The sequence below is a fragment of the Macaca nemestrina genome, chromosome 14 (genome assembly GCF_043159975.1).
Source record: "Macaca nemestrina isolate mMacNem1 chromosome 14, mMacNem.hap1, whole genome shotgun sequence".
In the NCBI taxonomy this organism is placed as follows: domain Eukaryota; kingdom Metazoa; phylum Chordata; class Mammalia; order Primates; family Cercopithecidae; genus Macaca; species Macaca nemestrina.
In genome coordinates this window covers 65906649-66050827 of record NC_092138.1, presented here as the reverse complement: position 1 = coordinate 66050827, position 144179 = coordinate 65906649, and the positions used below count along the sequence as shown (strand labels likewise).

Sequence of the window (144179 nt, the reverse complement as noted above, 5' to 3'; positions counted from 1 at the left end):
AACAGTGTAGAATGTGGGAGGGAAGCAAAAGGGGGTTTAGGATAAACATGAAGTTTCTGGCATGAGCTTTGAGTGGGTGGTCATGCCATCGTCCAAAATGGATGGAGTGACTGTACAATGTATCATACAAACCAGGACACTTTTGGAGTAAAAGAAGGAATTATTAAATAATTATGCTGGAAACAACAGGCTTCAACTGAGACCATCCCAGGCAACCTGGGACATATATCACCCTAAAGATGGAGGCTATGCAGAAAGTAGATTTGGGGGGATAGTAAGTTTGAGTCTAGAAATGTTGCCTTTTAAGTGACTATGGAACATCCAAATGGAGTTGTGCACACAGGGACTTGGGACTGAGGAGAAAGGTCTGGGCCAGAGAGACAGATTTGGGACCCATCAAAAGCCATTGAGTCACTGGGATCATCCAGAGAAATGTGAAGAGTATGAAGAGAAGGGGGTCAAAGTCAGAGCCTGAAATTAAGGGGAAGGCAGGGGAAGAAGCTGAAGAGCCGACTGAGAGGTGTGGTAGGAATGGTGGGAAAATCTGAAGAGGGTAAAATCAAAGTCAGGCAGCCATGCAGATGGAAGACACGGTCAGCAGAGTCAGAGGCTGTGAAGAGAAACAGTGATCACGGAGTCATCAAGTAAGTCAACGGTGCCCTTGGAGATTCCACCTCTGAGCATTTCCTGCACAGACACACTCTAAGATCACCCTAAAACCTAGAGATTTCTCACCTTACCTTTAAAGCAAGTCCCATCTGAAACAGATGCCTGTTTGTGCATCTGATACCCAAAGACTGCAGGGCACTCTCTGATATGGTTTCACTCTGTGTTCCCACCCAAATCTCATCTCAAATTGTAATCCCCATGTGTCAAGGGAGGAATCTGTAGGGAAGTGATTGGATCATGGGGGCAAATTTCTCCTATGCTGTTCTCATGATAGTAAGGGAGTTCTCACAAGAGCTGATAGTTTAAAAGTGTGGCACTTCCCCTCACCATCCTCCTACCACCACATAAGACGTTCCTTGCTTCCCTTCACCTTCTGCCATGATTGTAAGTTTCCTGAGGTCTCACCAGCCATTCAGAACTGTGAGCCAATTGAACCTCTTTTCTTTATAAATTACCCAGTCTCGGGTAGCTCTTTATAGCAGTGTGAAAACGGACTAATACAGGATATTGGGGGCACTGCTATAACAATACTTAAAAATGTGGAATTGACTTTGGAAATGGGTACCAGGCAGAGGTTGGAAGAGTTTGGAGGGCTCAGAAGAAGATAGGAAGATGAGGGAAAGTTTGGAACTTCCTAGAGACTTGTTGAATGGTTTTGGCCAACATGCTGATAGTGAAATGGACAATGAAGTCCAGGCTAAGGTGGTCTCAGATGGAGATGAGGAACTTACTGGAAACTGGAGCAAAAGTCACACCTGTGCTTTAGCAAAGAGACTGATGGCATTTTGCCCCTGCCCTAGAGATCTGTGGAACTTTGAACTTGAGAGAGATGCGTTAGGGTATCTGGCAGAAGAAACTTCTAAGCAGCAAAGCATTCAAGAAGTGACCTGGCTTTTTCTGAAAATGTACAGTCATACGCATTCACAAAGAGATGGTCTGAAATTGGAATTTATGTTTAAAAGGGAAGTAGGGGTAAAAGTTTGGAAAATTTGCAGCCTAACCATGTGGTAGAAAAGAAAAACCTATTTGCTAGGGAAGAAACTCAAGCCTGCTGCAGAAATTTGCATAAGTAACAAGGAGACAAATGTTAATAGCCAAGACAATGGGGAAAACATCTCCAGGGCATTTTCTCCAGAAAATGTTTTCTCCAAGGAAACTTCTCCTGTGATGGGAGGGGCTGCGGAGATCTTCATGGCAATCCCTCTCATCACAGGCCTGGAGGCCTAGGAGGGAAAAATGGTTTCCTGTGATGGGCCCAGGGCCCCGCTGCTCTGTGCAGCCTCAGAACATGGTGCCCTGTGTCCCAGCCACCCAGCTCTAGCCATGGCTAAAAGGGGCCAAGGTACGGCTTGGGCTGTTGCTTCACAGGGTCCAAGCCACAAGCCTTGGCAGCTTCCATGTGGTGTTAGGCCTGTGGGTGTGCAGAAGACAAGAGTTAAGGTTTGGGAACCTCTGCCCAGATTTCAGAGGATGTATGGAAATGCGTGGATGTCTAGGCAGAAGTCTGCTGCAGCAGTAGAGCTGTCACAGGGAACCTCTACTATGGCAATGCAGAGGGGAAATGTGGGGTTGGAGCCCCCACATAGAGTCCCCACTGGGGTACTACCTAGTGGAGCTGTGAGAAGAGGACCACCATCCTCCAGACCCTAGGATAGTAGATCCACCGAAAGCTTGCACCATGCAACTGGAAAAGCCTCAGGCACTCAATGCCAGCCCATGAAATCAGCCACAGGGGCTGTATCCTGCAGAGCCACAGGGGTCGAGCTGCCCAAGGCCTTGGGAGCACACCTCTTGCATCAGTGTGCCCTGGATGTGAGACATGGAGTCAAGGGAGAGAATTTTGGAGATTTAAGATTTAATGACTGCCCTGTTGGGTTTTGGACTTACATGGGGCCTGTAGCTCCTTTGCTTTGGCCAATTTCTCCCATTTGGAATGCGAGCATTTACCCAATGCCTGTACTCCAATTGTATCTTGGAAGCAACTAAATTGCTTTTAATTTTACAGGCTCATAGGCAGAAGAGACTTCCCTTGTCTCAGATGAGACTTTAGACTTGAACTTTTGGGTTAATGCTGGAATGAGTTAAGAGTTTGGGGGACTGCTGGGAAGGTATGATTGTGTTTTGAAATCTAAGAAAGACATGAGATTTTGGAGGGGCAAAGGGCAGAATGATATGGTTTGACTCTGTGTCCCCACCCAAATCTCATCTCAAATTGTAATTCCCACATGTCAAGGGAGGAACCTGGTGGGAGGTAATTGGATCATGGGGGCGATTTTCCCCATGCTGTTCTCATGATAGTGAGTGAGTTGTCACGAGATCTGATGGTTTAAAAGTGTGGCACTCCCACTCTCTTTCTCTCCTACCACCATGGAAGATGTACTTTGCTTCCCCTTCACCTTCTGCCATGATTGCAAGTTTCCTGAGGCCTCCCCAGCCATGCAGATCTGTTAGTCAATTAAACCCCTTCTTTATAAATTACCCAGTCTCAGGTAATTCTGTACAGCAGTGTGAAAATGGACTAATACACTATCTAAAATGGACTAATACACTGTCTAAAAGACCAAACTGCATCATGGACCTAGAAAGCACTTTACAACTGTAAATACCGTACTGAAGTCCTCTCTCTCCTCTACCTAACATACTTTCTGTCTACAATGTGAAGTGATTTCTCCTCACCTTCTGCCTTTGATAGTCATAGGCCTTACTGGTCTAGCCTCTACCCTATTATTCTTGCAGTTAAATTCATGAGCATGTGGTCTGAGCTTCTTGTCTCCACATCCCTGCCATTCTCTTGTCTTCCTGAGGCCAAGCTTCTGCCCCTACCACACTCTAGAAACTGCCCCAGCTCCTCCTTGACAGATCCAAGGCCCTCTTCTCGTTCCTCAGACTCCTTGTCCTTTGCAGCATCCAGTACTTCCAATTATCCCTCCTTCAATGGTCTCCACTCTTGGCTTTGATGACTTACTGTTTCTTTTCTCATTTCTCTTCAACTTCTTCACCTACTTTTTAGGGCCATGGTTTACAAAGGCTGGGTCTAGTTGCAGTTTGCCTAAGGCTTAGACCTATTCATATATTGGAATAGGGCCACTGGAGATGCTGAACCATTGGTCAGGGTTTAATTTCTCCTTCCTGAAGCCTGATCCTACACTTGAACTTTCTATCAAGAAACTCCTCCCACTCTACAACCTAAAATCCAGGTCCTAGATTCTTAAGTCAAGGACCTCATAGAATTATTGCCTCTCATGATTTGAAGGTGACCCAAAGTAATTTAGTTCCAACACCACCTAATCCTTATAAACCCTCCTCAGCAGTGCCAATGGAGGGACTCTGATGCTTCTGCGTGAGCACTCCAGAGACAGAGAACTTGCCACTTCCAGGGCAAACATCTTTCCTTCCCAGATAGCTAAAAAGGAAGTCCTGCCTTCTATCAAGCCAAACTAGACTTATTATACCCATGCATTTGGTCTTTTTAATACTATATGAGTCTACCCAGAAGAGGCCAAATTCCTCTTGCACACATCTTCAGATTTTTGAAGACGCCTGTCCCATCTCCTCCTCAGTCTCTCCCTGCAAAGCCTGGCCACCTCCACTATTTTCACCACTCCTCACAACACAGCTTCAAATCCCCTCACAACCCTGACCCACTTATCTGAGTGTAACCATTTCCAATAGTGAAGTAAGTGTGTGTGTGTGTGTGTGTGTGTGAGTGTGTGTACAAAGGGAATTTCTGTAAGTAGTTCATTTTTGCAAACATCAGGGAACAATTTCCGAGAGGCAGCATGACATATGATGACATAAGAACAAGGTTATACAGAGCCCAGCACATCAGACAGTCTGGAAAACCCTTAAGTGAAGAATGCTTGTCTTCATGAAACCTTGATAATTGAGAAGGGACAATGACTATCAGAAGCAGTCAAGGTCTCCGTTAAATCCAGCAAAGCAAGGCGACTAGAAGGGGGGGCTTCTCATGCAAGGGGACCCTTTGGTCTTTAGCGACATCATTATCTGTGGGTTATTATCATTACTACAAATACTAATACACTTTTATTAAGCACTGGCAATGACCCAGGGCAAGCGAGTTTAAGTTCATATTATATCCATTTTCATTATCAAGAGAAAAGAGGAGAATGAACAAAGGACTATAATGTGAAATTCTAAAGTAGGAAAAATGAAAAAAGGTTAATTAAAAAAACCTCACAGAGTAAAGAGAAAGGCTCCAACTGTTGGTAGTCAGGAGCCATGATGGATGGTGGATCTTGTCACCCTGGACTTGTCCCCTGTGATTTCTTTTCATCTCTCTCTCTCTAAAAAAAGATCCTCCTCTTAGTTAAGGACATGGCAGGGACAGGAGAAGGGGCTAGAAGGGAAGTAGACTTTGATCTAAAGGGCCCATTTGGGCTCTGAAATTCTACAAATCAATGCTTCCTCATTCTATTACCTAGCCCAAAACAAAATCAAATTTAACATTAAGCATACATTAAAATACAAAAATAAAATGAAAATGTTAAATGCTGAGAGATGGCCCCTTCCCCAAAGCTCTTTTTAGCACCTCTAACACTGAAATATTGAAGTACACCACTCTCACCTTTGGCCTCTGGTTTATGTCATTCAGGACAAATGTGAGAAGTTTCCTGTTAGCCACCTAACTTCTTTTCTTTTTTGAGACAGGGTCTCCTCTGTCACCCAGGCTGAAGTGCAGTGACACAATCACGGCTCACTGCAGCCTTGACCTCATCAGGCTCAGGTGATCCTCCCACCTCAGCCGCCTGAGTAGCAGGGATTACAGGGACGCGCCACCATGTCCGGCTAATTCTTGTATTTTTTTATAGAGATGGGGTTTTGCCATGTTGGTCACTATGGTCTCGAACTCCTGGGCTCAAGTGACCTGCCTGCCTCGGCCTCCCAAAGGGCTGGGATTATAGGTGTGAGCCAGCATGCCTGGCCTACCAAACTTCTTTGAAAGTCTCTTATGAAATTACATCTTTTTTCTTTTTTTTTTTTTTTTTTGAGATGGAGTTTCACTCTTGTTGCCCAGGCTGGAGTGCAGTGGCGCCATCTCGGCTCATTGCAACCTCTGCCCCCTGGGTTCAAGCTATTCTCCTGCCTCAGCCTCCAGAGTAGCTGGGATTATAAACACCTGCCATCACACCTGACTAATTTTTGTGTTTTCAGTAGGTTTCGCCATGTTGGTCAGGCTTGTCTCAAACTCCTGACCTCAGATGATCCACTGGCCTCAGCCTCCCAAAGTGCTGGCATTATAGGCATGAGCCACCGCACCCAGCCTAAAATTACCTCTTTTGCTCTATACTCTGTTTGACCATTTGGATTATGCTTCTATGAAGTTATTCTTCTCCATTAAGGGAATGACTAAAGTTTTCCAGAGAGATTGTCCAAATGAGGCTGAGAATTTAGGATACCAAGCAGGTTAGCAGAATGGACACCTCAATGTAGAAGAGGTGTGCTGTTCAGACCAGAACATCTTGGGAAGGAATGTTGTATTTTGAGTATTTTTATATACACAGTGAACTGTTTGTAGCTACCCCACTGGATTTACTTACCTTGCTGAAACTTTTTTTTAACTTTTATCTTAGGGTCAGGGGTACCTGTGCAGGTTTGTCATACAGGTAAACTCTCCACCTTTCCAAATTACATATCAAGCCCTGATGTCATTTGTGGTGTCAGCTATGAGGAACCCTAAATTAGGTGTGTAAATGTTTGCATATGTACAGAAACAAACCTGCAAATAAGCATGCCTTACCCAAGGTGTTCTGGGTCTGGAGTCCAAGTGCCTGCGTTCCAAAATCTAGTGTTTTTTCCACTAATGTGCACAGCCTCATAGGCAGTGATTCAACACCACAGCTGGTCTTAGAGAATTCTACTGTGCCTCACAGTAGGAATAAGAGGTAATATGCCAGACCTTTCTCTCATATGCTATGAGAAACAGGTGGCTTACAGCGATGATTGTGTAAAAAGGACACACCAAAAACTCTTATGTGTAAACTTGTGAGCATCTTGGTGTCACCCGTGTGCTTTTCACTAAGGCCCTAAGCACCTTGATGGCAGGATAATACATGTTTTCTTTTCCATATACCACCTAGCACCAAGTATGAAGTTCAAATTTAATAAGTGTTGACTGAATAAATGAGCTAAATGAATTTAGAAGTGAGTCAAGAATGTATAAGCTGGGTGCTGTGACATGCACCTGTAGTCCCAGCTATTCGAAAGGCTGAGGCAAGAGGATCACTTGAGCCCAGGAGTGCAAGATCTGCCTGGGCAATATAGCAAGACCCCATCTCAGAGGAGGAGGAGGAAGAGGAGGAAGAATAAATTAAATTAATATTCAATAAATGGTATTGGCTAATCATGGGGCAACATAGCAAGATCCCATCTCAAAAGAGGAGGAGGAGGAGGAAGGAGGAGGACGAGGAGGAAAAGGAGGAGAAGAAAAGGAGGAGGAGGAGGAGGGAGAGGGGGAGGAGGAGGAGGAGGAAGAGGAGGAAAAGAAGAAGGAAAAGGAGGAGGCCAGGCGTGGTGGCTCACGCCTGTAATCCCAGCAGTTTGGGAGGCCAAGGCGGGTGAATCACCTGAGGTCAGGAGTTCCAGACCAGCCTTGCCAACACGGTGAAAGTATTCACGTTGTAAGTATTCACCATCCAACGGTGAACAATTGTCATGTATCCACCATTATAGTATCATAGGAAATTGTTTTACCATCCTGAAAATCCTCTATGCTTCACCTATCACCTATTCAACACCCTCACCCTGCCCCCTACTACCATTGGCAACAACAAATCTTTTTTTTTTTTTTTTTTTTTTGAGACAGAGTCTCAGTCTATCACTCAGGCTGGAGTGCAATGGTGCGATCTTGGCTCACTGTAACCTCCTCCTCCTGGGTTCAAGCAATTCTCCTGCCTCAGCCCCCCGAGTAGCTGGAATTACAGGTGTCCGCCACCACACCTAGCTAATTTTTGTATTTTTAGTAGAGATGGAGTTTCACCATGTTGGCCAGGCTGGTCTCAAACTCCTGACCTCAAATGATCCATCCACCTGCCTCAGCCTCCCAAAATGCTGGGATTACAGGCATGAGCCGCTGCACTGGGCCAACCACAAATCTTTTTATGTCTTTATATAATTTTGCCTTTTTCATAATGTCCAATAATTGGAATCACTCAGTAGGCAGTATTTTCAGACTGATTTCTTTCACTTAGAAATATACATTTAAGTTTCCTCCATGTCTTTTTATGGCTTGATAACCCATTTCTTTTCACTGCTGAATAATTTTCCTTTGTATAAATGTACCACAATCTGTTTATCCATTCACCTATTGAAGGACATTTGGTTGCTTCCAATTTTTAGCAATTATGAATTGCTGCCCTAAGCATTCATATGCAGGTTTTTGTGTGGACTTAAATTTTCGAACCAACTGAGTAAAGATGAAGGAGCATAATTACTGGGTTATATGGTAAGATTATGTTTAATTTTGTAAGAAACTGTCAAACTGTCTTCCAAAGTGGATATAACATTTCGTGTTTCTTCTAGCAATGAAAGAGAGTTCCTACTTCTCCACATTCTTGTCAACATTTGGTATTTATTTTGTGTGAGTGTGTGTGTGTGTGTGTGTGTGTGTGTATTTTAGCCATTCTAATCGGTGTGTAGTGGTATCTCTTAATTGAAAATTCTCTAATGACAAATGATGTTGCATCTTGTCATATGTTTATTTGCCATCTGTATATCTTCTTTGGTGAGGCATCTGTTCAGACCTTTTGCCCAAGTTTACTTTTATTTTTATTATCATTTTTTTTTCTGTTCAGACCTTTTACCCATTTTTAAATTGGGTTTTCTTATTGTTGAGTTTTAACGAGTCTTTTATATTTTGGATACAAGTCTTTTTGCAAATGGATACAAGTTCTTGCAAATATTTTCTCCCATTCTGTAGGTTGTCTTTTCACTTTCTTTATGGTGTCCCTTGAAGCAAAAAGTCTTTTTAATTTTGGTGAAGTTCAATGTATAACTTTTTTCTTTTGTTGCTTGTGCTTTTGGTAGCATATCTAAGAAACTATTGCCTAACCCAAGGTCACATTTACTCCTACATTTTCTTCTAAGAATTTTTATCATTTTAGTTCTTACATTTAGGTCCCTGATCCATTCTGAGTTTTTATATGTGGTATGAAGTAGGGAATCCAACTTCATTATTTTTACATGTGTATATCCAGTTGTTCTAGCACTATTTACTGAAAAGACTATTCTTTCCCTATTGACTTGTCCTGGTATCTTTGTCAAAATGCAACTGGCCATTGTAATAATCAGAAGAATGTGACCCCCTACACACACACAACATCCTAATTCGTGGAACCTACGGATATAATATGTTACATGTCAAAGGAGAATTAAAGTTGCAGATGGAAACAAGGTTGCTAGTTAGCCCACCTTAATATAGGAAAATAATCCTGCAGTATCTGAATGAGCCCAATGTAATCATAAGCATCACTAAAAGTGAAAGAGACAGAAAAATTCAGAGTCAGAGGGAATGTGACTACAGAAAGTCAGAGTAATGTAATGTGAGAAAGACTTGCCTTGCCTCTCTTAGCTTTGAAAATAGAGGAAGGGAACAATAAGTCAAAGAATGTAGGCTGCTTCTAGAAGTTGAAAAAGGCAAGAAAATGTATCCTACCTGGAGTCTACAGAAAGGAATGCAGCCCTGTCAGTGCCTTAATTTTGGCCTGGTGGGCCCTGTGATAGACCTCTGACCTACAGAACTGTAAGATAATAAATCTGTGTCTCCAGCCACTAAATTTGTGGTTATTATGAGAGAACTAGAAAAATAATACAATTATAATGTGTTTATTTTTGGACTCTCAATTTTAGTCTCTTGATCTTATATGTATATCCTTACACCAGTACCACACCATATTGATTACTGTAGCTTAGTGGTAAATTTTGAAATTGAGAAGTGTCGGGCCTCCAACTTTGTTCCTTTTCATGATTGTTTTGGTTATTGTGGGTCTTTGCATTTTCATATTAATTTTAGAATCAGCTTGTCAATTTCTGTTAAAAACAACAACACACAGCTGAAATTTTGATAGGGATTGCATTGAATCTGTTGGATCAGGTTGGAGAGCACTGCCATCTTAACATTATGTTTTCCAATCCATGAACATGGGATGTCTTTCCATTTATTTAGGTCTTATTTCTTTCAATGATGTTTTGTAGTTTTCAGTGTACATGTGTTACATATTTTTCCTAAGTATTTTTCTTTCTTGTTGTTTTTTAAATTTCATTTTCAGATTCCTCATTGTTAGTGTATAGAAACAAAATTCATTTGTATCCCACAACTTTGCTGAACTTATTAATTCTAATAGTTTTTTTGGTATGTGTGTATTCCTTAGTGTTTTATATATACAAGATCAAGTCATCTGCAAATAGAGATAGTTTTACTTCTTCTTTCCAATATGGATGACTTTCATTTCCTTTTCTAGCTTAATTGCCCTGGCTAGATCTTCTAGTACAATGTTGAAGAGAAGTGGCAGGAGCAGACATCCTTGTATTGTACTTGATCATAGAGTGAAAGCATCCAACCTTTCACCATGAAGTATGATCCTAACTTTGGGTTTTCAGGTTGAGGAAGTTCCCTCCTATTCCTAGTTTGTTGATTATTTTTATTACAAAAGGGTGTTGGACTCTGTCAATTCTTTTCCACATCTATTGGAATGATCATGTACGGTTTTTTGTCTGTTATTCTCTTAAAGTGGTGCATTACATTAACTTATTTTTAGATGTTAAGCCAACTCCCAGGGCGTTTTTAAAAACATCCATTTTTTGCAAAGTTCTATGATTCAGATACATTAATTCAGGTCATTTATAGGACATTTCTAGACATTCTAATTTCTTCTTTATAAAACTACTATCTCACAGGCATTAGTTTCACATAGATGAAACTAAAGCAATTAGAGGGATAAAGCAAATTCCTCAGGGTCATGTGTCTAGTAAGAGAGAAACCAGCATTACACCTAATTTTGACATTTTGCTCTCCCCACCCTGCCACCCTTGTGTCTCCATACTCCTCAAACATCAGTCCCAGGGCAGAGAGCTCCCACAGCAAAAAGTACAGGACTAAGGGAAGGATTCACCCACAGTCAAGTGATCCTCCTGTTACTCTAACCCTTTCAGGTAATAGCTGATCATCCAAGGTTTGAGGATGGCATCCAAGTAACTGTTGAATTCTTTCACCTTTCAACATGCTCCTCTCTTCCCTCCAGACCCTTATAATCAAACCTATTTCTAGAGATGAGAGTTTTGAGGTATGGACCCCACCTTTAACAAGCACTAGGTTAAAGCCCAGACCAGACCTTCCAGATACCTCAAACCATTCACCCGTTGGGGGCATGAACTCTTCCCCTAGGCCCTCCTGCATAGGGGTAAGGCTTCTCCTTGTAGGTTATCTGAAGATCCAAGACGGATAAAGAAGCACTCTGAACAGTTGATGGTGCTGGATCCTCTATTTGAATATGAGGTACTCTGCCTTTTGGCTTCTGGTTGACCAGATGTCTCTGTAGCCACCACCTGGCCATCAGGTTTTCCTAGAGCAGGCTTGCACTCTTTCTTCCAAGTCCTTATTCTGAGGCCCTTCCAATCTCCACTATCCTAGATTCTCTGTATTCCAGTCTCATTTTCCTGTCTAATCCATTTTATTTGAAGTTTCCTTAGCTTCTTACCATTTTCCCAACAACATCATCAAGTCACCTGGGTTCTGAGGATCTGTATCCCCACTGATGCCAGAATAGACAGACCTTCTCAGGGTTCAGCAGTTCACACTTGCATGTTAACCACTGCCATCAGCTCACCCTCCTGCCTTATAGCATGTGCTCCAGATGCCGCATTACAAAGTCAAACATCGAAGGCACTGAATCACATCATTTTAATACATTAACCTTCAGGCTCTTGCTTACTCTTTGATTACTCCAAATACTGTTAGACGTGGCAGTGGGGGCAGGACATTTTGCCATGGTAGTGAACAGGAATTCTGTGAAAGATAGTTCTTGCAATAAACTTACTCTCCAAAGAAAGGTGCCTCATAACACCTTACACTCCAAAACAGTACCCAACGCTCTGGAAATACCAATGAATATAGGACTTAATATCATAGTACCTTCATTTCAGTCACTTTTCCAGAGTCTCCCATACCTTTCCCACAGCTTCTTTCAGTTCCTTTAACTCAGAAACAAACTAAATCTCTGCCAAGGTTCACCCCAAATCCTGATGTAGAGCCTGCTGGATGAGTATTGGGCCAGCCAGGAAAAGCTCCAGCTAGAGTACATCTACCTAGGAAAAGAGCAGTGAAGTTGCATCTGTATCCATACCACAGTCTAGAGAGGCACACTCCACACTTACTGCAGTTGGCTCTGCCCCGACACTTGGCAACAGGCACCCCAGATCTGTTGCGTAATACAAAAACTCACAACAACAAAAAAACTACTAATACTACCACCTGATATCCAGATGTCTTGATCATTTTTATCTTTGTGGTTTCTAAAAGATCATTGTATCTACTATCTTATTTGACATTCATTATGAAGATGAGAAAATTGATGGTTAGGAAACAGGTAAGCTCTCCAAAAGAGATTTTAGATATCTGAGATTTTATAGATAGTAAGCGGGAGTCAGAACTAGAAGCTAAGTCTTCAGACTCCTTGCACAGTGCTTTCTGCTACTCTCTGCTAAATCTGCTCTTCAGTGCAGCTTCACCATTTGTTTGAAGAAGGGTCCCAGGATATATCTTTATTCAAATATATGTATACATATCTCAAAGTCAATGATAATTATTAATAAATCATCAGGGCTGGGCTCGGTAGCTCACACCTGTAATCCTCTTTGGAGAAGAGGGAAAGAATTGGAAAAGTTGTATTTTTTTTTTCAGGAAGTTTATGGGACAACCTAAATAAATAAATTCAGATATACTTAAATTACATCATTTTTTAAGACTATCACAGAATCTCACTAGTTTGTAAAGAGATTAGTTTCACAATTATTAATAAATATTTGCATTATAAATCATTACAAAGAATAGGATTTTCTTTTTTTAATGATATAATGCTGTAGGCCCTATATTACATAAAACAGAAAGTTCTTTAAAATGCATGAAATTACAGAGGAACCTAGAAGCTGAAAGTCTTTCGATTATTTTCTTTTTTTTTTTTTTTTTTTTTTTTTTTTTTTGAGACGGAGTCTCGCTCTGTCGCCCAGGCTGGAGTGCAGTGGCCGGATCTCAGCTCACAGCAAGCTCCGCCTCCCGGGTTCACGCCATTCTCCCGCCTCAGCCTCCCGAGTAACTGGGACTACAGGCGCCCGCCACCTCGCCCGGCTAGTTTTTTGTATTTTTTTTAGTAGAGACGGGGTTTCACCGTGTTAGCCAGGATGGTCTCGATCTCCTGACCTCGTGATCCACCCATCTCGGCCTCCCAAAGTGCTGGGATTACAGGCTTGAGCCACCGCGCCCGGCCTCGATTATTTTCTTAGTAGGCTCTATTCTTATTCAGAGGAAAACACTCTGAACTTGTTACTTTAACAAATAAGAATCACATAACACTCAACTGTAGTAAATACACAGTAATCTGGTCTGAATTGGTGAAGTTTTCCTATACTTCAACAGTTTGCGTAAGATTACTGCTATAAAAAGGCAATGTCTTCATAAATATCATATATAACCATGCTTTCATATATGGTACAATTTCAGGAGAGAGGTAGAAGTTCTATTTCTGGTATAAGAAAGAACATGGACTTTGGAGCCTGCCATACTTGGTTCCAATCCAAACCACTTGTAAGTTATTTGACCTTGAGAGTTATTACTTTGCCTCCCTGAGCTTGAGCTTCCTCTTCTGTAAAAAGGGACACCATCTACTTGGCAGAGTTAATGTAAAGATTAATGAGCTAATATGTATAATATGCAGAGTTGTTATATTTACCTAAATCAGGGGTCAGCAAACTTTTTCTGTAAAGGTTCAAATAGTAAAATACTTTATACTTCGCAGGTCATCAGTCTCCGTCAAAACTACCCAATTCTGCCACTGTAGCACAAAAGCAGCCACAGACAATGTGACTATGACTATGTTCCAATAAAACGTCACAAAAAGAGGCCACAGGCTGGCCCACAGGCCATAGTTTGCTGATCCTTGATATAAATTATTCAGCATAGTGTCTGGCACATAGTGGGTGCTCGATATATGATCGCTGCTGTGATCATTATTTTATTTCTCCCTATTACAGCCAACAAACACCCAAATAATTGATCCATTATCTTCCATATTGTTACTGGATCACAGATGCTAAGGTTAAAGGAAGCTTTTAAGACAATGGGATTTAGTTCAATACTTAAATCCCTTCTATGACAACATCCCACGAATGGTTGTCTAACATGTCTGAAGAACTCCAACAACAAGGAAACCACTGTATAAGCAGCCCTTTCTCTTGTCAGGTAGCTTTGAGTTGTCTCTGAAAGCTTTTTAGTGTGAGCTCAAGTTTAATGTGATTCAACTTTATGAGCATCTGCTGAGCCTCTGATGTGTTCCACACTCTACTACATGCTGGAAACACAAAGATGGGTAAGATACAATCTCTACCTCCAACTTCTCACTGGACTTAACTCAGCCTGTGTGATGGTTAATACTGAGTGTCAACTTGATTGGACTGATGGATGCAAAGTATTGATCCTGGGTGTGTCTGTGAGGGTGTTGCCAAAGGAGATTAACATTTGAGACAGTGGGTTGGGAAAGGCAGACCCACACTTAATCTGGGTTGGTACCATCTAATCAGCTGCCAGTGCAGCTAGAATATAAAGCAGGCAGAAAAACATGAAAAGACTACACTGGCCTAGCCTTCCAGCGTACCTCTTTCTCCTGTGCTGGATGCTTCCTGCCCTTGAACATCAGACTCCAACTTCTTCAGTTTGGGGACTCAGACTGGCTGTCCTTGCTCCTCAGCCAGGAGATAGCCTATTGTGAGACCTTGTGATTGTGTGAGTTAATACTTAATAAACTCAATACTTAATTAAGTTAATTAAGTTAATAATTAATAAATTTAATAATAAACTTAATACTATATATCTCTCTCTATATATATATCCTATTAGTTCTGTCCCTCTAGAGAACCCCAATACAGCCTGCTAAAACAAGTCTCATAATCTCCCGCACATGACAGTCATTTAGATATTTGAGGGTAATGCCCTGAGTTTTCTCAGGTTCCAAACGCTTAATTTCTTCAACTGTAAGTTCCCTTATCATCTCTTCATACTGCCTTCCTCTGGATGTAAAATCCCTAAATGCCCTACAAAGAAGCCTAGGTGTGGCTGGCCAGTGGATGATGAGGCAGACTTACAACTGTGCAGATTTAGTTTAGTGCCAGCAACCTGATCATATTTGCCTCTTAGGAACTAGCCCAGCTCACTTGTCTAACTCATATCTATATTCCTTTAATTTTCCAAGTGATTCTATAGAATTAGAATTAAATGATAGGCTTTAGATGACATGGCAACCATTGATGTTTTATTTTCCTTAAAGAAAATATTTAGGCCAGGGGTGGTGGCTCATGCCTGTAATCCCAGCACTTTGGGAGGCCGAGGCAGGGGGATCACCTGAGGTCAGGAGTTCCAGACCAGCCTGGCCAACATGGTGACACCCCGTCTCTACTAAAAAGAAACTACAAAAATTAGCCAGGCACGGTCGTGTGCACCTGTACTCCCAGCTACTCTGGAGGCTGAGGCATGAGAATTGCTTGAATCCGAGAGGCGGAGGTTGCAGTGAGCCGAGATTGCACCACTACACTCCAGCCTGGGTGACAGAGACTCTGTTTAAAAAAAAAAAAAAAAAAAAAAAAAAAGAAGAAAGAAAGAAAGAAAAGATTTAGCCTAACTAGCAGAGTACCTATTTTTACTTGATCCAGCCTGATGGGTAGTAGAATAGCATTTGTCAGCTGAATTGATGTGATTAACTAAAAAATGTATAAAATTGATTTGAAAACTTCTACCTATCCACTAATGAGTAACAAAGTCACAGCTCCAGCTGCCATCTCTCTCTTGAGTTCTAAATAAGTGATTCTTTCCGCATATCAGAAATTCCCACCTGGATGTTATAGGTATCTCAAACTCAATGTGTACAAAAGTAAACTTAATCTCAATTCTCTAAAATAGATCCCTCTCCTGTTTTATTAGTCCCTCGTGGTAAATGGCTTGCCTATCCACCTGGATGTCTGAGTCAGCAACATCAGTGCATTCTTCATTCCACCATCTCATTCCCCTTTGACAACTAAACACTTCCTAAAATCTGATAATTCTACCCATCTCCTGGATTTGTCTCACACATTTATCCTTTATGCATTTCATAAACTGCAGGTTGCAACTAATCAATGTATCATGAAATAAACTGAGTAAGCTTTAATCTGCATATTTAAGAATAAGAGACTTCTCCCTCAAAATAGGATAGAATAGTTTGTGGCAGATTAACGCTCCTGCAAAGAACTAGAAAAAAATGGATTAAAATATGTTTGTTCAAACCACTATGGAAAACAGTATGGACATTCATTGAAGAACCAAAAGTAGAACTACCATTTGATTCGGCAATCCCACGGGGTATCTACCCAAAGGAAAAGAAGTACTATGAAAAAGACACATGCACACACGTTTATAGTAGCACAATTCACAATTGCAAAGATACAGAATCAACATAAGTGCCCATCAACCAACCAGTGGATAAAGAAAATGTGGTATATATACACCATGGAATACTACTCAGCCACAAAAAGGAATGAAATGTCTTTTGCAGCAACCTGGATGGAGCTGGAGGCCATTATTCTAAATAAAGTAACTCAGGAATGGAAAACCAAATATATGTTCTCACTTATAAGTGGGAGCTAAGCGCCAGGTGCAGTGGCTCACGCCTGTAATCCCAGAACTTTGGGAGGCTGAGGCGGGCGGATCACAAGGTCAGGAGATCAAGACCATCCTGGTTAACACGGTGAAACCCCGTCTCTACTAAAAATACAAAAAATTAGCCAGGCGTGGTGGCAGGTGCCTGTAGTCCCATCTACTCGGGAGGCTGAGGCAAGAGAATGGAGTGAACCTGGGAGACGGAGCTTGCAGTGAGCCGAGATCCCGCCACTGCACTCCAGCTGGGCGACAGAGCGAGACTCCGTCTCAAAATAAAAAATAAAAAAATAGAGGGCCGGGCGCGGTGGCTCAAGCCTGTAATCCCAGCACTTTGGGAGGCCGAGACGGGCAGATCACGAGGTCAGCAGATCGAGACCATCCTGGCAAACACGGTGAAACCCCGTCTCTATTAAATACAAAAAACTAGCCGGGCGAGGTGGCGGGCGCCTGTAGTCCCAGCTACTTGGGAGGCTGAGGCCGGAGAATGGCGTGAACCCGGGAGGCGGAGCTTGCAGTGAGCTGAGATCCGGCCACTGCACTCCAGCTGGGCGACAGAGCAAGACTCCGTCTCAAAAAAAAAATAAATAAAAATAAAAATAAAAAAATAAAAAAATAAAAATAAAAACAATACATAAGTATGACTGCAGATTAGACACAACAAGACGACAAAATTAATGAGCTAGAAGACATGTTAGTAAGTAAACTGAAGCACACAAAGGGTGGAAAACATACAAAAGGGAATAAAAGTATGTGAGACACAAGGAAAAGGTTTAACTTACACGTTAAGTGGAGCCTCAGAAGGAAGAATAGACCAGAAGCAGTATTTGAAGAGATAACAGTAAAGAATTTTTCAAAACTGAGAAAAGACATCAACATAAAGATTCAAGTCTCTCAACAAACTCCAACCAGCATAAATTCCAGAAAACAAAACAAACAAAAAAATGTACATCAAAGTCAACCTACTGAAAACCAGAAACAAATAAAAATAATTTTTTAAGCAGTCAGAAGAAAAGAAACATTACCTTCAAAGAAGCAACAATAAAACTGACAGCTGATTTCTCAAAACAAATGATTGAAACCAGAAGACAATGCTATGACATAGTGAAATGGTAGTTGTAAATTCAACTATATGATTACATTAAAAGTAAATTGGTCGTAATTTACTATATGAACAAATTTAAGAGAAAACCCATGGCTGGGCGTGGTGGCTCACACCTGTAATCCCAGCACTTTGGGACGCTCAGGTGAGCGGATCATGAGGTCAGATCGGGACCATCCTGGCGAACATGGTGAAACCCTGTCTCTACTGAAAATACAAAAAAAATTAGCTGGGCGTGGTGGCAGCTGCCTGTAGTCCCTGCTTCTTGGGAAGCTGAGGCAGGAGAATGGCGTGAACCCGGGAGGCAGCAGAGCTTGCAGTGAGCGGAGATCGCGCCACTGTACTCCAGCCTGGGCAGCAGAGCGAGACTCCATCTCAAAAAAAAAAAAAAAAAAAAAGGAGAAAACCCATGTAATCATCTTGAAACAGAAAAAGGATATGACAAAATTCAGCATTCATTCATGAACAAAAATCTGAACAAACTAGGAATAGAAGGGCTCTTCATTGAACTGATGGCAAACATCTATGAAAAACCCAGTTAACATCATACCTAATGGTAAAAGAATTATTCTTACCCCATAAGATCAGGAACAAAGCAGGAATGTCTTCTCTCACCACCTTTATTCAACATCATACTGGAGGTCTTTGCCAATGTGATATGGTAAGAATAAGAAATAAAAGGCACAAAATTTGAAAAGGAAATAAAATGGCTTTATTCACAAATGATGACATAACTATTTACATAGAAAATCCTTAAGAATCTACCAAAAAAAGCTACTAGAATTACTAGTGAGTTTAGGAAAGTTGCAAAATACAACGCCAATATATAAAACCCAATTGTATTTCTATAATGAACAATTAGAAATTGAAATTTTAAAAACACCAGTTCAAAGGCATCAAAAACACATGGGAGGCACTGATGAGACAAATTAAAGACGACCAAATACCACATTGACGAATCAAAAGAATCAATATTTTTCCTGACATGACTTAGAAAAAGAATCAGGCCAGGCACGGTGGCTCCATGCCTGTAATCCCAGCACTTTGGGAGGCCAATGTGGGCAGATTATTTGAGGTCAGGAGTTTAAGACCAGCCTGGCCAACATGGTGAAACCCTGGCTCTACTAAAAATGCAAAAATTAGCTGGGTGTGATGGCACGTGCCTGTAGTCCCAGCTACTCAGGAGGCTGAGGGAGGAGAATCACTTGAACCCAGGAGGCGAAGGTTGCAGTGAGCCGAGATCGTGCCACTGCACTCCAGCCTGGGCAACAGAGGGAGACTCTGTCTCAAAAAGAAAACAAAACAAAAAAACCTCTCATATGTGCTAGTAACTGTTGGTAGTTCCTTCTACAAACATACACTGACCACAGGATCCATTAATTCCATTCCTGGATATTTACCTAAGTGAAATGAAAACACATGCATACATCAAAACCTGCACACGGATGATTATAGCAGAATAAAACCCCAAAAGTAAAAACTCAAAAGTACTTCAACTGGTGAATAAACACATTTTGGTATATCCAATTGACTACTGTCAACAATATTATTCAAACTATTATTCAACAATAAAAAATGAGCTACTAATATAGACAACCACATGGATAAGTCTCAAAATCATCATGCTAAATGAAAAGAAGTTATACCCAAAAGTCCCACGTAGTAAATGATTCCACTTATATAATACTCTGGAAAAAAAACGAAACTATAGAGATGGAAGTCCTATCAGTGATTGTAAGAGCCTGGGAGAAGGAAGGATTGTCTAAAAAAAAGCAAGATGAAACTTTTTAGGGTGATGGAAACATTCCAATCTCAACTATGGTGGTAGTTACACAACTACATATATTCATCGAAACTCATCAAAGTGTACACCTAAAAAGAGTAAATTCCACCATATGTAAATTACATCTCAATAAGCCTGATCCCCCAAAAGGATTTTAACTTTAAAGTAAATGTACTAAAGAACTCCAATTTAGGTCGGGCGCGGTGGCTCAAGCCTGTAATCCCAGCACTTTGGGAGGCCGAGACGGGCGGATCACGAGGTCAGGAGATCGAGACCAGCCTGGCTAACACGGTGAAACCCTGTCTCTACTAAAAATACAAAAAAAAAAAAAAAAACTAGCCGGGCGAGGTGGGGGGCGCCTGTAGTCCCAGCTATTTGGGAGGCTGAGGCAGGAGAATGGCGTAAACCTGGGAGGCAGAGCTTGTAGTGAGCTGAGATCCGGCCACTGCACTCCAGCCTGGGTGACAGAGCGAGACTGTGTCTCAAAAAAAAAAAAAAAAAAAAAAAGAACTCCAATTTAAAGATTACAATTGTCAGAGTAGACATTTATAAGAGAAAATGGAATATGCTGTCACTTAGTAAGGCTAAGCAGTGCTTCATATATGTTTATATGTGATGGATCCTAAAGTCATTAGGGAAACGTAAATTAAAAGCAAATGAGATAGATACTACTAGTGCACTACAAGTGCTTCCATCACGTGTACTTGTTTCTTGCTGTGGCTAGTGGTCAAAAACTTCTGAGAATCACTATTTCAAACCACACCACTTCCCATAGGGAAAAATTAATCATACTTTTATATTTCATAAAAATAGGTAAATTGGACTTCAGAAAATTAAAAACTTTTGTTCTTCAAAATACACGATCAAGAAAGTTAAGCCCACAGAATGGAAAAAACATTTGCATATCATATATCATATATATTATCATATATCTGGTAACAGACATATCTAGAATATATAAAGAACTCTTACAATTCAACAATAAAAACATAATCCAATTTAAAATGTGCAAAGGATCTGAATAGACATTTCTCCAAGAAAGATATACAAATGGCTAAAAGCATATTAAAAGCTGCTCTATATCATTAATCATTAGGGAAAAGACAATCAAAACCACAATGACATACCACTTCACACCCACTAGGATGACTAAAATTAAAAAGACAGATAACAAGTGTTTGATAGAATGCGGAAAAGTTAGAACCCTCATACATCACTGGTGGGATCATAAAATGGTGCAGTGGCTTTGGAAAAACAGTTTGATAGTTCCTCAAAATGTTAAATGACCCAGCAATTCCACTCCTAGGTATACATACAAGAGAAATGAAAACATGTCCACACAAAAGTTGTTTATATACAAGCATTCACAGCAGCATTCATAATAGCCAAGTGAAAACAATCCAAATGTCTATCAAGTGATAGTGATATATCCATACAATGGAATATTATTCAGCTATAAAAGGAAGTACTGATATATGCTACAACATTACAAATCTTGAAAATGTTATGCTAAGTAAAAGTAACTAAACCCCAAAGGTCTCATATTGTATGATTCCATTTATATGAACCATTTATATGAATTTGCACACCAGTCAAATTCATAGAAAGAGAAAGTAGGTAAGTGGTGGCCAGGGGCTGGGGGGTGGGGAAAGGGGAGTAACTGCTAACAAGTATGGGGCTTCTTTTTGAGATAATAAAAATGTTCTAAAATGACATTGTGGTGATGGTTGCACAACTATGAATATACTTTTTTTTTTTTTTTTTTGAGACGGAGTTTCACTGTCACCCAGGCTGGAGTGCAGTGGCACAATCTCGGCACACTGCAACCTCCGCCTCTCAGGTTCAAGTGATTTTCCTGTCTCTGCCTCCCAAGTAGGTGGGATTACAGCCACATGCCACCACACCTGGATACTTTTTTGTGTTTTCAGTAGAGATGGGGTTTCAACATGTTGGCCAGGCTGGTCTCAAACTCCTGACCTCAGGTGATCCACCCACCTCGGCCTCCCAAAGTGCTGAGATTACAAGCATAAACCATGGCGCCCGGACTGAATATACTTTTAAAACCCCACTGAATTGTACAGGCTTTAAAGGAGTAAATCTTATGACATATGAATTACATCGCAATAAAGCTGTTGTTAAAAAATTAAAAATCCTTTGACAGCTCTCCTTTGCCAAAAAACTTATTCTAATGGGGCATTCAAGTACTTTCATGACTTACTTCCATCTAAACTTTGAAACTCATCTACTGTCATTTCCCGCTTCCACCCCAAACACATAATGACATTTTATAACTCCCTGTCTTTGCACATATTGTTCTCTCAAAAATGTCATGTCCCAAGCTGAGGTGGTGGCTCATGCCTGTAATCCCAGCACTCTGGAAGGCTGAAGTGGGAGGACTGCTTGAGATCAAGAGTTTTGAGATCAGCCTGGGCAGCATAGTGAGACCCTGTCTGTACAAAAAATAAAAAAATTTTCTGGGTGTGGTGACACATGCCCGTACTACCAGCTACTTGGGAGGCTGAAGCAGGAAGACTGCTTGAGCCCAGGAGGTCGAGGCTGCAGTGAGTTGAGATCACGCTACTGCACTCCAGCCTGGGAGAGTGAGACTGAGTCTCAGAAAAAAAAAAAAAAAAAAGAAAAGAAAAAAGTCACACTCCTCACTCTTCTCTTTCTGCTGAACTCCTATATATCCTTCAATGACAAATGCTGTTTCTTTCAAGAATTCATTTCTAACTCCATGCAAAGTGGGTCAGTCCTGCTATGCTACAAATACATCTGTCCCTGCTAACAGACTCTGAAATCCTTGGGTTTACTAGACAGTAGCAGCTTCAGCCTGAGGACCTAAAGCTTGTAAGTACTTAGTAAACATTTATTGAATAAATGAATGACAAAACATTCCCTTCACTACTGACCAGAAGGAGTGCTATTTTTCCTCCAACTAGTTTAATTGGTGAAATCCATACCAATATAACTTGAGTTCTAGCCTTTAGAGACTAATAAAATGAAATAAAAATACAAATTTGGGGCCAACATTGAGACTTAGGGAAATTACCATAAAGTAACATTTCAGGGGGGGTTCATAGTTTGGATACTTATCATTTGTTGACCAAACATACTTACTGAAGTCAATACTCTTTTATTCAACATATTAAATGTGTTGTTTAACTCTGGTAACCACAGCTGTGACTTAGTTAACGATCACAATAAATCCTACTTAAATCAGAGACAGGAAAAAATTATGCAAATGAATTCTTATCTGTTTTTCTGCCCAAGGCATATTTGATAACAGATAAAACATACTCCAAATAGTCTCTACTTAATAGTCAGGAAGCCATTTGAGGTTTTATTTGGATCAAAATCAAATACAAAGAAGAGAAGCCTGCTATATTCACAAATGGTTTTATTTCAGAAAGAAATTACACATTAAAAAGAGACATAGTTAAGAGCTTACATTCACATATGGAAGTGAATCTAAGAAAGTCAACAATTATTAATATACAAAACCACATGATTAAAAAAGACAGTAACAGATAATGACAGATGGGCTTGACTTAGATTCATCCACAAAATAATCTTTTGTTTAAAAACAAAAAGATATTGGTCTTAAGATAGCTCTTTAGAAACAAGTTGGTAGTTCCAATGAACTTTAAAATCAAAGCGATCATAACAGTCTTTATGTAGCTGTATCACACCCACACTCATCCGGCAGGATGGAAGAATCCATCAATTATACCTTGCAGCTAGATAGGATGTCTTCCACTAATCTCTTGTAAACCCAGGCATCGCCCTTAAGCCGCTGCCTCCTGATACCCACCACATCCGGTTTTTGAAGCTGGCACACTTCTAGTTCAAATTGCATTGTCACTTTGCCAAAATCTGACTGTGTTTGACACTTCAGTGTATAACTGCAAAAAACAAGATAAGAAGCTAGTTAGTAGAACCATATTCTATATAAGAGTTTTCTTTTTTTTTTTTTTTTTTTTTTTTTGAGACAGAGTCTCGCTCTGTCGCCCAGGCTGGAGTGCAGTGGCCGGATCTCAGCTCACTGCAAGCTCCGCCTCCTGGGTTCACGCCATTCTCCTGCCTCAGCCTCCCAAGTAGCTGGGACTACAGGCGCCTGCCACCTCGCCCGGCTAATTTTTTGTATTTTTTAGTAGAGACGGGGTTTCACCGTGTTAGCCAGCATGGTCTCCATCTCCTGACCTCGTGATCCGCCCATCTCGGCCTCCCAAAGTGCTGGGATTACAGGCTTGAGCCACCGCGCCCGGCCTATATAAGAGTTTTCTAAGCCTCTAGGAGGCCAGTGGAGGAAATGAACCATTATTTCATATTAAGCAAAGTATTACTGTTTACAGTTTCCAAATGACCTAACTATGCTTTAGTAATAGAGTATGACTGGTGTTTTCCCAGAAACTGAACTAGGATCCTAAGAATAAGCATGAAAAGGCTTTATTAGAATTCGCCCTTGCTCCAAAGAAAAGCCCCTATTTCATAGCTATACATGCCATTCATGCTCAAGAAATCTGGCATTCTTTACGTAACCCTTTCAACAGTGTAATCTGCAAACACTGGGCATTTCCACAACATTCACAACAAAGGAAAGTGCAAGAAAGATAATATTTCATATGTGTGAGCCTTGTCAGAAACTTCTGTCTTTCATATAAATAAAGCTGAAGCCACTAACCTGTCAGAAAGGCACGTGTTTCTGAGGTTTTTCTAATTAGTAATAAGAGGTTATGATCATCACATCACTTTATGGCAGAAAGAATAGCAGAAGAAAAAGCCCAAGGAAATGATAAATTTCCATAACTGAAATGTATAGCATTTATAGCTAGAACTGCCGCATTATCTACTCTGAGAATGGAAAGGCCCAGTCAAAATGAAGCCTGAAACTCATCTTAAGACATATGTATGACCCTGAAAACTTGGATAAATTTAATTCATGTAAATAATTTTTAATTAGTTTACATTCTATTTTAGAGTTTTGTCTTACTAATCTTCAATAAATAGAACTGATTTTAAGCTTCAATTCCCAAAATACTTAAGGGTTCCTGATTAGGTGCTGTTCCGCAGATGTGTGGAGAAGTTACATTGTTTCTGTTACGCACTTTTTTCTGTTTCACACTGTTATGTACCAAAATATTCTTTTTCTTAGTAACTTAGTCATGTGTTTTGGGAAAGAGGCTTGATCTCTCAAAAATAAGCAGTCAACATCAGAAATGCCAAAAGGAGCACCCTGTAGTTAAGATTCTTGACAGGAAGATGAGGCATAGAACAATTTAGTCACATGTTAGAGAACAGATCATTGAGAGGCCTGTGACAGAGATATGCCCAGAGGCTCCTAAGCCCCAAGCATGAAGAAGAGATCAGAGTGGGAGAGACGTGTTCTAATGAAGCCTGAGAGGAATGCCAGGGTTCATAGAAGGAATGCTTGCCAACATTTACAGGTAAGTAAAAAGTAAAATTATATCTGTACAAGAATGTTTCTTAAAATCTTACTCTATATTGACTATTCTATTTACATGTTTAAATCCATGCATGTCTCTACTGGCTGCTTTAATAAAGAAATTTTAAAGGGAAATAATTGAATGGAAATGCTTAGAAATATGGCCATCTTGGGTAACCAGAAGAGGCCTGGCTATTGAGACCAGGAGATCATAACCAAGGAGCTTTTGATGGCAGTTCCTTCAAAAGGAGAGAAATAAGGTGAAAAAACTTCCTAAAGCACTGAAAATCCAGCTCTGAAAAACAGCCAGTCATGAAGAGAAGGATTCTATATAAATCCCTGATTTGTTTGAAATGTCTCACAAATTTAATTATAATGTATAAATATTATTGTAAAGCAGAAAATCAAAGGAAAATAGAGGATCTACAAGAAAGCCAGAAGAATTTTGAATTTTCCTATTTTGAAATAAAAAGTCTAACTTTGAAAGTGGAACAATATCTATGCTTCTAAAACTTTTATAGCTTGAACCAAACAAAAGAGAATAAATTATAAGCAATAACACTACCTTAAAAGCTTTTGGAATGAGGTGGGAGAAATATATTTTTTCTAAAGCAGAGAGGTGGGGAGATCAACTCCTATTTTCCCTTTTTTTTTTGAGACAGAGTCTCGCTCTGTCACCCACGCTGGAGTACAGTGGTGTGATCTCAGGTCATTGCAGCCTCCACCCCCGGGTTCAAGTGATTCTCATGCCTCAGCCTCCCAAGCAGCTGGAACTACAGGCATGCGCCACCATGCCCAGCTAATTTGTTCGTATTTTCAGTAGTGATGGTGTTTCTCCAGGTTGGCCAGGCTGAACTTGAACTCCTGGCCTCAAGTGATCTGCCCACCTCAGCCTCCCAAAATGCTGGCATTACAGGCATGAGCCACAGCACCCAACCAACCCCTATTTTCTCAAAGTCCAAAAGACATTAAGTAATAAATGCAACAGCTTGTAAATGTGCTTCTTACCCCTTTTGTACAAAGTCAACATGCTTCTTTGGAAGGACAGACATTATTTCATTCAAGAGTTGATCTGGATTCACTAATCTAGTTGTAGTCACATTATAGTGAAGCTTAAAAAAGAAAAAGAAGAGAAGTAAATTTTTACATCAACACAAAGACTATCACACCAGATCAAGAGTTCCAAAACTCCTCAATATAGTACCATTTCAAATGGAACTATTTCCTGAAAAATACCAAAGGAATTTACAGTCAACTCTTAGTGAGTTCATGGCACACTGGGAAAGTTTGGAGAAATGATGGTTATTAGTAACCACACCCATAGCTTCCTTTTCATACTTTCATCTTCCTCTCTACCAATCCTTTTAAAGAAATAAATATTAAAGAGCATCCATCTAACTGTTTGAGCTGTGCTTGTTTTCCCCTTCCCACACTATTTTAAGAGACATTAACAGTCCTGAAATGTATACCACAGAAAGATAAACACCATACGAAGTTTGCTTTGTACTTATTTGGATATGTTTCCTTAATTCTTTCTGGATTATTTAAAGAATACAGGCTGGGCGTGGTGGCTCAAGCCTGTAATCCCAGCACTTTGGGAGGCCGAGACAGGCAGATCACGAGGTCAGAAGATCTCACGAGGTCAGAAGATCGAGACCATCCTGGCTAACACGGTGAAACCCCGTCTCTATTAAAAAATACAAAAAACTAGCCGGGCGAGATGGCGGGCGCCTGTAGTCCCAGCTACTCAGGAGGCTGAGGCAGGAGAATGGCATAAACCCAGGAGGCGGAGCTTGCAGTGAGCTGAGATCGTGCCACTGCACTCCAGCCTGGGTGACAGAGCGAGACTCCGTCTCAAAAAAAAAAAAAAAAAAAAAAAGAATATTATAGAGTTCCAGGAGCTGATTTTATGACAGTTATATGAGGAAATAAATGTAACAGGTATTCCTTTAAAAAAGTAATGTCATGTTATTTTTTCTCATTGACTGAGAGCCTAATCCTGAGAGATAATTTCATTCCTAATTGATATTTATCCTTCATTCATTCAACAACTATTTTTTGAATATTTACTATGTGCTAGGCACTGTTTTAGCGGGTCCTGGACACACAAAAATCCCTCCCTTTCTGGTAAGTACCTTCACTGTCAAACAAAACCTTAGTTTCTATATCTTTCAGGTTTGAGTTCATTGTATAAATAAAATGCTGAGGGAAAAAAGTATCCAACTTTTCAAAATAAGAACCTATTGCCCAAAGAAGAGATATAAGTTTCTTAAGGTAGTGCTTCTCATAGTGTGATATAAGATATACAAGGTAATTCTGGGTGGCACATGGATAAATATTTTAAAATATGTATTTGTTTCCATCTGATTTAGAAAACATATTTGTATTAAATATGTATTTGTTCCCATCTGATTTAGAAAACATAATTAACAACAACAAAAAAAAACCTAATGATATATGTTTCCTTTTAAATAAACTTGAGTTTTAAAAAATTATCTTGATTGTGGTAATGGTTTCACAGATGTTATATATAATGCCAAAGCATATTAATTGTACTTTAAAATATGCACAGTTGGCCAGGTGTGGTGGCTCATGACTGTAATCCCAGCACTTTGGGAAGCCAAGGCAGGAGGATTACTTAAGCTCAGGAGTTCAAGACCAGCATGGGTAACATAGTGAGACCTCGTCTCTACAAAAAATTAAGACTTAGCCAAGTGTGGTGGCACGTGTCCCAGCTACTCAGGAGACTGAGGCAGGAGGATGACTAGAGCCCAGGAGGTTGAGGCTGCAGTGAGCTATGATCATGCCATTGTACTGCAGCCTAGGCAGCAGAGCAAGACTCTGCCTCAAAAAATTAACAATAAATAAAATAAAATATGTGCAAGTTTATTACATATCAGTTGTATCTCTATAAATCTATTTGTTAAAGGAGAGTCAACATAAAGAAAATACCAGATAAATAATAGTGCACACAATACACCCATATAGCAAATGTCGTGAAACTGAGTGTTAACAAAGGGACCCTCTCTTTCTTGGTTCCTGATCTAGCACTCTTTTCACCAAACTAAATTGGCTCTGTCAAGACGATATTAATAATAAACTGAACACCTTCAAATCACAATATAAATTACTGCTTTGGTAAAATAAAGAATGAATCCTAATTTATCTATTTAAATTTTGGATTTTTAATAGACTGCTTCCTAAAAGAGGACATAACTACATATGATATGCTATCTTAAAAAACTATGGTATTATTTCTACTATCCTTGCAGCTCTTCTGGTAAGTGTATAGTTTTTAGTACAGTATTTGAAGTTGGTGGAAAAAAATAAGGTTAATTTCCCAAAGACAGTCCTTCAGTTTTGCAAAAACTTAAAAGCAATAAAAAGTGTTAAAGATCTAAAGTTAAAGTTTTTGATCTTAGCACTCTGCTAATTAGACCATGGGCCTATACATGGGGGGGGGGGTAAAGTGCTCAACACTGATAGTAATCCTTGATGTTGGAAATACCACCTTATACTAATAAAGTATTTAATACGCCACGTAGCATCCCATATGTAGAGTCTTGTTTCTACATCTCAGCCCTGTGAGGTTGCCAGGGTAGGCATTTTTCCAGATTTTACAAATGAAGAAACTGAGGAGATCAGGAATAAAATGATTTATCAAAGCTATATAGTACAAAGCTGGAGCCAGAACCCAGGTCTTCTCATTCCCAATCTTGTGGTTTTTCTCCTACATTCTGGAAGTACTGGAGAACTCCCTAGAAAGCCAACTAATACCACAGTAGTTTCTATTGAAAAATGCATTCAGGTTCCAAAATATTTACATAAGTGACCATTTTTAGAACATTATCCATTAGTATTTGGTAACTGCTGAGCTTCTCAATAATGTATATATACATATATATGGTTGAACTAGTTTCCTTAATTTTATTTAACATTTTTCAGTGCAAAGGTACTATGGTTTTTTTAAATCCCAGTGTCAGTCCTTGAAATACTTAACTATCTCCAACCAGAGAAATTTCAGAACAAAAGAATAAAATATGCCTAATAAACAGCCGTATGTAACGTAAACTTCTCAGCACACTACGTAAGTTCAAGGCAATGACTGCTAGTGGATAAATCCTATCTTCTTCCACTTTAAGACAGAACACAAATGAGATCTCAGAACATTCTCCTCTGAAACACCCTTCTGCCCAATAGCTCAGCATTTTCCTTCCCTCAAACCACCCAGATTTGCTCATTACGAGAGTCTTAGTGCAAAAACTAAACACAGACCCAGTCCCCAAATGATGGGCACACTACCATCTTCTCCCCCGCTCTGGGTCCACACCTCTTGGAACGTGTTTTTACTATAGCACTGAGCCCAGTGTGTCAGAACAACATCCCAGCCTGTTTTCACAGCCAGCCTAAGAGTTCCTCAAGGACACGGGCTCTGTCTCATTCATCCCTTTACCTCTTAATTACTCCCCTTCCACAAAACAAACATGTATTCATTAGGTGTTTGAATGAATGCTCAGAGAGAATCCAAGAGAATAAAAAGTACTTTATATCAACTAATAGTTTATTTTTCCTTTCCTTCCTTGACCAAATATATCGTCCACACCAGTGACACATTAACCCTTTTAAAGTATACTGGGTCTATTAAATAAGATCCACATCTTTTTAGCCAGGCCTTGAGGCCCTTCCAGCCTACCTTCCCCATTTGTCACTCACTGTTTTCCTGACACACACCACATTCAAAGTTCCAATTATCTTCCCATGCATTCAAATATTTCATGAGGGCCTACAAAGTATCAATGAATCAGGGACACAACTAAGCTCAAGTCCCCCTCCTTAAGGCAGCTCTCAGTTCTCCATCTGTGCCCACTGCTTCCTCACCTCCATGTTGCCCCTGTGACCAATCCCTCCAACTGCTCTTGAATATTTGAATGATAGCTGTTTGCTCCTTGAAGGGAGTGACTGTATCTATTTACCGACTGCACAATAACATACATATTTTAGTTGCTCAAAAAACATATATTAACTAAGTGAATAAATACTCAAATAAAAAACACTAATAAATTCATTCAGTACCTTTAAAAAAAAAAAAGGCAGTCCATTAGCAGTCAGCTTCTGAAATCCATATGAAAGAATTCCAGCCTGCTTACCTTCAGTCTTCTGGGCCCATCTCTGGCACAGCCTTTCCTTTTGCTCCTGGTGAGCACAGTGATAACCTTATCCAACCCCCTTTCAAGGCTCCCAAACACTTTGGCTCCCTTTCTTTTTGGAGTCTCCTCCATATGTGCTTGGTTGAGATCCAGTTCCACTGAGCGGCACCTGAAACAAAACAAAAAAGGCATGAGTAGAGCTGGGCCTCCGGCCTGTGGGGTCCGCAAGGGCGAACTTTTGTCCCTTCATACACATTAGGGTGCCTCATTCAGGTATGCCAGGGCCAGATCACCTCTCTCCTCATCAGGAAGCACCAAAGCCATTTCCTCCTGGACAGGAGCTGTCACCCTTCCACCAGGCAACTGCCACTCAGCAAAACTATTTATCCCCTTCCTTTTTAAAAAATGTCATATATATAGAAAAGTTCAAAGAAGAGTACAGTGAACACCAGTATATCCTCCTAGATTCAACAATTGTTCATATTTTGCCACTTTGCTTTCTGTATGGATATAGATAATATATTAATGTGCATATGTATATAGATATATACTGATATATATATCAATGCATATATCTATATACATAAATTTAATGTATATAGGTAATACATTAAATTACTTATAAGTAAATTTAATGTATTACTTATATACATTAAATTTACTTATTTGCTAAGCCAACTGAAAGTAACTCATCTGAAGATATCATGACACTTCACTCTGAAACACTTCAGTATACATCTCCAGTGAATAAGGATGCTGTCTTCCATAAAGACGATACCATTATCACATCAATAAATTAATAATAATTCCATAATATCTAATACCCGGTTCACATTCTAATTCTCCCAATTGTCTCTAAAATAGACAATGCCTTTAAGAAATTTCTATAAAAGAATAGCAACTTGAAGGGTTACCTATGCTGCAGAACTTTTCATACAGAGGATTTTCTTTGAAACAACAGTGAGTATCTTTACGATTTGGGAGGACTACAATCTGTTAGTGGATATCTATATTTCACTGGCCGAAGAGAAGGGTAAGATGGGCCTCAGAGAGGCAACTAGTTGGCTGGGATGGGGTCCACTGTCTTCCCAGCCTGTTGTACTTAAGGTGCCGTCCTACTGCTGATCAGTTTCACAATTCTACCCCATGAGGAAGGCAGTAGCTACATGTCCAGGAATGGCCACAGGTCATCCACATATAAACAGATATTCCTACTCTCCAACAGAATCTATGTGATGATTTACCTTAATCAGGTCTATTAATATATGAAAAAGGAAATCTGGTTACATACACTAAAGATTAGAACCTAAAAAAACCAAACGCTTACCGTCTCTCAGGGCTAATGACACCTGTCATTAACTTGTCTGTTCCTGTTGAATTTACTGGCATTTTAATTGGAGTTTCTTTCAGGCACTGGTTTCTAGCTATTAGAAACAGAACAAACACAATCCATATGCAGCACATACTATGGTTCTGAAATTTCTATTATTAATAATAATGCATGTATCACATTATTCATTGACTCAGAAATAGTATAATCACTTGACCTGTGATGTCAAAGGCTCTAACTCTTTCAAGAAATGTTTCCATGTGATTTATAATAAAAACAAAATCATTTTGCCTTGTAATGTGTGGCTCTTCTTTTTTTTCTTCACTGCAAATTGAGGCCATGCTTTTAATTTTATTACAAACATCATATGATAAATCTAAACAGATCATAAAAATACAAATCTCATAATTACTGATTCTTTTTCTAAAAATAAAAGTCAATCTGTATTTGTACAAGGGCCCAATTTATGCTTTTAATTGATCTAATATTAAAAGGTGTTAATTCAATTCATAGCCCGATTAAACTCATGTTAGGCAAAAAGAACAGACCCCTGTGAAAGCTTGACATAAGTTATTAAAGAGATGTAAGCTTTGGCCAGGCACGGTGGCTCATGTCTGTAATCCCAGCACTTTGGGAGGCCGAGGAGGGCAGATCATGAGGTCAGGAGTTCGAGACCAGCCTGGCCAACATGGTGAAACCTCATCTCTACTAAAGATACAGAAAAATTAGCTGGGCCTGGTGGCGGGCGCCTGTAATCCCAGCCACTTGGGAGGTTGAAGCAGAAGAATCCTTTGAACCCAGTAGACGGATGTTGCAGTGAGCCAAGATCACACCATTGCACTCCAGCCTGGAAGACAGAGTGAGACTTCATCTCAAAAAAAAAAAAAAAAAAAAAAAAAGAGATGTAAGCTTTGATTTTTTTTATATTCTCTGTTCTAGAATTTTATGTTTTATTCTAAGTAGGGTATTTGCATTCCAGATAGTTTGTGACAAATTTGTACTAACAAATCTGGTTATGCTGATTAGCTCATGATCTAAAAGTTTTATACCCTTTAGACATAATATTCACACTATAAAAACAAAGATATAATATCAAAATTTGTAAAAGAGATTAGGGGCTTGGTTTTGTTTATGACTATTTGGCTATATTCTCACTTTGCACAAGAACAAGAAAATAAGAGCAATCAGAAAGATCTATAAAAACGGTTTTCATCTTTGTATACAGACAGTATCTATCACCATACAGAACTGACCTTCAACAAACTGCCAATGCCTGCATTGTGTAGGAGTGACAAAAATGAAATTAATATTTATGTCAAAAATAACTCACAATGAAAGTAAAATGCAGGGCTGGGCATGGTGGACTCACCCCAAATTTACTTTGGGATTACTCATCCCAAAGTAATCCCAGCACTTTGGGAGGCCGAGGTGGATGGATCACCTAAGGTCAAGAGTTCGAGAGCAGCCTGCCCAACATGTTGAAACCCCATCTCTACTAAAAATACAAAACATTAACTGGGCATGGTGGTGCACACCTGTAATCCCAGCTACCCAGCTACTCAGGAGGCTGAGGCAGGAGAATTGCTTGAAACTGGAAGGCGAAGGTTGCAGTGAGCCAAGATCACGCCACTGCACTCCAGCCTGGGCAACAAGAGTGAAACTCTGTCTCAAAAAAAAGAAAAAGGAAAAGAAAAAGAAATAAAAAAGAAAAAGAGAAAAAGAAAGAGAAAGAGCAAGAGCAAGAAAAAGAAAAAGAAAAAGAAAAAAGAAAGGAAAGGAAAGGAAAGGAAAGGAAAGGAAAGGAAAGGAAAGGAAAGGAAAAGGAAAAGGAAAAGGAAAAGGAAAAGGAAAAGGAAAAGGAAAAGGAAAAGGAAAGGAAAGGAAAGGAAAGGAGAGGAGCAAAGCGCCAATGGAAGCTAGCAATCATGGCTTCAGCCACTTGCTTCCTTAAGTGGCTCTTGTGTTTAAAGAGAAACGACCAATAATAATAGCTTTGACCAACACAATCTTTCTCGTCATGACAACATATGTCAACTGATAATATTTCAAGATTGTAAAATAAATTCCAAACTACCCACACTGTAAAACCTTCAGAGTTACACAAAAAGTAAAAAATGTCAATAATGGAAGGGATTATGGCACTAAAAGTTTTTTAAATAAAAAAGCCCTGGGCCGGGCACAGTGGCTCATGCCTATGATCCCAGAAATTTGGGAGGCTGAAGCAGGCAGATCACCTGAGGTCAGGAGTTCGAGACCAGTCTGACCAATGTGGTGAAACCCCGTCTCCATTAAAAATACGAAAATTAGCCGAGCATGGTGGCAGGTGCCTATAATCCCAGCTACTAGGGAGGCTGAGGCAGGAGGACTGCTTGAACCCAGGAGGTGGAGGCTGCAGTGAGCCGAGATCGCGCCACTGCACTCCAGCCTGGGCAACAGAGCGAGACTCCGTCTCAAAGAAATAAAAAAAAAAAAAGAAAAAGAAAAAAAGCAAAAAAAAAAGGCCTTGAATGAGCTAAGGTGAGCTGAGGTCCAGTTTATCTCCCTGCCCAATCCCATGATTCACAGAGGGTACTGTATTTACAGTAAGAGAAAGAACAGAAAGAGACCCTTTCATTGGGAAAGAATGCAATAGCAGCTACCATTGCAGGGTAGATGCTATCTCACTGAATTCTCACAACAACCACAGGAAGTGCCCGCCCCCCCCACCCACCATCTCACATACACACACAGACACACACACATCAGGACACCAAACTGGTCTCACATTTTGGGGGGAAAGTGTTATTTGAGTTGATGAAACGGAAAATGTCATTAACATAAAAATGGGACTCCTAGCAAATATTCTGGCAAAGTCTTCCATAATATCTTCATAGATAAGAAGTTAACCCCTCAAACCGGCTACAAGCTGCATTAGTGAACTAGAAGCACAAAGGTAGGATGCGGTTTCACAGCAGTTCACATGGCAATGCTCCAGAGTTTAGGTTTGTTAGAATCTTAAAACTAGAGAAGGTCACAATTGCTAGGGGAAAAAAGGCTAATAAAGTTTAGGTAACATTTTTCAAAGTGACACAAACAGGATCACCAAAAATAAAATTCCTTTGGGCTCTTATTATTTCATTACATAAATATGGCCCCTATTATGTACTAGGCATCAGGCCTAGTACTATGTACCAGACAGGTATGGCCCCTACTACAGACCATGCCATGCTGCAATAAACAAGGCAGAGAGTCTCTACTGTCATGACACTTACCACCCTATCCTCGTGAGACCCAGTCTAGAAAACTCAGTTTAGTTTTAGGTACTGTATTCTAAGAGGCAGACTGACCAAATAGAATGTGTCCAGATGAGGCCAGCAACCAAAACAGTGAAGTATCATAAAAGAAATGGTTTAAATAACTGGTGATGACTAAACTGAAGAGGAAACCAAGGGAAATGAGGAAGTTGTAGTAACTGGACAAAGACAGATATCTGGAAGGGCATCACAGATTCACCCTGTCTGTTAAGGACAGGCAGTAATACCATAGGGCAGAATAGGACCAGACACCAGAACTGGAGCTCCAGGTAAGTAAAGGCTCAATGGAGGCGTCAGCTTGAGTCGTAAGTCGGGGTAAAGGTGCATGCAAGGTCTAAACCTGGGTATATGACCTTGGACAAATCACTTCACTCCTTCTGAGTCTCAGGTATCTTAGTTATGAAAAAGGGAGTTTGATTAAATGAACTCTAACTTGCCTTTCAGCTTTGATATCCTACGATGCTATGATTCAATTTTATAAATGTGAAAAAGAGGAAAAACTCGGTATCATTTGAGAAAAAATTGAAATTGACAAATATGCTTTCATTTCAACTAATGCAAACGACATGATAAAAAAGCATCTTGACTTCTAGAAATTCCTGAAAGCAATGCTAGTCACTTCTGACCTGCTATACGTTTACTTAATGTGGTAAGAAAAATGAAACTTCTTACTGCTTAATTCACTTAGCAAATACCTTTTGAGGGTGTAGCGTAACGATTTGGTGTAGTGAGTATTTCTCTCTTATGCTGGTTCTTATTAACTGGAGTCTTTGGCTCAGGAAACATAAAGTACTCTTCATTCTTTACAGCAGACTTAGGAGTATATACATTTTCTTTGTTCTTTAATTTATTTGCAGGTGTTCTGCATAAGGCTGGAGTTAATGATTTAGATTCTACCCCATTTGATTCTGTCCCATACTTGGTAAACTGGAAAAAAAAAGTTACTTGATAAAGCACACTGAAGAAGAAAAGTCAATTTCTTTACAACATTCCTTAATCATTTGCAAACTACCTTGTACTATTTATTTATTTATTTATTTTATTTTATTTTATTTTTGAGACAGAGTCTCGCTCTGTCCTCCAGGCTGGAGTGCAGTGGCCGGATCTCAGCTCACTGCAAGCTCTGCCTCCCGGGTTCACGCCATTCTCCTGCCTCAGCCTCCCAAGTAGCTGGGACTACAGGCGCCCGCCACCTCGCCCGGCTAGTTTTTTGTATTTTTTAGTAGAGACAGGGTTTCACCGTGTTAGCCAGGATGGTCCCGATCTCCTGACCTCGTGATCCGCCCGTCTTGGTCTCCCAAAGTGCTGGGATTACAGGCTTGAGCCACCGTGCCTGGCCCCTTGTACTATTTATTAAAATGAATTATCAAAAGGTATTATTGACAATATTAGGAAATTTGAAAATATATAGTTTTCTTTAATACATGTAGAACACTTTAGTCTGTTCTATTGACAGTAATTTTCAACATGATACAGGTTGAGTGTATATACATACTCAGATCCTAGGCAATATTGTGAATGGCCACAAATCAATCGCTAAGAAATGCTTTCCATACCTAGATAGATTATGGCATTATGGCATAATCTATAGATAGTCACGGCTTGCCTCTGATATATACCAAAAAAAAAAAAAAAAAAAGTTTAGTCAGCAATTAGGGGAGAAAAAACATGTTATTAACTACTCTAACAGAAATGTTGGATAAAAAATACTTTTTAATCCTTTTAAATTTATGGTTGAGCTTGCAAGAGAATAAGGAAAATCCTAAGAGGCCAAACTAAAAACCTGAGAATGAATCCAAAGGAGTAACCAAGGCTGAAACTCTCTGCTGCCCTAAGGGCATCTATCTTCTATCTCTGATAACCTACAGCTTGTGTTTCTACAGCCACAGAAGCCTTGGGCCTCTGTAAGGTGGTGAGTTAGATCCAAAGCTCCCATGTAAAGCCAGGAAGCGCTATAACTATAATGAAAGGCTGAGTTAAATATAAATCTGCTCTTCAAAGGGAATAGGCAAGAAAAAGAGTGTCTTGGTCTTGGTTCTGAGGGAGGAGAAAAATGAAGCTTCTTTTAATAATTTGTAAGTAAACACAGGCCAGTCTTCAAATAAATAAAGGTCCAAATTAATACAACCTGCAAGGTTCCAGAAACCTCACGCCTAATTTTAACTTAAAGTAGTCCTAGGCTGGTTGTGCGCGAGGAACCTGGTAGAAGCAAGCACAACTCCTACCTGAAAGAAAAGCTTCAGTCCAACCCAACTCAAGACCTTAACCCAAGCCTCAGATAATTCCCATAGAGTTCAAAGAAAAATAAACCTACAAAAGAAATTCCAAAAGACACAAGCACTATGAGCATAAAGATTTCAGGTATTAAAATTATCAAATACAGAACATAAATAAGTATGTTTGCATGTTTAAAATAGCGAAACAAAAACATGAGAAAAGAACAAGACTACCAAAACTGTTCAAATAGATTTGAAAAATAAAAACTTCTAGAAATAAAAACATGATAAAAATGAAAAGTTCAATGCACATGCCAAATAACAGAATAAAGGAAATAGAGACATTTGAATAGAAATATAAATCTGAAATTACTCTGAATGTAGTCAAGAGAGAAAAAGATATAAGATACATGAAAGATGGTTTAAGGAAACAGAAAATGAAATAAAGTAAGTCCAACATAAGGCTATTCTAAGTTACAGAGACAGATAATATGGACAATGCAAAAGCAGCAATTCCCTCTACTTCTTTTCCCAAAGGAAAAGAAATCAATACATCAAAAAGATACCTGCACTTGTATTATTTATCACAGTACTTACTCACAATAGCAGAGATACAAAACCAACCCAAGTGTCCATCAACGGATGACTGGATAAAGGAAATGTGAGAGAGAGAGACACACACAGAGAGAGAGAGAGACAGAGAGAGAGAGAGAGTTAGAGAGAGAGAGAGAAAGAATACTATTCAACCATAAAAAAGAATGAAATCCTATCTTTTGCAGCAAGGTGGATGGAAGTGGAGGTTATTTTAGTGAAACAAGCCAGACACAGAATGACACATATTGCATGTTCTCACTCATAAGTGGGTGCCAAAAAAAGGTGTACACATGAATGTAGAGAGTGGAATGACAGAAAATGTAGACTTGGAAGGGTGAGGAGATGGGAAGGGGTAGGTGATGAAAAATTACTTAAGGGGTCCGATGTACATTATTCAGGTGACACTTTAAAACCTTTCACTTGACCACTATGTAGGTAAGAAAACTGTACTTGTACCCTACAAATGTATATAAATATTGTTTTTAAGAAAAAGCACACTGGGCGCGCTGGCTCACACCTGTAATTCCAGCACTTTGGGAGGCCAAGTCATGAGATCACCTGAGGTCAGGAGTTCAAGACCAGCCTGGCCAACACGGTGAAACCCCATCTCTACTAATAATACAAAAATTAGCTGGGCATGGAGACAGGCACCTGTAATCCCAGCTACTCGGGAGGCTGAGGCAGGAAAATCGCTTGAACCTGGGAGGCAGAGGTTGCAGTGAGCCGAGATCGCGCCATTGCACTCTAGCCTGGGAAACAACAGAGAAACTCTGTCTCAAAAAAAAAAAAGAAAAAAAAAAAGAAAAAAGAAAAAGCAGTATATTATTCAACAAATTTTCCAAATTTGATTAAAAATACAAATCCCCATACATAGAAAGCATGATGAATCATAAACAGGATACATAAAAGAAATCCACATCTCTACTTACCAGATTATACAACTGTAGAGGACACTATCCACAGAGACACCACTCAGATGGTGTGCTCCCTGGAGGTGTGCAGTGCAGTAGCCCTAACAGTGAAGCTGCAGAACAACAAAAGCAAAGACATGGCCCTAAAAGGAGCCAGAGAGAAAAGACAGACTAACTAAAAAGGTGCTAGACTGAGGTTAGTTTTTCAATAGCAACAATAGAAGCAAGAAGAAAGTAGAATGATATCTTCAATAACATCCTGTGAATCCATAAATATTTCAAAATAAAAAGCTAAAAACATTCAAGAGCTAATACACTGGACACATCAATAGCATGTAATCCAGGAGGGGTAATCAGAGTTTAAGTGTTCTAAGGCCTTCATATTGTTTAGAAGGAAAGTAAAGATACAGATTCACGGCCGGGTGCAGTGACTCACACCTGTAATCCTAGCACTTTGGGAGGCCGAGACAGGTGGATCACCTGAGGTCAGGAGTTCGAGACCAGCCTGGCCAACATGGTAAAACCCTGTCGCTCCTAAAAATACAAAAAAATTAGCCGGAGGCCGGGCGCAGTGGCTCAAGCCTGTAATCCCAGCACTTTGGGAGGCCGAGACGGGCGGATCACGAGGTCAGGAGATCGAGACCATCCTGGCTAACACAGTAAAACACCGTCTCTACTAAAAAATACAAAAAACTAGCCGGGCGAGGTGGCGGGCGCCTGTAGTCCCAGCTACTTGGGAGGCTGAGGCAGGAGAATGGCGTGAACCCGGGAGGCAGAGCTTGCAGTGAGCTGAGATCCGGCCACTGCATTCCAGCCTGGGTGACAGAGCAAGACTCCGTCTCAAAAAAAAAAAAAAAAAAAAAAAAAAAAAAATTAGCCGGACATGGTGGCGGGTGCCTGTAAACCTAGCTACTCAGGAGGCTGAGGCAGGAGAATCACTAGAACCCAGGAGGCAGAGGTTGCAGTGAGCCGACATCATGCCATTGCACGCAAGCCTGGGCAACAGAGCAAGATTCCATCTCAAAAAAAAAAAACAAAAAACTACAGACTTACTTTATATTTGGTTAAATATGTTAAAAATTTAGAGTAAACATTAAAAGAATATAAATCAAATAGAAACCAATAAAATGTGGGGGGAAATTAACAGCAAAAAAATAAGAAACAAGGGGGAATACAGAAAAAGACAAATAGGAAACATAAAAAATGAAAGATATATAATAAATAAATCCATAATAAAAATAAATGTAAGTTGGGTAAGCTCACAATTCAAAAGACAGATTTTCAGTTTGCATACCAAATCTAGCTATGTTATTTATTTATTTTTTTGAGACAGAGTCTTGCTCTGTCGCCCAGGCTGGAGTGCAGTGGCGCGATCTCGGCTCACTGCAAGCTTCGCCTCCTGGGTTCACGCCATTCTCCTGCCTCAGCCTCCCAAGTAGCTGGGACTAAAGGCGCCCGCCACCACGCCTGGCTAATTTTTTGTATTTTTTAGTAGAGACAGAGTTTCACTGTGTTAGCCTGGATGGTCTCGATCTCCTGACCTCGTGATCCGCCAGCCTTGGCCTCCCAAAGTGCTGGGATTACAGGCGTGAGCCACCGCACCCGGCCTAACTATGTTACTTTTAAAGAGATATACCTAAATACAAGGTATGAAAGGTTTCATTGTTTCATTTTTTATTTATTAAGGAAATCTTAATTTCTTTAATTTTATAATAGTTCTTGTATCAGGTTAACCAGTTTCCTCCCATCTTCTTATTCTTTAGGCATGATTTAGTTATTCTTGCCCCTCTGTATTTCCACATACATTTTAGAATCATTTTGACTTATTTTACATCCACTGAAAAGTTCAGATTACATTAAATTTAAAATTCATTTTGGGAAAAAATGAGATCTATACCTTCAAATCTCCCTATCCATAAACAAAGTATACCTCTTTTCTTTCAGAACTCTGTGTATTAGCCAAGGATCACAGCATTTATTCATAGAAAACAGCTAAGTAGAAACAGTGAGCTTTGAGGTGTTTTAATTTGTCCTACCTATCCCCATTCCCCTCTCTCCAGCTCTATAATCGTCTTAGAAACTCATAGCCCACAATCATGATGAAAACCAGCAACCTAGGAGCCACTGGACGGGGCAGAACAGGCTGGAGCTCCTTCAAAGGTTTATGCTCAGAAAATTGTCATTATTTAGCCTGGCCAGTAGTTCCCTACAAGACCCTATTATGAAAGCTGTCTTTTTTAATTCTTTGTTTGTTTTTTATTTGAGATGGAGTTTTGCTTTTGTTGCCCAGGCTGGAGTGCAATGGTGCCAACTCAGCTCACCACAAACCCCGCCTCCCAGGTTCAAGCAATTCTCCTGTCTCAGCCTCCCGAGTAGCTGGGATTATAGGCATGCGCCACCACACGTGGCTAATTTTGTATTTTTAGTAGAGACGGGGTTTCTCCATGTTGGTCAGGTAGGTCTTGAACTCCCGACCTCAGGTGATATATCCACCTTGGCCTCCCAAAGTGCTGGGATTACAGGCATGAGCCACCGCACCCGGCCTGAAAGCTGTCTTCATTTGACCTTACTCAGAGCCTGCCCAGTGTGAAAAACCTTTTCCCCAGTGGCATCTGTTAAAAAGATTTAGAGGTGCCAGGCACAGTGGTTCACGCCTGTAATCCCAGCACTTTGGGAGGCCAAGGCGGGTGGATCTCTTGAGTCCAGGAGTTTGAGAACAGCCTGGGCAAAATATTGAGACCCTGTCTCTACAAAATAATTTTGTAAAAATTAGCTGGGCATGGTGGCGCACGCCTACAGTCCCAGCTACTGCTGCCGAAGCAGTGGGTAACAGCTGGTGATGACAATAGACTAACAAAAATGCTGAAAAGAAAAAGTTGGAGAATAAGATGTCCACAGTGACTTGGAAAAGCTCCAAAATATACCAGGGAATCTACAAGCCCAATGTACATGTATAGGATGTGCTCATACCCAGGGCTGTGCATTTGCTCAGGAAAGACTTTAGAAGGGGCTGGGCGTGGTGGCTCATGCCTGTAATCCCAGCACTTTGAGAGGATGAGGCAGGTGGATCACTTGAGGTCAGGAGTTCAAGACCAGCCTGACCAACATGGTGAAACCTCGTCTCTACTAAAAATACAAAGTTAGCCAGGTGTGGTGGCACATGCCTATAATCCCAGCTCCTTGGGAAGCTGAGGCAGGAGAATCGCTTGAACCCAGGAGGCAAAGATTGTAGTGAGCTGAGATCACGCCATTGCACTCCAGCCTGGGCAACAAGAGCGAAACTCTATCTCAAAAAAAAAAAAAAAAAAAAAGCCATACTTTGGAAGGATCTAAGATCTCACCTCAAGCTGACCGTGAGGTTCTATACAAATAGGAAGTGAAATCTAAGGCAGAGTTGTCGGCTGCCTGGCTGAAAGCTGAAGGCATACCCCAGATGTACACAGAGCCGGCACAAAGACTGAGAGACATATTGATTCCAGGCATCTAAGGAAACCTCGCCAAGCATTAGCTGATCGCTATGCTAACTGAGCAGAGAAAAGGTATAGTAAAAATATGGTATTATAATTTCATGGACCATCATCATAAATGCAGCCCAACACTGACCTAAATGACTTTACAGAATTAGTTCAGAAAAGTCACTAAACAACAACAACAAACAGCAATAATACCAAATCCTGAGGGGATAAATCTGATTATCAGAGCTGCCACATTATATTATTTTAAATGTCTAGTTTTCAACAATTACAAGACATATATATGCAAAGAAGTGAAAAAGTATGGCCGGGTACGGTGGCTCACGCCTGTAATCGCAGCATTTTGGGAGGCCGAAGCAGGCAGATCACCTGAGGTCAGGAGTTCAAGACCAGCCTGGCCAACTTGGTGAAACCCCATCTTTACAAAAATACAAAAAAAAAAAAAAATTAGCCAGGCGATGGCAGGTGCCTGTAATCCCAGCTACTCAGGAGGCTGAGACAGGAGAATCGCTTGAACCCGGGGGGCAGAGGTTGCAGTGAGCAGAGATCACACAATGCACTCCAGCCTGGGTGATAGAGCTAGCCTCCATCTTTAAAAAAAAGGATGGCCTATACACAGGAAAAAAAAAAAAAAGCAGTCAATAGAAATTGTCCTTGAAGAAGTCCAGACATGGGCCTTACCAAGCAAAGACTGAAAATCACAGTTTTTAAATATATTCAAAGAACAAAAGGAAATGTCTAAAGAACCAAGGGAAAGTGTAAGAGCAATGTCACAATAAATAGAGAGTATAAATAAAGATAAAATTATTTAAAAGAACCAAACAAATTCTGGAGTTCAAGAGTACAATAACTGTAACAAAAAACTCACTAGAGGGATTAAACAGCACTTTCAGTAAGCAGAAGAAAGAATCTGAAACTTCTGAAACTTAGAAACAAGTTAACTGAAATTAGTCTGAGAAACAGAATGCAAATAGATAAAGAAAAATGAACAGGGCCTCAGAGTACTGCAGGGCATCATCAAGTGTGCCAATATACATGGAAGGGGAGTACCAGAAGATAAAACAAAGAGAGTAGGGCAAACAAAATATCTGAAAACTTCCCAAATTCGATGAAAAACATTAATCTATACTAATCTTCATTAATCTAAAAAGCTCAACAAACTTAAAGTACAATAAAAAGATTATCAAAAGGAAAGAAAAACAGATCAATCGCCACCGAGAGTTGGGAGGGGAAGTTAGCCACAAGGGGAATGAGGGAATTTTGAGGAGTAATGAACTGTTTTATATCTTAATTTTGGTGGTGGTTATACAACTGTATGCATTTGTCACAGAATTACACACTAAAAAAGGTGACTTTACCTATTTAACTACATGTAAAGTATACCTCATTATACCTCATTTTAAACAAAAAAGAAGGCCGGGCACGGTGGCTCACGCCTGTAATCCCAGCACTTTGGGAGGCTGAGGTGGGCGGATCACCTGGGGTCAGGAGTTTGAGACCAGCTGCCGACATGGTGAAACCCCGTCTCTACTAAAAATACAAAAAATAACCAGGAGAGGCAGCAGGCACCTGTAATCCCAGCTACTCAGGAGGCACGAGAATCACTTGAACTTGGGAGGCAGAGGTTGCAGTGAGCCAAGATCGTGCCACTGCACTCCAGCCTGGCCAACAGAGCAAGACTCAGTCTTAAAAAATAATAATAATAAACAGGAAATAAAGGAGCAGTAAAGAGCTCTAAAATAGGATCTTGGCTTGCTTCAAATTGGATATAATTGACTTCCCTTTCATTCATATTCCAGTTATCTCTCATTAACGTTTTCGGTGGCTTAAGCATTCATTAAATTTGCAAGCACACCTTGGTTTCACATTACTCTGGTTGTTTTTATAATTGAAACAATAGATTCTGCCTTAAATAGTAATAAAAATTACTAACCTGTGATTTTTGGGGAGTAGCAGCACCTGTTGATAAATTATCTTCACACCAATCATAGTCTATTAATCCAGTCACATAATTTTCATCACTTGTGGTCACATCTTCCAGACTCCGATTCTTTGACTATTCAATGAAAGACAGAAGAACTTAAAGACAACAGTATTATGATTCAATATTTAAAATACAGTCATGCATCACTTAACGACAGAGACATTCTGAGAAATGTGTTATTAGGCAATTTTATCATTGTGTGAACATCATAAAAGGTACTTACACAAACTGAGATGTCAGAGCCTATTACACACCTAGGCCACACCTAGGTTATATGTTATAGCCTATTGCTCCTACACTACAAACCTGTGTAGGATGTTACTGTACTGAATACTGTAGGTGGCTTTAACACAACAATAAACATTTATGTATCTAAACAAATCTAAACATAGAAAAAGGCCGTCCCCGTGGTGGCTCATGCCTGTAATCCTAGCACTTTGGAAGGCCAACACAGGTGGGATCACTTAAGCTCAGGCGTTCGCGACCAGTCTAGGCAATATGGTGAAACCCCGTCTCTACAAAAAATAGAAATTAGCCAGGCATGTGCCTGTAGGCCCATGTACTTGGGAGGCTGAGGTGGGAGGATCGCTTGAGTCCATGAGGTGGAGGTTAAAATAAGCAGAGATTGTGCCACTGCACTCCAGCCTGGATAATACAGCGAGACTCTGAAAAAAAAAAAAAAAAAAAAGAAAGAAAGAAGAAAGATAGAAAGATAAGAAGGAAGGAAGGAAGGAAGGAAGGAAAAAAGAAAGAGAGAGAGAGAAAGAGTAGAGTAAAAACATGGTATTATAATTTTATGGGACCATCATCATAAATGCAGTCCAATGTTATCTTTATGCAGCACAAAACTGTATTCCAGGCATAGGGCAAGGCCTTGGAAACAAAAATGAATAGGAGACACTATAATGAAGGAGCTGACCATCCAGTCAGAAAAAGGAAGTCAGAAAATTTCAGTTCAAATTATCAGAAAGGAAAATGTCTGACTCTCAAATAATATGTCTTGCAACATTCTTATGTTATATGGCATACTACTTTTCATTACCACATAATCACTATAATACCAGACGACTCTACTGCAAATTTACAAATAAAAAGATCTGACAAAGTAGAGGATGGAGGGGAAACAACTTCGAAATATATGTTTCTTCTTTGTAAAAATATACAGGGTAGTGAGTAATTTCTACCAGGAAGAAAATTAGCCTTATGAAGGATCTCCCAGGGACAGGACATTTGGGGTCTTGTGCTAACAATGCCACCAGATAACTTACGTTCTTTCATTCTTCCTCCTCTATAAACTAAGGGTATAGTAATTATACCCTGAATTCAAGACTGTGGGTGTACTTGCATTTTATTTCTCCTTTCTTTCTTTTCCCTTAATATCTTGTTAATCTAGCCAAGCAATTTTACTTGAATTTGTTATATCTCATCCTTTTCTTCCCAAAGTCATACTGCCACTATCCTAGATCAAGGACAAATCTTCTCATACCTAGACTATTCAAACAGACAATATTGTCTGTACCACTCATCTTTCCACCCTCCCAACCAAGGATGACAGAGTTCTCCAGGATTACCAGTTACCATCATTTGGAACTGGGTGCCTGAAGAGCTAGGCTGAGAAAAATCCTAAAGCTAAGTCTAGGCTTGGTGGAGGGAAGTACAGTGCTGTATGAATGACGGCTGTCACGGGTACTCCGGTAGGGACTAATAGCACACACATCACCCCTGACTGAACAATTGTATACACCACTGGACGAATTTTTCAAAATCATGTTCATGTCTCTCTCTCTTGCTCAAAAATCAATGGCTCCTCATTAATTATTGAACAAAGTCTAAAATTCTGATGTGCATTTTCAGGTTTTCTACTATCTGGCTCTTGTCCACCCCTCCAGCTCACTTGCTCGCTCGCTCGCTCTTTCTCTCTTTCTCTCTCTCTTCCCCTACTTGAACTCTTTTTAAACACAAGTCCAGCCACTGTCAACAGAATACATCAAGCAAAATTAGGTGCCCATGCTTTTGCTGATTCCATTTATCTTGCCCTGAATGTTGTGCCACTTCTTTTCCATCTTTCCAACTCGACTGTTGGTCCAGTTTGGATCCCATGGTGATCATTCCTGTCCTCTAAAGCTCCTCAGGGCACCTCTGGCCACTTCTCTGGCCCCCATCATCTACTATGATGCAGTATTATCTATGTATATATATGTCTTGCCTCAACTTGACTGGTAGAGAACAAGTACCCTACTTTACACAGATTTGTTTCCCAGCAGCCCAGCATGGGGCCTGAAAATGCTAATGACACTGATGATGATGTGGTCATTTGTGATTCTTGGATCAGTCTGTATTGCTGTTTCACTGAAAGGGCCATCTATTGATTGATTATCAGGATTACTTACTTTCTTATAAACACCCCAGAGAAAAGGGATAATTCTATCAAGGGGAAGAACAGTACAACCAGACTATGTGACTTGCTTCATGTCTCAGCAATTTGCATAAAGATCAGAAGAGAACCCAAAATTTGATTTCTATTTCACTTCTTGTCACTAAAATGTCTCTTGATCTGCCATAAAATTGATTCAATAATATGACTTTGCAAATAATTAAATTATTAGGTAAATGTTCATTATGTAGTAGATGGAAGATAAGAGTAAATATCTTTCCAGGTCTTTTCCACTTATAATTCATATAAGCAGATCAATTGAGATCAGGTCAATTCAGATATAAGAAAATCCAGGCCGGGTATGGTGGCTCACGCTTGTATTCCCAGCACTTTGGGAGGCTGAGGCAGGTGGATCATCTGAGGTCAGGAGTTCGAGACCAGCCTGACCACATGGTGAAATCCCATCTCTACTAAAAATACAAAAATTAGCTGGGTGTGGTGGCATGTACCTGTAATCCCAGCTACTCAGGAGGCTAAGGCAGGAGAATCACTTGAACCCAGGAGGCGGAGGTTGCAGTGAGCCAAGACCACACTACTGCACTCCAGCCTGGGCAACTGAGCGAGACTCCGTCTCACAAAAAAAAAAAAAAAAAAAAAAGACAATCCAATGGCTTAGGAAAATGTCTCAGGCCCCTTAACTGAGGTGTCATAAATTTTAAAATTTAATGAAAGTGGTTTTTCTAAACATAGAGGTATAGGTATCTAATAGTTTTCTCCAATTACCTTGAGCAGAAGCAAAATTCAGGGTTTTGCATTTCCCGGGACCCAAATGTGTTACTTGCACCTGAAAGTTTAAAGGGTTTGGCAGTGTGGGCGGGATGAGGGATTGGCTGATTCACGGAGTCCATGTGCAAAAGAGCTGCCTAGGCACAGAATATTTACCAGCCATTAAAACTCTCCGACAACAGACTAGAAAACCATGCAGGAATAAGATTATCTCCCTTCAGAGATTTCTTTACACAATAGCCAGTGTACTGACCAAGCAGGGAGGGAAAAAGGGGGGCAGGTTAGGTCTGGCAGTGACATAAGACCCACTATACCTGTAGCACATGACTGATGAGTACCAAAAGGAGACCTAAATGAGATATTAAAGGAATTTAAGGGAGGGGGAATTCAACAAAAGATCACAAAAGAGGTGGCATTTTAACTTTTTTTTTTTTTTTTTTTTACAGTTTTGAGGCCTACAAAGGGGAAAAAAAGAAAAAACTTTCATCCACATAGTCTATTGTGTTATCTTGAATTTCATAGAGGGCCAACTACCTCTCTCTGAGGATGAGGTGCAATTTCCTAGTGCTAAGATTATTTACATTGCAACCTGAATTAATCTGAGGGAAGATGACATTACAAAGTTCCATACCCATCTGGCAAAGTATTTGGATAGCTGAATTTTAAGCCATGGGAAATACAAAGAATCACACAGAAAACAAGGACTAACACAAGCATTTAGGAATGACACGTGCCTCTATGTATGTAAGCTTCTTCACCATTTTAAACGGCCACGACAGGCCAGGTGCAGTCACTCATGCCAATAATCCCAACACTTTGGGAGGCAAAGGAGGGAGCATTGCTAGAGCCCAGGTGTTCAAGACCAGCCTGGGCAACACAGCTGGACTCCATCTCTACAAACAATTAAAAATTAGCCAGGTGTGGTGGCACACACCTGTAGTCCTGGCTACTTGGGAGGCTGAGGCAGGATGATCGCTTGAGCCTGGAAGGTTGAAGCTGCAGTGAGCCATGATTGCACCACTGTATTCCAGCCTGGACAACAAAGCAAGACTTTGTTTCAAAAAATAAAACAAAAAATTTTTTTGAAGTCCACGACAAAGAAAACTGAGACAAAGACAGCAAAGTAGAGAAAAATAATTTGGTTATAACTCACTCTCATGCAAGAACTGCAGGAGCTCTAGCTACTGCTCAGAATAACACAAGAAGAAACACTAATCAACATGCTCCATTTCGGTATGCAAATTTTAAAAGAAACAAAAGCCTAAACCCTTAACATAAATATCAAAATATTTATCAAAATATTTTATGTCTTATAAAGTATTATATATTCTGTATCACAGATCTTATTCCCAACAATTTATTTGTTCTCTGCAATTCAATAATGTGTCCTTTAAAAGCACTTAAATGCATGTAAATTATATAAAAGCATACTTAAAAAAAGACTGGAAAGACACAATAAATGTTAACTACATCCTCCACAGGTAGTTGGTTTATAGGTAAATTCTATTTTCCTTTTAGCTCTTCTGTGCCTTAAGCATTTTCTTTTTCTTTTTTTTTTTTTGAGACAGTCTTGCTCTGTCGCCCAGGCTGGAGTGCAATGGTACAATCTCAGCTCACTGCAACCTCCGCCTCTCCGGTTCAAGCGATTCTCCTGCCTCACCCTCCCAAGTAGCTGGGACTACAGATGCTCACCACTATGCCTGGCTAAGTTTTGTATTTTTAGTAGAGACGGGGTTTCACCATATTGGCCAGGCTGGTCTCAAACTCCTGACCTTGTGATCCACCCGCCTTGTCCTCCCAAAGTGCTGGGATTACAGGCATGAGCCACCACGCCCGGCCTGGCTTAAACACTTTCTACAGCCATCAGGAATTGCTATTATGAAAAAAAAAGGGGCCGGGGGAGGAGGTTTGTAAAATGCCATTTTAACATTCAGAATTTTAGAGGCTGGACACGGTGGCTCATGCCTAAAATCCCAGCGCTTTGGGAGGCTGAGGCGGGAGGATCACTTGAGGCCAGGAGTTTGAGACCAGCCTGGCCAACATGGTGAAACCCCATCTCTATTAAAAGCACAAAAATTAGCTGGGCATGGTGATGTGTGCCTGTAATCCCAGCTACTCAGGAGGCTGAGGCAGGAGAATCACTTGAACCCAGGAGGTGGAGGTTGCATTGAGCCAATATCATGCCACTGCACTCCAACCTGGGCAACAAGAGTGAGACTCCATCTCAAAAAAAAAAAAAAGACTGAAAGGATACAGTAAACGTTAACTACATCCTCCATAGGTAGTAGGTTTATAGGTAAATTCTCATCTGTGGCTTAAACATTTTCTACAGCCATCAGGAATTGCTATTATGTAAAAGAAGGGGCTGGGGGAGGAGGTTTGTAAAATGCCATTTTAACATTCAGAATTTTAGAGGCCGGGCACGGTGGCTCATGCCTATAATCCCAGCACTTTGAGAGGCCAAGGCAGGCTGATCACTTGAGGAAAGGAGTTTGAGACCAGCCTGGCCAACATGGCGAACCCCCATCTCTACTAAAAATACAAAAATTAGCCAGGCATAATGATGCACACCTGTAATTCTAGCTACTCGGGCGGCTGAGGCACAAGAATCACTTGAATCCAGGAGGCAGAGGTTGCAGTAAGCTGAGGTCACGCCACTGTACTCCAGCCTGGATGACAGAGTGAGACTCTGTCTCAAAAAAAAAAAAAAAAAAATTAGAGCTCAACTTTAGATCTTCCCATTTTTCTCATCAAAAATATTGAAATCATAAAACGTCTTGCCTCTGACTCCTTGACACCAGAAAGTTTACCATCCCAGTAGTATACGCACTCAGGAACAGGGAGGGCATGTGGCAAGACACAACAGGCTGTAACACTTACCTTGATGTCTGTGAATGGGGTAGCACTGGCTTGTCCACAGGAGAAAGAAGAAAGCCTTAAACGAACTGGTTTTCCCCGAGCCTTCTTGGCTAGAAGCAGAAGATAGGTAGCTGTGAGGTGATCATACTGCCACTAAAGGAAAAGAAAATCAAGTTGGTTAGAAGACTACTTGTTTGTGGAAATGATGTTCTATTTTCAATTAATTTTTTTCTTCAGTATAACATTCAGAACTTTAAAAGCCAATAGGTTTACAAGGCATATGATGGAAAACAGCAACCATCGTACCACACCTCCACACACATACAATTTCCACTCCCCCTAAGGAACAACTTTTAAACACTTTTAGCTGTTTCTTCTGTTATTAATTCTGTATTTTTTTTTTTTTTTTTTTGAGACAGAGTCTCGCTCTGTCGCCCAGGCTGGAGTGCAGTGGCGCAATCTTGGTCTCGCTCTGTCGCCCAGGCTGGAGTGCAGTGGCGCAATCTTGGCTCACTGAGAGCTCCGCCTCCCAGCTTCACGCCATTCTCCTGCCTCAGCCTCCCAAGTAGCTGGGATTACAGGCGCCCGCCGCCACACCCAGCTGATTTTTTGTATTTTTAGTAGAGATGGGGTTTCACCGTGTTAGCCAAGATGGTCTCGATCTCCTGACCTCATCATCCGCCCACCTCAGCCTCCCAAAGTGCTGGGATTACAGGTGTAAGCCACCGCACACAGCCTTAATTCTGTATTTCTAAACTAAATGCTTACATGGTTTAAAACTCTTTTTAGCTTCAAATATTATGTATACATTTCCTAGTATGAGAAATACGAATTTAGCTCTAGTACAACTCCCTCCCTTTCCCATACATCTTTTCCCTGTATCCTCCTACTATAATTTTATCACAATGTTTAGCTAAGTTAATATTTGCATTATGATGATTATGTAAATAGCATTCACAACTAAGCAGGGATAATGTTCAAAATATTTAATTGGTACCCTGACACCAACCATCAAAATAGAGGCCAAGAGGTCAGTAGGGTCCTAGGAGACGCCTGCCTTTCCAATTATTAATCTTTTAATTGTGAGAAGAGGGGAGGGAGTAGTGTCCAGGGTGTCTAAGGGAAGTAACAGGGCAACATGGAGGGCACTGGAGACAGTGGTTATTTACCAGTCAGTATATAAATACACCAATATTTTAACAACCAATGTGGTCATGCTGGCTGAATATCAGCTCTGCAGCTAAACCACACAGGGTGCTATTCTTGCATTTCCATTTTTTTATACCTTTGTTCTTCCTGAAGATAAAAATAAAAGAGTCAGTTATTCCTCACAAATTGAACTCCACCCTCTTCAACACTTTACCTCCTCTCAACATGTTCACACACATCTGCTAACTGCTTCCCCACTTAGAGAGATTCCACCAGATGTCTGCATCCTCTGCTCCACTCTGGACCAGCTTCTCAGCCAGCTACCCAGTTGTCAGTCTAGGGATTCCTTTCCTCTCTATCTTACAATGTAGCCCCAGTTTCCTAGATCCTAAGTATTCTTCTTTCTTGGTTTACTCTCTCATTTTGGTGGAACACATCCTCCAGTGACTTCCTGAGGGTGCGTGCACGGGACGCAAATTTTTTGAGATCTTGCATGTCTGATAAATGACTGCATTCTATCTTCACACTTGATTCTGATTTGGTTAAGCAGAGAATTCTGGGTTGATAATAATCTTCACGGTTTTGATGGCAATATACTCTTCTTGATTCTAGTACAGCTACTGAAAAACCTATGGTCATTTAGGTTTTGATTCTCCAGTCTTTGTGTATGAACTTTCATTTTTATCTTTGAAAACTTCCTGAATCTTATCATTTCCCCGTTTTCTGAAATTCCACTAGAACAGGCCTTGGTGTGAATCTATTTTCATCTACTGTTTCATCCCAGGTTAGGCCTCTTCATTCTTGAAAACTCGTATTTTTCAGTTCTGGAATAGTTCTCTTTTTTGTTTTTAACTTTAAATTTTTTTTTTAATTTTTAATAAAATAGAGATAGGGTCTCACTATATTGCCCAGGCTGATCTTGAACTCCTGGACTCAACCAATCATCCCATCGTGGCCTCTCAGGTTTAGAATTACAGGCATGAGCCACAGTGCCCAGCCTGGAATATTTCTTCTTGTATTATTTTTCCTTTTTTTGAGACAGAGTCTTGCTCTGTCACCCAGGCTGGAGTGCAATGGTGCAATCTCGGCTCACTACAACCTCTGCCTCCTGGGTTCAAGTGATCCTCTCACCTCAGGGTCCCAAGTAGCCGGGATTACAGGCACATGCCACCACACCTGGTTGATTTTTGTATTTTTAGTAGAGATGAGGTTTCACCATGTTGGCCAGGCTGGTCTCGAACTCCTGGTCTCAAGTGATCCACCCGCCGCCTCAGCCTCCCAAAGTGTTGGGATTACAGGCATGAGCCACCGCGCCCAGCTGAGCCAGGTTCTACTTTTAAAAGATTTCAAATTAATTTCATTTTCCAACACTTTTACTGAGCTTTTAATTTCTGTGGTCACATTTTAGATTTTGAAGAGCTATCTCTTGGAATGTTCATTTTTATTCATCTTATTCCTATGTCAAGAATGAAAATCACTTCTCTTATCTGAGAATATTAATAAGCAGTTTTTAGCCATTTTCTCCTGCTCCCTGCATATCTGCGTTTTTTTTTTTTTCTCAGTATCTACTTTTTATTCTTTCCTTTCCCTACCTTACTCCATTTGTTTTGATCTCCGACTTTCATGTTAGAAGTTTTCTCAAATTTCTAGTGATTTTTGGTTGTCTGTTTCTACTTAAAAGTGAAGAAGTATGTTGTACAGCTGATTCGAGGCTCTATGTGTATGATGGGGCTGCTCAATACCCTGAAGGCTCTTCTCCAAGATGAACAGGCAGGAACCTGAACTCTCAACCACTGATATAGTAGGACATTTATCTTAGCTTTTCCCTAGAGATAAATCTTCTACTATTTTCCCCACCCTCACTGCAAATAGGATACAAATCCTGGTTTCAGCATTCTCAAAGTTGAATAGGGAAGGGAATTCGAGATGGTGGTTCACTGTTCAATATGAAGACTTTGTGCATCCATTTCAGAATGGTTCAGAATGGTTCATTATCCGCATCTAAGCTGTGTCTGGTACAAGAATGCCTTGTGACCTCCAGTCTTCTGCTGGGATGGGGAAGAGAAGGCTGTTATGCAGCACAGGTAGAGAAAGGAATCTAGGGTTCTAACTGCTTCCAATACAGGCTTTCACCCATCTTCCTGTTTTCCCTCCTCACTTCCCTGATTTCAGAAGCTCCTGGTACCTCTGATTCCTGAGCCTTTCTGGAGCTCTCATCCATTTGCTTGATGCCTTTTCTCACTGCAAGCACTTAGCTTTCAGTTTTCTCCAAAATGCTCTAACAACTACCACTTATACCACTTATCTATATCTTCCAAACTTCTAATGACATCCCTTTGTCTCCCCTTTTATTGTTTGTAAATGTTTTGCCTTTTTATCCCTTTTTGTTAAGGTTTTAGGAAGTGTTCGATGTAAACTTAGCTGTTCAATCCACTATGTTTAATGGAAAGTTTCTAAATAATATACTGAGAAAACTACGGGGCTATCTGCCCTACAAAAGTGTTAACTTTTAATAGTACTGAATAGTCTTTCATGCTATGTAGCCCCCTCACAAAGTACATGACTCAAAAGTCAACTACCAACTCTGTTTTCAGTAATGAATTTTATTAGTTAATAACTTAGATGGCCACGATCATAGTATAAGCTTTGAAATTCGCATAATGGCCCAATCAATCTAGTAGAGGAAGCATAAAATACTATCATAAATTATGAAATGTTGCCTTTAATCCAAACAGGATGAGGCAAAGAAAGGACGGAAAAGGCTTCATACCTGGGCACAGTGGCTCATACATGTTTTAATCCTAGCACTTTGGGAGGCCGAGGCGGGTGGATCACTTGAGGTTAGGAGATCGAGACCAGCCTGACCAATATGGTGAAACCCCGTCTCTACAAAAAATACAAAAATTAGCTGGGCGTGGTGGCAGGCGCCTGTAATCCCAGCTATAGGGAAGGCTGAGGCAGGAGAATCGCTTGAACCCGGGAGGCGGAGGTTGCAGGCAGTGGAGATTGTGACGCTGCACTCCAGTCTGGCGACAGAGGGAGACTCCATCTCAAAAAAAAAAAAAAAAGAAAAAAAGAAAGAAAAAAGAAAAATGAAAAGAAGAGGCTTCATAGAGAAGGTGTCTGGGAAACTATGGTGGGAGGAAACTATGTACTTATAATCACTCTCCACTTTCCAAAAACTACATTAAAGACTTTTTTCCACCCCATATCTATGATATCCCCATGTATTATAGCCACCTTTTTGAAAGAGGTGTCATAAACTGACTAGAGACAATGGCTAAGAAACAAGTTGTCACTTTCTTATCAACAATGGGATGGCATAACTCAGGCACTGTAAACAATTCCTGGATAGTGCTAAGAGTTTTAGATGGAGTTTCCTAATCATGCCTAGGATTTCTACAACCATCCTCTAAACCTTCCTTTTCCCTAGGCAAACAAAGCATCTTTTTTATAACTTTCTGGCCAGTGCCATTGTATACTTCTCATTATAAGATGCACCACAGGAGAGTTCTGTGTTCAAAAACAGATAAATCAACACATTAGTTATGCTTTCAGGTGATGTCAAGCCACAAGTCTAAGACAAAGGTTTCCCTTATTTTATAGGCAATTCCCTCTTTTGAAAGTCAAATGTCTGAAAGTAAAGTGATAGGGTTACCCACCAGAAAGTTCCATTTCTAGAAAACTAAAAACATCTTTAAATCCCCAGTTAAATGTTAAAGAAGTGTCCAGGCACCTGGGTTGAGGAGACGCAGCTACTAGTGCAGAGGGGTAGAGACACGGAGGAGTGGCCCCACCCTTCCTCTGACCCTCCTCCTGAGGCCTTCAGTCTTTACACGCATGGGTGTTTACATCACAGGGATGGGGAAAATGGATCTGTCCTGGACTGAATAGGTTCTTGAACACACATGTGACCCTTAGTGAAGGTCCTCTAGCAGAGGACTGGCTGCTGCCACAATCCAGAGCCACTCAGGGCTGGAGGAACAGGGAGAAAGTAAGGAAAGTACTGTTGGGAATCTCAAAAGAAATACAATGAGATCAGTCAAAATCACAAGACATAGGAGACTCACTGCTGCATATAAAAAGCAGTACCAGAGTGCTCCTGTATGTAATATAAAAGTGGGAGTTCTTATTGAGAGGTGACAACATGCTAGCAACCCTCGTTCTCGGGGCCTCCTCGGCCTCAGCATCCACTCTGGCGGCGCTTGAGGAGTTCTTCAGCCCACCACAGCATTGTGGGAGCCCCTCTCTGGGCTGGTTGAGGCCAGAGCCGCCTCCCTCTGCTTGCCGGGAAGTGTGGAGAGAGAGGCGCGGGCGGGAACCGGGGCTGCACGCGAGTGCAGCGCGAGTTCCCGCGGGCCCAGGCGCCGGTGTGGGCTCAGCAGGCCTGCACAAGGAGCGGCCGACCAGCACCGCTGGTCCAGGGCAGTGACGGGCTTAGCACCCAGGCCAGCAGCTGCTGAGGTTGCCTGGGACTCCTCAGCACCGCCTGCACACGTGCACGGCGCTCAAAATCTCGCTGAACCTCAGCCGCCTCCCCACAGGTCAGGGCTCGGGGCCTGCAGCCCGCCATGTCCTAGCCACCCCCTCCGCGGTGGACTCCCGCGCTACCCAAGCCTCCCCACGGGCGCCGCCCCCTGCCACCCCCTGCTCCATGGCAACAGGTACCATCGACCGCCCAAGGGCTGAGGAGTGCAGGTACCGCTCGGGACTGGCCGGCAGCTCTGCCTGCAGCCCCAGTGCGGGGATCCACTAGGTGAAGCCAGCTGGCTCCTGAGTCTAGTGGGGACCTGGAAAACCTTTATGTCTAGCTAAGGGATTGTAAATACACCAATCAGCATTCTGCGTCTAGCTCAGGGTTTGTAAATACACCAATCAGTACTCTGTATCTAGCTAACCTAGTGGGGACTTGGAGAACTCTTCTGTCTAGCACTCTGTGTCTAGCTCAAGGATTGTAAATGCACCAGTCAGCACTCGGTGTCTAGCTCAGGGTTTGTAAATACACCAATTGGTACTCTGTATCTAGCTAACCTAGGTGGGGACTTGGAGAACTTTTCTGTCTAGCACTCTGTGTCTAGCTCAGGGATTGTAAATGCACCAATCAGCACTCTGTCAAAACGGACCAATCAGCAGGATGTGGGTGGGGTCAGATAAGGGAATAAACGCAGGCTGCCCTAGCTAGCAGTGGCCACCCGCTCAGGTCTGCTTCCAGGCTGTGGAAGCTTTGTTCTTTTGCTCTTTGCAATAAATCTTGCTGCTGCTCACTCTTTGGGTCCATGCTGCCTTTATGAGCTGTAACACCGCAGAGGTCTGCAGCTTCACTCCTGTCAGCGAGACCACGAACCCACCAGAAAGAAGCAGCTCCAGACACATTTGAATTCATCTGAAAGAACAAACTCCGGACACACCATCTTTAAGAACTGTAACACCGCAAGGGTCCATGGCTTCATTCTTGAAGACAGCGAGACCAAGAACCCACCAATTCCAGACACATTATGAGTTGAATGTTTGAAAGAAATATTGTTACTCTCTCTCTGTACAAAGATCAGCAGCACCATACCAGCATATAGATCACACTAATCTAATCTAATCTCTCTCTGTCCTGTCTCATCAGCCCCAAAAGTGAAGGCAGAGGTCTCAGGATGTCACAGAAAAACATAACAGACGCTGGCTAATCTCAAACCTGGTTTTCTGAGGCTGTTCGAATTGGAAAGTATGTAGAGCCAGTATGAATTCCCTGAGCTACCCAGACAAGGGTTTCTCAACCTTGGCACTGTTGACATCTGATCTGGATAATTGTTTGTTGTGAGGGGCTCTTCTGTGCATTGAAGGATGTTTGGCAGCATCCCTGGCCTCTACCCACTGGATGGCATTAGTGCACATACACAAACCCCAGTTATGACAACCAAAAATGTCTCTAGTCACTGCCAAATGCCCCCTGAGTGCCAAAATCACTCCTGGTTGAGAACTGACCTAGACCAACACTTCTGAAGCTTTACTGACCATATGAACCACTTGGAGATTTGACACAGATTCCAATTAAGTAGGTCTGAGGTGGGGCCTGAAATTCTGCATGGCTAATAAACACCTAGATGTTGATGCTGATGCTGCTGGTCCTAGACCACACATTGAACAGCAAGAATCTAGAGCACTACTTCTCGACTCTGGCTGCATACCACAATCAGCTGGGAAGCTTTAAAAAAATTCTGATGCCTTGGCCAAACCCCAGACCAACTGAATCATCATCTGTGGGGTTGAGACCTAAACATCAGGATTAAAGTTCCCAAGAAATTCCACTGTACAGCCAAGGTGAGAATCTCTGATTGACAGTGAGTAGCCTATATCCTACTCATCCCTGGGACTCAATGAAGTATGAACAGGGATTTAAGAATGAGAGAAAAGTACAAAGGAATAAAAAATATTACTTTCCTCACTGCATTATTGATGTTGGTCATGCTTAACTTTAAGAATAACTGAGAAGCTCTTTAGAGAGTTGTAACACCAGGAAACAACCTCTACTATGCTTTGTTATGTTTTATGCATCAGAAGGAAAGCAAATAATTTGTATTTCCATTTCACTTTTAAGTCTGACAATTATAGGTAGAGATGTCATAAAATATACCATTTTAAAGACTTTCTTTTCAATGATTATCGAAACTCTTAAGTATGTTACTTTTTTTTTTTTTTTTTTTTTTTTTTTGAGACGGAGTCTCACTCTGTCACCAGGCTGGATTGCAGTGGCGCGATCTCGGCTCACTGCAACCTCCGCCTCCCGGGTTCAGGTCTTTCTCCTGCCTCAGCTTCCCAAGTAGCTGGGATTACAGGGGCGTGCCACCACACTCAGCTAATTTTTGTATTTTTAGTAGAAACGGGGTTTCACCATGTCGGCCTTGATCTCCTGACCTCATGATCTGCCCGCCTCGGACTCCCAAAGTGCTGACATTACACGCATGAGGAATCGCACCTGGCTTAAGTATGTTACATTTAAGATTCAGATTTTTTGGCCGGGTGCAGTGGCTCAAGCCTGTAATCCCAGCACTTTGGGAGGCCGAGACGGGCGGATCACGAGGTCAGGAGATCGAGACCATCCTGGCTAACACGGTGAAACCCCGTCTCTACTAAAAAATACAAAAAAACTAGCCGGGCGAGGTGGCAGCACCTGTAGTCCCAGCTACTCGGGAGGCTGAGGCAGGAGAATGGCGTGAACCCAGGAGGCAGAGCTTGCAGTGAGCCGAGATCTGGCCACTGTACTCCAGCCTCATGATCCACCCGCCTTGGCCTCCCAAAGTGCTGGGATTACAGGCCTGAGTCACCGCGCCCGGCCAGTTGTTTCTTAATTATTTTTTCACTGTAATGCTTCTTCATCAATGTTTTAAGTATGGAGTGTTCATTTTTAAAGAAAATATCTAGCACACATCAGGATTGTGTGGAAATCATATGTAAATATTTTTTAAATGCAATATTTGTACCCATAATAAAATCATAGGTCTGAAAATGCTACAGTATTTTTCATGTACTGATAAAATAAAGAACAATGAAACAAAAGATATTACTCTCAAATTCATGCTGTATTGCTGTATTTTTTTTTCTTTTTCTTTTTTGAGATGGAGTTTAGCTCTCGTCACCCAGGCTGGAGTGCAGGGGCGGGATCTCAGCTCACTGCAACCTCTGCCTCCTGGGTTCAAGTGATTCTCGTGCCTCAGCCTCCTGAGTAGCTAGGATTACAGGCACGTGCCACCACACCCGGCTAATTTTTGTATTTTTAGTAGAGACGGGGTTTCACCACACTGGCCAGGCTGGTCTCGAACTCCTGACCTGAAGTGATCCTCCCACCTCGGCCTCCCAAAGTGCTGGGATTACAGGCGTGAGCTCTGCACCCAGCCCGTGCTGTATTTCTTACCAGTGAAATTAAATCCTCCATTGTTTGCCTGTTGTTTCTATGATGTACGGAAAGTTCTGTTACGCAATCATCATCAAGGTGAATAAACTACAAAAAAAAATTATGCACTTTATTAACAAAAAATTACAAATATATCATTGTTTTGACATTTTAAAATCAGTATACTTTATACAATCAAATATCATTATGTAAAACATGAATTTGTCAATTTCTTGGGGAAGAATCAACATTCTCTACAATCTTTTAAGATGTAAGCATATTCCAGGAAGCATTTCAAGATAAGCTCTTTCCCAGCTCTTTATATCCCCATCATTATCTGAGCAACTGTTGTTAAAGTTCTGTTGTACAATGCTGGGCGCAGTAGTTCATGCCTATAATCCTAGCATTTTGGGAGGCTGGGGCGGGCAGATCACCTAAGGTCAGGAGTTTGAGGCTGGTCTGGCCAGCATGTGAAATTCCATCTCTAATAAAAATACAAAAATTAGCCGGGCGTGGTGGTGAGTGCCTGTAATCCCAGACACTTGGTAGGCTGTGGCACAAGAATCACTTGAACCCAGGAGGCAGAGGCTGCAGTGAGCTGACATTGTGCCATTGCACTCCAGCCTGGGCAACAGAGTGAGACTGTCTCAAAAAGAAAAAAAAAATTCTGTTGTACAGCCCAGGGACTGTATATCCCCCTTCCCTACTGCGATACCTGCATTGGTATTTTCTTTTTTTTTTTTTTTTTTTTTTTGAGACGGAGTCTCGCTCTGTCGCCCAGGCTGGAGTACAGTGGCACGATCTCGGCTCACTGCAAGCTCCGCCTCCCGGGTTTACGCCATTCTCCTGCCTCAGCCTCCCGAGTAGCTGGGACTACAGGCGCCCGCCACCTCGCCCGGCTAGGTTTTTGTATTTTTTAGTAGAGACGGGGTTTCACCGTGTTAGCCAGGATGGTCTCAATCTCCTGACCTCGTGATCCGCCCGTCTCGGCCTCCCAAAGTGCTGGGATTACAGGCTTGAGCCACTGTGCCCGGCCTCTGCGTTGGTATTTTCATCAAAGAGCAGCCACCTAGGCATCTAAAATCAGTGGTTATACAACAGACTGGTAAAAGATTCAGACTTGTAGAGCACAGGGTACCTCTCATTATATTTATGTTTAGCACAATTCAAGGAACCTTTACGACAGTGCCATAGATGCCACATAATCATTATTATGCTGAACTACAACTTTAAAAAAGAATAAGTAAAAGCCTCTACACAAAATTCATTTTGCTTAAGGACAGAAATTATCCAAATAATCCCTACATGATGGTACCTCACTAAAGGTAGGGCCGGAAATGGGTTCTCAGAACCAAACAAGGATCACTGAGAACAAAAAGGCAGGAATAGCCTGGCCTGGACCTGGAAGGGAGCTCAGAAGATTACACGGGAAGAGAAGCAGAGGAATATAACTTCAAAGTTCATGTTTCCAACATACGAACTCTCTTAGGCCAGGTGCGGTGGCTCACGCCTGTAATCCCAACACTTGGGGAGGCCGAGGTGGGTGGATCATCTGAGGTCAGGAGTTCGAGACCAGCCTGATCAACATGGAGAAACCCCATCTCGACTAAAAATACAAAATTAGCCAGGTGTGGTGGCACATGCCTGTAATCCCAGCTACTCGGGAGGCTGAGGCAGGAGAATCACTTGAACCCGGGAGGCGGAGGTTATGGGGAGCTGAGATCAAACCATTGCACTCCAGGCTAGGCAACAACAGCAAAACTCCATTTCAAAAAACAACTCTCTTTATGGCAGCCCAAGTGAGGGATGCTTTACGTTCTGCTTAAAGGCCTCCTCTAAAGTGTACACAGAACAGCTGGAATGGTTAGCATCTCCCTCCTGCTGCCTGAGGTCTGTCTCCTTGTGATCTCTGTCCACTGGGAATTGGTACAACCTGATGGCTAACAGGCTTTGGAATTAGACAGACCTTAGTTTTAACTGCAACAGGACTAATAACCATTTGGCCTTGAACATGACTACACCTCTGAGTCTCAGTTTCATCATCTGTTAGAGAGAGATGGTATGCGCCCTGCAATATATGCAACATAGAGCAAGTGCCTAGTACAACATCTCAACAGAGTAGGCCCTCAAAAAATGGTTATTTTCACTAACAGTCATAATTCTATTTCCTCTATGATAGAAGAGCCTTTCAGAAATTTGAGTATTCCTATTATAAGCAACCTTTCCTCTGCAAGTCTTCTGTTTTCTAGTTCTGCCAACCTCCACTTTATTGATTAACTCCCCTTACTATTCTGGCCCTTTCTTTAGATCACACTCTAGGTTGATACTATACATCGAAGTGAGGTATTCAGAACCAAACATAACATGAGAGGTCTGCCCAGCACAAAGCAGGGCAATATCATGAGCTTCCCTTGTTTTGAACATCACACTTGTAACAAAAAGCTCAAGAGAAAGTAAGGCTACCATCATGAACAGAAAGAGTAAAGATAAATTTCTCTCCTCAATTCATATGCTGAAACCTAATCACTAGTGTAATAGTATTAGAAGGTTGGGCCTTTGGGAGGTGAGTAGGTCATGAGTGGGCTCTGCCCTCATAAATGGGGTTAGTACCCTTATAAAAGAGGCCCCAGGTCAAAGTACAATGGTTCATGCCTGTAATCCCAGGGCGTTGGGAGGCTGAGGTGGGAGGATCACTTGAAGCCAGGAGTTGGAGACTGGCCTGGGCAATACGGCAAGATCCCGTTACTACAAAAAAAATTCAAAAATTAGCCAGGTGCAATGGCTCACAGTCCTAACTACTCAGGAGGCTGAGGTGGGAGGATCACTTGAGCCCAAGAGTTCAAGGTTACAGTGACGTATGATTAAGTCACTGCACTCCAGCCCGCGTAAAAGCATGAGACCCTATCTCAGAAGAAGAAAGAAAAGAAAGAAAAGGAAAGAAGGAAAGGAAAGAGGAAAGGAAAGAGGAAAGAGGAAAGGAAAGGGGAAAGGAAAGGGAAAGGGAAAGGGAAGGAAAGGGGCTCCAGAGGCCTTTCCCCATTGTCCCCTTCCATCATGTGAGGACACAGCAAGAAAGAACCATTCTATGAACCGGAAAGTGGGACCTCATCAAACACCAAATCTGCTGGTGCCTTGATCTTTTTTTTCTTTATTTTTACCCTTCAGAACTGTAGCTCTATGATGACTTGATCTTGAACTTCCCAACCTCCAGAACTGTGAGAAATAAATTTCTGTTCTCTCTAAGCCACTCAGTTTATGGTATTTTGTCATAGCAGCTCAAACAGACTGAGACAGCCTTGCATTATTGACTGGTACAAGCACAACCTCATGGGTTACAGACAAAGTAGAGACCACAAAGGTTTATACTAGTGGTAATGTGAAAGTCCAAAGTGCTAAGAATAAGTTTTCATTGTGCTGCTTTGACTGTGACTGCTCCTAGAACTGTAGATTCCCCCTCAAGATGGTCTCAACCTCAGAAGCCTAGACACCTTATTATCTGTTATCTTCTTGTTGATGTCAACACTGCTCAAGCAAGAAAATAAATTTTTGAGGTTCCCTCCATCATCTTAAGTTTAAAAAAAAATTTTTTTTAACTGTAAAAGAACCCCTCTCTCCCCCAGCCTCCTGCCTGTACCTTTACCACAAGGCATATGTGTGAGAAAGGCAGGAGACAGAGGAAGGAGGTGCTACCATCTCTGCTGGGCTCCTGAACTGGAAACAATGAAACAAGTGGGGTAGAAAAGATACCAAGGGTCTGAAAAACATGATTAATCTCAAGCTGTGTTTTCCAAAGAGGATCAATACTTAAAACGCTCTGAATTCTCAGCCATACATACTCAAATTAAGTACAAAACTGCATCCCAAAAGCTAGCCAATTATTTTGGATTATCCGTGCCTACTACATTTCCTGTTCACTAAGGCAGAAAATGGAACTGACTATAACTTCTATTTGATACAATACTTGGGTACCAGAACTATGTATGAAAATGGTAGGAGGAGATCATGCATAGAGTTACAGAACAGACAGCATCTATACCTTAAATATTCAAGGAAATCTGAATTTTTTAAATAGTTCACTCTTGATGAAACACAATACTGAAAGAGAAAAGCAAATCCTTCAAAAAGCAACAACAATCCATTATGCCTCTCCTGTATATAATTCATTTGATCTTGTAACAGCTCTGCAAGGCAGGCAAAAGAGATTAATGATACAACATGTAAAGGTACTCTATAAATGGCAAAACATGACCCAAACATGCACAGATTGACATTAGAATACCCATATTAGAGGTGATAAAATGAAGACTCAGAAAAGTTACTGTGATCTGCCCAAGACTGGCATTTTTCATTCCTAGCCCCAGGTTTTTCTACCATAACACAATGCCACCTCTCCATCACTCTGCTCCAGTAGCTACTTCAATAGAAACCAGATAAGCAATGCTGGCTGCAAATACACAGGATGTGGGCCCTGAGCTTGAATCAGCTAGTCTATCAGATCCATTCCATTCCACAACCCTTCAGTGTAGGTTCAAATCCTGGTTCTACACTTACTCATTGTTTGACCTTGGGCAAGTTACTTAATGATTCTGTGTCTCAGTTGCCTCATCTGCAAAAGGGGGCAATAATAGTACCTACTTCGGAGGGTTGGTGTACAGATTAAATGGATTAAAGGAGTTAAAAAACATAAAGCCCACAGGGTAGTACCTGACTCTTAAAGGTACTATCCTAAGAGTTCTACCTATATTATACCACAGTATAATATACAGAGAGCCCTTACTATAATAGTACACTATTCTACTCTACGTGCTCAATAAATAGTAGCAATTAGTATATTAAGATGTAAGGGAGGCCAGGCGTGGTGGCTCACATCTGTAACCCCAGAACTTTGGGAGGCCGAGATCGGCGGATCACCTAAGGTCAGGAGTTAAAGACCAGCCTGACCAACATGGATACACCCCGTCTCTACTAAAAATACAAAATTAGCCGGGCATGGTGGTGCATGCCTGTAATCCCAGCTACTCGGAAGGCTAAGGCAGGAGAATCGCTTGAACCCAGGAGGCGGAGGTTGCGGTGAGCTGAGATCACGTCACTGGGCAACAAGAACGAAACTCTATTTTCAAAAAAAAAAAAAACATGTGGGGAAACGGTAGACTCTTTTGGAACACTCAAAACTTTATATATTTTACTTTATACTGTGTCCCAAATAAAAAAAATATTGGGGCTGTAGAAAGTAGAGACTTTCTTCATTTTGGCATCTAACACAAACAGTAATGTGTTCTATCCTATTAGGATCATGGCTGAGAAGATGTGCAAAGCCCTCCACACATGGAGAAATGATGACCCCCAATGGCTGAACACAGGCATTTGCACCACCCACTCTCTCCACCTCACAAGGGGCACATCATAGCTTCCCTGGTTCTGCTGCTACACTGCTCAGATGCTTGCACATTCTACTATTCTTAGGATCTTGGTATGGTTGCTGTTAGAATTATGTTGTATTTGCTCAATAGATATTAAAGATGTCACGTAGGGCCAGGGAAAATTTGGATAAGAGAAGTTTTAGGAGTTAACAATCATAGGAGAATTAGGAGTGATTTCAGCTCAGGCCACATGGCCCATTAATAGTGGGCAGAATAGTGGGAAGGGGCCTGGAACAAGTATAGTCTTTCTTTCCAAGATGAGCTGGCTACTGGGAAGGATATTTACATTGGTGTGATTATTCCAGAAAGCAAATACCCCACAGATCTACCAATTCTACGCTTTGGCATATCTGAGACACACCTCTAAGCTATTCTGTTGATTCATGCACATGTCCTAGTCCACTGAAAAAGTTTTGGTGAGATATCAGAGAATATCCCCAATTATCTGGAAACACTATTAAAATACTTCTCTTTTTTCTAATTACATATCTGTGTGAGGCTGTATTTTCTTCATTTGTTTCAATCAAAACGACGTTATCAAAACAGGCTGAATGCAGAAGCACGAGTGTCTTCTAATAAGACTTCAAAGAAATCAGCAAAGATGTAAAGCAATGCCATTCTTCTCACTAAATTTATTTCATAAATAGTTGTTTTTCATTTTTCCGTTCCCTTATCTATAAATAGAGAATAAGAACTGTACAACCTTGAAAGATACAGCTTCCATAGTGGCTCTGGGCTTTGCCACATGGCTTGCTTTGGCCAGTGGGACACTAGTTAGTACAACGCAAGCAGAGGCTTGAAAAATGCTACAATACTAGGGCTTATCCTCTTTCCTCTTCCGAAATGCAGTTGCTGGCCGGGCGCGGTGGCTCACGCCTGTAATCCCAGCACTCTGGGAGGCTGAGGCAGGCGGATAATGAGGTCAGGAGATCGAGACCATCCTGACTAACACAGTGAAACCCCGTCTCTACTAAAAAAAAAAAAAAAAATTAGCCAGGCATGGTGGCGGGCGCCTGTAGTGCCAGCTACTCGGGAGGCTGAGGCAGGAGAATGGCTTGAACCTGGGAGGCGGAGCTTGCAGTGAGCAGAGATCGCACCACTGCCCTCCAGCCTGGGTGACAGAGTGAGACTTGGTCTCAAAAAAAAAAAAAAAAAAAAGAAAAGAAAAGGAAATCTAGTTGCTATATAAAAAAGTCCAGGTTAGCCTGATGGACACATGTGGCCCAGGAAACAGCCAGTCTTTCTAGCGAGGCTTGGACCATTCAGCCCAGTTACAAGACGACTGTAGCCACGACCCCAGGCAAGGCGTACGTAAGAACGGCCCAGCTGAACCCAGTCCAAATGTCTGGTCCACAGATTTGTAAATTATTATTATTTTTTATTATTATTTATTTTTTGAGGAAGAGTTTCACTCTTGTTGCCCAGGCTGGAGTGCAATGGCGCGATCTTGGTTCACCGCAACCTCTGCTTCCCGGGTTCAAGTGATTCTCCTGCCTCAGCCTCCCGAGTAGTTGGGATTACAGTCATGCACCACCATGCCAGGCTGATTTTGTATTTTTAGTAGAAACGGGGTTTCTCCATCTTGGTCAGGCTGGTCTCAAACTCCCGACCTCAGGTGATCCACCCACCTTGGCCTCCCAAAGTGCTAGGATTATAGGTGTGAGCCACCACACCCAGCCAAATTATTGTTTTAAACCACTAAATTTCAGGGTAGTTCTTAATGCAGCAGTAACTAATACACAAAATATCCATGTCCTATAATAATATCCGCATTTTTACCAAGTGGCCGTTTGTTTGAAAAAAACCATTTTTAAGGCCCAGCGCAGTGGTTCACACCTGTAATCCCAGCATTTTGAGAGGCCGAGGCAGGCAGGTCAGGAGTTCGAGACCAGCCTGGCCAACACAGAAAAACCCCGTCTCTACTAAAAATATACAAATTAGCCGGGCATGGTGGCGCGTGCCTGTAGTCCCAACTCCTCGGGAGGCTGAGGCAAGAGAATCACTTGAACCCAGAAGGCAGAGGTTGTGGTGAGCCGAGATTGTGCCACTGCACTCCACCCTGGGCATCAGAGCAAGACTCTGTCTCAAAAAAAAAAAAGCATTTTTTAAAAACAATGTAGAAATATTTTTAAAACTGTTTAAACTTAAATAACATTTGGTGTTGTTTATGTTTTTTACATATATGCATGTTAGACCAGTTCTCAAAGCACGGTCTGCAGATGCCTGAGAGTCTCCAAGGTCAAACTATTTTTATAATATTATTTTTCATTTTTCAAAGTGTTGACATTTGTATGGATGGTATGAAAGCAGTGATAAGTAAAATTGCTGGCAGCTGGGTGCAGTGGCTTATGCCTGTAATCTCAGCATTTTGGGAGGCTGAGGCTGGCGGATCAACCAATGTCAGGAGTTCGAGACCAGCCTGGCCAACATGGTGAAATCCCGTCTCTACTAAAAATGCAAAAATTAGCCAAACGTTGTATCAGGTGGCTGTAATCCCAACTACTCAGGTGGCTGAGGCAGGAGAATTGCTTGAAACTGGGAGGTGGAGGTTGCAATCAGTCAAGATCGTGCCATTGCACTCCAGTCTGGATGATAATAGCGAGAATCCCTCTCAAAAAAATAAAAAATTAAAATTAAATAAATAAAATTGCTGGCACCTTAGTATTAATCAATGCAGTGGCACCAAACTGTACTAAAATATTGTATTCTTTGTCATATACCCATAGTTTGAAAAGAAGGCAGTTTCAATTAAGAATTTCCTTGATAAACCAGTAAAAGATATTAATTTTGTTACATTTTTACTTTGAGTACATGTTTTTAATATTCTGTGTGACGGCCGGGTGCAGTGGCTCAAGCCTGTAATCCCAGCACTTTGGGAGGCCGAGACGGGCGGATCACTAGGTCAGGAGATCGAGACCATCCTGGCTAACACGGTGAAACCCCGTCTCTACTAAAAAATACAAAAAACTAGCCGGGCGAGGTGGCGGGCGCCTGTAGTCCCAGCTACTCAGGAGGCTGAGACAGGAGAATGGCCCGAACCCGGGAGGCGGAGCTTGCAGTGAGCTGAGATCCGGCCACTGCACTCCAGCCTGGGCGACAGAGCGAGACTCCGTCTCAAAAAAAAAAAAAAAAAAAAAATATTCTGTGTGACTAAACAGGTAGTAGCATAATGTACTTCTACATACCAAAGTATGATAGTTGTCTTGAGGAAAAGCACCTGTGTGACTGAATTATGAGCTCAATTCGTCATTTTTTTCTTTCTCTTTTTGAGATGGAGTCTCACTCTCCTCTGGGGTTCAAGTGATTCTCCTGCCTCAGCTTCCTGAGTAGCTGGGATTACAGGTGTGTGCCACCACACCCAGCTAATTTTTGTATTTTTAGTAGAGACAGAGTTTCATCATATTGGTCAGGTTGGTCTTGAACTCCTGACCTCATGATCTGCCTGCCTGGGATCCCAAAGTGCTGGGATTACAGATGTGAGCCACCGCACCCAGCCTCTTTTCTTTTCTTTTTGAAACAGAGTCTCACTCTGTCACCCAAGGCTGGAGTGCGGTGGCGCTCTCAGCTCACTGCAACCTCTACCTCCTGGGTTCAAGCAATTCTTCTGCCTCAGCCTCCCGAGAACCTGGGATTATAGGCATGATTATAGGCACTACCATGCCAACTAATTTTTTGCATTTTCAGTAAAGACAGGGTTTTACCATGTTGGCCAGGCTGGTTTGGAACTCCTGACCTAAAGTAATATGCCTGCCTCAGCCTCCCAAAGTGCTGGGATTACAGGCGCAAGCTACCATGCCTGGCCTAATTAGCCGTTTTTTTCAAAGAAAACCATTTTGACGAGAAAGAACACTGACCAACTATAGTTATTTAGACTTAAATGTTTAGCAGACATTTTCTCAAAAATGAACCAAGGGAACTTGTCAGTTCAAGGAAAATGACACATTTGTTGTCAATGACAGAATTTGAACTTTTAAGCAAAAATTAAAATTTAGAAAACTTTTATTTGCCACCATGATCTTCAGTGCTTTCCAATAGTTAAAAGACTTTTCTACTGAGATCAGTAGTGATTTTAAGGAATGTGATTTAATGTTGTATAATGAAATCTGTTAACGTTTGGAAGATTTGCATAACTCAGCGAACCAGTGTTTTCCAAATAACCAATGCATCACGTTATGTGGGGAAAAGATCCAATGGACAGAACAATGGATTTTATGGAGTACAAAATGTCATTGATATGGCTTCAGATTCCACATGCAATTACCCTTTAAGAAACTACCACTTTTCAAGTTTTAATGGGATATCAGAAACTGTCTGAAAGGCTATTAAAATTTTTCTTCCTTTTCCTAGTACATATCTGTGTGAGGCTGCATTTTATTCCTTGGCTTCAATCAAAACCTATCAAAACAGACTGAACACAGAAGCACGTGGGCATACAGGTGTCTTCTATTAAGCTAGACTTTAAAGAAATTTGCAAAGTTGTAAAACAATGTCATTCTTTTTGCTAAATGTATTTTATAAATGGTTATTCTTCATAAAAATATTTGTGTTAATATGTAATAGTTATGTTATTTTTTAACAAATAAATAAATATTAAGAGTATAAAGGGGTCCTCAAACTAAAAAGTTTGAGAACTACTGTACCCTCATAACTTCTCTGGGAAGTAGAAGTGGTTTAACCTACTTTTTACAGATGAATAAATAGGCTCTGCAAAGTTAAGTAACTTGCCCAAGATTCCCAGAGCACCGTGACTGACTGCACATGAGAAACACCAGGGAGCTTTTAAAAACTCCCGTTAAGTGTTCTCGGATGGGGAGCAGGCATTTCTTTTTAAGGTCCCAGGTAATTCTCAGTTGCAGATGGGGTCAAGGAACCACTGTCTATTAGGTGTCAAGTCTCCTAAACACCAATCTGATTAGTAAGTCTACAAAATATATTTTCTTGTATATTTAGACCACATCATTGTAGGTTCTGAATTCACCCAAAAACCACACAAAGTTAAAAAAAAAAAAAAATTCTACGGGATTTCATTTTACTTACAGGATTCTTGCTTTGCCACTCAACAGGATAGTTGTAATCTTGCATGATCCAGGGATGGTTCAATAGATTTTTCATAGAAATCCGTTTCTTTGGGTCCATCTAGTGGCCATTAAAAAGTAGTTAGAGATTAACATTTCAAATACAGAACATAGAACACCTTTCCTCCTGAGAACTAAAAATGCACCAGAACAGATGTAAACTTTATCATCACAAAAATGCTGTCAAAGACCTTAAAATGGCCTTGGAATAAATTCTTTTAAAAAGGCAACAGAGGCAAGAAAACTACAGCAAACAACACAGGCTTAGAAGATAAATGTTTAACAAACATGAACTTCAGTGGTATGGACATTATTCATGATGTTCAGTCAATCTATTGTATGATGTAATAGTCTTTTGCTGGAAAACCTATTCATGGGAAATATTCACCAATTTAACATTCAAGCAGCCACAATGCAGGGCATTCATACTAAACAGGCAATCTCTACCTCCAATGAGCTTACAATCACACAGAACAAGTTGAAAAGCACACCTTTCCATTTGTAATTTTCAAATGTAAGGAGAGAAAAATTAATCAACAAAGATTTAAGGTTTTTTTGGAGTCTAGAAGAAAGAGTAAGGCATTTTCAATCTCATTACGGAGATCTGGTGGTCTGGCCCTACTTAATCAAGGTGAGTGAGTCTGAGGTAAATTTTGAATAAAAGATGGAGATGACTTAATAGATGGAAAAAACAGAAGATATTCTGAATACATAATGAAAAAAAAATTGCACTAATAAGATACTCAGATTTTCAAAGTGTTTCCTATCAATCTCACTTTGTCCTCATACTACTACATAGCAGTGAGGCCAGGCTCAGAACCCCCATTTTATAGATCAGACTAGGTGATACATTGATTAACTGGTAGAGTGCTTACCTAGGCTTCAGCACTCCTATCTTTCACCCTCAGAGGCTCATTCCACTAAAACTGTGGTTCTCAAAGTGTGGCCCCAAGACCTGCAGCATCAGCATCTTCTGGGAGCTTGTTAGAAATGCAAAATTTCAGTCCTGCCCCAAATCTATTGAATTACACACTCTGGGGCTGGAGTTCAGCAATCTGTATTTTAACAAGCCTGGGGTAATTCTGATATCTGCTGAAGTTTGAGAACCACTGCACTAGGTAACAGGGCCCATTCAATAGCACATCAACTCATTCAAGCATTTATTATCTTTAATTAATTAAATAAACATTAATTAATATTCAAGCATATATTATCTACTAACATACTTAATGTGCAAGAGTTGGGAACAGGCGGGACGCCGTGGCTCATACCTGTAATCCCAGCACTTTCGGAGATCGAGGCAGGCAGATCGCTTGAGCTCAGGAGTTAAAAACCAGCCTGGGCAACAGAGCGAAACCCCATCTCTACAAAAAATATATGGTTTGCTGAAAGTAATTATAAGGAATGAAATGATAAATAAAATTTAAAAACAACCAAAAAAAAGAAAACTAAAGAAAGAACACAAAAAATTAGTCAGGTGTGATGGTGTGTACCAGTGGTCTCAGCTGCTCGGGAGGCTGAAGTAGAAGGATCACTTGAACCTGGGGGTCGAGGCTGTAGTGAGCCAAGATCATACCACTGGACTCCAGCCTGGGTGACAGAGTAAAACCCTGTCTATAAATTTTTTTTTTTTTTTTTAAAGAGGCCAGGCTGGGCATGGTGGCTCACACCTGTAATCCCAGTACTTTGGGAGGCCAAGGCGGGTGGATCACCTGAGGTCAGGAGTTCAAGACCAGCCTGGACAACATGGTGAAACCCCATCTCTACTAAAAGTACAAAAACTGACCAGGCATGGTGGCACATGCCTGTAATCCCAGCTACTTGGGAGGCTGAGGTACAAGAACCGCTTGAACCTGGGAACCCAGGAAGCGGAGGTTGCGGTGAGCTGAGATCGCGCCATTGCACTCCAGCCTGAGCAACAAAGCAAAACTCTGTATCAAAAACAAACAAACAACAACAACAACAAAAAGCCAGTGGCTCATACCTGCAATCCCAGCACTTTGAATTTTGAGAGTCCGAGGCAGGCAGAATACGTGAGGTCAGAAGTTCGAGACCAGCCTGGCTAACGTGGCGAAACCTGTCTCTACTAAAAATACAAAAACTAGCCAGGCATGGTGGCACACGCCTGTAGTACTAGCTACTCAGGAGACTGAGGCAGGAAAATTACTTGAACCTGGGAGGCAAAGTTTGCAGTGAGCCAAAATCACGCCACTGCACTCCAGCCTGGGCAACAGAAGGAGACTCCGTCTCAAAAAAACAAAAAACAAAAAAAACAGTTGGGGCCAGGTATGGTGGCTCATGCCTGTAATCCCAGCATTTTGGCAGGCTGAAGCAGGCAGATACCTTGAGGTCAGGAGTTCGAGACCAGCCTGGCCAACATGGCAAAACTCCGTCTCTACTAAAAATACAAAGATTAGCTAGGCAAGGTGGTTCACGCCTATAATCCCACCTACTTGGAAGGCAGAAGCAGAAGAATAGCTTGAACCCAGAAGGCAAAGGTTGCAGTGAGCCAAGATCGTGCCACTGCACTCCAGCCTGGGGGTCTTCTAAGGAGTGACACTCTATCTCCATCAATCAATCAATCAATTAATACTTTGGGATTAAAAGAGAGTGGAACAAGAGCTAGTTAGAGAAAACAGACAGTGCTCAAAAAAAAAGTTAGAAAAACCAGCCGGGCGCGGTGGCTCAAGCCTGTAATCCCAGCACTTTGGGAGGCTGAGACGGGCGGATCACGAGGTCAGGAGATCGAGACCATCCTGGCTAACATGGTGAAACCCCGTCTCTACTAAAAAAATACAAAAAACTACCCGGGCGAGGTGGCGGGCGCCTGTAGTCCCAGCTACTCGGGAGGCTGAGGCAGGAGAATGGCGTGAACCCGGGAGGCGGAGCTTGCAGTGAGCTGAGATCCGGCCACTGCACTCCAGCCTGGGCAACAGAGCGAGACTCCGTCTCAAAAAAAAAAAAAAAAAAAAAAAAAAAACCACACCAGCTACGACATATGGTAGGTGTCTAAAACAAATTAGGTTTACAACATAATTAAAAAAGGATCTAATAGAGGATATTTTCAAGGTAGATATGAGTGGGATTTTTTTTCAAGCTAATAGGAAATGATGTAGCACCACAGATATCTTAAAAGTTGAACCAAACAATTACAATAGACTTCTATTATTTAAAAATAAAGTTTACCTGCAGCATTTGTTGAAGAAGCAGAATGCTACTGGGAGAGAGCCACTTGGGAACATCATATTTTCCTCTCTACAAAAAACAAAACATTTAAGAGGTTCAGGTTCAATCAGCCTTGACACAAATTCCTTAGGTAATAACATGCTGGAGGTTTACTTTTAAGCTTGAAGACTTCTCCCAACTACAATACTTGGTAAACATTATTAACTAAAAAAAAATCAATTTCTTGGCTGGGAGTGGTGGCTCACACCTGCAATCCCAGCACTTTGGGAGGTCAAGGCAGGCAGATCACCTGAAGTTAGGAGTTCAAGACCAGCCTGGCCAACGTGGTGAAACCCCGTCTCCACTAAAAATACAAAAATTAGCCAATTGTGGTGGCAAGCGCCTGTAATCCCAGCTACTCAGGAGGCTGAGGCAGGAGAATCACTTGAACCCGGGAGGCGGAGGATGCAGTGAGCCAAGATCGCGCCTCTGCACTCCAACCTGGGTGACAGAGCGAGACTCCATCTCAAAAAAAAATAAAATAAAATAAAAAAATCAAAGAACAAAATCGAGCATATTAAATACTATCATTGCCTCTAAATTACCCACATATCAGAGAAGGGCTAGAGCACAAAGAACGTAACCGCAGAAAACATAAATGTAATACGGCTTTGGAATCTGTAGTATTAAAGGGACAGCAAGTAAACACTGTAGTCCATTTTTGTACTGCTGAAACAAGTATTAGTCTATAATCTCAGACCAATTATCAGTTGACAAAATGAAGCAGCAGAAAAGCATATTTGGTGACAGGACATAGGCTATGGTTAAAAACAGGTCATCCACAAAACAGAATTTACAATCTTTGAGGAAAACTAGTGAAAGCCACTTTCTAAGTTAAATACCTCTTTTAGGACTAAAAGAGACTAAGAAGGCAAATGTATACAACCTAGTATACTCAGAAATTATGGCCAGCAAGTCATCAAAGATAAGATCAGGGACTTGGCTAAATACTAACACATGATAGAATATCTCTTATAAGCCTGCCACACACATCCTCTTTCCCAATTCAGAGGAAGCAATACTACAGTTTCTCACGGCAGAAATCACATTGTTTAATGATGCTAAGAAAACAGGTTATTTGAGAAAAATTGATTGAACTGTAACTCACAGAACATACCAAAATTAATTCCACCCAGATTAAATGAAAATACAAAACCAGGCTGGGCACGGTGGCTCACAACTATAATCCCAGCACTTTGGGAGGCTAAGGCAGGTGGATCACGAGGTCAGGAGTTCCAGACCATCCTGGCTAACATAGGGAAACCTCGTCTCTACTAAAAATACAAAAATTAGCTGGGCGTGGTGGCAGGCACCTGTAGTCCCACCTACTCGGGAGGCTGAGGCAAGAGAATTGCTCGAACCCAGGAGGCAGAGGTTGCAGTGAGCTGAGATTGCGCCACTGCAGCACTCTACCCTGGGCGACAGAACAAGACTCTGTCTCAAACAAAAAAGGGAAATACAAAACAAAACCATAAGAGTACTTAAAGAAAGCATGAGTGATTATTTTTATAATCTTTCTAGACATGACAGCAAAGCCAACCACTATAAAGAATAATATATGACAAAATTAACATTTGATATTTCTGTATAACAAAACATCATTGGTCGGGCATGGTGGCTCATGCCTGTAATCCCAGCACTTTGGGAGGACGAGGTGGGTGGATCAAGAGGTGGTCAAGAGATCAAGACCATCCTGGTCAATATGGTGAAACCCTGTCTCTACTAAAAATACAAAAATTAGCCGGGCATGGTGGCACACACCTGTAGTCCCAGCTACTCGGGAGGCTGAGGCAGGAGAATTGCTTGAATCCGGGAGGTGGAGGTTGCAGCAAGCCGAGATCATACCACTGCACTCCAGCCTGCCAATAGAGCGAGACACCGTCTCAAAAAAAAAAAAAATCATTAACAAAGTTAACAACAAATTGAGAAAAAGCCTTTTCCAAAGGTCACAGGCAACTGTCAGACTACTGCTGACTTCCAGAGAGTCGGCTAGAGCATCTAAAACCCCCCCCTTCCCAGGGATAGGCATGGAGCCCAGGCAGCAGTGAGCCTTCAGGTTGGGGTCCAGTTGGCCGTACATGAGGCTTGGTAGGGAAAAATAAATTCAAAGTTTCATTGCTATAATTCAAAAACAAACTCTGAGCCAGGCACAGTGGCTCATGTCTGTAATGCCAGCACTTTGGAAAGCCAAAGTCAGGAGTTTGAGACAAGCCCAACCAACACGGTGAAACCTTGTCTCTACTAAACACAAAAAATTAGCCAGGCATGGTGGCCCATGTCTGTAATCCCACCTATTTGGGAGGCTGAGGCAGAAGAATCACTTGAACCCAGGAGGTGGAGGTTGCAGTGAGCAGAGATTGCACCATTGCATTCCAGCCTGGGCAACGAGAGTGAAACTCCATCTCAAAAACAAAACAAACAAAAAAACTTTGTTAGTTTCTGTCTCTGGCAAGTGTTAAGGTGCCCTGGCAAGGTATAAATAAGAATGAGCTCTCAGGCTGGGCGCTGTGGCTCACGCCTGTAATCCCAACACTTTGGGAGGCCAAGGCGGGTGGATCACCTGAGGTCAGGAGTTTGAGACCAGCCTGACCAACACGGAGAAACCCCGTCTCTACTAAAAATACAAAATTAGCCAGGTGTGGTGGCAGGCACCTATAATTCCTAGCTACTCAGGAGGCTGAGATAGGAGAATTGCTTGAAGCTGGGAGGCGGAGGTTGCAGTGAGCCGAGATCACGCCATTGCACTCCAGACTGGGCAACAAGAGCGCAACTCTTGTCTCAAAAAAAAAAAAAAAAAAAAAAAAAAAAGGGCTCTCTGGGTAATATTGAGTGCTTTAGATAAAGGGAATAAAAATGTAATAATATTAAAAGGCATTTGTAAAATGAAAGCTACTGTTCTTCCTAGGAAACACTCATAGGTCAGTGTGTCTACTCTCATCAGAGAGGTTGATTTTTGACCCTTTCTTTTTAGATTCATTGTTTGACAATGCTTCTCTGGGACTTTGATTATTTCTTTAACATAATCAAAAGCCAGCCTGCCTTAACATCTTAGGACTCTGAGTGATCCATACCTGTCTATTTTCTCCTTCACCTTTAAGGTGGACTGATTCTGTAAGAATTATATCCTACACAGTTCATAAGAACAGAGAACCCCAATGCCAGTACAAGTCAATGGCTTCCTCACCTACCTGCCTCCATCCTTCTAGCCGCATTCATTTACAGTTGCCATGTGTGTGTGTGTGTGTGTGCGCACGTGCTTGTGATTGTCCTTGTCTCCCTTGTGTTCCCAGACTAAACTGAGGGTCGGGCTGCTACTTCTTTTCTTTTGTTTTTTGTTTTTTTTTTTCTGGAGATGGAGTTTCACTCTTGTTGCCCAGGCTGGAGTGCAATGGCGCGATCAGCCTTCACCTCCTGGGTTCAAGCAATTCTCCTGTCTCAGCCTCCAGAGTAGCTGGGATTACAGGTGCCTGCCACCACACCTGGTTAATTTTTTGTATTTTTAGTAGAGATGGGGTTTCGCCATGTTGGTCAGGCTGGTCTCAAACTCCTGACCTCAGGTGATCCGCCCGCCTCAGCCTCCCAAAATGCTGGGATTACAGCCGTAAGCCACCTCACCCAGCCTCTTGGGCTGCTATTTCTTGTGGCCCAATAACAAGATGTAGATGAACTGCGGAGGAAGAATTTTTCTCTGTAACCAGCCACAGGGAAAAGGCCTGGAAATTATCGCCAGACCAACTCAAAATTACCAAGTTTTCCAGAGCTTATATATCTTCTAAGCTATATGTCTACATGTAAGTGTGTATTTATCTAAAAACATAAGTGATTAACTTATTTTAAGCTATAACTAAGGTCTGAGTCCCGAAGACCTTCTGGAGCCTCAGTAAGTTTACTTAATCTAAATGGGTCTAGGTGCTGGGGTGATTACCCTTATCTTGTATCCTGCTAAATCATAAAGGTTTGGGGAGTTCCTTTAGACTCCAGTGAAATTTTTTGTGCAGGCCTGGGGAATTTCTTCAGACCCCCAATATAATTTGTTTAATCCTAAAAGGGTCCTGATAAGAATTCCTTCGTTATCTTGCTATGCTTCAAGGCCCTGGAAAAACGTAGGCAAAACTCTTGGTGGGCTCTTTGTTACACTCCAGCCTTGGTATAAGGGCACTGGCTCAATCAGCTTTTAATGTATAACCTAGCTGCTCAGTCAGTGCTGAGACAGTTGTAATAGAGGCCTGCATTAGTGAGACCTGGCCTACCACACTTGCACTTACATTTCTAACCTAGAATCCTTATTCAGTGCATTTTGTCTTTCATTCATTTTGGAGACCCTCTGGAGTTTGTCATAGACCAGTTCCTAATTATATCATAAACAATTCTGTGATGAATGTTATTCTTCATAATTTTTTTTTTTTTGAGATGGAGTCTCATGGTACAATCTTCGCTCACTGCAACTTCTGCCTTCCGGGTTCAAGCCATTCTTCTGCCTCAGCCTACTGAGTAGCTAGGATTACAGGTGTGCACCATCATGCCTGGCTAATTTTTGCATTTTAAGTAGAGACAGGGTCTCACCATGTTGGCCAGGCTGGTCTCAAACTGCTGACCTCAGGTGATCCACCCGCCTCAGCCTCCCAAAGTGCTGAGATTACAGGCATGAGCCACTGTGCCCTGCTCAAAGTTTGTTTTTGAACTACAGCAATGAAGCCTTGAATTCATTTCTCCCCACCATGCTTCATCTACAGCCAACTAGACCCCAACCTAAAGGCTCACTGCTGCCTGGGCTCCATGCCTATCCCTGGGAAGGAGGGGTTTTAGATGCTCTAGCCGGCTCTCTGGGAGTCAGCAGTAGTGAGTCACAGTTGCTGCATGACTAGCCCTGACCTACTTGGCCCCACTTTCATATCTGAGCTTTACTTTATTCCTGAGACCCAGGCTTTTCGTGATCCCAATCCTGAGGACTTGCCTTGTTCTCTTCCTTGCCAAACTGCTTATTTGCCCAGCCTCAAATATTTCAGCTTGCTCTTGCCAGGGTCCCATAGAGAGTGGAGATCAGCTTGGAACAAAGAGCTTCCTATGTGCTGATCAAATGGCCATGAGCTGTCTGAATCTCTGATCACAGCCTGCTCCTAGAGTGTCCTCTGCCAGCTTCACTCCCTGTACTCTGGGTGGTCTCCCCTCTGCTATTTGCAAGGCTGTTTGCTGCTTACTCTCTGGACACTATCTGTACTGGGTTGAACAGTATCCCTCCAACTGCGCAAGAATCCATTTCTGTTGTTTTAACGCATCACTCTCCAGTACTTTGTTACAACAACCCTAGGAAGCTCATACACTATCTATGAGGGTTTAGCTGCTTCACATCACCTCCCCGACACCAACATCTGCTCATCTCAAGGACAAGTCTGATTCCAGGTTTCAGCCCTTTGTGGTCTGCTCCAACACACAAATAACAGACCCATAACCAGATCTATCATAATCAAAAGACATTATGCCTTTAAATTCTGAAGCTATCGTAATAAGAGACATTATGCCTTTAAATTCTGAAAAGTACTCTTAACTAAAAGGAGTACTCCACAGAAACCAAATGTAAAAATAAATACTCAGACCAAAGTACTAAAGAGAACTCTACCACACTGATTCCAAATTCCTCTTTGCCTTTTTATCACCCCTTTTAATCAACCTATTTTGAATTCTTAAAGTATCTTTTAATAGATTCCCCAGCTATAAGCTGGCACCATGGAAGCAATCCTATCCAGAAAGCAGCAGAAAAAAACAAGTGAATGAGAAGTGTGGTGTTTGGCACATTGGAACAGCAATGGATTGGAGTCATATATTATATTTGAATCCCAGTTCCACCTCTTACTGGCTCCATGGGCTTGTAAGAGTATTCCGTCTCTCTGGCCCCATTTCCTAAGAAAGGCTCTGAAGACAAAAGCCTAGGTTCAAATCCAGGATCTACCTCTTACTAGCTGTGTGACCTTATATAAGCTATTTAACCTTGCCGTGCTTTAGTTTCTTCATCTAAAAAAAAAAAAAAGTATAACAACAAAAATTAGCTGGGTATGGTGGTGCATGCCTGTAGTCCCAGCTACTTGGGAGGCTAAGGCAGAAGAATCACTTGAACTCGGGAGGCGGAGGTTACAGTGAGCCGAGATCGCGCCACTGCACTCCAGCCTGGGCAAGAGAGCAAGACTCAAAAAAAAAAAAAAAAAAAAGAAGTATAACAACAATACCTACTGCATAGAATTTTTGCTAGGATTCAATGATTTAGTATACATAAAGCACTTAGCACAGTGCCATGAACACAGTAAGAACTTGATAAATGTTAGCTTTGACTGCTGCTGATGATACTATTACTACCATTATTACTATCTGTAATACAACTAATGCCACTTACAGGATTATAAACCAAGACAATGTATGTGAAAGCACTTGGCATACTGCCTTGCACGTAAGAGACAATAAATATGTGTTGAATCTGAAATAAATAGGAGGAGATAGGAATACTCAAAAAAGTAGTATTCCTTTTCTGAGGGCCAGAGATGGGCACATTGGCCAAAAACCATGTATCCAAAAGTGTTAAATACTCGGTGCAGCAAGAAAGGCTAAAGGCATTCTGAGGAATGTCATAGGCCTTCCCAATGGAGCACTGCCCCACTGCAGCTATCTCAGAATCTCAGGATTGTCTGGTAAGGTACACATCGTCTAGTCAAGCCCTGTTCACATCACCTCCTGAAATGTACCCATCCACTTCCCCTATTTGGGCAGAACACCTCTGTAGAGTATCACTCACAAGTGGGTCATAAGGCTTCTGACTCATTACCATGTCCTGACATTCTCAACTTCATTCTCTGTGCTGAAATACTGGCCAAAATAGAGTTCAGAAACAAGCTCTGCTGCCAGGCTTAACCCAATCTCTTATTTGTACACCATGCTTTAAAATGCACAGAACACTTGTACATATATTTTACCCTGTATAGTAGGTAGGGACTATTAACCACATTATACAAATGGAGAAACCAAGTCTCAGCCAGGGAGATTAAGTACTTGTTCAATATTGTAGGGCACTGGGGATGATTTGTCCTACAAGGGGACATCTGGTAGTGTACGGAAACATTCTAAATTGTCACTACGTGGATATTACCCCTAGCAATTAGTGGATAAAGGTCATGGAGGCTGCTAACCATCCTATAATGCATGACAGTCCCCTACAACAACGAATTATGTGGTTCCAACGCCAACGGTGTTAATGTTGAGAAACACTGTTACAGAGCAAAAAAGGGTCAGAGATAGGACCCTTGTTTCTGCTATTCTTTAAAGAATTTTTGTTTGTTTATTTAAGGGACAATTACCTTGCAAATAAGAGCAAGAAACAGATAACAGTGGAAGAATCCAAGTGAAGAGGGGGAGAAAAGATCTATGGACAAAGCAAAATAATCCTGGGAATTCCAGTGGCTTGAAATTGTTTGCTTTTCACACTGTTCTAAAAGAGGCAGGCCATCTCTCCAATACATAATCGTAATGCTATAGTCAACTCTGTAATTGTAAAAATACAATTTCATAAAGAGACAACTTGCTCTTTAAAATTATACATTATAATTGTTAGGCAGCAATTTTATTTTCAAGCTACTCAATTTTCAATTGCTAAGTTATTTATACTTCCCTAATATTTGTATACCACAGCTGGAGTACAATCGTGCTTGTCTTTGAATGCAGTGACGACAAATGAATATAGGTGACATTAATAAGATTAATATTCAAGCCATTAGTAATCATGCTGGAAATTGCAGTTGAGCATTTTGGTTAAAAGAGTCAACAAATGCAAAAGATAAACGAAGTCTGCCTTTTAAACAAGAGTTACATACGGTGCGTCAAATATTGCTGGGTTTTTCAATCAAACCAAGAACTGAGGAAAGTGTTATTCCCAAGTGAGGAATTTTAGAACATTCTAGGCAAAGATACATACTGCATGCAAGTGATACGACACCTTAATTAGATTCAACCAGCAGACTGTATTACACTGCGACTCGGAACAATAGTTCTGAGCCAAGATTACAATAAATTTCAAAATCTATAATGTGTGAAATTAAATTCTACAATAATGCATAAAAGTCCTAATTTGAATCAATTTTCAACTTGCAAATACATGAAAAACTAAAAAATGAAATTCAGGGTAGGAGAAACAAAGAATATACAAGTATCAGTAAATACTATTAATTAGGAAGGCCAAATTTCCACTGAACAAGAATTAGACATTTTCTACCATATTCATTCCACTGCAAAGATATTTAATTTTTCAAAAATATCAGAACTTGAATCTCACATATACTATTAGGATATACTTTTGTATTATTTTAAGGTAAGCTCTCTCCCTCAAAGGATTAATCTAGGATCCACTAGTGCATTCAAATAAATAAAAGTAGAAAACACTGAAGTTTGTATGTTGGTACATTCACCTTTTATTGATGAAACAATATATTGATAATAGTATGAATTTCATGGCTGCCATATGAATGTGAACTTGCAGTAACAACAAATGAAGACAAATAAACAGCACAGAGGATTAAGGTCCAGACAGGTAAAAAATATAGCAAAGGTTAGAGTTAAGTCAATAAATTAGGATCACCATGAATATAATGTAGTTCCATTTCAGTAAGATATTAACAAGGTAAGGTATTCAGTCTCTCTGGCCCTGGATCCTAAGAAAGGCTCTGAAAGCAAATTGGCTAGGTTCAAATCCAGGAGCTACCTCTTACTAGCTGTGTGAGCTTACACAAGCTATTTCACCTTGCTGTGCTTTAGTTTCTTCATCTAATAAAAGAAGTACAATAACAAAAATTAGCTAGGTGTGGGGGGTAAGTAAAATAACAGTTACTTATCTTATCTTTGTGGATAAGACTACAAAATCTTAGTTAAGTGTAACTGAAACAGAATAAAACTAAAAACCAATACTTGGAACACTCAGGGAGTGGTCCTGTTCTATTCAAGTTTTTTGTTTTGTTTTGTTTTTTTCTGAGACAGAGTCTCACTCTGTCATTCAGACTGGAAGGCAGAGGCACGATCTCAATTCACGGCAACTTCCGCCTCCCAGGTTCAAGCACTTCCCCTGCTTCAGCCTCCTGAGTAGCTAGGATTACAGGCGTGCACCACTATGCCCAGCTAATTTTTTTTTTTTTTTTTTTTTTTGAGACGGAGTCTCGCTCTGTCACCCAGGCTGGAGTGCAGTGGCTGGATCTCAGCTCACTGCAAGCTCCGCCTCCCGGGTTTAAGCCATTCTCCTGCCTCAGCCTTCCGAGTAGCTGGGACTACAGGCGCCTGCCACCTCGCCCGACTAGTTTTTTGTACTTTTTAGTAGAGACGGGGTTTCACCGTGTTAGCCAGGATGGTCTCAATCTCCTGACCTCATGATCCGCCCGTCTCGGCCTCCCAAAAGTGCTGGGATTACAGGCCTGAGCCACCGCGCCCGGCCTTTTTTTGTATTTTTAGTAGAGACGGGGTTTCACCGTGTTGGCCAGGCTGGTCTCGAACTCCTGATCTCATGATCCGCCCACCTCAGTCTCCCAAAGTGCTGGGATCACAGGCGTGAGCCACTGCGCCCGGCCTCTATTCAGTTTTTCAATCAACAACTTAGTTTAGGGATATTTAAGAAATGTGCAAATGCTGGCAGGTGCAATGCTGGCAGAGACAGCTGTTATTACATGAGTGCAGAATCAAGATTCAAAATTTCAAAAAAAAGGAAAGCGGCTGGGTGAGGTGGCTCATGCCTGTAATCCCAGCACTTTGGGAGGCCAAGGCAGGCGGATCACAAGGTTAGGAGTTCGAGACCAGCCTGGCCAATATAGTGAAACCCCATCTCTACTAAAAATACAAAAATAAGCTGGGTGTGGTGGCGGGCGCCTGTAGTCCCAGCTACTCTGGAGGCTGAGGCAGAAGAATCGCTTGAACCCAGGAGGGGGAGGTTGCAGTGAGCTGATATCGCACCACTGCACTCCAGCCTGGGCAACAGAGAGAGATTCCGTCTCAAAAAAAAAAAAAAAGAAGAAGAGAATGCTAGGCTGAAACAAGAAGAACTGAATGTGAAGAAACAGAAGTCAAAGAACTTATAGCTACTCAGAGCTGGAATGGATCTTGAAAATAATTGATTACTGCAATGCTCTAACGCTGCTGATGAAGTAAACAAGGACCACTAAGTACCCTTCCGGGGTTACACCTAAAATGCGTGGGAAAGCCGATGCACAGTAATACCTAAATGAATTAGGAGAACTAACTTGTAGCCTTAGTAAATCAGAAAAGATGGGATGTCTGGGAATATTCCCAAATTAATAGGCACAAAAAGATGCTTGGGATGGGGATCCTTCCTTCTTTAGGCATCTGTGATTCTCAGATGACTAGCAACTACAGAGCTGAGAAACAATATTTATTTCATAGTGGCTATGAGAGTGGGCTCCCAGCTTGACTGCTAGGGTTCAAATCCCAGCTCTGCTACTCACTAGCTATAAGACCCTGAATAAGTTATTTAAGGTCTCTGTCCCTTTGTTTCTTTATCTGTAAGAGGAAGACAATAATAGCAACCACCTCATTTAGAGCAGAGCCTGGTAAGTAACAAAAGCTCATGCATGTTAAGTATTATTTTTGTGACAATAGGATGAGAATATGCATGCCAGCAAATATTTTATTTTTTCTGAGCAACCATGTGCAAGAGCCACAAAGATATGTAACACACACACTTCAGAAAACTATCCATTTGGAGGGGGGAAACAAGGAAGTAGAGAAAAAAGCAGAAAGAATTAAAACAACCAAAAGAGTGTTGCAGATGCTCTAGATGGAAGAGATTTCATTCAGCACAACTCAAACACAGAACTCCATTTCTGGACACCTAAGACTTAGACCTGGTCTGCAGGTCAGCATCTCCCCCACTTTCTACATCAGTTTTTGGGGGTTCAAAACTCACTGAAAACTTTATCATTCCATTTTTTTAAAAATCCACATAACACCTCATTTTGTTTTACACAACATACATCTTTATCAAGACTTTTTATGGTCAAGGTGAATATTCAAAATCTTAGCTGGATAAAATGACTCTAGTTATCCTTTATGGCACAGTATCTCATAACCAAGAAGTAAAGTATGGTTAGAAGGCTCAATATTTACAGAAGAATGCCAATCCTAGCCCCAGTTATACTCACGGCCCCTCTTGTTCTTATTCAGCATCATAGAATACCCATAACTTCAAGTAATTTCCAGGTAGAATAATCCCTAATTGACTGACACTTAATAACTTGGCTGAGAGGTATTATACTTATCAAGGGACTGCCTAAAGAATATGTAGTTATGCCAGGCACAGTGGCTCATGCCTGTAATCCCAGCACTTTGGGAGGCTAAGGCAGGTGGATCATTTGAAGTCAGGAGTTCAAAACCAGCCTGACCAACATGGTGAAACACTGTCTCTACTAAAAATACAAAAATTAGCCAGGTGTGGTCGTACACACCTGTAATCCCAGCTGGGAGGCTGAGGCAGGAGAATTGCTTGAACCGGGAGGTGGAGGTTGCAGTGAGCTGAGATCACGCCACTGCACTCCAGCCTGGGCAACAGAGCAAGACTCTGTCTCAAAACAAACAAACAAAAAACGTAGAGTTAACCATTTACTCATTCTTGATTGGCAGTTTTCAAAGTTGGGGCATCTGTACCACAGAGGATATGCAAGATGATCACTGAGGTGTGGAAAGAATATATTAAGACTTCTATTTATATTCATTTTCTACCTAATAAATAAGAAATTGAGCTTTGTTAATATTTAGTATACGGATCGGCACTGGTACGCTCACTAGTCCCTATATAACCTACATTATGAGACACTTTTAAGAAAGAATGGTATTGCAAAGCACTGTGCTTTACAGGAGCACAGTTAAATGGATTTACAGATTATAGTATACAGTTTAATGAAGCTAAATCCTCACTGAATAGACAAGTGGCTGAAGACTCTTGCAAAGAAACCACAGATTGAAGACTATGAATACAAGCAAACGGTAATGGAGCTGACTTTTAGTATATCAACCAAAACACAAAGTTAAAAAAAGACCTAATTAGATTTAACAAGTTGTCTGCAAAACTTGAAATTAGCAAGACTATTTTAAATAAGGACTTATATACACTATTGTTAACAATGAACCTTAAATCTTAAGTATATATAGCTATATTGCCATCACAATTCTATTTTATTTTATTTTTTTTTTTTTGAGAAGGAGTCTCTCTCTGTCACCCAGGCCGGAGTGCAGTGGCGCGATCTCAGCTCATTGCAACTTCTGCCTCCCGGATTCAAATGATTCTCATGCCTCAGCCTCCAAAGTAACTGGGATTACAGGCATGCACCACCACGACCAGCAAACTCTTGTACTTTTAGTAGAGATGGGGTTTCACCATATTGGCCAAGCTACTCCTGGCCTCAAGTGATCTGCCCATCTTGGCTTCCCAAAGTGTGGGGATTACAGGCGTGAGCCACTGGGCCTGACTTTCTTTTTTTTTTTTCTTTTTTTAAGATGTGGGGAATGTAGCCTGAGCTGGAGTGCAATGGTGCAATCATAGCTCGCTGCAGCCTTGAACTCCTAGGCTCAAGCAATCCTCCCACCTCAGTCTCCTAAGTAGCTAGGACTAAAGACAAATGCCACCATGCCCAGCTAATTTTATTTTTTGTAGAGACAAGAGTCTCACTACATTGCCCAGGCTGGTCTCAAACTTCTGGCGTTAAGCCATGTCCCTGCCTCAGCTTCCCAAAGTGGTGGGATTACAGGCATAAGCCACCACACCTGGCCTACAATTAGATCTTTAAAATCCAGAATCCAGAATATGAAAGCAAATCTCTACAGTTTTGTTTTTTTTTTAATGATGTTTAAAGTCAAGAAAACACACTAAAGCAAATTCTAGATGCATCAAACATTTAAACATTTTTAAAAAGTGAAACCATAAAAGCACTACAAGAAAACATGGACATTTAAAAAAATAAAGTCAAAAAGCCCTTCCAAATATGACAATAAAAAATTGACAGGCTGGGCACAGTGGTTCATGCCTATAATCCCAACATTTTGGGAGGCCAAGGTGGGAGGATCACTTGAGGCCAGAGACAAGCCTCAGCAACATAGTGAGACCCTATCTCTACAAAAAATATTAGCCAAGTGTGGTGGAGCACGCCTGTAGTTCCAGCTACTCAGGAGGCTGAGGCGGGAGGATCACTTGAGCCCAGGAGACTGAGGCTGCAGTGAGCTATGACTGCACCACTGTACTTCAGCCTGGGTGACAGAGCAAGACCCTGTCTCTAAAAAAAAAAAAAGAAAGAAAGAAAAAGACTGATGAATTCCACTAAAAACAAAAAATTCCTGCAGAGCAAAAAACAAGTCTTAAACATAACGATCAAAAACAGTGATACACTGTATTGGTGGGGGATATGGAGAAACTGGCATTATTATGCTACTGTTGGTAGTTGCATAAACCAATACGACTTTACTAGGAAGCAATTTGGCGATATCTATCAAATTACTAATTCACATGCCTTTCACCCAACAACTGTTCTAGAAATTTTCTTACAGATTTATTATATTCACAATGTACAAATTACTACTTGGAAATTACTTAAACGTCCATTAACCTAGGACTGGTTAAATAAATTATGGTACATGTATACACTGCAATTCTATGCAGTCATAAAAAGAATGAAGAGGCTCTGAGCTGGGTATGAAGTGCTATGACTTCCAAGACACACTGCTAAGGGAGGAAAACAAGGTGCAGAACAGTGTTTATGGTACGCTACCATCTGTGTAAAAAAAAAAAAAAAAAAAAACTGGGAAGGGGGTAACAGAAAGAGAAAATATATAAATATATAATTCCTTACATATGCAGACTAATGTCTGAAAAAAAATACATAAAAATCTGATAAACGTGGTAACAATGATTGCCTCTAAGAAACAGGTTTTATGGCCAGGCACGGTGGCTCACGCCTGTAATTCCAACACTTGGGACGCCGAGGCAGGCTGATCACCTAAGGTCAGGAGTTCGAGACCAGCCTGTCCAACATGGTGAAACCCCGTCTCTGCTAAAACTATAAAAATTAGCTGGGCGTGATGGTGGGAGCCTGTAATCCCAGCTACTCAGGAGGCTGAGGCAGCAGAATCGCTTGAATCTGGGAGGCAGAGGTTGCAGTGAGCCAAGATCACACCATTGCACTCCAGCCTGGGTGACAAAGTAAGACTCTGCCTCAAAAGAAAAAAAAAAAGAGTTTCACATGCTAGATACCTTTAATAATTTTCCAACTTTCTAGCTACTCAGGTTACTCCCCTCATCCAATCCATCCACAAATCATGTTAGCTACGCCTTCAAAAGACATCCAGACTGTTCTACATTCTGACTGTGGCGATGGTTATATGAACCTATACATGTGTTAGAATTCATAAACCTGTATATACAAAGGGTCAATTTTACTTTATGTTAATACAAAAATAATTTTTTAAAAAAGACATCCAGACCAGAAGCGGTAGCTCACGCCTGTAATCCCAGCACCTTGGGAGGCCGAGGCAGGTGAATCACCTGAGATTAGGAGTTCAAGACCAACCTGGCCAACATGGCGAAACCCCATCTCTACTAAAACTACAAAAATTAGCCACACGTGGTGGCAAGAACCTATAATCCCAGCTACTCGGGAGGCTGAGGCAGGAGAATCACTTGAACCCAGGAGGTGGAGGTTGCAGTGAGCCAAAATCGCACCACTGCCCTCCAGCCTGGCGACGGGGTGAGCCTCCATCTCAAAAACAAAACAAACAAACAAAGAAAGACATCTGTTGTCTACCCACTTTTTACCACCTCCACTGCCACCATCTCTTATCTGAATCATTACAATATCCTCCTGACCAGATGCCCTGGTTCTCTTCTTCATTTCCTACAGTCATCTCCACACAGCAGCCAGTGTGATCCTGTTAAAAACTAAACCAAATCATGTCCTCAAAAGCCTCCAATGGCTATCCACTTCACGTAGAAAAAATGCTAAAGTCCTTATGAAAGCCTACCCAGCCCAAAGCAGCTTGACCTCCTGTTCCCAAGGTTTCCTTTCCTACTGGCCTCCTCACTTACTAAACTCAGGCTGCATTGGCCCTCTCGCCCTCCCTTGACAACACCAGGTGTGTTCCTACCTCCCAGTCTTTGCTCTAGCTGCTCCCTCTGCCGGAAATATTTTTCTCCTAGATATCCACTTGACACTCTCACATCCTTCAAGTCTCCTTACACCTCGCCTCCATTAAGTTTATCCTATCTTATTTAATCATGCAACCTACTGGACCTTTCCTCTACAACTCCCCCATCTGTACTCCTGATTCCTCTTTATCCTACTCAATTTTTTTCTCTTTTCCAAAGTACATATCATCTTTTAGTAAAATTTACTTATTAGGCTTATTGTCTTTCTTTATATCCCCACTACTAGAAGATAAACTCCACGAGGACAGGGATCTTTCATTCGTTTTATTCACAGATATACCCCACACATCTAGAAAAGTGCCTGGCACATATTAGGTGTTTGGTAACTATTTTACTCCTCCCTGAGGTGAAATGACATCGAATAAATGAGTAAATGAACACATAAACAAGGGGTTGTCTTTCTGATTAGAGAACATTTGAACAGAGACCTGAAAGAAGAGAGGGAACAAAGCATCTCTCCTGGAGAAAACCATTTCAGGGGAAAGGGTAAGTACAAATGCCCTGAGGCAGGCACACCTTAGCATGTTCCAGAAAAAGGGGAAAAAAGAAACAACAAGGAGAACAATGCGGGTGGCACAAGTGAGGCAGGAAGTAAACCACAAGGGCAGTGAGGTGATGGGTGGCCACATTACACGGGGGAAACCCCACAGCACACAGGGCAAACTCTGGCTTGTATGAGATGAGAAAGAGGCCACTAGAGAGCTTCAAATAAAATGTTATGATCTATGTTAGTTAAATGTTACATGTTAGTTAAAAATCTTTCCATAAAGAAGGCACAGGTGGAGCTGAACTTCCATCCACAAAATGTTAAGCTCTCCCAGGACAAGTAAAAGAAAGAATACTCCCCAATGTAACTTTATGGGGCTAATACAAATCATGAATCTAAAACCAAACATACAAAGATAGTTCCCAAAAAAGCACCCATTAATTTTTGAGCCAATTTTAAGTCCTGGACAAAATACTAGCAAATCTCATTTAGAAATGCATATAATCCCAGCCTCTTTGGGAGGCCAAGGCAGGAGGATCACTTGAGGTCAGGAATTCGAGAGCAGCCTGGCCAACACGGTGAAATCTCATCTCTACTAAACATACAAAGTTAGCTGGGCTTGGTGGCACTCGCCTGTAATCCTAGCTACTTGGGAGGCTGAGGCAGGAGAATCACTTGAACCCAGGAGGCAGAGCTTGCAGTGAGCCAAGATGGCGCCACTACACTCCAGCCTTGGCAACAGAGCAAGGCTTTGTCTCAAAAATAATTGCCAGATGTGGTGGCTCATGCCTGTAATCCCAGCATTTTGGAAGGCCGAGGTGTGTGGATCACTTGAGGTCAGGAGTCTGAGACCAGCTTGGCCAACATGGCAAAACCCCACTTCTACTAAAAATAAAAAAATTAGCCAGGCACAGTGGCGCATGATTGTAATCCCAGCTACTCAGGAGACTGAGGCAAGAGAATCGCTTGAATTGAGGAGGGGGAGGTTGCAGTGAGCTGAGATCGCGCCACTGCACTCCAGCCTGGGTGACGGAGTGAGACTCTGTCACAGAAAAAAACAAAAAACAAAAAGAAATAATAATAGCAGCCAGGCGCGGTGGCTCACACCTATAATCCCAGCACTTTGGGAGGCAGAGACGAGCGGATCACGAGGTCAGGAGTTCAAGACCAGCCTGACCAATATGGTGAAACCCTATCTCTACTAAAAATACAAAAATTAGCCAGGCATGGTGGTGTGCAACTGTAGTCCCAGCTACTTGGGAGGCTGAGGCAGAATTGCTTGAACCCGGAGGTGGAGGTTGCAGTGAGCTGAGATCTAACCACTGCACTCTAGCCTGGGTGACAGAGCAAGACGCCATCTCAAATAATAATAATAATAATAATAATAGCCACATTTATTGAGCACCACTTTAAATGCTTTTCATAGATTAACTCATTTAATCTTCACAACAACCCTATGCCATGTTATTTCATCCATTTTTACAAAGAAATGAAGACACAGAGAGGCTACATAATTTACCAAAGTCAACAGATAGAAAGTAGAGATTCTGGCCAGGCACGGTGGCTCAAGCCTGTAATCCCAGCACTTTGGGAGGCCGAGACGGGCGGATCACGAGGTCAAGAGATCGAGACCATCCTGGCTAACCCGGTGAAACTCCGTCTCTACTAAAAAATACAAAAAACTAGCCGGGCGAGGTGGCGAGCGCTTGTAGTCCCAGCTACTCGGGAGGCTGAGGCAGGAGAATGGTGTGAACCCAGGAGACGGAGCTTGCAGTGAGCCAAGATCCGGCCACTGCACTCCAGCCTGGGCGACAGAGCGAGACTCCATCTCAAAAAAAAAAAAAAAAGAAAGAAAGTAGAGATTCTGAAGATTATGAATTTCAAAAACATCAATGATATTCTGATTTAATTGCTCTGGGGGGTGGAACCAATATTTTTTAAAGCACCCCAAGCAACTCTAATGTACAACTAGGGTTACGAAGAACTAAATCCATTAGCTAACGTCCCCCACCCTGAGAGACAGTACATGGACATAGCCAAGGCAGGAGACGTTTTAGTGAGGATTAAATATAAAACAAGCAACAAGGGTCAGAAAACGATTTCCCAAGTGTTTTCCAACAGTGAAAGTCTACCATTATCTGTTTCCACATAGTCTTTCTAGAAGTCTAGGAGGTGTAATATTCCATGTTACACCAGCTAGCAGATTCAATTCTAGTTCACTTTGGAGAAATCTGTCAGCTTATTTCTTTGGGATAGAGTTCCCAAAACAAGAATAGGGTAAAATATCCTAGCAACTTATAATACAAGTTGAGTATCCCTTACCCAAATGCTTGGGAACAGAAGTGTTTCAGATTTCAGGCTTTGGAATATGTGCATTATATACTTACTGACTGAATATCCCAAATCCGAAAATCCAAAACCTGAAATGCTCCAGTAAGCATTTCTTTTTTTTTTTTTTTTTTAATTATACTTTAAGTTCTAGGGTACATGTGCATAACGTGCAGGTTTGTTACATATGTATACTTGTGCCATGTTGGTGTGCTGCACCCATCAACTCGTCAGCACCCATCAACTCATCATTTACATCAGGTATAACTCCCAATGCAATCCGTGTCCCCTCCCCCCTCCCCATGATAGGCCCCGGTGTGTGATGTTCCCCTTCCCGAGTCCAAGTAAGCATTTCTTTTGAGCATCATCTCAGCACTCAAAAAGTGTCAGATTTTGGAGCATTTCAAATTTTGGATTTTCAGATTAGGGATACTCAACCTATACTAGAATACAATTATTTAAGAATAAGAAACACAGCTCTACTTTACAGAAAAGAGTAGCAAAAAGAGGGAAGAATTCAAGAGGCCAACCTAATATTTTGTAAAAGTATAACTGGATAAATGTTACTGAGCTGCACAAAGATCACTTCTGCTGACTGGAGCTAAAGCCACAAAGGGATCCTAACCCTATTCTCCTCTGTATCCTGATGTTGATGCAGTCAGGTGTGGTTATATGGAGTCAGGAACTACTGCCACAGTCAGCATGCAGAAGCCAAAGCAACGAGTGCTACCCAGCAAAGTTCGAGAAGTTCAAGAAGTTGTTTTTCGGGAGGAAAACAAGCTGTCTTGGCTACAGCAGCAGGCTCTAGGAGGCCGGCCTCCAGCCCACTTCCTCATTTATCTCCCCTTCACAAGGAGAAGCCTGGACACACATGGGTCCCCAAAGCGGTGTTAACAGCTACCACTCACACTGCTTCTCTTTGACCCTGTAGAATCAGAGCTCCTCAGCCTTCAAGGAGTTGGAACTACTGCAATTCCATCTCTTCCCAAAGCTATTCTCTGAAGCTTGGGAATCAACTTTAAAGAATCTTCCAAGGTGGGATATAGGAAAAACTGTATCCTTAGACTTGGTGTTCTATAGAGTGGGCAACAAGCCAACCGGGTCTACCACTTTCAACGCTGTGTGCTACTTCCTAGAAGTAAGAGTTGCTTTAGGTAGTCTCCTCGTCTAATTGTTAGAGATCCAATGGTTCAGCTACATAAAACTGCCCATTCCTCCCCACGTCTCTCCCATCTCTATGCCTTTGCTCATACTATCTGTACTATCAGGAATGTTCTCGCCCACATCTCTTTCTGAAATACTTCTACCCTTCTTTTAAAGACCTGCTCAAACCTCACATCCTCTAAGATGCCCTCCCAGATCCCACCCCAACTCCTATATTAACTTCATTTACACTGTGTTATAATATGGCATTCCCCACCCTTTGCAATTTTTAGATAGCTTATACTTGTCTCCAACAAGAAATGAGGCCCTGGTGGACAATAATAAAGTTTCATTAGATCTTTTCTATGCCTTTCAGCACCTCATATAAAGCAGAAATTCAGGAAATATTTGTTAAACAATTGGATTCAAGAAGCATTCAGAAGGCTTCTCACAGTAGCTCACGGCTGTAATCTCAGCACTTTGGAAGGCTGAGGTGAGAGGATCACTTGAGCCCAGGAGTTTGAGACCAGCCTGGGTAACATAGGGAAGATCCTATCTCTACAAGAAAAAATTTTTTAATTAGCTGGGTGTAGTGGTACAGTACCTGTGGTCCCAGCTAGTTGGGAGGCTGAGGTGGGAGGACCACTAGAGCCCAGGGGGTTGAGGCTACAGTGAGCCATGATCGCACTCCTGCACTTCAGCCTGGGTGACAGAGCAAGACTTTATCTCAAAAAAAAAAAAAAAAACAAAAAAAAACAAAGGCCTGGCGCGGTGGCTCACGCCTGTAATCCCAGCACTTTGGGAGGCTGAAGCGGGCGGATCACAAGGTCAGGAGATCGAGACCACGGTGAAACCCCGTCTCTACTAAAAATACAAAAAATTAGCCGGGCAAGGTGGCGGGCGCCTGTAGTCCCAGCTACTCAGGAGGCTGAGTCAGGAGAATGGCGTGAACCCGGGAGGCGGAGCTTGCAGTGAGCCGAGATCGCGCCACTGCACTCCAGCCTGGGCAACACGGCGAGACTCCGTCTCAAAAAAAAAAAAAAAAAAAAAAAAAGAAGAAATACAGAGAAGCATTCAGAGAAGCTGCTCTGCTAGTCTGACCTTGGTTTGCTATGGAACACAAGATGTTCTTTCTTCCTCTTTACCTGTCTTCTTTTGTTAGTTTGCTTTGAAATATTACTCTTTAAAATAATTTTCCTATTTTCCTTCCTGTGATTTTTTTTCTGATTTTTTTAACTGAACATAATTCACATACCATAATATTCACCCTTTTAAAGTGTAGATTTTAGTATATTAACAAAGTTGTGTAATCATCACCTCTTTCTAATTCCAGAATGTTTTCATCATCCCAAAAAGAAAATGCATACTCACAGGCAGTCACTCTCCACCCCCAACCCCAAGCAACAACTAATCTGCTCTCTGTCTCTGATATATAGGATTTTAACAAAGCTTACAGTAGGTGATCTCAATTGTGGTTTTATTATACCCTGAAGTCAAAATTTTATCTTCCAAAAAAAGAAAAGAAGAGATTCTTATTTTATAAGTCAAAAGGAAAATGTGATTTGACACAGCATTCTGTTTTTGTTTTGTTAAGCTTTTCATTGAGGAAGTATATATATAGAAGTTTGTATATTGGGCCGGACGCGTTGGCTCACGCCTCAGCACTTTGGGAGGCTGAGGCGGGCAGATCACCAGAGGTCGGGAGTTCAAGACCAGCCTGACCAACATGGAGAAACCCCGTCTCTACTAAAAACACAAAAAATTAGCCAGGCATGGTGGCACATGTCTGTAATCCCAGCTACTAAGGAGGCTGAGGCAGGAGAATCGCTTGAACCTGGAAGGCTGAGGTTGCAGTGAGCCGAGATAGAGCCATTGCATTCTAGCCTGGGCAACAAGAGTGAAACACCGTCTCCAAAAAAAAAAAAAGAAAAAGAAGAAGGTTATATAGGTTGTATATCATGAGAGTACACTTCAATGAGTTTTCAAAACCTGAATACTGTAGTCCCCTTTATCAGCAGGTAATACCTTCAAAGACCCCCATGGATGCCGGAAACCACGGATAGTACTGAGCCCTATATGTGCTATGTTTCTTTCTGTGTGTGTGTATATATATATATATGTGTGTGTGTTTGATAAAGTTTAATTTATATATTAGGTAGAATAAGAGATTAACAATAACATAATAAAATAGAATAATTATAACAATATACAGTTAAAAATGTTATGTGAATGTGCCTCTTTTTTTTTTTTTGAGACAGAGTCTTGCTCTGTCACCCAGGCTGGAGTGCAGTGGCGCAATCTCGGCTCATTACAAGCTCCACCTCCCAGGTTCACGCCATTTTCCTGCCTCAGCCTCCCGAGTAGCTGGGACTACAGGCGCCCGCCACCACACCCGGCTAATTTTTTGTATTTTTAGTAGAAACGGGGCTTCACCACATTATTCAGGATGGTCTCGATCTCCTGACCTCGTGATCCACTAGCCTTGGCCTCCCAAAGTGCTGTGATTACAGGCGTGAGCCACCGCGCCCGGCCTGAATGTGCCTCTTTCTCTCAAAATATCTTTACTATATTATATAAACTCACCAATTTTCAGACCGCAGTTGACCATGGGCAACTAAGATTGCAGAAAGCAAAACCGCTGACAAGGGGGAACTACTGTATATAAGTGTAGCCAACTCCCAGATTAAGAAACAGAACAGAAGCCTACTCCTTAACCATTCCCAAAGAATAACTATGATTTTTGACTTCTAACAGCAGAGAATAACTTTTTTGCCTATTTTTGTACATTTATGAATGGAAGCATATACTATGCAGAATAGAAAAGTTCTACATTGAAATTCTATGCCTTGTAATACTCACCATAATCTTCTTGTATAAAGCCATTACATTATCATCATCAAATGGTAGAAATCCACACATAAGAACATATAACAGTATGCCCATACTCCAAACATCTGCCTGAGAGAAAGAGGGAAAAAGGAAAATCACTGAAACAAAAATTCAAACATATTTCAGAACGGCAGGACTCTTGATACAATCACAGAATTGTCACAAAGCTAAAAAAGAGCTCAGAGATCAACAACTTCAACCTGCTCATTCTATAGTCAGAGAACCTGAAGCTAAGGAGGCTTCTCTAAGGTCACTCAGTCAATTGGAGGCCACCCAGGAAGGCCTCCTGACTTCCAATTCAATGCACTCTCCTCCAGCTGGACTCTTAACACTTAACAGAAGATAATTTCCAGTAGACTGGGCTGTATTGGACATTATAAGAAGATGAGACAATTCTACAGTGCTACAGAAGGTTTAGGTTACACATGAAGTTTATGTAAACAGGCATGAGGATGTCTTAAAATGTATTAATAATCAGCAAGTATGACTAAGCTGTACTATAAAATTCTATGTAGAGAACTTTAATAAAGTTCAATGATTGACTTTTCAAATGTAGAGGCAGCCGGGCATGGTGGCTCATGCCTGTAATCCCAGCACTTTGGGAGGCCAAGGTGGGCGGATCACCTGAGGTCAGGAGTTCGAGACTAGCCTGGCCAACATGGTGAAACCCCATCTCTACCAAAACTACAAAAATTAGCCAGGCATGGCGGCGCATGCCCACAGTCCCAGCTACTTGGGAGGCTGAGGAAGGAGAATCACTTGAACCCAAGAGATGGAGGTTGCAGTGAGCCGAGATCACGCCACTGTACTCCAGCCTGGGACACAGAGTGAAACTCCATCTAAAAACAAACAAACAAACAAACAAACAAATATATATATGTATTTATATGTATATATATGGAGAGAGAGACTAGAAATTAGCCTACCAGCACAAATAGTCCTACAAATCTCAAAATCCCAGGAAAGAGCTTAACCTTTATACGTGATATCCATGTGTCCCATGAGTCCTAAGCAGTAACTATTTATTCAAGCAGTATTTGGCCTTAGTAATGATGCCACCATTAGTCGAGGAGAAGTCACAGCTCTTACTCTCATTTGAGCCTTAGGAAAATGTTTTTTTTTTGGAGAGAGGGTCTCACTCTGTTGCCTAGGCTGGAGTGCAGTGGCACAATCTCAGCTCACTACAACATTTGCCTCCCAGGCTTAGGAAAGTTTAAGAGGAAAAAAAGAAAAAGGGGAAAGAAGGAAAGGAAGGAAGAAAACAAAGAAAGAAAAGAAACAAAGAGAAAACAGAGTTAAAATAAGTTGAGCAGCATCACGTATCTGGGTAGTACTTATACTAGATAAGCCAAATCTAACCCCTAGTCCTGTTTACCAAATCATATCAGATTATTAGGACTCTACTACGATGGCTCAAGTGAACAATCTGCTTTGAAGCAAACACCTGATTACTCTTCCAAGTTGCAGGAGGTCAGAAATTGACCATTTATGCCTCAGAGATGTCAAATATTTAATCTATAAATTGAGACATGATGGCATGACACTCATTCATGGTATTAAATTCAAAGCAGATCGGGTGCAGTGGCTGACGCCTATAATCCCAGCACTTTGGGAGGCCAAAACGGGCCTCCTCCCACCTGAGGTCAGGAGTTCAAGGCCAGCCTGGTCAACATGGTAAAACCTTGTCTCTACTAAAAATACAAAATTTGGTCGGGTGTGGTAGTGGGCACCTGTAATACCGGCTACACGGGAGGCTGAGGCAGGAGAATCGCTTGAACCCGGGAGGTAGAGGTTGAAGTGAGCTGAGATTACACCATGGCACTCCAGCCTGGGCGACAGAGCGAGACTCCATCTCAAAAAAAAAATCAAACCAAAGAGGTTGCACAGGAAACAGTGAGCTACATGGCCTCATCAAATATCACAAGAGGGGCCAGGTACGGTGGCTCATGCCTGTAATCCCGACACTTTGGGAGGAGAGGTAGGCGGATCACTTGAGGTAGGAGTTCAAGACCAGCCGGGCCAACATGGCGAAACCCTGTCTCTACTAAAAAGACAAAAAAAATTAGCCGGGTGTGGTAGTGCATGTCTGTAATTCCAGCTACTCAGGAGGCTGAGGCAGGAGAATCACTGAACCCAAAAGGCGGAGGTTGCAGTGAGCCAAGATCATGCCACTGCACTCCAGCCTGGGCAACAGAGTGAGAGACTGTCTCCAAAAAAAAAAAAGGGTCGGGCATGGTGGCTCACGCCTATAATCCCAGCACTTTGCAGTGAGCCGAGATCGCACCATTGCACTCCAGACTGGGGGATAAGGGCAAGACTTTGTCTCAAATAAATAAATAAATAAATAAATAAGGCTGGGCACGGTGGCTCATGCCCGTAATTCCAACACTTTGGGAAGCCGAGGCGGGTGGATCACTTCAGGTCGGGCATTCGAGACCAGCCTGACCAACATGGAAAAACCCCCATCTCTAATAAAAATACAAAATTTGCCAGGAGGGGTGGTACATGCCTGTTAATTCCAGCAACTCGGGAGGCTGAGGCAAGAGAATCGCTTGAACCCGGGAGGCGGAGGTTGCAGTGAGCCAAGATCACACCATTGCACTCCAGCCTGGGCAACAAGAGCGAAACTCCGTCTCAAAAAACAAACAAACAAACAAACAAAAAGTCAACAGAAAGATTATGTCTAGGGTTAAACTTAAAGAGGAATAAAATTATAATAACATCCTCATAGTGCTACCAACACTTATTAGAGAAAAGAAAGCAGAAAAAGTATTTTTCAGTTAACTCAAAGCACTTTTACTTCACTGTTTTGAATTGAATATGAGAATAAATTAACTAAAATCATAACTAAAGCAAATGCAAGTAAATCCAAAAACTACCAGTTGACATGAAAAATAACTGGCTCCCAGCACTTTGGGAAGCCAAGGCAGGAGGATCACTTGAGCCCAGGAGTTCAAGACCAGCCCCAGAAACACAGAAAGACGCTATCTCTGCAAAGAAATAAAAAACATTAGCCAGGTGTGGTAGTGCACACCTATAGTCCTAGCTACTTGGGAGGCTGAGGTGGGAGGACTGCTTGAGTCTAGGAGGTAATGGCTACCGTGAGCCATAGTCATGCCACTGCACTCCAGCCTGGGAGACAGAGTGAGACTCTGTCTCAAAAAAAAGAGATAATAAAATAATTGGGAGGAAGAGAGAACTGAAACCATTTCCCATGAAAAATTACTGAAGCAATTAGAGATATTTACAATGGAACATGTCCTTAAAGCACAATCAGGACCGTGAACATCAGCATCAACTATTTTATTAGTATTTTAAATGAAGATTCTTAAAGCCCCATCTTAGAAAATGAAACCAAAATCTCTGAGGGAGTTACTACCCTGAGCTCTGCATCATTTAGTAAGTACCTCAAATGACTCCTCAGTCCACTATCCTTTAGACACTCTGAGAAGGACAGGAAGTTGAACAAACATGGACAAGAAAACAATTTAAAATTACATAGGAAAAACCCAGATACACTCAAATCCGCAGATTTTCATCACCTCTAAGAATCTTGTGAGATCAAGCATACAATTATCACTCCTTCTGGGAAACTAAATGGAGTAGTGGAAACAGTACCTCACTCCATTCAAATCTCACTCCAGCCTGGTCAACAAGAGCGAAACTCCGTCTCAAAAAAAAAAGTCTGTAGAGCTTAAGTGAAAATTATTAAATGTATCTAGCATGTGAAACTCTTTTTTTTTTTTTTTTTTTTTGAGACAGAGTCTTGCTCTGTCACCCAGGCTGGAGTGCAATCATACAATCTCTGCTCACTGCAACCTCTGCCTCCCAGGTTCAAGCGATTCTTCTGCCTCAGCCCCCGAGCAGCTGGGATTACAGGTGCACATCACCATGCCTGGCTTATTTTTGTATTTTTAAGAGAGACAGGGATTCACCATGTTGACCAGGCTGGTCTCGAACTCCTGACCTCATGATCCACCCACCTCAGTCTCCCAAAGTGCTGGGATTACAGGCATGAGCCACCACGCCCAGCCCACATGAAACTCTTGTACACTGTTGGTGGAAATGTAAGATGGTGCACTCACTATGGAAAACAGTATGGAGATTCCATAAAATATTAAAAATAGAATTACAATATGATCCAGCAACTCCACTTCTGAATATATACCCAAAGAATTGAAAGCAGGATCTCAAAGAGATATTTGTACACTCATATTCCTATCAACATTATTCACAAGAGCCAAAAGGTAGAAGCAATCTAAGTATCTACCAGTGGATGAATGAATAAACAAAATGTGGTATATACATATAATGGAATATTATTCAGCCTTACAAAGAAAGGAATTGTGACACATGCTACATGAATGAACCTGAGGACATTATGCTAAGTAAAATAAGCCAGTGACAAAGAGACAAATATTGTATGATTCCATTTATATGAGGTTCCTAGATTAGTCAAATTCATAGAGTCAGAAAGCAGAAGGGTAGGGGAATAGGGTAGGCAGAAATGAAGAATTGTTTAACAGGTATAGAGTTTCAGTTTCACAAAATTAAAAGAGCTCTGGAGATTGGTTGCACAACAATGTGATTATATTTCAGTACTACTAAACTACACATTTTAAAAACAGTTAAGATGGTAAATTTTATGTTATGTGTATTTTACCACAATTAAAAATAAAAAGTATCCAGCATGATTCCAGGACCATGATAAACATTCAGAAAACATTTGGTCCCTTTCCTATAATGCACTAAGAAGCTACAACATCATTTCTGTGGTATTTCTGCCAAATATACATAACCTGAATCTAATCATAAGGAAACATCAAATAAATTCAAATTAATGTACATTCTACTATAAATAACTGGCGTCCTCAAAAATGTTGAGATCAAGAAAAATAAAGCCTAAGGAAGTCTTCCAGATTAAAAGGGACTAAAGAGACACAATATGGCCGGGCGCGGTGGCTCAAGCCTGTAATCCCAGCACTTTGGGAGGCCGAGGCGGGTGGATCACGAGGTCAGGAGATCGAGACCATCCTGGCTAACATGGTGAAACCCTGTCTCTACTAAAAATACAAAAAACTAGCCGGGCGTGGTGGCGGGCGCCTGTAGTCCCAGCTACTCGGAGGCTGAGGCAGGAGAATGGCGTGAACCTGGGAGGCGGAGCTTGCAGTGAGCCGAGATCGCACCACTGCACTCCAGCCTGGGTGACACAGCGAGACTCCGTCTCAAAAAAAAAAAAAAAAGAGACACAATAACTAAATGCAATAACTAAATGTATCCTGCACCAAATACTAGACTGGGGGGGACAATAAAACTGTAAAGGACATTATTGGCACAATTAATACCATTTGAATATGAATTATGAATTAAATAAATGGTATCAATGTTAAATTTTGACACTAAAGTGTGGTTATAAAAGGAAAGGTCTTTACTTTCAGGAAAAATATATAAAGAAATATTGAGTGATAAAGAGATATGATGTTTCTAGCTAACTCAAATGATTCAAAACAAATGCATATATATAAACATAGAGAATGATAAAGCAAATAAGGAAAAATGTAAAAGACTGTGAATTTGAGTAAAAGATATACCATTCTATTTTTGCACTATCCTGTAAGTTAGAGATTATATCAAAATAAAAAGTCACCAAAAACAGTTCCCATCTTCTCGTGTTAGGAAGTAACTTGGTATTCCCAAAGTTCCTTACACTAGTTCCAAAAGATGCTCTCCATCAAAAGTGGATCCCATAGGCAAATAAAATCAGGACCAGCTGCTATCTGTGATGTTCCTTTCCTGAAGGATCACACTGCACAAGAGTACATTAAATATTTGGAGGCCGGGCACAATTGTTCATGCCTATAATTGGGAGGCCGAGGTGGGTAAATCATTTGAGGTCAGGAGTTTGAGACCAGCCTGACCAACATGGTGAAACCCGTCTCTACTAAAAATACAAAAATTAGCCAAACGTGGTGGCAGGTGCCTGTAATCCCAGCTACTTGGGAGGTTGAGGCAGGAGAATTGTTTGAACCCAGGAGGCGGAGGTTGCAATGAGCCAAGATCGCGCCACTGCACTCCAGCCTGGGTGACAGAGTGAGACTCCATCTCGAAAAAACAAAACAAAACAAAACAAAAAAAATTTGGACATGTCCTAAAATAAGAAACCCGTTTAACCGAGCAGTTCCTGAGCTTTTCACAACTACAGTGTTTTTTTAAATCTTATGACACTAACATCAGCAAAACTAGTACTCCAGAGAATGGGAGGAGCTGCTAATTTGATAATTTGAGATACAGCAAATATAAATCAGGCAAAGCCCAGTCCCTCTCAGCCTGGACTCCTACACAGGGCTGCTGGCCTTGGAGAATCAGCTATGAATAGACAAAGCACAGTTTTCTCTGTGCTAACCAGCATCTCTGAAAACTGAGCCTGGAACCTCGGTCTTTTGTTCTATCCAGCTAGACTAACCAGTCCAAACTATGGCACTATTTAATTCAAAAGCAACCACAACAAGGACACCAGAAATATCCCTGCTTCATAAGTATATTATGTGTTACTATATTTATTGCAAGTTATTAATTCCATTTATAAGTATATATATCTCACTCACCAAATAGACTGAACTCTTTGATTAACAAGATTATTTCTTACTTCATCATTATACCCCCAATGCACAGTGCCTGACTCACTACAGGTCACCAATATAAATGCCTGTTGATTATATAATGAATTAATCAATGAATAATTACCTCTGATCCAAGATATGATTTGCCTTGTATTAATTCAGGTGCTGCATAAGCCAGACTCCCACAGCATGTCTGCAGATGGTAATCCTTGTTACCCTGTCAATAAGATAAAAATGAAACACTTATTAATTACAGCCCTTAAGAGAATTAAACCTTGATAAACATCCTTTTCTTTTTTGAGACTGAGTCTCACTCTGTCACCCAGGCTGGAGTGCAATGGTGCAATCTCAGCTCACTGCAACTTCTGCCTCCTGGGTTCAAGTGATCCTCCTGCCTCAGCCTCCAGAGTAGCTGGGATTACAGGCACGCAGTTTGCCACCATGCCCAACTAATTTTTGTATTTTTGGTATAGATGGGGTTTTGCCATGTTGGCCAGGCTACTCTCAAACTCCAGACCTCAGATGATCCACCCACCTCGGCCTCCCAAAGTGCTGGGATTACAGGCATGAGCCACCGTGCCTGGCCGATAAAAATTATCGGCCATTTTTATTATATGCCAATTTTTATGGCACACAACATATAACATAAAATTTACCATCTTAACCTTTTTAAAATGTATAGTTTAGTAGTACTGAAATATAATCACATTGTTGTGCAACCGATCTCCAGAGCTCTTTTAATTTTGCAAAACTGAAACTCTATACCTGTGCATTTTATGAGCACAAGCAAAGAGAAGCTAGATGAAAAACTACCCCACATTATAAAGGATTTCTGTAGCCAACGCAATACTCCGTATACATGTGTGCATGCACGTGTGGTCTCTGCTTCTCTGGATTCCCAACACCACTACAACCTGGCATGAACAAATCCTTTTCCCTTAGCTCAGTCAAATCAGGTTCATACTTCCCTAAATATCCACATACATAAATAAGCCTAGCATATATCCAAGCATCCAAGTCTTTCCATCCCCAAGTATCCCGGGGGGGAATATTTATTTACTGGACCTTATCTCCAGTATCAAATCTTTACAAATACAGAAGAGCTCTATTTTTTTAGAGGGAAAAAAGCAATATGTTACATAGAACAGTGCCTTCAAAGTCTGTTTTCTAGATGCAGTTATAAGACAAATCACTCCCTTAGCTTCCAGATCTGTTAAAATGAGTAATCTGCTCATCCTCCTCTGCCCTCCCACAGAATATCAAGACATAATGAAAACAAAGCTACAGTCCAACAGCTGCATAGAGTTCTTACAGCTGGCAAAGGATTTGTGAATTGTGAGATGTCATTTACAACTGAAACAACATGCCCAGGAGCGCGCTCCTCGGAAGAAGGCTGAGGCAATCCTCTCCCAGGCAACCCCGCTTTCCTTAGATGTGTCTATGTGGGTAATCTGTGGCAGCCATAAATGAAGGCACACAGGGTCTGTCACAAGCCTTCTCCACTGCCTCCCATGGAGAACGACTTAAACCAGTTTATCTGTTCAAAGTATGTTTTATCTTTATATGTCTGTCAATCAAAAAAAAACCTGCCTTCTAGCATTTGGTTCCCAGAAAAAAGGTTCCACTGATAGTTTCTGAAGAGCCAAGGGAATCAGAGAAGAATCAGAAAGAGTCATTCTGCCAAAGGGGTAAAATCTGCTTCCCTTTGCACCTAGCTAATTCTGATCGGGACAGGAAACAGTAATGGGACTACAAAAGCCTGAGACAAGTCTGCAATTTCAACATTCTTAATGAGTGCAGACAGCTAGCTCATTTTTGAGATTGTGAGTACCATGATTAGAGAACTCCAGAGGAAGCCTCCAACAGGCAACCACACAGGAGATCTGCTGCAGACAGGACAGCGAGAAAGTTCAGTCACCTCAAAGAGAAGTTATGCTGGAGAACACCAAAACGTAACCATGGAATGCAAATTAAGGAAATATATAACAGTTATAAATTTAGAAGTGCACATGGGATTTTTCCTTCTTTTAAAAGGAAAGGGGATTGTTTCTCAAAATGTAATTGTTAGCTATAGAACCATTTGGATAATAGATTTGCACTAAATTCTCAACTTTTATCTAAACAAACAAAGGCATCATCTAGTGGCAATATACTCAAACTGCAAGCACATTGTCAAGTCTGCATTCTTGCTATAATAGCCTCAAGTCACCTCTGCACTGCAAATTCTCACAGCATACTCATGGAGTCTTCAGCAGGACCAATCCTAGAACTAGGGCAGTGACTCTCAATCTTGATTGCATGTTATGATCATCTAGAGAACTTACAAAAACTACCGATACCAGGGATGAAATTTAACATTCTTCTCAATGGATGCAACCAAGCTCAATAAAGACTAAGTGGAAGTCAGGACGAAATCACACACTAAGAAACAAATGCATTTACAAAGAACATAGATGCATCTTATTTCTGTACTTACCTTGGGTTTTGCACAGAGACCAAAATCAATCAGCTTTAATTTATGATATTCATCAAACAGCAAATTTTCCTGGGAAAACAAAGATATTTTGATAACTGTATACTGACTTCCTTATATCAAATCCCACCTCTAGCCATTTCTAAAAATGATTTAAGGCCGAGTGTGGCAGCTCATGCCTGTAATCCCCCAGCACTCTGAAGGCAGAGAGGAGAGGATTATTTGAGCCCAGGTTTTCAAGATCAGCCTGGGCAACACGGCAAGACCTGGTCTCATTTTTAAAAAATAAATTAATTAAAATGAGTAAAAATGATCTAAGGTTGTTTCTGTTAAAAAATCTGGATACTACAAACTGAAAATGACTAGAAACTAATGAAATGACAAGAAGTATATAAGGGAAAAGAAGGGCCAGGCACAGTGGCTCACACCTATAATCCCAGCACTTTGGGAAGCTGAGGCGGGCACATCACCTGAGGTCAGGAGTTCGAGACCAGCCTGACCAACATGGAGAAACCCCGTCTCTACTAAAAGTACAAAATTAGCCAGGCATGGTGGTGCATGCCTGTAATCCCAGCTACTTGGGAGGCTGAGGCAGGAGAATAGTGTGAACCTGGGAGGCAGAGCTTGCAGTGAGCGGAGATCCCACCACTGCACTCCGGCCTGGGTGACAGAGTGAGACTCCGTCTTAAAAAAAAAAAAAAAAAAAAAAAAGGAGGGAAAAGAGGAGGAATATTGATCACTCTATCACTTCCCCACAAGACTCACTAGTATAAACCATTTTCTCCTATTTTCTCCTTGGTGTTCTGAGGGTCAACTACAAGCAAACACCATTTGTGCCAAAAGCAAATTTAAACCAAAAGAGTGAGTTCAAATCAACGAGTTCAGTATAAACAGGCGGAAAAAGAGTTTCCAGCCAGGTGCCCTGGCTCATGCCTGTAATTCCAGCACTTTGGGAGGCTGAGGCAGGCACATCACTTGAATCACTTGAAGTCAGGAGTTTGAGACCAGCCTGGCCAACATGGCAAAACTCCGGACCTACTAAAAATACAAAAATTAGCCAAGAGTGGTGGCAGGCACCTGTAATTCCAGCTACTCAGGAGGCTAAGGCAGGAGGATCACTTGAACCTGGGAGGCAGAGGTTGCAGTGAGCCAAGATTGCACCACTGCACTCCAGCCTGGGTAACAGAGCAAGACTCAGTCTCAAAAAATTAAAAATAAAAATAAATAAATAAACGCATACATACATAAAATAAAGATACAAAAAATTAGCTGGGCATGGTGGCATACGCCTGTAGTCCCAGTTACTCGGAAGGCTAAGGTGGGAGAATCACTTGAGCCCAGGAGGTTGAGGCTACAGTGACCCTTGATCATGCCACTGCACTCCAGCCTAGGTGACAGAGTGAGATCTTGTTAAAAAAAAAAAAAAGACATTTATAAAGTCACACACAATTGACAGATACACAGAATGCTCATAAATGCATCCAAAAAGCCTACCAAGGCCAGGAGTAGTGGTTCACACCTGTAATCTCAGTACTTTGGGAGGCCAGGGCAAAAGGATAGCTTGAGCTCAGGAGTTCGAAACCAGCCTGGGCAACATGGTGAAACCCTGTCTCTACAAATAACTAAAAAATTAGTCAGGCATGGTTGTGTGCACCTGTACTCCCAGTTACTTAAGAGGCTGAGGTGTGTGGATCACTTGAGCCCTGAAGGTCAATGCTGCAGTGAACCAAAATTGCACCACTGCACTCTTGTCTGAACAACAGAAAAAATAAAAATAAAAGTAACACCTCCCAGAAGTCAAAAATAAGAGGAAGAAAGGCTGGGTATAGTGGTTCACGCCTGCAATCCTAGCACTTTGGAAGGCCAATGCAGGTGGATCACCTGAGGTCAGGAGTTCAAGACCAGCCTGGCCAACATGGTGAAACCCCATCTCTACTAAAAATACAAAAATTAGTTGGGCATGGTGGCCTATGCCTGTAATCTCAACTACTCGGAAGGCTGAGGCAGGAGAACTGCTTGAATCCAGGAGGTGGAGGTCGCAGTGAGCTGAGATCACACCACTACACTCTAGCCTGGGCGACACAGTGAGACACCACCTCTAAAAAAAAAAAAAAAAAAAAAGTAAGAGGAAAAAAGAAATGTGATGTTATGACTGGAGCAACAACAACAAAAAATAACAAACCTAAGATAGATTCCTAAACAGATCATTTGGAAACCTAAAAATAACAGGTAAATGATGCTGAACTCTCAGGTGAGCATCTAACTATGATGCAGTCACTTACTGGCTTGAGGTCCCTGTGAGCATAGCCCTGGCTGTGCACGTAAGCGACAGCAGATACTATCTGACGGAAGACAACCCGGGTCTCCTCTTCTGACAGGCGATCCTGGGAAATTATGTAGTCAAACAGCTCTCCTCCAGGGCAGTACTTCAACAGCAATGGAATCACAGATATTGTTACAACGTACAAAAATCACTTCACAGAAATTTAAAATCAAAAAGTACACTTAACTCAGATATTATTAATTTGACTTTATAGGGAATAGAACCGAGTAAGGCATATTCAAAAGTACACTCTCAGGATCAAACAAGTCAATAATGACTCCAGGAATGAGAACAATAACTCTTTCCTCGAACAGTTTTATCACCAGTAAGTAGAAGTAAAACCAACTACCACTGTGATTTTAAAAAGCTCACCCAGGGTTTTATATTTTTATAGCAAAGTATTAAAACCCATTCTCATCTTAATGCACTCTCATTTAGTGTAATTACCTGAAATTTTAAAACCCAGCAGTAATTATTGTTTCTCTATCCCAAAGACCAGTGGTTTTCAATCTGTACCAGAAGGAGCCCAGGTCTACAGAGGTATCTCAGACGCTGCAGAACAGGTACCAGAGCACAAAGCTCAAGGCTTTCCATCCCTTTCCCAGGGCAGTTCCACTTTTCTGTGAGCTGGGTTTCCATTTTAGCAATATCAATTAAAATTACAAATGCATATAGACTTGACCTCACAGTTCCACATTTAGTTATTGCTCTTATAGATGTACTCACTCATATCAAAAAACAGTACTTTGGTCAGGCGCGGTGGCTCACACCTGCAATCCCAGCACTTTGGGAAGCCGAGGTGGGTGGATCACTTGAGGTCAGGAGTTTGAGATCAGCCTGGCCAACATGGTGAAAACCCGTCTCTACTAAAAATACAAAAAATTAGCCAGGCGTGGTGGCGGGTGCCTGTAATCCCAGCTACTCAGGAGACTGAGGCAGGAGAATCGCTTGAACCCGGGAGGCAGAGGTTGCAGTGAGCCAAGATTGTACCATTGCACTCCAGCCTGGGTGACACAGTAAGACTTCGTCTCAAAAAACAAACACCATCACTAACAAAAAATGTACCTTAAAGATCATTTACTACAGCAGCAGTGTTTGTAAAAGCAAAAGACTAGAAACAACTGTCTTAGTCCATTTGGGCTGCTATAACAAAATACCTTACACCAAGTAATTTATAAACAAGATAAATGTATCGCTCACAGTTCTGGAGCCTGGGAAGTCTAACATCAAGGTGCCAGTAGATCCAGTGTCTAGTGAGGTTCTGTTGCTCACAGTTGGCATATGCTATGTATCCTCATGTGGTAGAAGGGAGCAAACGAGCTCCCTAAAGCCTCTTGTATAAGGGCACTAATCCCATTCATAAGAGCTCTGCCCTCATGACCTAATCACCTCCTTAAAGGGCCCCAGCTCTTAACACTGGGGATTAAGTTTCAACATACAAATTTGTGGGGAACACCAGCATTCAGACCTAAATGCTGATACTAGATAAACTATGACACGGAATGGAATTCTAGGCAGTAATTTAAAAAAAAAAAAAAAAGGAAGCTCTTTACAAACTGCTATGAAACAATGTCCAGTACTAAGTTAATAAAAGACTACAGATTGATATAGTGGCTTGCAAAAGCATTATGCTGAGCAAAAGAAGCCTAACAATAAGCAAAAGAATACTGTATGAGTCATTTGCATCACATTCTAGAACAGATTAAACTAATCTGCGGTGATAGAAATCAGATGAGTAGGCCGGGCGCGGTGGCTCAAGCCTGTAATCCCAGCACTTTGGGAGGCCGACACGGGTGGATCACGAGGTCAGGAGGTCGAGACCATCCTGGCTAACACGGTGAAACCCCGTCTCTACTAAAAAATACAAAAAACTAGCCGGGCGAGGTGGCGGGCGCCTGTAGTTCCAGCTACTCGGGAGGCTGAGGCAGGAGAATGGCGTGAACCTGGGAGGCGGAGCTTGCAGTGAGCTGAGATCCGGCCACTGCACTCCAGCCTGGGCGACAGAGCGAGACTCCGTCTCAAAAAAAAAAAAAAAAAGAAATCAGATGAGTAGTTGCTGGTAAGGGCAGAGTGACTATGGTTACAGGGAAAACTTCAAAAGGGCAGGAGAAAACTTTCTGAGGTGGTAAGAGATGTTTTACACTTTGGGGTGGGAGGTACATGGGTATATACATTTGTCAAATTGCATACCTAATGTGCACATTTTATTATATCTAAATTACACCTCAATAGGAAATTTTTTTAATGTTATCCAATAAGTTTTACAAAAAGAAAACAGCCTACTTCATATTTCCAAATAAAGAAATACAAAATAAAGAGAAATAAAAATGTCTGAAATATCTGAATGTGCTCAAATGGTCTCTAAGATCAATTGTTACACGGGAAAAAAACAAGGTGCAAAGTAATAATTTGTGACCATTTGTGTGACAGAAACCAATAAGCAACACACACACATACACACACACACATATAAAATACACATACGTATAAAATATCTGTAGGTATCTACAAGAGACACAAGAAAAATACATGAATGGCTCAGAGAAAAGAAAATATGAAGGTCAGGAGCGGTGGCTCACTCCTGTAATCCCAAGCACTCTGGGAGGCTGAAGTGGGCAAATTGCCTGAGGTCAGAAGTTTGAGACCTGCCTGGCCAACATGGTGAAACTCCGTCTCTACCAAAAAATACAAAAATTAACCGGAGGTGGTGGCACATGCCTAGAATCCCAGTTACTCAGGAGGCTGGGGCAGGAAAATCACTTGAACCTGGGAGGTGGAGGTTGTAGTTAGCCAAGGTCACGCCATTGCACTCCAGCCTTCAAGACAGTGTGAGACTCCGTCTCAAAAAAAAAAAAAAAAAGAGAGAAAAAAGAAAAAGAAATGTGATGACTGGGGTGGAGCATGGTTGCTCACGCCTGTAATCCCAACATTTTGGGAGGCCAAGGAGGGAAGATCGCTTAAGGCCAGGAGTCCAAGACCAGCTGGGGCAACAGGCCAAGACCCGCATTTCTATGAATAATATAATAAAATTTAAAAATTAAAGAATATTGGATGACTGGGATGTAGGGGAAATAGAGGATTTTGTTTTTAATATATACTCCCTTGTACCTTTCTTTTTTTGAGACAGGGTCTCACTCTATTACCAAGGCTGGAGTGCAGCGGTGCAGTCATAGCTCACTGTAGCCTATATCTCCCAGACTCCTCACCTGAGCCTCCCAAGTAGCTGGGACTACAGGTGTGCACCACTATATCCAGCCTTTTTTTTTTTTTTTTTTTTTTTTTTAAGTAGAAACAAGGTCTCACTATGTTGCTCAAGCTGGTCCCAAACTCCTTAGCTCAAGTGATCTTCCCACCTTGGCCTCCCAAAGTGCTGGGATTACAGGCACAAGACACTGCACCTAGCCACTCTCTTGTACCTTTAAATTTTCTCCTAGATTCATGGATGCTTGGGAGATTTTGTTTAACAATTTTTTTTCTTTTTTCAGACAGAGTCTCGCTCTGCCACCCAGGCTGGAGTGCAGTGGCACAATCTCAGCTCACTGCAGGCTCTGCCTCCCAGGCTCAAGCAATCCTCCTACCTCAGCCTCCCAGGTAGCTGGGACTACAGGCATGCACCACCACAACTGGCTAAGTTTTTGTATTTTTTGTAGAAATGAAGTTTTCCCATGTTGCCCAGGATAGTCTCGAACTCCTGGCCTCAAGTGATCCACCAGCCTTGGCCTCCCAAAGAGCTGGAGTTACAGGCATGAGCCCCTATGCCTGGCCCTAAGAATTTTATTTGAACAAAGGGATCAGCTAAAAATATAAAGAGGTTTTAAAATTACCATTGTGGACCATGTAGATAGATCTACAGTGTAGTAACGGCAGAAAATAGTTCTAGATCCAAAACATTCAACGTTGTAATTTTTTTGTTTTTATTTTTTAGAGACAGGGTTTTGCTCTGTCACCCAGGCTGGAGTACAGTGCCATTATCATGGCTCACTGCAGCCTCAAACTCCTGGACTCAAGCAATTCTCCCGCCTCAGCCTCCTGAGGAGCTGGAATGACAGATGCGCACCACACGCCATCATACCCGGCTTTTTTTTTTTTTTTGTACGGAGAGACAGGGTCTTGCTATGTTACTGAGGCTGGTTTTAAACCACTGGTTTCAAATGATCCTCCCACTTCAGCCTCCCAAAGTGCTGGGATTATAGGCATGAGAGGACCTGGCCAAAACTACGATTTTTAAAATATGCTTTTAAAACAGTACTAACCTGTGAAAATCATGTGCAAATTACATATTATTTGGCGGAGACTAACAAAAACTAAACAAGTTGAATAATACAAGTTCTAAAGATATCTTTCAAGACAAAAAGGGCAAGTTAAAACTTGAAATTGCTTGGCTTACATAACAGACACTGGAAGCTACCCAGTGCTGTGTGTTGAACTGTCACTGGATCAGCGTAAGCCTAATCCTTGGGTCCTTTTAAGAAGAGAGACATTTGGAAAGAGACAGAGCTACACAGAGAGGAAAACACCATTTGAAGACGGAGGCCAAGATGGGAGTGGTGCATCTATAAACCAAGGAGTGCCAAGGACTGCCAGCAACTACCAAAAACTAACAAAGAGGCAGTAAACAGATTCCCCCTCAGAACCTCCAGAAGGAACCAGCCTTGCCCACATTTAATTTCAGACTTCAAACCTCCAGAACTGTGAGACAATGAGTTTCTGTTGCTTTAAGCCACCAAGTCTGTAGTACTTTGTTCCAATAGTCCTAGGAAATTAATATACCATATAAAACTAGAATGAGGCCGGGCGCGGTGGCTCACGCCTGTAATCCCAGCACTCTGGGAGGCCGAGGTGGGCAAGGTCAGGAGATCAAGACCATCCTGGCTAACATGGTGAAACCCTGTCTCTACTAAAAATGTAAAAAATTAGCCGAGCGTGGTGGCGGGTGCCTGTAGTCTCAGCTACTCGGGAGGCTGAGGCAGGAGAAGGGTATGAACTCGGGAGGTAGAGCTTGCAGTGAGCCGAGATTGCACCACTGCACTCCAGCCTGGGCAACAGAGTGAGACTCCGTCTCAAAAAAAAAAAAAACAACTAGAATGAGTCCTTCCCTCTAGGAGGAAATTCTAACATATTCTATCTAATAAACCATACTACCCCATTAGGGGTATATTAGAAAGATGACATTTACACTGAATCTCCAATTTATTATATACATCTACTTGATCTAAATTGTTACAAATGGAACAAAACAGGTAAGTCGCTTAACATCTATTCTAATCTTTGAGGTGAAATGTAGTTTTCTCTTTTACTACTGATAAAGTGACGAAATGTTTTTAGGTATCTGGAACATACTACTAACCTCAAGAACCATGAATATTTTGTTGGTTGTCTCTAGCACATGGTAGAGTTGACATATATGCTGATGTCTCAGATTCTTCAAGGCCTCAATCTCCGTTTTGATTCGGGGCAAATCACTCTGTGACAAAACATCATATGGAATGAGCAATAAACTTACTCCGGTGGTATTCCAAGCTCCAATACTACCAGCTTTAATACTAAGTAGCAAAAGCTATCAAAAAGCCCCCCAAAAATTGTTCAACACTACAGAAAAATATAGCAAAATTTATTTGCATGTACATAAAATGGGCATTGGAGATTTTATGAAAGACAGGTTCAATGTGGGTCAACAGTACAACATCCAGGAAACAATCTCAGACTCCTTAGGTTAGCATTCCAAACAAGGAAAATGACAGAAACACTACTCAGTTATCATACCTAAGCTACCACTTTCAGCCTCAGCAACACCGTTTAAGAAGTATGCTGAGCAGAAAACCAGTGAACTTAGGTAAAAGGTATATGGGTATTCACTGTCTCAGTCTCCTATCTTTTCTGAGGTCTTGAAACTTTCAAAATAAAAACTTGGGTGGGGAGACGAAGATAAGCCAAGCTGAAAAAACTTTAAAGGACAGAAGCTTAGAAATATCACCAAGTAAAAAGTAAAACTTCATTATAAAAAGGGACTTAGGCCTGGCACGGTGGCTCACGCCTATAATCCCAGCACTCTGGGAGGCTGAGGTGGGCAGACCACCTGAGGTTGGGAGTTTGAGACCAGCCTGACCAATCTCATCTCTACTAAAAATATAAATTAGCCAGGCGTGGTGCCGCATGGCTGTAATCCCAGCTACTCAGGAGGCTGAGGCAGGAGAATTGCTTGAACCTGGGAGGCAGAGGCTGCAGTGAGCCGAGATCGTGCCATTGCACTCCAGCCTGGGCAACAAGAGCGAAACTCCATCTCAAAAAAAAAAAAAACAAAACAAAAAGGGACTCTGGGCCAGGCGCAGTGGCTCACGCCTATAATCTCAGCACTTTGGGAGGCCAAGATGGGTGGATCACCTGAGGTCAGGAGTTCAGGACCAGCCTGACCAACATGGAGAAACTCTGTCTCTACTAAAAATACAAAATTAAAAATACAAAATTAAGCCGGGCGCGGTGGCTCTCGCCTATAATCCCAGCACTTTGGGAGGCCACTGCGGGCAGATCACGAGGTCAGGAGATCGAGATCAGCCTAACACAGTGAAACCCCGTCTCTACTAAAAACACAAAAAATTAGCCGGGCCTGGTGGCGGGCGCCTGTAGTCCCAGCTACTCCAAAGGCTGAGGCAGGAGAATGGCATGAATTCGGGAGGCGGAGTTTGCAGTGAGGTGAGATCGCGCCACTGCACTCCAGCCGGGGCGACAGAGCCAGACTCCATCTCAAAAAAAAAAAACAAACAAACAAAAAAAACAAAATTAGCCGGGCATGGAGGCGCATGTCTGTAATCTCAGTTACTCGGGAGAATGATGCAGCAGAATTGCTTGAACCCGGGAGGCAGAGGTTGCAGTGAGCCAAGATCATACCCCTGCACTCCAGCCTGGGTGACAGAGCAAGACTCCGTCTTGAAAAACAAATAAAATAAAATAAAAAGGGACTCCGTCTAATGGCCAGTGGCTCAGGATCTAGTTGTCCAGGACTATGCAACTAGATGTCACGTCTTGACAAAGAATCAACTGCAACTTTGACTATCTTGGTATGATAATCTTTTTTCTTCGTGGGGAGGAAGCCTGATGACTAAAACCAGGGAAGTAATCGGCTGGGCGCGGTGGCTCATGCCTGTAATCCCAGCACTTTGGGAGGCCGAGGCAGGCAGATCAAGAGGTCAGGAGATCGAGACCATCCTGGCTAACACGGTGAAACCCCGTCTCTACTAAAAATGCAAAAAAGTTAGCCAAGCGTGGTGGACGGCGCCTGTAGTCCCAGCTACTCCAGAGGCTAAGGCAGGAGAATGGCGGGAACCCAGGAGGTGGAGCTTGCAGTGAGCCGAGACCCACGTCACTGCACTTCAGTCTGGGCGACAGAGCGAGACTCTGCCTCAAAAAAAAATAAGTAAGGCCAGGCCTGGTGGCTCACGCCTGTAATATCAGCACTTTGGGAGGCCGTGGCGGGCGGATCACGAGGTCAGACGATTGAGACCACGGTGAAACCCCTAAAAATCAAAAAAAAATTAGCCGGGCATGGTGGCAGGCGCTTGTAGTCCCAGATACGCGGCAGGCTGAGGCAGGAGAATGGCGTGAACCTGGGAGGCAGAGTTTGCAGTGAGCCGAGATTGCGCCACTGCACTCCAGCCTGGAGGACAGAGCCAGTCTCCATCTCAAAATAAATAAATATAAAAATAAATAAAACCATGGAAATAATCAAAATACATTAAAATCCTAGGAAATAACTAAAATAAGCATAATAACAACAGAAAATATAAAAACAAGTTTAGAAATCATGTCATACTGACGCTTTAGAATAAGTTTTGAGCATCAATGTGATAACACATTTTGTGTTATTTAACATTTTGTTTGCTATTTAAGTATTTGAAATGTTAAAGTAAGTCATATTAAAGTTATAACTGAAATTTAAACTGCTTAAGGGTTAAGCAGTTTAAACTGCTTAATCTAATTGATACTCATGTTTAAATGCTCAAGAAAAATGGTTTTAATGCTTTTTTCTTAGATTAATAAATAGAAAATAAAAAATTGAATAAAACAAAAAAACTGAAGGAAAGCCTGAATTGTCCACTGACAGAATTTCTTATACTGGTCACTGTATGATTTTAGCATATATTTAGGAAGAAATTCAAAGAATTTAATGACATTGCTATAACAAAACTACTTACATTCTCTTTGACTTTTTTTTCTTCTGGAGACAGGGTCTTGTTCTGTTGCCCAGTCTGGAGTACAGTGGCGCCATCTCGGCTCACTGCACCGCAACGTGCCAGACTCAAGTGATCTTCCCGCCTCAGCGCCCCCAAGTAGCTGGGAACAGGTGTGTACCACCACGTCCAGCTAAACTTTTTGTATTTTTTGTAGAGAAGGGCATTCACCATGTTGCCAAGGCTGGTCTCAAACTCCTGACCTCAGGCAATCCACCCACCTTGGCCTCCCAAAGTTCTGGGATTACAGGTGTGAGCCACCGTGCCTGGCTCTCTTTGACTTATTTATGTGTTAATCAGAACTTATATCCTTAACAATTAAAAAAGTAGGTAACTGCCGGGCGCAGTGGCTCACGCCTGTAATCCCAGCACTTTGGGAGGCCGAGGCGGGAGGATCACGAGGTCAGGAGATCGAGACCACCCTGGCTAACACGGTGAAACCCCATCTCTACTAAAAAAATACAAAAAATAGCCGGGCGCGGTGGCTCACGCCTGTAATCCCAGCACTTTGGGAGGCTGAGGCGGGCGGATCACAAGGTCAGGAGATCGAGACCACGGTGAAACCCCGTCTCTACTAAAAATACAAAAAATTAGACGGGCGCGGTGGCGGGCACCTGTAGTCCCAGCTACTCGGGAGCCTGAGGCAGGAGAATGGCGTGAACCCGGGAGGCGGAGCTTGCAGTGAGCCGAGATCGCGCCACTGCACTCCAGCCTGGGCGACAGAGCGAGACTCCGTCTCAAAAAAAAAAAAAAAATACAAAAAATTAGCCGGGTGTGCTGGCGGGCGCCAGTAGTCCCAGCTACTCGGGAGGCTGTGGCAGGAGAATGGCGTGAACCCAGGAGGTGGAGCTTGCAGTGAGCCGAGACTGCGCCTCTGCACTCCAGTCTGGGTGACAGAGCGAGACTCTGTCCCCCTTCCCAAAAAAAAAAAAAAAAAAAAAAAAAAAAAGTAGGTAACAATGGATATTAAGCTCTATCTCATTCCGACAATAAAAACATCAAAACGAAATTTTTTTTAGACAGGATCTTGCTCTGTTGTCCAGGCTAGAGTGCAGTGGTGCAATCACAGCTCACTGCAGCCTTAACTTCCTGGGCTCAAGGGATCCTCCCACCACCACCTCCTGAGTAGCTGGGACTACAGGCATGCACAACCACACCTGGCTAAATTTTTTTTATTTTTTGTAGAGACAAGTCTTGCCATATTGCCCAGGCTAGTCTCGAACTCCTGGCCTCAATCAATCCTCTGGCCTCAGCTTCCCAAAGTGCTGGAATTACAGGGATGAGCCACCACACCCAACCAAAAATTATTTTTTGTGTTTGACAATTAAGAACATTTACAAAATGTTAGGCTGGGAGCAGTGGCTCACACCTGTAATCCCAGCACTTTGGGAGGCCAAGGTGGGTGCATCACTTGAGGTCAGGAGTTCGAGACTAGCCTGGCCAACATGATGAAATCCCGTCTCCACTGAAAATACAAAAATTAGCTGGATGTGGTGGCACACACCTGTAGTCCCAGCTACTTGGGTGGCTGAGGCAGGAGAATCACTTGAACCCAGGAGGCAGAGGTTGTAGTGAGCCGAGATTGTGCCACTGCACTCCAGCCTGGTGACAGAGTGAGACTCCATCTCAAAAAAAACAAAAACAAAACAAAACAAAAAAAAACAAAGAATAGTAGGAGGAATTAGAAAAAAAAGATGACTCAAGGTGACTTCAAACACTGGAAGGGGTATAGAAGCCCCAGAAAAACCACCAAAAGAAACAGGCTTTATCTCAATATAAAAATAACTTTTTATACATTGTAACCAAGACCACAAATTGAATGGGCTGCTTTAGGAGGTAACAAGCTGTTCATCCTGGAAGAATTCACACAGAGGAAAAAGAGGCTGATTAGGAAAAGGATTTAATTAGATAACTTCTAAAGCCATTTTGAATAAAATGCTGGGACAGGCCAAGTGTAGTGGCTCACCCCTACATTCCCTGTACTTTGGGAGGCTGAGATGGGAAGACTGCTTGAGGCCAGGAGTTTGAGACCACCCTGGGTAACAGAGTGAGACCTTGGAGCCTGAGGTGGGAAGATCACTTAAGCCCAGCAGGTACAGGCTGCAGCGAGCTGTGATTGTGCAACTGCACTCCAGTCTGGGCGACAAAGTGAGACTCTGTCCAAAAAAAAAAAAAAAAGCTGGGACATAATACTTATCTGTCCACATATCTATACTACAAAAATGATTTATATATTTATATTTAGTAAAAGTATCATAATAAAGATGGGGCCAGGCGCAGTGGCTCATGCCTGTAATCCCAGCACTTTGGGAGACTGAGGCAGGTGGATCACAAGGTCAGGAGATCAAGACCATCCTGGCTAACACGGTGAAACCCCATCTCTACTAAAAAAAAAAAAAAAAAAAAAAAAGAAAAAAAACATACAAAAAAATTAGCTGGGAGTGGTGGTGGGCACCAGTAGTCCCAGCTACTCAGGAGGCTGAGGCAGGAGAATGGCGTGAACCTGGAAGGCAGAGCTTGCAGTGAGCCGAGATTGTGCCACTCAAAAAAAAGAAAGAAGGCCGGGCGCGGTGGCTCAAGCCTGTAATCCCAGCACTTTGGGAGGCCGAGACGGGCGGATCACGAGGTCAGGAGATCAAGACCATCCTGGCTAACCCGGTGAAACCCCGTCTCTACTAAAAAATACAAAAAACTAGACGGGCGAGGTGGCGGGCGCCTGTAGTCCCAGCTACTCGGGAGGCTGAGGCAGAAGAATGGCGTGAACCCGGGAGGCGGAGCTTGCAGTGAGCTGAGATCCGGCCACTGCACTCCAGCCTGGGCAACAGAGCGAGACTCCGTCTCAAAAAGAAAAAAGAAAGAAAAGAAAAGAAAGATGGGACATATTAATATCCAGAAACACCTACAGACTACAGACTACAGATGGATGATACAGACTTCAAATATGTGCCACTGTCCTGCATTAAAATCTGAAGGACAAAGTAATCCCTTCCCTCAGATTACTTTTTAAAACCACAGATCTATGTTTTTTTAAAAGCTATAAAAATATTATTCTAAGAGCAGTAACTAGAACATTAGAACAATTCAGGTTTTAATTCACAAAACTGATCTATAAGTAGACTATTTTTAAAATAAATTTAAACTTACCCCTAGTGTGTTTTTATCCATGATTTTTATAGCTACCATCTCTCCAGTAAGGATATGGCAGGCAAGTTTGACCTTTGCAAAGCCACCTAAGTAGGAAAATGTATTATGAAAGCATAAGCAAGGACTCAGGCACAAACACCTTTTTATAAATAATAATTTTAAAAGACTCTATCAAGCCAAATTTTCCTAGAAGTTTGTGGCTTTTTTTTTCCTGTTGCTTCTTGTTATCCAATGTCTAGCTAAAGGTTTTTTTTGTTTGTTTGTTTGTTTTTACCATGAAAGTGTATCTCTAACTTTGTAATAAAAAAAAAAAAAAAACAGAACTCACTTTAGAAATTTGCTTTATGATTAACACTGCAATTAAATTTCCTTTATAGTTAACACTGCTAGAATACAATATAAAGTTGCTGAGGCCAAAGACAAATTATGTGAAAATTCCACTCAGTTTTAAAACTTTGAAGATAAGCAATTATTTTTCAAAACTGGATCAAAAGCTGGATAAATGTCTCCACTCAGGTAGCTAAAAGAAATATCCAAATTAAAATTTCCAAAAAGAACTTCCTAGTAGTCTCTCCCATGGTCTTCTTCCTTTCAACAAAGGGCAACTCCATTTTCCCTGGTGCTCAGGCCAAAAACCCTGGAACCATCCTTAGCCCTTCTCTTTCTCTAGTACTCTAACCCATCAAGAAATCCCACTGGCTCTGTCTTCAAAATGTATCAATGGTTACCTTGGGGGAAAGTAGGCAGGTACTCCCTGGAAACAGTCTATGTCTTGATCCACGCAGGGAATATATGGGTGTGTGTATACATATATATGTGTAAAACTCCACTGAGATTATTGCACTTTGCATATTTTACTATATGTTATACCTCAATAAAAACACACACACATAGGTGTGTATATATGGGTGTGTGTAAAGTGTATAGAATCCCACCCCTTTCACTACTTTTACTACATGACGCTCATCCACACCACCATCATCTCTAGCATCAACACCTGAATTATTGCAATAGCCTGCTAACATCTCCCTGCCTCTGCTCTTGCCCTCCTTCACCCAACCTCTTATCTACCAAGCAGCCACAGCAGCTCTGTAAAAACAAAGGTCAGATTACCCCTTAACTCAAAACTCTCCAATGACTTTTATTTAGAATAAAAGTCAAGAAATAAAATAAATATTTAGAATAAATTTTTTATTTAGAATAAAATCAAAGTTCTTGCAATAACCTACAGGGCTTCTACTATTCTCCTCTCTGCTTGCTCCACTTTTTCTTACTGAAGTAGGTAGAAGAATTTTAAAACTGTATGGGTTAGACGAAAAACCTCATGCCTACCCAAATAATCTATACTCTCAAATAGTTGATCGATCCACTACCTCCAAAAAAAATAATAATTACCTGTCCCAATAGTTTCATGTAATTCATAATATTTGAGAAGTTCATCATAATCTTTCATAGTCCTCTTGCAAGTTTATTTAGAATTAGAAAAAGAACCTAGAAGACAGAGAGTACATAATCAATAAAGGAAATAATATCGGATCATCTCCTCCATTCTTACAACTGCAAATCTAAATAAGTCTTATGCATATACACGATACTGAAAAAACTGATTATTGGCCATATGAAAAAAAAGATTCCTATCTCACACCATATATAAAAATGAATTCCAGATAAAGACTTAAAAGTATGAAACATAAACCTTTAAAACTTTTTAAAGAATACTGTCATTATTTCAGGATAGGAGAGGATCACTTAAATAAAGTACCAATAATAAGGAAAACAATTAATATATTAAACAACATTAAAATGAAGAACTTCAGCTGGGCACAGTGGCGCATGTGTTGTCAGCCACTAGGGAGGATTGCTTGAGCACAGGAGTTCAAGGCCAGCGTGGGCAACAGAGCAAGACCATGTCTCTAAAAAGAATAAAAATAAAAATAAGTTCTTCTATACATACAAAGACACCATCAAAAAAAGAAAACCATAAATGTGAGAAGATACTTGCAACAAATATAATAGTGGATATACACAGAAAATACATAAACTCTGACAAAACAATAAGAAAAACTCAACAGCAAAATAAGCAAATGATACAAAAAACTTTTCTCGGCCAGGCATGGTGGCTCACGCCTGTAATCCCAGCACGTTGGGAGGCCGAGGCAGGCAGATCACAAGGTCATGAGTTCGAGACCAGCCTGGCCAACATGGTGAAACCCCATCTCTACCAAAGATACAAAAAATTAGCCAGGCGTGGTGGTGTTCACCTGTAATCCCAGCTACTTGGGAGGCTGACACAGGAGAATCGCTTGAACCCGGGAGGTGGAGGTTGCAGTGAGCTGAGATCGTAGCCTGGGCAAAAGGGCAAGACTTTGTCTCAAAAAAAAAAAATTTCTCAAAGAAACACAAATGGCCAATAAAAACATGAAAAAGGGAGTCTCTGCGCCTACTCTGGCTTGGGAGGCTGCCTGAAGAAAAAATAATTAAAAAAAAAAAAGGAATGAGGCTGGGCGAGGTGGCTCACACCTCTAATCCCAGCACTTTGGGAAGCTGAGGCGGGTACATCACCTAAGCTCAGGGTTCGAGACCAGCCTGGCCAACATGGCAAAACCTGTCTCTACTAAAAATACAAAAATTAGCCGGGCGTGGTGGCGGGAGCCTGTAAGTAATCCCAGCTACTTGGGAGGCTGAGGCAGGAGAATCGCTGAACCTGGGAGGCAGAGGGTGCAGTAAGCTGAGATCACGCCATTGCACTCCAGCCTGGGCAACAAGAGTAAAACTCCATCTCAAAAAAAAAAAAAAAAAGGCCGGGCAAAGTGGCTCACGCCTGTAATCCCAGCACTTCGGGAGGCCGAGGTGGGTGGATCACAAGGTCTGGAAAAGAAGACCATCCTGGCTAACATGGTGAAACCCCATCTCTACTAAAACTACAAAAAATTAGCTGGGCACGGTGGCACGCACCTGCAGTCTCAGCTACTCGGGAGATTGAGGCAGGAGAATCAATTAAGCCCAGGAGGCAGAGGTTGCAGTGAGCCAAGATCAAACCACTGCACTCCAGCCTGGGTGACAGAGCAAGACTCTCTCTCAAAAAAAAAAAAAAAAAAACGTGAAAAAATTTATCAGTATTATCAGGAAAACCCAAACTAAGAACCCAGTCATATACAATTTTAATATGAATATGATGTATTTTATTATTATGCTTCACAACTTGTTGGTTATATATACAGTTAAGTATACATCAAATAATACATAAAAATTAGTTGTGAAAAAAATTAGGTAGATCTTACTGATTTTGTCTCCCTGAGTTTTAAAATTAAGTAGTTTATTTAAAAAAAAAACCATAGAAATGAGTAGGGCCCTGTTATGCACATTAATAAACAAAGTCACACTCATACCATCTCTGTCTTACTTGTGGAAAATATCCTCTTGGTTGACTTTTAGAGATCAGCAGTGTGTCTGGAAGAACTGCAAATGCAGTCCTAGAAAACTCTTGAATTTGCTTTTATTCATTCATTTATTCATACAGATATTTACTGAGCACCTATGATATGCCAAACCTGCCCTTGGCACTAGGGCTGTAATGGAGAAGAAATGTGATTCTACCCTCATGGAGTGTATATTCTAGTGGAGAAGACAAAAGACAAATAAGTAGACAACAAATTAATAATTATAATTTATAGGCCAGGTGCGGAGGCTCTCGCCTGTAATCCCAGCACTTCGGGAGGCCGGAGTGGGCGGATTCCAAGGTCAGGAGTTCAAGACCAACCTGGCCAACATATTAAAACCCGGTTTCTACTTAAAAATACAAAAATTAGCCAGGCCTTGTGGTGTGTGCCTGCAATCCCAGCTACTCGGGAGGTTGAGGCAGGAGAATTGCTTGAACCTGGAGGCAGAGTTTGCAGTGAGCCAAGATCACACCACTGCACTCCAGCCTGGGCAACAAAGCAAGACTCTGTCTCAAAAAATAATAATAATTATTATTATTATCTATAATAAATACTGAAATAAAAATAAGCAACAGTGGTTTCTGAGAAGGTAACATTTAAGCCAAGCTCTAATTCGAAGGATGAGAATTGAGAAAATCAGCCCTGCCAGTAATCAGACTGTGATATTCCTATCAAAACTTGAACAATGGTTTCAATAGAATCTGAACATGACCATGTAAACAATGTTTCCATTCAAGGCTGTTAAAATAAAGATCCTTTATTTGGCTGACTTCATTCTCTTCAATGATATCCTCAGCCCCACCTCATTATTCCCTCATTCTGCCCCTTTCAACTCACTCTGAGACTACCCAAAATTCTCAAGAGTATGGTTTCTCTTGCTGCAGCAAGCTAAACACATCTAATGATTTTTACTACGGATGTGGTCTTTGGTCTGTAGGCCTTAACAGTCATAGCCCACAAAGAATTAGAGGGAGAATGTTCCAGAAAGAGGGAATTTAGGTGCAAAGATCCTAGAGGAAGTAAAAGTTGACAGGTACTGAACTGAGACTGCTTTTAGAGGTAATAGGTGATGGAAATGCAGATCTGGAGCTGGGACAATTGGTTAGCCATGAGGCAAAGGAAAAAAAAAAAAACACATTGGATCTCTATCTCACACCATAACAAAATCAATAATAGTTGTAAAGACTTAAAAGTAAAAGACAGCCGGGCACGGTGGCTCAAGCCTGTAATCCCAGCACTTTGGGAGGCCGAGGCGGGTGGATCACGAGGTCAGGAGATCGAGACTATCCTGGCTAACATGGTGAAACCCCGTCTCTACTAAAAATACAAAAAACTAGCCGGGCGTGGTGGCGGGCGCCTGTAGTCCCAGCTACTTGGGAGGCTGAGGCGGGAGAATGGCGTGAACCCGGGAGGCGGAGCTTGCAGTGAGCCGAGATCACGCCACTGCACTCCAGCCTGGGAGACACAGCGAGACTCCGCCTCAAAAAAAAAAAAAAAAAAAAAAAGTAAAAGACAAATCTCTGAAAAGTTGAAAACATAGATAGCCAAGGCTTACCCATACCAAACCTACAGCGAGGAGTGGCAAAAGGAAGAAGCATAAAGATAGCTGGGCATGGTGGCTCATGTCTGTAATCCCAGCACTTTGGGAGGCTGAGACGGGCGGATCACCTGAGGTCAGGAGTTGAAGACCAACCTGACCAACATGGAGAAACCCTGTCTCTACTAAAAATATAAAAAATTAGCCAGGTGCTGTGGCCCATGCCTGTAATCCCAGCTACTAGTGAGGCTGAGGCAGGAGAATCACTCGAACCCGGGAGGCAGAGGTTGCGGTGAGCCAAGATCACACCATTGCACCCCAGCCTGGGTAACGAGCTAAACTGTGTCTCAAATAAATAAATATAATAAAAATAAAAAATTAAAAACTAGGCCTGGCGCGGTGGCTCACGCCTGTAATCCCAGCACTTTGGGAGGCCGAGGCAGGTGGATCACAAGGTCAGAAGATCGAGACCATCCTGGCTAACATGGTGAAACCTCGTCTCTACTAAAAATACAAAAAGTTAGCCAGGCGTGGTGGCGGGCGCCTGTAGTCCCAGCTGCTTGGGAGGCTAAGGCAGGAGAATGGCGTGAACCCGGGAGGCGGAGCTTGCAGTGAGGTGAGATCGCACCACTGCACTCCAGCCTGGGCAACAGAGCGAGACTCTGTCTCAAAAAAAAAAAAATTAAAAACTAGTCAAGGTCAGTCACATGCCACCACTTCTGGCTAGTTTGTTTGTTTGAGATGGAGTCTCGCTCTGTTGTCCAGGCTGGAGTGCAGTCGTGTGATCCCAGCTCACTGCAACCTCCACCTCCTGGGTTCAAGCGATTTTCCTGCCTCAGTCTCCCGAGTAGCTGGGACTACAGATGAACACCACCACACCCAGCTAATTTTTGTATTTTTAGTAGCGACGGCGTTTCACCACGTTGGCCAGGCTAGTCTCAAACTCCTGACCTTAGGTGATTCACCCTCCTTGGCCTCCCAAAGTGCCGGGATTACAGGTGTGAGCTACTGTGCTGGCCAAGCATGACTGTTTAAGCCTCAAATTGATGAGTGGCAGGTGCCACATAAACTACCTTCAAATTCTGTGTTCTTTACCCTGTTCTTATCCAGAACTGAGTGACTAGCATGTTAGTAAGCCTTAATAATGGCCATGAATTTGGAAGACCTAGAGTGTGAGTTCAACCTCAGAAGTGTGGTAAGCTTATAAAGGAAGACAGAGTAATAAGAGAAGGCCCTTCATACAATGAGGAGTAGTCTTCTTAAATTGAGGTGGAGAAAAATCTGAATGAAGTTATCAAAACCCCAAGAGCCACAAAGGACGTTTTAAAAATACCATTTTTCAATGCCTGAAACACTGATTCCATGAATCATTTTACTTGGAGAGAAAAGGAAAATTATTATCAGCAAGTAAAAAGCTGGCGGGGCACAGTGGCTCCCACCTGTAATCCTAACACTTTGGGAGGCCAAGGCAGGTGGATCAACTGAGGTCAGGAGTTCAAGACCAGCCTCACCAACATGCAGAAACCCAGTCTCTACTAAAAATACAAAAATTAGCCGGGCGTGGTGGCGCACACCTGTAATCCCAGCTACTTGGGAGGCTGAGGAAGGAGAATTGCTTGAACCCAGGAGGTGGAGGTTGCAGTGAGTTGTGATCATGCCACTGCACTCTAGCCTGCACAACAGGAGTGAGCCTCCATCTCAAAAAAAAAAAAAAAAAAAAAAAAATTGGTCAATGAATAGAAAACTAGAGCAGAAGTTTTAGAAGGAAAAATATCAAAACTCAAGAAAAAAATTAAATCGGCTTTAAAAAACAGGGTTCAGGCCGGGCGCGGTGGCTCAAGCCTGTAATCCCAGCACTTCGGGAGGCTGAGACGGGCGGATCACGAGGTCAGGAGATCGAGACCATCCTGGCTAACACCGTGAAACCCCGTCTCTACTAAAAATACATAAAACTAGCCGGGCGAGGTGGCGGGCGCCTGTAGTCCCAGCTACTCCGGAGGCTGAGGCAGGAGAATGGCGTAAACCCGGGAGGCGGAGCTTGCAGTGAGCTGAGATCCGGCCACTGCACTCCAGCCCGGGCTACAGTGCAAGACTCCGTCTCAAAAAAAAAAAAAAAAACAGGGTTCAGTCTTCAACATCAAAGCAGAAACAGCACGCAAAAAGATAACATGCAAAAAGACATTCTGATAAAATAAACAATATTAAGCCATTTCCTAGGAAGAGATCACGCTAGACCCAACTTAATAAGTAGGTTGAAAATTTAACCTAACGAAATCTGCATGAACAGGGTAGGCAAACATTAGAAGCAGCAAGGTTAGGTCCCAGTGCTGAGGGAAAACTATTGATAGCAATGAAACCTTCTGCTTCCACTGGAGTAGAAAAAGTTACTCATGGCAAAGAGATACCACAGAGGACAAATTTATTCTCACTGGGCACCTGAAGGCACAGGATTAAATACTTTAAACAGCAACACTAATTCAGAAATATTTTAAAGGGCATTTGTCAGTGGGGCAAATGTGGGGATAAACAGGAACCTCATCCTAAAAACAAACAGGAACCATAGGACTAAAAAATTCCAAAAGGCAATAAAAACAGTAAAAGTACAGAGGTCAACCTAAGTCTCAGAAATCTCTGGAATCCTGACACAGAAGAAGAAAAAGAGCAGGAGAATGGAAATGGAGAAACACTGGGCTATAAATCTGAATGCACATGTCTACATTCCATGCAAAGGACTGGACTATTTCAAATCGTCACTCAGAAAGAGAAAGCAATTTGTAAGATGTTGGAATTCACTTCCCAGATTAGGGATTTAAGAGTGTCATAATTAACTTAATAGACTTCTCCCTAAAGAGTTATAAACATCCCAGTCATGGCCTCTGGAAAACTACCAGAGATGGGCTAGCTGTCCATTTAACAAGTAAGGTAAGACTGAAGCCATGTGCTTTTTTTTTCCCTTTCTTTCTTCCATTTTCTCTATCTACACCCTTCTCTCAAATTACACCATGTCTTTGGATGAGTAATACCAATGTGGGCCTAGATTATATCTACTGAATCCAGGGAATATCGTTGTGGATGCTATATGAGAAAACTGGTGCTTACATTACAAACTGCTACACTAATCGCAGATTATACTTGATTTGTAAATCTTTGTGAATGTGGAGCTGGTTCTAAATATTCTTATGTGCCCTGTTTATCCTCTAGAGTTTGTTAATATAGAATACAGAAAAGCCTTGTGAACAGAGTTACCCAACTTTGTAGCTGCTGAAGGAGGTATATTATCAGTCAACGTGGAAGACAGTCTCTCAACTGTGAATAATGAAGAAGGAAATTAGACCCCAATCAGACACCTGAGTGCCCTTCTGGGCTTGACTAAATAGATAGAAGAATTGGGGGTATATGTAACTGGTTTTTTTTGAGACGGAGTCTGTGTCGCCCAGGATGGAGTGCAGTGGCATAATGATCTTGGCTCACTGCAACCTCCACCCTCCGAGTTCAAGCAATTCTTCTGCCTCGGCCTCCCGAGTAGCTAGGATTACAGGCGTGTGCCACCATGCCCGGCTAATTTTTTGTATTTTTAGTAGAGAGAGGGTTTCACCATCTTAGCCAGGCTGGTCCTGAACTCCTGACCTCATGATCCACCCGCCTCGGCCTCCCAAAGTACTGGGATTACAGGCGTGAGCCACCATGCCCGGCCTATAATTGGGGTCTTTAAACTTCTCTGAAGAGCAAGGAATTGGGATAATGAGAAGATGTTTATGGTTAAATTTTAAAGGATAGCAACAAATCGGGGGCATTTTCTAACAGTATTATTTGGGCTAGTCTATTACTTGCCACATAATACATTTACCTTATCCTCAGAGCTTGGAAAGACACTGATGCTGAGGATAATTTCAAAGAGGAAGTAGAATACAGAATGATTTTTTCGGTTTTGTTTGTCTGTTTATTTGCTTGAGACAGGGTCTCGTTCTGTCACCTAGGCTGGAGTGCAGTAGCTTGATCTCGGCTCACGGCAACCTCCGCCTCCTCCTGGGTTCCAGCGATTCTCGTGCCTCAGCCTCCGAAGTCGCTGGGATTACAGGCATGCGCCACCATGCCCAGCTAATTTGTGTGTGTGTGTGTGTGTGTGTGTGTGTGTGTGTGTTTAGTAGAGACGGGGTTTCGCCATGTTGGCCAGGCTGGTCTAGAACTCCTGGTCTCAAGTGATCTGCCCGCCTCGGCCTCCCCAAGTGCTGGGATTACAGGCGTGAGCCACCACGCGGGGCTCAGAATGGTTTATAATGTGGCCTTGCAACACATTTAATTAGCATTCTGCCCTGCTCCCTTGCAAAGGCTTCTGGGAGCACCAACAATGAGGCACTCATTGGGATGGATTTGCCCATCTAGTTGGTCCACACTAGTTACACAGAAAGGGCAGACCCTCCGGCGAAACATGCCCACGAAGGCCCAGTAAGGGCTTTTCTGACTTTTCTGATTTTCTAATTTCTCCCAGACTCCATGGGAAACAGAAACCAAAATACAAACCAAAGTTAGGAACACTGGCCTCTAAGCAACAATCCAGGCTCCTGACACTCACCTCGTTCCACTAACGAAGGAGAAATACCAAAGGTAATTACTCGCCCTAAGTACTAGGGGCCTAATCCCTCTCTTGGGCAGCCTTTCCTGAGTCTACCCCTTCCAGCTCCCCCACCCTACACCAGGTTTCTTGGTGGGAGCAACCCTGCTGCTCCTATTACTGATACAGCATTCGGTGCAAATTCCCCTTTTAGGCCGGGCGCGGTGGCTCACGCCTGTAATCCCAGCACTTTGGGAGGCCAAGGTGGGCGAATCACCTGAGGACACGAGTTGGAGACCAGCCTGGCCAACGTGGTGAAACCCCGTCTCTACTAAAACTACAAAAATGAGCAGGGCGTGGTGACGCATGCCTGTAATTCCAGCTACTCGGGAGGCTGAGGCAGGAGAATCGCTTGAACCCGAGAGGCGGAGGTTGCGGTGAGCCGAGATCGTACCATTGCACTCCAGCCTGGACAACAAGAGTTAAACTCCATCTCGAAGAACAAGAAAAAAAATTCCCCTTTAGTGTGCGCCTCTGACGCCACTACTTTGGGGAGATGATAGGAGAGGATGGATTTGGACTCTGAAAAGGTAGTGATAACACATCTCCTTTTTTACTGGATTGCCCCAGGAAACTGAGTTGTATAAACAGAAAAAACTCGAAACTGTTCTGTGAACTTTTTTAGCGGAGAAGAGTCACGGAAACTGGAAATGGGAATTCACATCTATCGCAGCCTCCTAGGTGGCAAACGCTTGGCCTGAGCACTTCAATAACCCTGTTAAGTAGACACGGTCATTACCCCCACTTACGGAGGAGAAAAACGCGGGTCGGAAAGGTTAAATATCTTATCCAGGGAACAGGGCTGGTAAAGCGCGGGGCTCCGATGAAATCCTCCAGTCTCCCGAGAGCCAGGAGCAAACCGGGCTTGGGCCGCTGCGCCCTGCACAGCCCAGACCCCAGCCCTCACCTGCGACTCCGGCGGGCAGGCGGGAAAACTGACCTGAGGGGTGGAGGGCACGGCGGGGCGGCGCCCAACAAGACAGGAGTGCGCTGTCCTGACAGAAGTGGCTGGTACAGCCTTCCTAGGAATCTTTTCGATCGCCGGGTTGTGGCCGCTTCCGCCCGCCAAGGGAATCAAATCTCCCGGGCCGGAAGGGGCGGGGCGGGGGGGGGGCAGCCGGGGCGCGCGCGGCACCGGATCCCAGGGAAGCGGACGCGCACGGCAGGCGGGGGCGCGCACAGTGCGGGGAGGTTCTCACCCGGGCAACAGTAGGAGGTAGCTGTGGAGCCCTGAAAGGGATGGCCGTGAGGTCCACTGGGCTGCGAGGGGTGACTTGAGGCCTTGGTCTTGCCCCGGACTTGAGGCCTTGGTCTTGCCCCGGAGGGCACGTGATGATTTTCCGTGTGGCGTAGATATGTCAAGTCTCCACATAACCCAACTTTCTCACGTTCTCTTCCTAAAATTGACGTGCCCTCTGGCAGTCACAGTTCTCATTTTCGTTCTCCCTTGCCCACTGGCCGTTCTCCCACCCAGCAAAGACAGGAATACCTCCCCCTCTCCAAAATGTGTTCCCATGAGGAATAAAAACTCCGATAACTGAGACTACAGACACGCGTCACCACGCCTGGCTAAATTATTTGTGGGTAGAGACGGGATCTCGCTATGTTGGCCAGGCTGGTCTTAAACTCCTGGCCTCAAGCGATCCTCCCGCCTCGGCTTCCCAAAGTGCTGGGATTACAGGTGTGAGCCACTATATCCGGCCCAGAAAATCTTTAGACAAATTAAACTTTACAGAGTTGAATTGACCAAAGAATGAGTCCAGAATCCAGCCATCCCCGGAACTAAAATAGGTTCAGAGTGACTCGGGCTGCCATATCTTCAAATAACATTTATGGACAGAAAAAGGAAAATGACTTACAGAAATGGCAGTCGAGTATGGAAACAGCCGGACTGGTTGCAACTCAACCTCTGACTATTTTGAGCACTGTTTAAACAGTTGGCTACCTGTGATTGGCCAAAAATCCGCTGCTGTGATTGAGACTCGCTACTCGTTACAAGAAAGGTTACAGTTTCTTTACACAATTCACTATGTATGGAGAAAATGTTAGGCCAGGTGCAAAGGCTCACACCTGTAATCCCAGCACTTTGGGAGGCCTAGCGGGGCAGATCATTTGGGGTCGGGAGTTTGAGACCAGCCTGACCAACATGAGGAAACCCTGTCTCTACTAAAAATCCAAAAAATTAGCCGGGCGTGGTGGTGCGTGCCTGTAATCCCAGCTACTCAGGAGGTAGAGGCAGGAGAATCTCTTGAACCCGGGAGGCAGAAGTTGCAGTGAGCAGAGATGCTGCCACCGCACTCCAGGCTGGGCAACAAAGCAACTCCGTCAGAAAGAAAGAGGGAGGGAGGGAGGGAGGGAGGAAGGAAGGAAGGAGTTAGGCTGAACTTAAAATGCATAAGGAGGCAGCTTTAGGCTAAACTTAATTAAACATGGTCATCTGAATCTTCAGCAAATCATAATCTTTTTGCTGGTGGAGGGTCTTGCCTCCATGCTGCTGAGTGATCAGGGTGGTGGTTGCTAAATGTTGGGATGGCTGTGGCAATTTCCTAAAATAAAACAACAATGCTACATCGATGGACACTTCCTTTCACGAAAGATTTCTCTGTAGCATATAATGCTGTGTGATACCATTTTATCCACAGTAGAACTTCCTTCAAAATTAGTTCTCTGAAACCTTGCCACTGCCTTATCAACAAAGTTTATGGAATATTCTAAATCCTTTGTTGTTATTTCAGCAAGGATCACAGCATCTTCACCAAGAGGAGATTCCATCTCCAGAAACCCCTCTCTCTTTGCTCATCAGTAAGAAGAAACTCCCCATCTATCCAAGTTTGATCATGAGATTGCAGCAGTTCAGTCACATATTCAGGCTTCACTTCCAATTCTAGTTCTCTTGCTGTTTCCATCAAATCTGCAGTTACTTCCAGAAGTGAAGTCTTGAATCCCTCAAAGTCATCCATGAGGGTTGGAATTAACTTCTTCCAAACTCCTGTTAATGTTGATATGGTGACCTCTTCCCATGAATCATAAATTTTTTTTTTTTTTTTGGAGATGAAGTCTCGCTCTGTCACCCAGGCTGGAGTGCAGTGGCATGATCTCAGCTCACTGCAAGCTTCACCTCCCGGGTTCACACTATTCTCCTGCCTCAGCCTCCCGAGTCACTGGGACTACAGGTGCCCACCACCATGCCCGGCTAATTTTTTTGTATTTTTAGTAGAGACAGGGTTTCACCATGTTAGCCAGGATGGTCTCGATCTCCTGACCTCATGATCCGCCCACCTTGGTCTCCGAAAGTGCTGGGATTACAGGCATGAGCCACCGCGCCTGGCCATGAATGTTCTTAATGACATCTAGAAGAGTTAATTCTTTCCAGAAAGCTTCCAGTTTACTTTGCCCAGATCCATCATAAAATCACTATCTATGGCAGCTGTAACCTCACAAAATGTATTTCTTAAATAAAATGACTTGACAGTCAAAATCACTCCTTGATCTATGGCCTACAGAATGGATGTTGTGTTAGCAGACATCCAAACAACCTTCATTTTCTTTTTTTTTTTTTTTTTTTTGAGATGGAGTCTCGCGCTGTCGCCCGGGCTGGAGTGCAGTGGCCAGATCTCAGCTCACTGCAAGCTCCGCCTCCCGGGTTTACGCCATTCTCCTGCCTCAGCCTCCCGAGTAGCTGGGACTACAGGCGCCCGCCACCTCGCCCGGCTATTTTTTTGTATTTTTTAGTAGAGACGGGGTTTCACTGCGTTAGCCAGGATGGTCTCGATCTCCTGACCTCGTGATCCGCCCGTCTCGGCCTCCCAAAGTGCTGGGATTACAGGCTTGAGCCACCGCGCCCGGCCTTCTTTTTTTTTTTTTTTTTTTGAGACAGAGTCTGGCTCTGTCGCCCAGGCTGGAGTGCAGTGGCCGGATCTCAGCTCACTGCAAGCTCCGCCTCCCGAGCTTACACCATTCTCCTACCTCAGCCTCCAGAGGAGCTAGGACTACAGGCGCCCGCCACGTCGCCCGGCTAGTTTTTTTTTTTTTTTTTTTTTTTTTAGTAGAGATGGGGTTTCAACGTGTTAGCCAGGATGGTCTCGATCTCCTGACCTCGTGATCCACCCATCTCGGCCTCCCAAAGTGCTGGGATTACAGGCTTGAGCCACCGCGCCCGGCCACAACCTTCATTTTCTTGTACATCTCCATCAGAGCTCGTGGGTGACTAGGGGCATTATCAATGAGCATTAATATTTTGAAAGGAATCTTTTTTTCTTAGAAGTAGGTCTCAGAAGTGGGCTTAAGATATGCAGTAAACCTTAGCCAGGTGTGGCGGCATATGCTGGTAGTACCAGCTATTCAGGAGGCTGAGGCAGGAGGATCACTGGAGCCCAACAGTTCGAGGTTACCGTGAGTTATAATCACATCACTGCATTCCAGCATGGGTGGCAGAGAGAGACCCTGCCTCGAAAAAAAAAACACAAAGATACTCAGTAAACCATAGTACAAACAGTTATACTGTCATCTAGGCTTTGCTGTTCCATTTATAGAGCACAGGCAGAGTAGATTCAGCATAATTCATAAGGCTCTGGGATTTTGCAGGCCCAGCCTACAGCGTTTTTCCTTAAATCTCATGAACTGACCTCTGCTAGCTTCCAACTTTTCTTCTGCAGCTTCCTCACCTCTCTCAGCCTTCACAGAATTGAGGAGAGTCGTGGCCTTGCTTTGGATTAGGCTTTGGCTCAAGGAATTTTGTGGCTGGTTTGATCTTCTATCCAGACTGCTACCTATCAGCATGAAGGCTGTTTCGCATTCTTATCACTCATGTGTTCAGTGGAGTAGCACTTTTAATTTTCTTCAAGAACTTTTCCTTTGCATTCACAATTTGGCTAATTATTTGGCACAAGAGGCTTCCCTTCCAGCCTATCAGCTTTGGACATGCCTTCCTCACTAAGCTTAATCATTTCTAGCTTTTTATTTCAAGTGACAGATGTGTGACTCTTCCTTTCACTTGAACACTTAGAGGCCATTGTAGGGTTATTAATTGGCTTAATTTCAACATTGTTGTGTCTCAGGGAATAGGAAGGCCTGAGGAGAGGGAGAGAGACCGGGAACAGTCAGCCAGTGAAGCAGTCAGAACACACACAACATTTATTAATTAAGTTTGCAGTCTAATTATGGGCATAGTTCATGGTATCCTAAAACAGTTACAAAAAGAGCATCAAGATAACTGGTCTGCTGTGTGGGCTCACGCCTGTAATCCCAGCACTTTGGGAGGCTGAGGTGGGCAGATCACGAGGTCAGGAGTTCAAGACCAGCCTGACCAACATGGTGAAACCCCGTCTCTACTAAAACTACAAAATTAACCAGGCATGGTGGTGCATGCCTGTAATACTAGCTACTTGGGAAGCCGATGCAGGAGAATCGCTTGAACCCGAGAGGCAAAGGTTGCAGTGACCCAAGATTGCGCCATTGCACTCCAGCCTGGGCAAAAAAAGCAAAACTCCATCTCAAAAGAAAAAAAAAAAAGAGTCACTAACTGGGTAGGTCAGGCCATTTGGGATGTAACATCCTTTTGTTGTTGTTGTTGTTCTTTTTTTTTTTTCCTTGTTTTGAGACGGAGTCTCTCTCTGTCGCCCAGGCTGGAGTGCAGTGGGCTCACTGCAACCTCCGCCTCCCCAGTTCAAACGATTCTTCTGCCTCAGCCTCCCAAGTAGCTGGGACTAAAGGTGTGCGCCACCACGCCGGCTAATTTTTGTATTTTTAGTACGGACGGGGTTTCACCATATTGGCCATCCCAAAGGGCTGGGATTACGGGCTTTTTTTTTGAGATGGAGTCTCACTGTGTCACCCAGGCTGGAGTGCAGTGGCACAATCTTGGCTCATTGCAGCCTCCACCACCCGAATTCAAGCGATTTACCTGCCTCAGCCTCCCGAGTAGCTGGGACTACGGGCACACACCACCATACCCAGCTAATTTTTGTATTTTTAGTAGAGATGACGTTTCACCATGTTAGCCAGGCTGGTCTTGAACTCCTGACCTCAGGTGATCCACCCACCTCGGCCTCCCAAAGTGCTGGGATTACAGGCGTGAGCCACAGCACCCGGCCGAATGTAACATCTCTACCAAGAATAACACCATTAGCAGCAATAATAAAACCCACAACAGTCTTTTGAATGATTTATGTGCACATCCATGCATCATCTCTATACTCAAAAGCCTGCCCCTCTCTCACAGGGTAATTTGTGCTATTCATTCTTTCATCAGTCACCGATGTCTACACTGTGCCAGGCCCTGGTCAGGGCAATACCAGAGAAATGAAGAAAAGAGACATGGTTTCTGCCCAAGGGAGCTCACAGACAGAGGAGCCAGACCCATACTAGAGTTGGCTAATGCTAATGAAGGACCCCATAGAAGTGCTAAATACAAGTGCAGGTAGCTATCTTGTTTAGAGCTCAGAGGGAAGCGACTGAAATATTTGCTACCGGAGCTAGGCCTTGAAAATAATAGAAAAATCCAACGGGGGAAGAAGAGCATTCCCCAGGCAGGGGAAACTAGGTGTGCAGAAGCAGGGGGCAAGAAAACACAAGTCAACGTGGAGAAAGGCCAGTTGGGTGGAGCACAGGATGGCAGAAGGCAGGAGAGGAAGAGCTGGTAAGCAGGGGACCCAGTGGGAGAGCCTTGTGTGCCAGGCTAGAGCTGGGAGGTGTGCTGACCAGGAAAAGAATGGATTTACATTTCAGAGAAAGCCAGAGCAGACGCTGGGCCAGCATTGGAGTGTGCCAGGCCTGCCAAGGCAGGGTGAGAGCTGTGCTTCTCTGTTGGCAGAATGAATGCCATGAATCTCAGTGCCATGTGTGGCTGAGTCATCCGTGGAACGGGAAACAAAGGCTGGAGTCCAGTCTCTGAAGGCACCTCTCAGTACAATGCCCTTTCCCTTCTGTGGGCCTCCAGGTTAGCCAGCCTGGGGCTACAAGTCATGCCCAGATTTTACATCCAATCTAAGGGCAAGTGGGAAGCCACACAAAATTAGGGTTTTGGTCACAGTCCTGCCAGAAAAGGAAACAGCTTTTAAAAACTATTAAAAATATTTTAGGGATTTGAATTCAGAAACTACTTCAGGAATTTGTTAAATTTTGTAATTTTGATAACTGAACTGTGGTTAAGTGGTTGTATAAGAGAAAGTCCAGGCTGGGAGCAGTGGCTCACGCCTGTTAATCTCAGCACTTTGGGAGGCCAAGGTGGGTGGATCACCTGAGGTCAGGAGTTCATGACCACCCTGACCAACATGGTGAAACCCCGTCTCTACTAAAAATACAAAAATTAGCCAGATGTGGTAGCACCTGCCTGTAATCCCAGCTATTCGGGAGGCTGAGACATGAGAATTGCTTGAACCTGGGAGGCGGAGGTTTCCGTGAGCCGAGATTGCGTCACTGCACGCCAGCCTGGCGACAGAGCAAGACTCCGTCTCAAAAAAAGAATAAAAAAATACAAAACTTAGCAGGGTGTAGTGGCTTTTGCGCCTGTAATCCCAGCTACCTGGGAGGCAGAGGCAGGAAGAATCGCTTAAACTGGGAGGCAGAGGTTTGCAGTGATCTGAGATCAAGCCACTGCACTCCAGCCTGGGCAATAGAGCAAGACTCCACCTCAAAAAACAATTATATGAAAATGAAAAGCAAGCCAGGTGTAGTGTAGTCCCAGCTACTTGGGAGGCTGAGGTGGGGGGATTGCTTGAGCCTGGGAGGTAGAGGTTACAGTAAGCTGAAATGGCACCACTGCACTCCAGCCTGAGCAACAGAGCAAGATACTGTTTCAAAACAAAAAAAAAGTAACAAAAAATTTCAGGAATGTTAACTCTGTTTATCCCTTAGTACCCACCATAGAATCTTAACATTACTATAAATAAACAATGATTTATTTCTTAAGTTTCCATTCTCTGCTAGACACTAGATTAGAGGGTTGTAAATACATTATTTCTAATCTTGTAAAATAATTATTTCTATTCCCATTTTACAGGTGAGGAAACCAAGGCCAAAGAACATGAGGTATTAGCCAGGTGTGGTAGTGTACACCTGTGGTCCCAGCTATTCAGGAGACTGAGGTGGAAGGATTACTTGAGCCCAGGAGTTCAAGGCTGCAGTGAGCTAAGATCATGCTACTGCACCATAGCCCAGGTGACAGAGCAAGACACTGTCTCTAAATTTTTTTTTTTTTGAGACGGAGTTTTGTTCTTGTTGCCCAGGCTGGAGTGCAATGGTGTGATCTCGGCTCACCACAACCTCCGCCTCCTGGGTTCAAGTGATTCTCCTGCCTCAGCCTCCCTAGTAGCTGGGATTACAGGCATGTGCCACCACACCCGGCTAATTTTGTATTTTTAGTAAGGTGGGGTTTCTCCATGTTGGTCAGGCTGGTCTCGAACTCCCAACCTCAGGTGATCTGCCCGCCTCGGCCTCCCAAAGTGCTGGGATTATAGGCATGAGCCACCACGCCCGGCCCCCTGTCGCTAAATTAAAGTAAAAAATAAATAAAAGGTGGTTAGGTATCTAGTAAGAAGCAGAGCCAGGGATCGAAAGCCAAGGCTTTTCCCACTGCAGTTCTTAGTGTTCACTGAATTAAATATAGCAGTTAGAACAATTAAAGTTTAAGGTACCAGCCAGGTGTAGTGGCTCACGCCTGTAATCCTAGCACTTTGGGAGGCCAAGGCGGGTGGATTGCCTGAGCTCAGGAGTTCGAGACCAGCCTGGGCAATATGGTGAAACACCTTATCTACTAAAATACAAAAAATCAGCCAGGCTTGGTGGTGCACACCTGTAGTCCCAGTTACTCAAGAGGCTGAGGCATGAGAATTGCTTGAACCCAGGAAGTTGGAGGTTGCAGTGAGCTGAGACGGCACTACTACAGTCTAGCCTGGGCAACACAGGAAGACTAAAAAAAAAAAAAAAAAAAAGTTTTAGGCTGGGCTTGGTGGCTCACACCTATAATCCCAGCACTTTGGGAGGCTGAGGCAGGTGAATCACCTGAGGTCAGGAATTCAAGACCAGCCTGGCCAACATGGTAAAACTCCCATCTCTACTAAAAAATACGAAACTAGCCAGCCGTGGTGGTGGGCGCCTGTAATCCCCGCTACTCGGGAGGTTGAGGCAGGAGAATTGCTTGAACTTGGGAGGCAGAGATTGCAATGAGGCGAGACTGCGCCACTGCACTCCAGCCCAGTGACACAGCAAGACTCAGTCTTGCCCGGTGGTTCATGCCTGTAGTCCCAGCACTTTGGGAGGCTGAGGTGGGCAGATCATGAGATCAGGAGTTAAAGACCAGCCTGGCCAACATGGTGAAACCCCATCTCTACTAAAAATGTAAAAATTAGCCAGGCATGGTGGCGCATGCCTGTAATCCTAGCTACTCAGGAGGTCGAGGCAGGAGAATTGCTTGAACCTGGGAGGCGGAGGTTGTAGTGAGCTGTGATCACACCACTGCACTCCAGCTGGGGTGACAGAGTGATACTCCGTCTCAAAAAAAAAAAAAAAAAAGAAAGAAGGGCTGGGCGCAGTGGCTCACGCCTATAATCCCAGTACTTTGGGAGGCCGAGGCGGGCGGATCAAGAGGTCAAGAGATCGAGATCATCCTGGCTAACACAGTGAAACCCCAAACCCCATCTCTACTAAAAAAATTAGCCGGGCGTGGTGGCATGTGCCTGTAGTCCCAGCTACTCGGGAGGCTGAAGCAGGAGAATTGCTTGAACCCGGGAGGTGGAGGTTGCAGCCACGGTACTCCAGCCTGGGTGACAGAGACTCTGTCTCAAAAAAAAAAAAAAGAAATATTAGAGACTCTCTGTATTAATGAGAATGATGATGAACACTGTGATCTAAAGAGCACCCTCATTATTAGGCAAAGGCAAAGCATTATACAGAGGAATATTATGCAATTATTTCGAAAGAGTTACGTGAGCATACTCCCATTAGTATTGCCAAATAAAATAGCAACATATTAGGGACATAGCTATGCTAAAAGATCAGCCATTTCAAATTTAAATGGGCATCCTGTATTTTTATTTGCTGTATCTGGCAACCCTAAATGCTATGGAAAGATGTCTGGTTTTTTTTTTATATGAACGAAATAAGCTACTGAGATACAAAAATAGCACAGTCCCACTTTTGTTTAGAAAAATGTGTAAGTAGGCCGGGCGCGGTGGCTCAAGCCTGTAATCCCAGCACTTTGGGAGGCCGAGACGGGCGGATCACGAGGTCAGGAGATCGAGACCATCCTGGCTAACACGGTGAAACCCCGTCTCTACTAAAAAATACAAAAAACTAGCCGGGCGAAGTGGCGGGCGCCTGTAGTCCCAGCTACTTGGGAGGCTGAGGCAGGAGAATGGCGTGAACCCGGGAGGCGGAGCTTGCAGTGAGCTGAGATCCGGCCACTGCACTCCAGCCTGGGCGACAGAGCATGACTCCGTCTCAAAAAAAAAAAGAAAAAGAAAAAGAAAAATGTGTAAGTATAGAAAAAAGTCTGGAAAAATATATATTATAGTGTTAACATTCTCTCTAGGGAATGAAATTCTTTCTTTTTTTTTTTTTTTTTTTTTTTTTTTTGAGACGGAGTCTCGCTCTGCCGCCCAGGCTGGAGTGCAGTGGCCAGATCTCGACTCACTGCAAGCTCCGCCTCCCGGGTTCACGCCATTCTCCTGCCTCAGCCTCCCAAGTAGCTGGGACTACAGGCGCCCGCCACCTCGCCCGGCTAGTTTTTTTTTTTGTATTTTTTTAGTAGAGACGGGGTTTCACCGTGTCAGCCAGGATGGTCTCGATCTCCTGACCTCGTGATCTGCCCGTCTCGGCCTCCCAAAGTGCTGGGATTACAGGCTTGAGCCACCGCGCCCGGAATGAAATTATCTAGCGTAGCCATGGAGAGAAGACTATTAGTACTTACTTATTTACTTTCTAAACTACTGTATTGCCTGCATTTTTAATTGAAAATTTTATTGAGATAATTTCAGATTCATACGCAGTAGTAAAAAATAATACAGGCTGGGTGTGATGGCTCACGCCTGTAATCCCAGCACTTTGAAGGGCTGAAGCAGGCAGATTGCTTGAGCCCAGGAGTTCAAGACCAGCCTGGGCAGCATGGTGAAATCCCATCTCTACAAAAAATATAATAATCAGTCCAGTGTGGTGGCTCACACCTGTAGTCCCAACTACTTCTCAGGAGGCTGAGATGGGAGAATCACCCGAGCCCAGGAGGTTAAGGCTGCAGTGAGCTGTGATGGCACCACTGCACTCCAGCCTGGGTGACAGAGCAAGTCCCTGTCTCAAAATAATAATAACAATAATAATAATAATAATACAAATAAATCCCTTTTTTGTTTGACTCAGTTTCAACCAAAGGTAACATTTTGCAAAAGTATAGAACAATATCATAATCAGGATATTGACATTGGCTCAGTAATCCACTGGTCTTATTCAGATTTCCCCAATTTACTCATTTGTGTACGTGTGCATTAAGTTCTATATAATTTTTCACTTGTGTAAGTTCATGTACCTACCAACATAGTCAAGACAATGAAAAGTTGGAACATCACAAGGATCCCTTATGTTGTCCTTTTATAACAACTTCTACCTCCCACTGGATCTTTCCCCACCCCTGCCCACTATCCTTTTGACAAACACTAATCTGTCCTCTATTTCTGAAGTTTTCTCATTTCAAAAAGACTATATAAATGGAATTTTACACCATGTAACCTGGGATTGTCTTTTTTCACACAGGATAAATTCCTGGAAATTCATCCAAGTTGTTGTGTATATCAATAGTTCATTCTTGGCTGGGTGCGGTGGCTCACGCCTCTAATCCCAGCACTTTGGGAGGCCCAGTCAGGTGGATCACTTGAGGTCAGGAGTTTGAGACCAGCCTGGCCAACATGGTGAAACCCCGCCTCTACTAAAAATACAAAAAATTAACCAGGCATGGTGGCGTGTGTCTGTAATCCCAGCTGCTTGGGAGGCTGAGGCAAGAGACTCACTTAAATCCGAGAGGCAGAAGTTGCAGTAAGCCGAGATCCCGCCACCACACTCCAGCCTGGGCGACAGAGTCAGACTCCATCTCAAAACAAACAAAAAAAATTAGTTCATTCCTTTTTATTGATGAATAGTATTTTATGATATGTATGTACCAGTTTGTTTAACCATTTACCTGTTGAAGGACATCTGAGATCTTGGCTCACCACAACCTCCGCCTCCTGGGTTCAAGCGATTCTCCTGCCTCAGCCTCCTGAGTAGCTGGGTTTACAGGCGTGCACCACCACGACTGGCTACTTTTTGTATTTTTAGTAGAGACGAGTTTCACCATGTTGACCAGGCTGGTCTTGAACTCCTAACTTCAGGTGACCCACCTACCTCGGCCTCTCAAAGTGCTGGGATTACAGGCGTGAGCCACTGCGCCTGGCCTATTATATGCATTTTTGAATAAAATTTTCTATCAAAAAATAATAGACTATTGTGTTAGTCAGGGTTCTCCAAATTGACATGACCATTAAGAGATATAAATATAAGAGAGAAGATTAATAAGGAGAATTGACTCTGGTGATTATGGGAGACTCAGCAAGGCATCTGCAATCTGGAGACCTTAGGATGCCAGTATTGTGGTTCAGTCCAAGTTCAAAAGCCTCAGAACCAGTGGAGCTGATGGTACAGTTCTCACTCTGAGGCCACAGGCTTGATAACCCTGCGGGAGGGTGATTGTAAGCCCTGGAGTCCCAAGCCCTGGAAAGCCTGGAATTCTGATGTCCAAGGGCAAGAGGAGGAGAATATCCCAGCCTGGGGATCAGGGGAGTGAGGAAGGAGGAAAAGGAAATCCTTTCCTCTCTTTTTTTGTTCTATTGGGCCCCTAGAGAATTGGATGGTGCCCACTCACACTGAGAGTGAATCTTCCCTTCTCAGTCCACTGACTGTGAGGAAACATCCTCACAGACACATCCAGAAAAAAATGCTTACTAGTTCTTTAAGTATTCCTCAATCCAGTAGAGGCAACACCCAAAATTAACCATCACAATTATATAAAAATATTAAAACATCAACATGATCAAAACACAAATTCAAGGCCGGGCGCGGTGGCTCAAGCCTGTAATCCCAGCACTTTGGGAGGCCGAGACGGGCGGATCACGAGGTCAGGAGATCGAGAGACGATCCCGGCTAACACGGTGAAACCCCGTCTCTACTAAAAAATACAAAAAACTAGCCGGGCGAGGTGGCGGGCGCCTGTAGTCCCAGCTACTTGGGAGGCTGAGGCAGGAGAATGGCATAAACCCGGGAGGCGGAGCTTGCAGTGAGCTGAGATCTGGCCACTGCACTCCAGCCTGGGTGACAGAGCAAGACTCCGTCTCAAAAAAAAAAAAAAAAAACAAATTCAAAAGCAAACAAAAAAAGTGGGAAATATTTACCACTTATGTATGGACAAGGGGCCAGCTTCTTTAACACATAATTTCTCCAAATCAATAAGGAAAACTAAATCAATAAAAAAACTAAGCTAGGCACGGTGGCTCACGCCTGTAATCCCAGCACTTTGGGAGGCTGAGGTGGGTGGATCACGAGGTCTGGTGTTTGAGACCAGCCTGACCAACATGATGAAACCTCATTTCTACTAAAAAATACAAAAATTAGCCAGGTGTGGTGGTGCACACCTGTAATCCCAGCTACTCAGGAGGCTGAGGCAGGAGAATCGCTTGAACCTGGGAGGCAGAGGTTGCAGTGAGCTGAGATCGCACCATGGCACTCCAGCCTGGGCAACAGGAGCGAAACTCCGTCTCAAGAAAAAAAAAGGAAAAAAATGTTAAGAATGTTGATGATGGGCCGGGCGCGGTGGCTCAAGCCTGTAATCCCAGCACTTTGGGAGGCCGAGACGGGCAGATCACGAGGTCAGGAGATCGAGACCATCCTGGCTAACACGGTGAAACCCTGTCTCTACTAAAAAATACAAAAAAACTAGCCGGGTGAGGTGGCGGGCGCCTGTAGTCCCAGCTACTCAGGAGGCTGAGGCAGGAGAATGGCGTGAACCCGGGAGGCAGAGCTTGCAGTGAGCTGAGATCCGGCCACAGCACTCCAGCCTGGGTGACAGAGCGAGACTCTGTCTCAAAAAAAAAAAAAAAAAAAAAAAAAAAGAATGTTGATGATGAAATGAAGTCGCTTCCTTTGAGATAGGAGTTTGACAGGACTGGTTTCACAAGACACAGCTCACAAAGACCCAGCTGATAAAACATAGAGCAAAAGAAGCCGGTCAAAACCCACCCAAACCACGATGGCCAGGAAAGCGACCTCTGATCATCCTCACTGCTTATCATATGCTAATTATAATACATTAGCATGTTAAAGGAAACTCCCACTAGTGCAATGACAGTTTACAAACACCATGGCAATGTCTGGAAGTTACCTTGTGTGCTCTGAAAGAAAGAGGAACCCTAGGTTCCAGGAATTCCCTGCCACTTTCCTAGAAAACTCATGAAGGGCCGGGCACGGTGGCTCAAACCTGTAATCCCAGCACTTTGGGAGGCCGAGACGGGCGGATCACAAGGTCAGGAGATCGAGACCATCCTGGCTAACACGGCGAAACCCCGTCTCTACTAAAAACACAAAAAATTAGCCGGGCGAGGTGGCAGCGCCTGTAGTCCCAGCTACTCGGGAGGCTGAGGCAGGAGAATGGCGTGAACCCGGGAGGCGGAGCTTGCAGTGAGCTGAGATCTGGCCACTGCACTCCAGCCTGGGCGACAGAGCGAGACTCCATCTCATTAAAAAAAAAAAAAAAAAAAAAGAAAACTCATGAAGAATCCACTCCTTGTTTAGCGTATGATCAAGAAATAACCATAATAACCATAAAAACAGCCACCCACCAGCCCTCAGGGCTGCTCTGCCTATGGAGGCTACTTTTTATTTATTTTATTATTATTTTTTTTCTTTTTTTTGAGACGGAGTCTTTCTTTGTCGCCTAGGCTGGAGTGCAGTGGTGTATGGTTTCGGCTCACCGCAAGCTCTGCCTCCCGGGTTCACGCCGTTCTCCTGCCTCAGTCTCCCGAGTAACTGGGACTACAGACGCCCGCCACCTCAACTGGCTCATTTTTTGTATTTTTAGTAGAGATGGGGTTTCACCGTATTAGCCAGGATGGTCTCGATCTCCTGACCTTGTGATCTGCCCTCCTCGGCCTCCCAAAGTGTTGGGATTACAGGGGTGAGCCACGGTGCCTGGCCTATTTATTTATTTATTTATTTTGGGGACGGAGTTTCACTCTTGTTGCCCAAGCTGGAGTGCAACGGCGTGACCTCGGCTCACTGTAACCTCTGCCTCCTGGGTTCAAGCCTCAACCTCCCAAGTAGCTGGGATTACAGCCATGCGCCACCATGCCCAGCTAATTTTTTGTATTTTCAGTAAAAACAGGGTTTCACCATGCTGGCCAGGCTGGTCTTGAACTCCTGACCTCGTGATCCACCCACCTCGGCTTTCCAAAGTGCTGGGATTACAGGCATGAGCCACCACTCCCAGCTATTTATTTATTTTTTTAAGACGTCTCACTCTGTCGCCCAGGCTGGAGTATAGTGGGGCAATCTCAGCTCATTGTAACTCCCGCCTCCTGGGTTCAAGTGATGCTCGTGCCTCAGCCTCCTAAACAGCTGGGATTACAGGCATGTGCCACCACACCCAGCTAATATTTGTATTTTTGTAGAGACGGCATTTCACCATGTTGACCAGGCTGTGAATTACTTCCTGTGAAACCAAGAACCCACGGGGCCTCCCAGGCTGAACCCCAATTCTGGAGTTCACCCTGTGACACCTTCAAACCTTAACCAAGGCGGGGCACAGTGGCTCATGCCTGTAATCCCAGCACTTTGAGAGGCCGAGACACATGAGGCCAGGAGTTTGAGACCAGCCTGGCAAACATGGTGAAACCTTCTGTCTACTAAAAATGCAAAAATTAGCCAGGCGTGGTGGTGCGTGCCTGTAATCCCACCTTCTTGGGAGGCTGAGGGATGAGAATAGCTTGAACCCCGGAGATGGAGTTTGTAGTTAGCAAATATCACACCACTGCCCTTCAGCCTGGGCAACAGAGCGAGAACCTATCTCAAAAACAAACGAACAAACCTTAACCAAGAGAACAGAAAGCACATAACTAAGAGGGTATAATTGTCAGAGGCATTTGAACTAGAGCAACTCCATCTTGAATAAAGCTGGGTAAAATAAAGCTGAAACCTACTAGGCTGCATTCCCAGAAGGTTAAGGCATTCTAAGTCACAGGATGAGATAGGAGGTCAGCACAAGATACAGGTCACAAAGACCTTGCTGATAAAACAGTTTGCCGGAAAGCAGCCAGCTAAAACTCACCAAAGCCAAGATGACGATAAGAGTGACCTCTGGGTGTCCTGACTCCTACACTCCCACCAGCACCATGACAGTTTGCTGTGCCAACTGTCACAAATGCCATGGCAACGTCACGAAGTTACCCCAGAGGGTCTAAAAAGGGGAGGAATGAATAATCTACACCTTGTTTAGCATATCATCAAGAGATAACCATAAAAATGGGCAACCAGCATCCCTCAGGCTGCTCTGTGAAGTAGGCATTCCTTTCTTCCTTTACTTTGCTAATAAACTTGCTTTCATTTACTCTACTGACTCGCCCTGAATTCTTTCTTGTGTGAGATCCAAGAACCCTCTCTTGGGATCTGCATCAGGACCCCTTTCCGGTAACATAGTTGTCAAAGAAATGATAATCAAGGAAACTGTAAATTGCTGGTAACAAAAGTGGAGAAGGAAGGGGACCCGCATGGAGCCCAGAGGGCAAAAGGATAAACTTTTTTTTTTGAAACGAAGTTTCGCTCTCATCTCCCAGGCCGGAGTGCAATGGCGCGACCTTGGCTCACTGCAACCTCTACCTCCTGGGTTCCAGTGATTCTCCTGCCTCAGCTTTCCACGTAGCTGGGATTACAGGCAAGCACCACCGCGCCTGGCTACTTTTTTGTATTTTTAGTAGAGACAGGGTTTCTCCACGTTGGTCAGGCTGGTCTTGAACTTCCGACCTCAGGTGATCCAAGTTTGGGAGTAGCCTGGCCAACATGGTGAAACCCCATCTCTACTAAAAATACAAAAAAAAAAAAAAAA

General features: G+C 42.5%; 1 protein-coding gene across 3 annotated transcripts; it reads right to left on the bottom strand.

The window, feature by feature from the left end:
• Nucleotides 1-22832: 22832 nt before the first annotated feature.
• Nucleotides 22833-143496, bottom strand: LOC105485788 (maternal embryonic leucine zipper kinase). 3 transcript variants are annotated; one of them, XM_071078011.1, is made up of 19 exons: nucleotides 143406-143443; nucleotides 139063-139142; nucleotides 118876-118971; nucleotides 117481-117566; nucleotides 111459-111575; nucleotides 106071-106214; nucleotides 103792-103860; nucleotides 101440-101532; nucleotides 94666-94764; nucleotides 72587-72655; nucleotides 69363-69461; nucleotides 58927-59013; nucleotides 49899-50030; nucleotides 43808-43930; nucleotides 35376-35607; nucleotides 31385-31481; nucleotides 30058-30226; nucleotides 25919-26022; nucleotides 22833-23369 (listed from the first exon to the last, which is right to left on the bottom strand). In XM_071078011.1, exons 3-19 carry the CDS (start codon nucleotides 118931-118933, stop codon nucleotides 23192-23194), a joined length of 1956 nt encoding a protein of 651 aa, XP_070934112.1. In that variant the 5' UTR covers nucleotides 118934-118971; nucleotides 139063-139142; nucleotides 143406-143443; the 3' UTR covers nucleotides 22833-23191. The 3 variants fall into 3 exon arrangements, with proteins under 3 accessions (XP_070934112.1, XP_070934111.1, XP_070934110.1); XM_071078010.1 differs by lacking the exons at nucleotides 139063-139142; nucleotides 143406-143443 and adding an exon at nucleotides 128010-128137; XM_071078009.1 differs by lacking the exon at nucleotides 139063-139142 and having other exon boundaries at nucleotides 22834-23369; nucleotides 143406-143496.
• Nucleotides 143497-144179: the final 683 nt, after the last annotated feature.

Bases quoted from the DNA above. Each gene is read 5' to 3' on its own strand.
- LOC105485788 (XM_071078009.1), bottom strand. From the start codon at position 118,933: ATGAAAGATTATGATGAACTTCTCAAATATTATGAATTACATGAAACT. The intron at 117,567-118,875 runs GTAATTATTATT...TTTCCTACTTAG, and splicing joins ACATGAAACTATTGGGACAG to GTGGCTTTGCAAAGGTCAAA. The intron at 31,482-35,375 runs GTATTTGCTAAG...TGTTTCTAATAG, and splicing joins TTACGCTACACCCTCAAAAG to CTAGAAACCAGTGCCTGAAA.